The following is a 144,179-nucleotide window of genomic DNA, read 5'->3' on the forward strand; positions in this document are numbered from 1 at the left end:
AAATGGTTGACAAGCTGAGTAGATAAACCCGTCCCAGTATAGAATGTCTGCAGTAATAGATTAAAAGTGAAAATCTTTTCAAAAGTCATGGTAAAGATGATAAATTCAGAAAAACCATCAGAGGGCAGAACTGACAAGAAAACACAAATCCAAAATAGATGAGGTTGAAGTCAGTGTGTGCTGTTTACCTGGACGGCATCTGCCAGTAGTTGGTAACCTTGACTCTGAATTTTAAGGTTGCTTGCATCCATGGAGGCTGGAAAGAAAGCACCAATAGTATGAACCTGAGCTTCATAGAAGGCTGGATCAGAGACAACCTCAATAATCTGAGACTGCTCTTCCCAGACAGCAACACCCTCAGTGACTGAACTTGAGGGAAAACCCCCTTGCAGAGGAAATGTTAGTACTTGTCTGTCTTCTTGCAATATTAATTATGCATTTATATATTTTATCATGCTTTGACATCTTGGGGTCTTGCTGATCTTAGAGAGACTGTCTCTTCCAAGGATAGCTAATTGCTAGAGATAGCAAACAACTTGCCTATGAGCATACCTTTCATATGCAAGCCAAACAATCCCGTCTCTACCTTCAGCCACCTCCTTTATTAACTCTGACACACCATATTGATATTCTCCCTGCTCTAAATCACCAACCAGGTACTAGGTAACTAGAGACCACCACCACCTGCTCATTTCTGCTGTGGAAGGGGCATTCTATTACTTCGTGTTGAGAATTTTCTCTTCTAGTAGCTCTCTTGAGGTGAATTAATGTATCTTACTGATAAATTAATTTTTTTCTTTTCTTTTCTTTCTTTTTTTTTTTTTTTTTTTTTAAGACAGAGTCTTGTTCTGTCACCCAGGCTGGAGTGCAGTGCAGTGACATGATCTCGGCTCACTGCAACCTCCGCCTCCCAGGTTCAAGCAATTCTCTGCCTCAGCCTCCTGAGTAGCTGGGATTACAGGCGCCTGCCACCATGCCCGGCTAAATTTTTTTTGTATCTTTAGTAGAGATGAGGGTTCACCATCTTGGCCAGGCTGGTCTTGAACTCCTGACCTTGTGATCCAGCTGCCTCAGTCCCCCACAAAAATGCTGGAATTACATGCGTGAGCCACTGTGCCCGGCCTGATAAATTAATTTCTAACCAACACCTAAGGTGATTGTCAGAAATATCTGTATCCTTGCCATACAACAGAGCAGGCATACAGGTTACCTCCCCACCTTCTCCTTGCTGATTTCTCTCCTCATCATCTTTCTTGACTTTCTTTTCTCTCATCAGCAGCTGTAAGTCTAGGACACCAGATATCCTGCCGGCTCAGTAGTTAGGACATTTCACACAAGGGATGATCAGCAGTCACAACTTAGTGAAAGGGGTAGTGTTTTTGGCATCCTCCATCTTGTAGGATGAGGGAGAATATATTGGATGCTTCTCACCAATGGGAGGAGTAAGAGAAGCTGCTCCACAAATTCTCATTCCCATCAATAATGACTTCTAGTCTGCCTTCATTTTATGTAGTCCAGAGGAAGTCAGCAAGTAAAGGGTTGGAACGATGAAGAGCTCCAACTGTGCTGAAATAGTGCCCCGTAGCAAGCCTCTCTTGAATGTGATTGAGCCCACAGGTGGTAGTTTTTTGACTTTAGAATTTGACATTACTTGACTTTAGACTGTGGATTCTTTCATCAATTCTGGGAAAATAAGAAAATGCATTTGCATTATTTGACTTTAGACTGTAGATTCTAGGCTTTAATTCTGGGACAATAAGTTTTTCTGCCGGTATTCTACAACAGTGCAATAGTGACATAACTTATCATCAAAGAACAAAAATTTTCATTTGCATAAATATTAGCATATAACTAACATCATTGAATTCTCTGTATCATATTAAAACTAACGTTTGTAATGAAACAATTTAAGTTTTAAAAAATGGAAAACTGGTTGTTGGAGATAGTATAAAAATATAAATAATATTAGAAATAAACCATAAAGGTAAGGCTTGTGCAGTTAAATATAGGTGTATTAGTCTGTTCTCATTCTGCTAATAAAGACATACCCAAGACTGGATAATTTATGAAGGAAAGAGGTTTAATTGGCTCACAGTTTCCACATGGCTGAGGAAGCCTTACAATCATGGCAAAAGGAAAACAAGATACATCTTACATGGCAGCAGGCAAGGGAGCTTGTGCAGGGAAACTCTCCATTAAAAAACCATCAAATCTCATGAGACTTATTCACTACCACGAGAACAGAATGGAGGATACTGCCCTCATGATTCAATTATATCCACCTGGCCCTGCCCTTAACACATGAAAATTATTACAATTCAAGGTGAGATTTGGGTGGGGACACAGCCAAATCATATCAATGGGCAAGATCATTATTCTAGTTGCACAATTGTTCTGAATGAGTTGTGAAGAGAGCCATTCAAACTGAGAGATTCTGGGTTGTTAATTTCCTTTATAAATTCAATTTTGTGTTTCTGAGATGTATCCTATTCTACACTACATTGAATTTAGAGGGAAAATTCTTTTTACATTTTCATTTCTAGTCTCTCTATTTCTTAACCAGATTAGTATAATGATAATATAAATTTTGGGTAGCTATGCAAAGTATTGTAATCCAGTCTTTCTATATGTTAGTATAAGAAAATGGCAAGTTACTTCCCCATAGAATATTGATCCAAAAGTATAATTAAGTAAAAAATCAATTTAAGTTCTTGTTTTCTCATCTGATGGCCAAAGTTTAATAAGATTTGTTTTTACTTAATGTTTATTTATTTATGAGTTCTTACTGATTTCATACTAATAGTTAATTTCAGACTTTTGTCTTTTAAGATTGATGTATAGATGAACTACTAACATTAATGTCAAGTCCAGTATCTTTCAAAATCATTGTATTTCTTTAGAAAAGAGAAAGAAATTGAGAAATTCCAATTTAAAATTATGACAACAGCCTTATCCATTGACAAAATTCTCAATTATTGGAAAGCAAAGAGTAGTTAGAACAAAGTGAAGATTGACTTTGATGTAATGCTCAGTATATATCAATGGGTGAATTTATTAAGCCTGTAGTTGCTGTAATTGGGAGAAACAGTAGCTCTTGAAAACACAGCTAAAGTTTAAGAATGACTCTTGCCTGGTGCAACAACTTAATGAGCTCTCTGGGGAGGGTTTATCACAAATATCTATATCATATAAATTGCTTCCAGCTGGATTAGCAATAGTTGGTCTGTTCCTGAAGTTTCCAGATGAAGTTAAAACAAAAGGCAACACTTTTCACAATTCCGCAAAACCACACCCTGAAAGAGAGAAATCATTTTTAAAAGTTTTATTTTATGGAAGAAATGTGTCTTCAAGATACATTCCCAGAGCTTCGTTTTGAAATTACCTGTTACCTTGTGTATTATTCAGAAGCAAACATTTGTGAAACTCTTTTCAAATTACTTCGACTTTTTACTTTTCCACTGGCTATTTGGCCAGATAACTGATGTGACAGAGGCTTAGATTTTCACCATTGTGTGGTGATAAAAACACAAGGGTTGATTTATCTTTGTGGTAGGGTATTACTTATGACCACAGAATTTTAGATTGTCACCTGAGATTTTGGTTCCCTCAATTATTAATTTTGCATTTTTTTCTAAAGTAATTAATGATTAAAATGCATAGGACCTCTTTCCCAACCCACCTATTTAAAAACCCTATCATTCATGGAAAGAAACAAATCTTAATTTAAGTTCCTCAAGTTGCATTCTTCGGGTTTTAATATATATAAAGGAAGAATGAAGAATTCTTTTTTGGCAAGCACTATTGTTAACTGATTTCCTATTCTTCTTTTCCAGAAAACTCTAGTGGATGTATATAATTGATTTCAATAGGCTAAAAAACATTACTGTCATAAAAGTTTACTTTTGTTCATTTTTTATGGTTTTGGAAAAGCTAAAATATTGTACATCATTATGTTATTTGTGAAAATACTTTCCTATTCCAATGTTCAACATGCTTTAATGATTCAAGCAGACACTCCTTGGGTCATCTGGTGTCCCTCTTCCTGCCACCTATAGTCTTGGAAGAGTTTAAAGTATGAGCTAATGTCAATATCATGGTTTCTCATACTCTTTATTCCTAAACACCAGGGCTTTTTGAAGCATAGCTGACTCAATGTTTTAAGATCAGATAAATAAGAATAGGCTTGAAATATCTTGATGTTATCAAAATCAAGAATACTTTCAGCAATATCAGAGGTGATATGGAAAAGGGCAAGGCTGGGGATGAGGCCCTGGTCTGTGAGAAGGCTTCTCAGGGCCCAGTGTATAAGGTTAACATCAGAAAAGAAAATAAAAATGATCAAATTAAATTCAAAGAAGTTGTCTGTTAAAGCAGACATGATTCCATTGTAAAACTATATCAGGCGGGGCACCAGGGCTCACACCTGTAATCCCAGCACTTTGGGAGGCTGAGGTGGGTGGATCACCTGAGGTCAGGAGTTTGAGACCAGCCTGGTCAACATGGTGAAACCCTGTCTCTACCAAAAATATAAAAATTAGCTGGGCATGGTGGTGGGTGCCTGCAATTCCAGCTACTTGGGAGGCTGAGTCAGGAGAATCACTTAAACCTGGGAGGCAGAGGTTGCAGTGGCTGAGATTGTATCATTGCACTCTAGCCTGGGCAACAAAAGTGACACTCTGTAAAAAAAAAAAAAAGAAAAGAAAAAAAAAGAAAAACAACCCAAAAAACAGAAACTGTATTAGTTCATTCTTACACTTCTATGAAGAAATACCCTAAACTGGACAATTTATAAAGGATAGAGGTTTAATTGAGTCACAGTTCTGCAGGGCTAGGGAAGCCTCAGGAAACTTACAATCATGGCAGAAGGGGAAGCAAACATGTCCTTCTCTACATGGCAGCAGCAAGGAGAAGTACAGAGCAAAGTTGGGGGGAAAGACTTTTATAAAGCCATCAGATCTCATGAGAATTCACTCACTATCAGGAGAACAGCATGATGGTAACTGCTCCCATGATTCAATTACCTCCCATCTGATCCCTTCCATGACACATGGGGATTATGGGAACTACAATTCAAGTTGAGATTTGGGTGGAGACACAGCCAAACCACATAAAAAACTGAAAAAGCTCAAATTAAAAAGTGGTTGGGATTTCCAATATGGTCAAATAGGAACAGCTCCAGTCTGCAGCTCTCAGCGAGATCCATGTACAAGATGGGTGATTTATGCATTTTCAACTGAGGTACCAGGTTGATCTCACTGGGACTGGTTGGACAGTGGGGGCAGCCCAGGGAGGGTGAGCTGAAGCATGGCGGGGCATCGCGTCACCTGGGAAATGCAAGAGGTCAGGTGATTTCCCTTTCATAGCCAAGGGAAGAAATGAGTGACTGTACCTGGAACAACGGTACACTCCCACACTCCCACTGTACTTTTCCCAAGGTCTTAGCAACCAGCAGATCAGGAGTTTCCCTCCTGTACCTGGCTCAAAGGGTCCCATGCCCATGGAGCCTTGCTCACTGCTAGTGCAGCAGTCTGAGATCGACCTGCGAGGCTGCAGCCTGGTGGGCAGAGGGGCGTCCACCATTGCTGAGGCTTGAGTAGGTAAACAAAGGGGCCCAGAAGTTCAAACTCGGCAGAGCCCACCTCTCCGCATGGCCTACTGCCTCTACAGACTCCATCTCTGCGGGCAGGGCATAGCTGAACAAAAGGCAGCAGACAACTTCTGCAGACTTAAATGTCCTTGTCTGACAGCTCTAAAGAGAGCAGTGGTTCTCTCGGCACAACGTTCAAGCTCTGAGAATGGACAGACTGCCTCCTCAAGTGGGTCCCTGACCCCCGTGTAGCCTGACTGGGAGATACCTCCCAGTAGCAGCCGATAGGCACTTCATACATGTGGGTGCCCCTCTGGGACGAAGCTTCCAGAGGAAGGATCAGGCAGCAATATTTGCTGTTCTGCAATATTTGCTGTTCTGCGGCCTCTGCTGGTAATACCCAGGCAAACAGGGTCTGGAGTGGAACTCCAGCAAACTCCAACAGATCTGCAGTTGAGGGTCCTGACTGTTAGAAGGAAAACTAACAAACAGAAAGGAATAGCATCAACATCAACAAAAAAGACATCCACACCAAAATCCCATCTGTAGGTCACCAACATCAAAGACTAAAGGTAGATAAAACCATAAATACAGGGAGAAACAAGAGCAGAAAAGCTGAAAATTCCAAAATTCAGAGCACCTCTTTTCCAAAGGATAGCAGCTCCTCACTAGCAACCAAACAAAACTGGATGGAGAATGACTTTGACAAGTTGACAGAAGTAGACTTCAGAAGGTTGGTAATAATAAACTTCTTCAAGCTAAAAGAACATGTTCTAACCCATTGCAAAGAAGCTAAAAACCTTGAAAAAAGGTTAGATGAATGACTAACTGGAATCAACAGCATAGAGAAGACCTTAAATGACCTGACGGAGCCAAAAACCACAGCATAAGAACTTTGTGACACATGCACAAACTTCAATAGCTTATTTGATCAAAAGGAAGAAAAGATATCAGTGATTGAAGATCAAATTAATGAAATAAAGGGAGAAGACAAGATTAGAGAAAAAAGACTAAAAAGAAATGAACAAAGCCCCAAGAAATATGGGACTATGTGAAAAGATGAAATCTACGTTTGATTGGTGAATCTGAAAGTGACAGGGAGAATAGAACCAAGTTAAAAGACACTCTTCAGGATATTATCCAGGAGAACTTGCCCAACCTAACAAGGCAGGCCGACATTCATATTCAGGAAATACAGAGAACACCACAAAGATACTCCTCGAGAAGAGCAACCCCAAACACATAATTGTCAGATTCACCAAAGTTGAAATGAAGGAAAAAATGTTAAAGGCAGTCAGAGAGAAATGTCAGGTTTCCCACAAAGGGAAGCCCATGAGACTAACAGCGGATCTCTTGGCAGACACCCTACAAACCAGAAGAGAGTGGGGGACTAATATTCAACATTCTTAAAGAAAAGAATTTTCAACCCAGAATTTCATATCAAGCCAAACCAAGCTTCATAAGTGAAGGAGAAATAAAATCCTTCACAGACAAGCAAATGCTGAGAGATTTTGTCACCACCAGGCCTGCCTTACAAGAGGTCCTGAAGGAAGCACTAAATATGGAAAGGAAAAACCAGTACTAGCCACTGCAAAACATGCCAAATTGTAAAGATCGTTGATGATAGGAAGAAACTGCATCAACTAACAGGCAAAATAACCAGTTAACATCATAATGATAGGATCAAATTCACATATAACAATATTCACCTTAAATATAAATAGGCTAAACACCAGAATTAAAAGACACAGACTGGCAAATTGGATAAAGAGTCAAGACCCAACAGTGTGCTATATTCAGGAGACCCAACTCACATGCAGAGACACAGATATGCTCAAAATAAAGGGATGGGGGACGATCTACCAAGCAAATTGAAAGCATAAAAAAGCAGGGGTTGCAATCCTAGTCTCTGATGAAACAGACTTTAAACCAACAAAGATCAAAAGAGACAAAGAAAGCCATTACATAATGATAAAGGGATCAATTCAACAAGAAGAGCTAACTATCCTAAATATATATGCATTCAATACAGGAGCCCAGATATTAATAAAACAAGTCCTTAGAGACTTACAAAGAGACTTAGACTCCCACATAATAATCATGGGAGACTTTAACAACCCACTGTCAATATCAGACAGATCAACAAGACAGAAAGTTAGCAAGGATATCTAGGACTTGAACTTAGCTCTGGCCCAAGCCGACCTAATAGACATCTACAGAACTCTCCATCCCAAGTTAACAGAATATACACTCTTCTCAGCATCACATCACACTTACTCTAAAATTGACCATGTAATTGGAAGTAAAGCACTCCTCAGCAAAGGTAAAAGAACAGATATCACAACAAACTGTCTCTCAGACCACAGTGCAATCAAATTAGAACTCAGGATTAAGAAATTCACTCAAAACCACACACCTACATGGAAATTAGCAACCTGCTCCTGAACAACTATTGGGTAAATAACAAAATGAAGGCAGAAATAAAGATGTTCTTTGAAACCAATGAAAACAAAGACACAATGTACCAGAATCTCTGGGACACATTTAAAGCAGTGTGTAGAGGGAAATTTATAGCACTAAATGACTACAAGAGAAAGCTGAAAAGATGTAAAATCAACACCCTAACATCACAATTAAAAGAACTAGAGAAGCAAGAGCACACAAATTCAAAAGCTAGCAGAAGGCAAGAAATAAGTAAGATCAGAGCAGAACTGAAGGAGATAGAGACACACAAAAAAAATTCCAAAAAATCAGTGAATCCAGCAGCTGGTTCTTTCAAAAGATCAACAAAATAGATAGACTGCTAGCATGACTAATAAAGAAGAAAAGAGAGAAGAGTCAAATAGATGCAATAAAAAATTATGAAGGGGATATCACCACCGATCCCACAGAAATAAAAACTACCATCAGAGAATACTATAAACACCTCTATGCAAATAAACTAGAAAATCTAGAAGAAATGGATAAATTCCTGGACTCATACACTCTCCCAAGACTAAACCAGCAAGAAGTTGAATCTCTGAATAGACTAATAACAGGTTCTGAAATTGAGGCAATAATTAATAGCCTACTAACCAAAAAAAGTCCAGGACCAGATGGATTCACAGCCAAATTCTACGACAGGTAGAAAGAGGAGCTGGTACCATTTTTTTCTGAAACAATTCCAATCAATAGAAAAAGAGGGAATCCTCCCTAACTCATTTTATAAGGTCAGCAACATCCTGATACCAAAGCCTGGCAGAGACACATACAAAAAAGAGGATTTTAGACCAATATCCCTGATGAACATCAATGCTAAAATCCTCAATAAAATACTGGTAAAATGAATCCAGCAGCACATTAAAAAGCTTATCCACCACGATCAAGTCTGTTTCATCCCTGGGATGCAAGGCTGGTTCAACATACACAAATCAAATCAATAAATATAATCCATCACATAAACAGAATCAATGACAAAAACCACATGATTATCTCAATAGATGCAGAAAAGGCCTTCGACAAAATCCAACAGCCCTACATGCTAAAAAGTCTCAAAAAACTAGTTATTGATGGAATGTATCTCAAAATAATAAGAGCTATTTATGACAAACCCACAGCCAATATCATACTGAATGGGCAAAAACTGGAAGCATCCCTTTGAAAACTGAAACAAGACAAGAACAGATGCAGAAGATGGGTGATTTCTGCATTTCCAACTGAGGTACCTGGTTCATCTAGTTGGGATTGGTTGGACAGTGGGTGCAGCCCATGGAAGGTGAGCCAAAACAGGCTGGGGTATCACCTCACCCAGGAAGCGCAAGGGGTCAGGGGATTTCCCTTTCAAGACAAGACAAGGATGCCCTCTATCAACACACCTATTCAACATAGAGTTGGAAGTTTTGGCCTGGGCAATCAGGCAAGATAAAGAAATAAAGAGTATTCAATTAGGAAAAGAGGACGTCAAATTGTCCCTGTTTGAAGATGACATGATTGTATATTTAGAAAACCCCATAGTCTCAGCCCCAAATCTCCTTAAGCTGGTAAGCAACTTCAGCAAAGTCTCAGGGTACAAAATCAATGTGCAGAAATCACAAGCATTCCTATACATCAATAACAGACAAACGGCCAAATCATGAGTGAACACCCATTCACAATTGCTACAAAGAGAATAAAATACCTAGGAATCCAACTTACAAGGGATTTGAAGGACCTCTTCAGGGAGAACTACAAACCACTGCTCAACGAAATAAAAGAGGACACAAACAAATGGAAGAATATTCCATGCTCATGGATAGGAAGAATCAATATCGTGAAAATGGCCATAATGCCTAAGGTAATTTCTAGATTCAATGCCATCCCCATCAAGCTACCAATGACGTTCTTCACAGAATTGGAAAAAAACTACTTTAAAGTTCATACAGAACCAAAAGAGAGCCCACATAGATAAGACAATCCTAAGCAAAAAGAACAAAGCTGGAGGCATCACACTACCTGACTTCAAACTATAGTACAAGCCTACAGTAACCAAAACAGCATGGTACTGGTACCAAAACAGAGATATAGACCAATGGAACAGAACAGAGCCCTCAGAAATAATACCACACATCTACAACTATCTGATCTTTGACAAACCTGACAAAAACAAGAAATGGGGAAAGGATTCCCTATTTAATAAATGGTGCTGGGAAAACTGGCCAGTTATATGTAGAAAGCTGAAAGTATACTTCCTTATACTTTATACAAAAATTAACAGATGGATTAAAGACTTAAATGTAAGACCTAAAACCATAAAAATCTAGAAGAAAACCTAGGCAATACCATTCAGGACATAGGCGTGGGCAAAGAAAGACTTCATGACTAAAACACCAAAAGCAATGGCAATAAAAGCCAAATTAGACAAATGGGATCTAATTAAACTAAAGAGCTTCTGCACAGCAAAAGAAACTACCATCAGAGTGAAGGGCAACCTACAGAATGGGAGAAAATTTTTTGCAATCTACCCACCTGACTAAGGGCTAATATTCAGAATCTACAAAGAACTTAAATAAATTTACAAGAAAAAAAAAAAAACCCATCAAAAACTGGCGAAAGATATGAATAGACACTTCTCAAAAGAAGACATCTGGCTGGGCGTGGTGGCTCATACCTGTAATCCCAGCACTTTGGGAGGCTGAGGCAGGTGGATCACGAGGTCAGGAGATCGAGACCATCCTGATTAATACTGTGAAACCCCATCTCTACCAAAAATACAAAAAGTTAGCCAGGCATGGTGGTGGGCGCCTATAGTCCCTGCTACTAGGGAGGCTGAGGCAGGAGAATGGTGTGAACTTGGGAGGCGGAGCTTGCAGTGAGCTGCGATCACGCCACTGCACTCCAGCCTGGGCGACAGAGCAAGACTCCATCTCAAAAAAAAAAAAAACAAAAAACAGAAGACATCTATGCAGCCAACAGACACATGAAAAAATGCTCACCATCACTGGTCATCAGAGAAATGCAAATCAAAACCTCAATGAGATACCATCTCATGCCAGTTAGAATGGCAATCATTAAAAAGTCAGGAAACAACAGATGCCGGAGAGGATGTGGAGAAATAGGAACACTTTTACACTGTTGGTGGGAGTGTAAATTGGTTCAACCATTGTGGAAGACAGTGTGGCAATTCCTCAAGGATCTAGACCTAGAATTACCATTTGACCCAGCAATCCTATTACCGGGCATATACCCAAAGGATTATAAATCATGCTGCCATAAAGACACATGCACACTTATGTTTCTTGTGGCATTATTCACAATAGCAAAGACTTGGAACCAACCGAAATGTCCATCAATGATAGATTGGGTTAAGAAAATGTGGCACATATACACCATGGAATACTATGCAGCTATAAAAAATGATGAGTTCATGTCCTTTGCAGGGACATGGATGAAGCTGGAAACCATCATTCTCAGCAAACTATTACAAAGACAGAAAACCAAACACCATATGTTGTCACTCATAGGTGAGAATTGAATAATGAGAACACGTGGACACAGGGCGGGGAACATCACACACTGGGTCCTGTCATGGAGTTGGGGTCTGGAGGAGGGATAGCATTAGGAGAAATACCTAATGTAAATGACGAGTTGATGGGTACAGCAAACCAACATGGCACATGTGTACATAGGTAACAAACCTGCACATGGTGCACATGTATCCTAGAACGTAAAGTATAATTAAAAAAAAAAAAAAAAAAGAAATTCCAAGCAAAAAAAAAAAAAAAGAAAAAATTCACACACACACACACATACACACACACACATGTATGCTCATGTATGTTTCCAGTGTTTATATAAATATGCAATATATTGAACAATCTAAATTATTTGAGACATACACTAAAGTTTTGATCAATTATAGATACTTTATAGAAGTCAATTTCTCTTTTTTAATGGAGATGATAATTTTGACACAGACATATGTAAACGATGAGAAAAATATCTGACTTTCAAGGTGAGAGTTATATTTGAATTAGTTAAGAAAAATAAAATGTCAGCAAACTAAGGAAAAGAGGATAGATTTACAACACTTTGTAAAAAATAGGCAAAATAAGATGATGGAAGCTTCAGAATGCTTACATTTTATAAGCACAAAATCTCACAAAAGTGAGATTATCTGAGAATATAGAGTTAATTTGACCAGGTAGAGTTAGGTTTTGAGGAAGTGAATTGTACATTTAGGTTGCCCTGGCAACAGGGATATCTTCTTATGCTGACATTATAATTGGAAAAACCATTTGAAAATTAAGTAAACTGTAATTAGAGTGGCCCGATCTCCCTTGGAGGTACAATTGGAAAAGGGTTTGGGGCAGGTTTATGCCATCCACAAAAATGAAGTCATGAGAGAGAACAGTTGAGTTGTGCTTAGAAGAGAGAAATTGGGCCTTATACTCAAGAGTATCTGAGTATGGCACAAATCTTTTGCTTTTTTCCCACTGATTTCAGTTGAAGTTGGGGAAAATAAATAGATTGCATAGATGTATGTTTATATTGTCTCAACTGCTGTATATTAGTTAGAATCACTGCTGGAATGGAACCTTGGACTTGGAAACAGTGGGAACTCATTGTTTTCTGGATGCGTGTGAAAGGCGGCTTTTGACTCAAGGTCTCACAGCAGTCTGTGCTCTGGATGCTTCTCTAGCTCTTATTAGCACGTGGAGACTGGATATATTCCAGGCTTACAATGATTCTACTTCTATTACATTTCTTTCAGTATGAGGAAACACATTGTCTTCAGAGGCCACAACATTCCACTAAAAGCTGCACTTTTGCTAGAAAGTTCTTTCTTATTCTGAGCTGAAATTTACCTCCCAGTAACTTTAATTGATTAGAATCACCTATAGCAGTTTTAAAAACATTTTAATCTACTCTTGAGCTTTAATGACTTTAAGCGAATGCCTCTTATACAGTAATGTGTTTAACATGATATGTTTAAATATGTCTGTTAGCAATTGTGCTTTTATTAACTATTATAAATAAGAATAATATAGTCCTATTATTAGCAATAATAGTCTATCATTACTTGCACTTACGTACTTACCACTTTATATTTTTATAAACACATAGGTACAGCAATTTCCCTGCCTACGAGTCTCTCCAGGCTGGAGAATAAGTGTGAGGTACTGAGAGGAGAGGAGAAGTAAGGTTGAACTCATCATTTGATTGATTTCAGGCTTTTTCTTCTTTGTTGCTCTGTTAACCACCTACAGCCAAAGGATGAGGTTAGTCTCAGGTGGTACTCAGATGGGATGCATCAAGCTTGAGGGGATCAGTGACATCTATTTTTAAACATTATGATTTGTGAAAAATCAATTTTGCCTTTTGCTCCCTTGTTTTGATTTAGTCCAATTCTCTCTTTTTGTAGAAAACTAAGCCTCTGTACAAATGGCTGGTCTAAGAGCATCACAGCTTTCCTACCAAGTTGTCGTTTTTCTCATCTTAAAAAAACCCCGAAAAATCTGGTCTAATAAAACATTGGTGTTTTGTTGTTGTTGTTTTTCTCTGTAGAGGATATACACCAGCAACGTGAAGCCTCTAGCTACCTATTTTGGTTTCTCTTATATATCAAGATTGCCTGTTTGATCCAGAGAAAGGGAGCAAAATAAATGAAATGAAGTCATTGATGTTTTTATGTAATTGGCATTTTCTCTCTTTTCACACACAATTAGATGGAGTTCATTCTGTAATACTGGCTTAATCCCTGCTACTAGAGAATTTCAAAGACAACTCATGCTGTGAATGTGAGGTGAGAGCTAGGTGAATGATTAAAATAGGGCAAATTTGACCCTATTGCTATTATTTCTAAGAGCTATGGTAGAATCGTATCTTGAAGGATACTTCAAAGTTCTCTAAAGAAAAAATAAATAATAATAGGAACACTACTAACAGTACATTTTCTAGGATAAAGGCACGTTAGATCATTTGAGAATAGTTAATTGAAATGACAGACTTTAGAAGTCAGGTTTCAGAAATGTATATTTTGCATGCAAATAGTATAGACAATAGTTTTTAGCGTAAGAGAAAAGACAGCAACTACCGGGTAAATTTTCAAGGATTTATTTGGCAGTATTTCTTCATGAGCATGTACAGCATCCAAATAAGCTAATAAAATGCTTCAACTCAGTAAACAGCTGCTTACAAAAGGATTTTAAAGATAAATATCAAAAGAGAAAGATGCTTTAAAGGTTAAATAAATTATGGAGTAAATTAGCATTAATAACAAGTTATAAGGAAATTAGAATATTTTTCATAATGTTCACTGTTTCATAATGAATTGTTCACAACAAATAAATCTTGATGAAAAGCAAGATTTGTTTATGAATTGTAAAGAAAATGAAATAATTTATAGTAGAAATAATGGTCAAAAGGTGGTTAGAGGGAAAAGGAGAAATACAGTATATTAATAACCTGAAGTTTATTAAAATTTTTACTTTGTTTTTAGTAAGAATGAGTAGGTGAAATTTACAAGTGAAGTTAGATAACAAAATAGCTATTGTTTCTTCAAATTCAGTTATCTTAAGACAATTGAAAGTAATTCAAAATATATGCTACAAAAATTCTCCCATAACAGTGTTAATTAGGTAATATGACAAACGCATCAACACCTTAAAATTAATGGAATATGATTTAATAAACTACTTTTTGCTGGAGAGGATTAGTGTAGTTTAATAGAAAACAGTGCTACATCTCTTTATTCACAAGTATTCAAATTAAATTTTATATTAATTTTACTTACAAAAATAATCATGTATATAAAATAGGAAAAATGCAGGCAATCAGAAAATGATATTCACTAATGTAACTCACAATTCACAAAGCACAGCCTTGTATATTATTTTATTGTGCAGGGTAGTAACACGAATTCACTTAAACTGACATCCTGTCAGTATTTGCCTTTTTCCACTAGGAAACATAACAAGACAAATGTTTGAGCTGCAAACACATTTTCTCATTTAATAGCCACTAACAGCCATAATTAATTCTTGGAAACTGTAATTCAATCAAGTGTGATTATAATTAAACATATACACACAAAGATGATTATGAGTCTTTCTGGCAATAGTAGATAAAGTTATCTATTGTTGAAATATGATCACTATTTTTGACTATCGGTAAAAGTATTAATTTCTGGTCAATAGTCATTTTCACTCTTAGATTAGGCTGGAATATAAGTGGCTATGTGGAAATATGCATCCTAGTATAAAAGTTTGCCCAAAGATTTTTTTTAAAGATAGGTACACAGACTCTAATTTATTAAATTTCAACATATGAGTTTGGTTAGTTTTTAAAAATATTAAAGAGATTATAATTACAAAGAGGGAGAAGGGAAAATAAAGATGACAAAGAGAAAAGAGCTAGAGAAGGAGGGAGAGATGAATAAGCAGAGGAAATAGTGGTGGGGTGGAGTGGAGCAATGCAGAGAAATACAAGGATAGTCACTACAAAGATAAGAACAATAGAGAAGAATTCAAGGGGAATCATGTTACCTCAGTAGAAGACTCTATAATCAGAAAGCCATAAATATGGGACCCACTATTTTTTAACTTAAATTATTTGATAGGAATTGAGGTTAGACTGTAATATTGGACACGACTCAATTGTGAATTCAACGCATATGTAGATTTTATTGCACTTACCATTCAATATGATTATTCACATCACCTTTGTTTCATAATTTAATTTTAAAAAACTGGATTTAAACTATTAAAAATTATAAAATTAATTACATTCAGCCTCAACCTGTTGAAACAAACCTGCTAGCATGACCCCTGGTGGTAGTCATCTATAATTTGTATTAGGGCTGGATATTTAGGTCCCAGAAATTTCTGCATGCTGGTTAATATGATTAAAAAAAAAATAGGGTGGGTAAATTAGGCCTTTCTGTTCTGTGTTTCATGTTAATTGAATATTACAGTGTGCAAGACACTCTGCTAGGCATGTATTAGTTTTATTCCTGGGTTTGGGCAAATATCTGGGAGTGGAATTGCTATGATATATACATATATATCTCATATAAATATATATATATCGTAGACTCCGGTAGTGGTGAGAAGTATAACAAACACAGAGAAGTACATAAACTCTAGTTATATAGATAATGAATTTTAGAAAACTGAACATATAACCACAAGCAGCACAGAGATAAAAATATTAGCAGAACCCCAGAAGTCCCTCTTGTGCCCCTTCTAGTAACCCCTCAACATGTCCCCCTCAATAGAATAACATTCCATTATATGAGAATATCACAATTTGTTTACTCATTCTCTTGCTGATGAATAATTAAGTGTGCTTTTCAGTGTTAGGATACTATAAATAGTGCTTCTATGAATTATATCTTTACATGATTTTTGGTGAATATCTATACACGCATTTCTCCAGGGTATATTCCTAGGAATAAAATTGCTGAGTTATAGGGATATAAATGTTAAACTTTCATTGATACAGCCAAAACGTTTTCTGATGTGGTTATATTAGTTTACACTCTCACCAACACTTCCACTCAGTTGTTCCACATACTTACCAACACCTGGTACTATCTTTTTCATTTTAGCCTTTCTGATACAAATGTACTGGCATAGCATTATGATTTTAATTTACACTTCTCTAATGCCTAATGATTTTTAGCACATTTTCATATATTAACTGTGCATTTGTGTGTCATCTTTTGTGAGGACTCTTTCCATTATTTTCTCTTATTGATTTGTAGGAGTTCATTATATATTCTGGAGACTTTCTGTTGTTATATTTATTGTGAATAATTATTCTGCTACTGGCTTGCATTTAGCAGCTTTTTTGAGGAATAATTTACATGTCATACAGTTGCCCATTGTAACTATACAGTTCAGTGATTTTTTTTAGTACATCATGCAGATGTACAATCATCCCTACGATTCAGTTTTAAGGTACCTCCTTCACCCTGAAGTTTCCCTCATACCTGTTTTCTGTCAGTCCCTGCTTCAACTTCCATCTGCAACCACTGATCTATGTCAGAAAGTGAATATTCTCATGTTTCTGCATAGTTAGGACTTTCTGACAAATGTTACTGGCACCTGGGTCAAAGGACAAGCTCGGACGTTGAAGTGTCTTACACGGGGAATTATCTGCTCTTAAAGAGTAATAAAACTTATTTCTGTCAGAGCCAACTGTTTGCATTTTGGGGTACTTTCCCCTCTCTTTTCTTCAGAACATTTATTTACAGTCCAAAGGACTCTAAAAGACCAGGGAGCAAATGTTTCTCTCTCAGGAAGGGAGGAGAGGGGGGGCATTTTATTTATATTTTTACATGTATATACACACACACACACACACATATATGTGTGTGTGTATATATATATATTTCCAGATTCATAATTTTAGGCTTCCTCTCCTATGATGCGACCCCTGTACATGTAGTGCTAAACATGTGGCTTTCCTTGCATCACCTATGTGACACTGCTGCCGTTGCTCTAATGAACAATGATGACTCTGAGTTCCAGAAACTTCATGGTTGCATTCAGGATAACAAGGAATAAATACAGATCATAAAAACTTACCAAGTTTACTGACAAGAATGGGATCCTGTTTGAAACGTGGTTTTCTGAAAGAGATAGAGGATGGCCCCCAGGCTAACTAACAGGATTTGAAAGAAGACAGCAAGAGCCAATAGCAGACAGATTGAAAGGATTGGAAGACAACTGTTGGTCGAAGGCTGGGGGTAGGTTGGAACAAGCAGCCCAAATGGTTTTAGGTTTTAGAGAAGGCTTTTAGTTTTTGCCTTCTCCTAGCAAGAGAAGAAAGTTTCCAGGAATTCCCAACGTTGGGCTTTTGGTGGGTGGGTAGAGAATGTTAGAAATCTATGTTGTTCGCTCCTCTACGTAAGAAGAGAAGAAATACCCAAGGTAGGCTTTGGATAGGTTCCAAATAGAAGTTAGAAGTTACCTTATTCACTGCTCTCTCTTCTGGGCAGAAAGAGAAAGCATTAATTAGTTTCCAAAGCTGAAGCGGCTTTGGACATTGCAGCTGCTAAACTGCTTGGACCTGAAGGGAGAGGTCGCTCACTTACTCAGGTGGGAACAATTTGTTGGCTTCCTGATTGCTCACTCCCACTCTGATCTCAGCTCCTTGAAGATTTAGGGGTGGGGCTCAGGTCTTCTCGTCACCAGAAGGCTGAGATAGCTCTACACATTCATCCCTTTATGCTGGGAGAACTTTGGAAGGGAGGAATTCACTTGTTGATACCTCTGTTGTGTTGGACATAGCTATAATGTGCCTAGTTCTGTGGCAGAAACGGATGTGGGACTTGGGTATGGAGAAGGGTGCCAAGAAAGGAAAATGCGGAGTTATGGTTGCATGTGAGTTCAGAAAGAAATAGCCCTAGCACAGCCGGGATGCTGAGAAGTGCAGAGGCAAGGGGCCAAATAAAAAGGTAAGGGGAAAAACCTCTCCACCCACCTCACCTAGTCTCCACTGCCACTGCAGCCGCCATGGCTCCCAGCTGGGAGAGAGCAGGATTCCTCAGAAGCTGTTACCTTAATCTCTGAAACACTATGTTAACTGTTAGGATCTTGAGCAAAACTTGAAGAAAAGAAAAAAAAAGTTTAATAAAACACTGTATTGTTTTGTTGCTATTATGTCTGACTGTATAGTAGAAATAATTGCAGGACTTTTTATGCTTGTAATTCCCCACCTCATAGGTGCTAGAGGGGATTATTTAATCAGGAATAACTAAAAATAGAGAAGTTTTAGTGGGATCTGCCTTAGAGACAGAATAACTCGCTGACTGAGGACTTAACGCTGTTTGCCCAAAGGAAGCCTCTGGAAATTCTGGTGATGATGACATAAAAAATATGATTTCAGATACTAAATTAAATCAAGACTTTTTAAAAACCTTGGTTATAAAAAGTTTTTTTTCTCACAGTTTAGGATTTAGAAGGTCAGCTGAAGGTATTCCCTCTTCATCCTCCATGTTCAACCCTGGAGTTGAAGGACTTTAATTCTTAAAGCATTGTTTCTAGAAAGATTAATATGATGGAAGTGATATTAAAAATTATTTTTGGATTTTTATAGTGAAAGACAAATTTTACTTTTGTTTGATTGTGCAATAAGATGCTCTCTATTTACAATTATCAGCTGAATAATTTCTACAAAGAGTGGATGGGTAGACATTTCTAATATGCCTTTGCTATTCTGTTGTTTGTTTTTCAATTATTGGGATTGATTTTACCTGAAATTGCATAAACCAACTGGCAAAAAATGTTACAGGATTGCAGTAAATTTGAATATAAGGAAATTTCAAATCATAGATATGAAATTGAAAGTTAGGTAAATACGTTCAAATCTACCTAATCCCCAAAGGCAACATTCAGGTTCTGTGCTTTAAATAATACCATGTTTAACCAATGAATCAACCAAATTTATAGAGATGCTATGACTAGTAAAATATTTAAGAAAAATATATCTTTAAAAAAGCAGAATTTCTGCTTTGCCATATTGGAGAGGTTTGTAATAGAATACCCAAGGATGTGAGGTATATTCCATTTGGCTTTATAATTCTATGAAGACATAGAGGTTTATTTGCTAATTATATTTTTTTCCTTTCATGATTTGGTACAAAAAGTTATTGACAATTTAAGCCCTCATCTCTTCTTTCTGGGAACTCATTTAAGCTAATGTATTCTGTAATATTCCAAGTAGCGTTAGAATAATCATGTTCTATCCTGTTATGTAATAAAGATGATAGATAAAATTTGCTCTCAATTTTGTATAATTTTTGCTTTGCTTTTGCTGTAACAGCATGTTCCTATAATTATACAATATTAGAGTTAGTTTTTTATAGTGTTAGAAATTTCTGCATTTCATATCATTGCTGCTAAAGGTATTAAGGATGATTAGTTCTATTTTTCAACAATGAAATCCCTGTACCAGAAATAGAAAGTGGAAACTTAGGCAAATGTGGCCGAACATATGGATAAATGTGATTATCTTATTTATTCACTCAAAAACATTGAGTGCTAAGTATGAGTAGGACACCATTTTATATACTGGCCATGCACATGTAAACAGAACTTATAGAAATCACTTTTCTTAAGAAGCTTATATTCTAGGGGAATGAAACAGACAATAAGGAAAACTTGTGAGTAAAATCTGAAGCATATTAAATGCTAACGAGGAAGATCAAGCTGGAAAGTGGGATAGCCATGGTGGCAGGATGGCAGGGATGAGGTGTTTGGTTATTGGGTTCATGGCTGCATCTTCTAGGAGAATGTACACTAAAAAGGCAGGGGCACACCCGAAGGCAAGGACTCTGCCTGATGTCACTTGCCATCACATCCCATGCACACCATTACACGGGGCACTTGACAAATGCTGAATGAATGGATGGATAAACTTGGTGTAGAGTGAATCCTCCCGTTATCCTGATCTACTCTTTTTTCACACTACTTTATATAGTATATAATGTTATAATTAGTTGTGTTTATTATTTATTGTCTGCTTCACTCAGCTGGAAGATAACCTGCCCAAGGGTAAGAATTTTTATTCATTTCATACACTTATATATCCCAAGATCCTAGAACATTGCCTGAGAGAGTAACATTCAGCATGCATTTGTTGAATGAGTGAATGGATTCTATGAAGTCATTGCATGAGGAAATAAAGTAGCTATTAGTTTACCATAGAGGAATTGTGCTGCTTTTGGCAAGGAAACTTTTTCCTGCCAACATCACACATTCTGCTACTGACAAATTCACAATTTGTATGTTCAAAAATGGTATGAATAAAATGCTTAGGAAGCTAATCCTGATGCGAAATTCATGTGCCTTAGAAAGTCAAGAAACACCTGCACATGAAAATACATAGCATTTTTAGTTATATTAGCCTTAAGCTGGAAACAACCCAAGTGTCCATTAACATGTGAAAGGATAAATAATGGCATATCTATATAATAAAATACTGTTCAGTAATATAAAGAAATAATGTGGAGACATGCACACTAATATGGTATATTCTCACAAAGGAATGTTGAAAGTACAAAAAAGTATAATTATTCAACTATCAATGACAGTGATCCTCTGTGCTTAAAAATTTTAAAAGGGGCCTGGTCAAGAAAACAAAAATATCCATTCAATTTTTAGAAAAATGAAGAAAGAGTATGTAAAAACAGATGAAACAAGTTCTTTAGTTAGACCTGACAGTTGACAGGCCTGGGGTAGATGTTTTCCCTGGCTGAAAGGTACTACAAATATTTTCGTTGTTGATGTTCTCATTGGAAGAAAATGTTTTTATATCCGTTCTCAACCCAGAAACACAGCCATATTCAAAAATTATTTTCTGACAAAGCTAATGAAGTTTCTTTTGAAGCCCTAAGAAAGATCAGAGGTTTGAAAGAGGTGCAGTTTACACTTGAAAGAACCACAGGCAGCCTAGAAACGCATCTTGAAGATCACAGTTTAGGAAACTAACACCTGAGAATGAATTCCCCGTATTAACATGGCATCAGTGATTAGGGCACAAAACTCAAGGACACAGTGTTTTCCTTCCTGTCCATCTTGAAATTCCTAGTGATTTGCCAACAGCATTTTTAGAAACATTTTTGTTCATGACTTATATATGACTATTAGAAAGGATTTTAATTTCTTGAGGGCAAGACACTGAGACTTCTCGTAAACCACATCCTGCCTAGAGCCCTGGGCAGGTGGCAGGTACTCTTTAAAACAGCAATCAACATCCATGAAGCCATTTCCAGTAGAACACTGTGGGCTAAATTATTTTCACTGAGAAGATTATAATCATTTATAGAGAACTTAGAATTACACCACAATAGGTGATACCTACCGGTATTTCATAATCCTAATTTGCCTCTTTGCTTCTTTTTTTGTCTTTCTAGGAACTTCTAGAAGATTCTATTTTTACACTGTGTTTCCAATAACAGTATAGTTCCTCAGAATGCTAGTCCTGTGCATTGTGCCACAGAGAACAGTTTTGTGGTGAAATTATGAAATACTGTATAACATTTTCCTTCTGTCAGGGTTACAATGCAAGCTAAGATTTTAAAAATTCTAACAAACATCTGCATTAAAGTGACTCCTTTGACTTTCTTTAACCCAACATCTCCCAAACTTACTTTCCTCAGAATTCTTTTTTAGTGTAAAGATGTCTATTTTTTAAAAGTGTATAAGATACCATCTATTTTAAGACATGTTATTTATGTGCCACTGGGAAAGGAAAACATGAACAATATGCCTTTATTTTTAAGACTCATTTAAAGGATACTGTCGACAAAACACAAACTTTAGGAAATACAACTTTATACTATAAAATAAACTGGAGCCATATATTCTAGAAATAAAACATTAAAATTAAAATTCTTTAAATCATCTTATCCAATTTAGTAATTTCAGTACTAGATTACAGATTCTTTAATACATTTTCAGAAATTGTGAGTTGTGATATAAATGTATTATATCAGTCCTTTGAGCTGTGATATAAATGTGTTTAATGGTATGCTGTCATACCACCACACACATTTTCTTATCACAGTTTTAACTTCAAAGATCACAATTCTAGCTATCTGTGACTTTTCAAGTGTATACCGCGAGGCTTCGAGGCCTCTGTATTAGGAGAGGGCACTTCAAAGAACACACCAGGGTCTACAGGAACCACACCAATCTATGCTCATTGGTGACCCATGATAAACTTTATTACTGATAATACTCCTTTAATTATCCTCATGACGTTTGCATGTGTGGTTTCCAAACAAGATAACTTACTCCAGGCAGGATCCATATATTCCATTTCTCTGTATCTCCCCACAGTGTCCACTTTGTATAAGAGTAAGGTTATTACTCTTAATGGCAAAAACTGCAACTACTTTTGCACCAACCTAATATAAATGTTAGGTTTTTATATTTTATAATAATAATATTATTAATATGGGAACATCTTTCTCCATGTCATAGCCAAGTGGAAGCATCTATCTGTAAAATCATATTACTGTGGTTGGTAGCAAACCATTCCTTCAACTGCCTATTAGTAAAGATCTTTATTTTTTAGGATGAGTGATACAATTTTATCTAGAAGTTAGATCAGAAAAGCCACAGTAAATTTTCTAGTGCCATAAAATAAATCATTTTAATAATTAAGATACATAAATAGTTTATGATAGAAACAATAAAGTTGTCTCAATTCTGCACAAACATTGAATTTCCAAGTAATTTGTAAGGAATATATTCATCTTATTACATTCAAAATCATGGTTGAACAATGATGATTATAATGTTTTCTGAATGATGTTTTTATAGTCTATGAATTCGCACAGTATTACAGTAATTCATAGTATTACAGTGCTTGGTAATTTGAAGAAATGAAATAAAACTCTTCTAATGGTATGCAGGAAATAAAAATAAAATAATTAAAGTCATTTGCATAACTTTTTATGACAACAAAATAGTATTTTTCTGTAAAAATAAATTAGGTTTTTTTATACTGAAATGTTCTTCTATTAAAGTGTTTAGAAAATAGTTACATTCATTGTGGGCAGTGTGCTCAAACATTCTTATTTGCCATTCCCTCATGCATGATAAAATGAGGTGCAAGCTGTTCACATGTGAGAAAAACAGCTTTTCACAGGAAAAGAAACATATATATATATATATGAAATAGAATTAATTTAGAAACCCAAGTGTCATACGACAGAGATACAAAAATTCACAAAGAAAATATATTCTTCAAGGCCTTTGAGGTGACACATCTTTGACTATAATTTATCAAAGGTAGTTTTAATCATGCTACCCTGTAACTTCCATCAAATTAGCATGCTTGCGGATGGTAGGTTATTGTACTCCTATAATTTAAAGCAGTGTTTGGTCAGTTGACTGAAGCACAGCAGTCGAACTCAGGACTCACCACGTTTTCTAAAGGAGCAAGAGAAACAAACATCTCCACTCTAAGCGTGGTTTGCAAGAGTAGCACCTTTGGCACTGAGCAGAACAGTTTTCGGTGTGGCAGCCAGGTGACAGAAGTCTCTGGAGTGGCACAGCATGAAAACAAGCCTGACGCTTAGGGCAGCGATATTATCGAGCCAAATTTGCTGGTTTACCTAGGAAACAGATGAAAGATAAGAACTGATTAAAGTTTAACCAAACAGGAAATATTGCGCTTATCCACAAGTAACACCTGAATGGCAAGTTGAACCTGAGACTGTTTTCTGTTGTTTCCTCTTCTTCTTTATTTTGCTTTTCTTTTGCTTTTTCTCAGCCCGATTTTTGTTTGACTTCTTTTTCTTGGTTTCCTCTTTATACCATGGCCCCCAGACCCCTCCATTGAGCCGAGGGTTACTTCTGGGGTCTTTGGGGGGATACCTGACCGGCACTGCAGTTTTGTTGAACTGTGAGAGCCTCCGTAGGAGCTTCTTCACGATTCCTGGATACCTGTTAGATAGGTCCACCCTCTCATATGGGTCGGCTGTGATGTTGAAAAGCCATACACTTTTGCCAGTTGACAAGGTAATCCGTTCATTGTGCCACCGGTTCGGTCCCAGGTTGCTGAAAGACTGAGGGGGCACCCAGTCACTGTAGCCAGGATTTCCTGTGAGCAATTTCCAGTGCTGCACTCTGATGGCTGACTGGATTGCAGTGTTCCAGATCCCATAGCCTGCTGCCCAGGAGCCATTTTTTGCCTTGGTGTATATGGGGTCAATGTTATGCAAAATATCTACTCGGGGTGAGCGAAGACCCTCACTTATGGTCTCCCAGATATCATAGCCATCTAGTTGAATATCCTCATCAATCTGTCCTTCAGCCAGTGAAATCAGAGTAGGGTACCAGTCAGTGATGTGCACAAGTTCCTTACACACTGTTCCCTTGTTTTTCAGAAGTGGGCTATGCACAAAGCCTACAGCCCGGATCCCTCCTTCCCAATATGTTCCTTTGCTACCTCTGAGAGGCCAGTTACTCCCTCCTGCTGTAGGCTGGCCACCATTATCTGAAGAGTAAATGATGATGCTGTTGTTATAGAAACCATAAGTCTTTAGAGCCAATGTCACGTTGTTGATTGCTTCATCTAAGCAGGAAAGCATGGCAGCATATCTCCTCCTGTTTATGTTGATAATGGATCGGTAGTGTTCAAAATACCTGCCAGGAGCTTGCAGTGGCGAATGAACAGCTTGATAGGCGATATATAAAAATATAGGCTTTGTGGGGTTATGGGAAGCTAAGATTTGCTGTACTCTCTGAGTGTACATCTGTGTGGAGTATATGCCATTGTCATAGTCCCAGGCAGCATTGTCGTTTTCATACAAGTCATAGCCACACATCCCAGGACTGTCACATTTGTAGTGTGTATAGTAATCCCCACTTCCCAAAAGGGAACCAAAAAAGGTATCAAATCCTCTTTTGGTGGGCATGCATTCTTTTCTGTAAAAACCCAAGTGCCATTTGCCGACCATATGCGTTGAATATCCAACCTCCTTCAGTTTCTGAGGTAGGGTGGCATTGTCCAGAGGTAAACAGTTGGGTTGAGTAGGTCTTATGATAGAATGTTGAAGTCCGGTGTGTATCTGATACCTTAAGAAAAGAGAAAAATTTTATCAGGGCAGGATAAAAGAGATATTGTACATAAAACAGTGATCCCTAAATTAAATAATGTTTCTATGGGGATCATTGTGAAATTATAATTGACCCCAATGATAAATGACCAGTTCAGTGTTTCTACTCTTTACTCACAACTCTTACTCTAATTAACTTCCTATTTAACATTTGAAATACATTTCAATCTAAACCAGCACTTTTGAAACTAAGTTTTTGCCACTTATCTCAAAGTCTTTTTGAGACGGAATCTTGGTTTTCACCTAGGGTGGAGTGCAGTGGCGTGATCTCGGCTCACTGCAACCTTCACCTCCCAGGTTCAAGCAATTCTACTGCCTCAGTCTCCCCAGTAGCTGGGATTACAGGCATGCACCGCCACACCCAGGTAACTTTTTTGTGTGTTTAGTAGAGACGGGGTTTTACCATGTTGGCCAGTCTGGTCTCAAACTCCTGACCTCAGGTGATCTACCTGCCTTGGCCTCCCAAAGTGCTGGGATTATAGGCGCAAAGCCATGGTGCCCAGCCTCAAAGTCTTTTAAAGTTCTTATAATGGAATTAATTTGAATAAACTTTAATCTCTTAATTATATGACTGAAAACTGACAAGATAGGAGAAAAGATATATAGAATCAGAGTATTATTTTATTATTGCTTTTAACCTAGGAGCCTTCTAAATCATTAGCTCCTAAATAGTTTCCTGAAATCATTTATTTCAAGCTAACTATGAATTACTAAAAATACATGGAAAAATTGTAGAAAAATCTCCTGTTTGATTGTCAAACAATAGTTCATTCTTAATAGCTAATTTGTTAGATCTGTGAAATGAGAAAGAGGTTTTTGACTACACAATACATTATTGTTTAAAAATCATTTTAGAATAAATGTTTTAGCTAGTGCTACAAATTATATTTTTCAAAAAATAACAGGTAATAAGTCCTTATGTATGTTTCCCACAGTGTCTCTTTTTAAAAAATTATGATCACTTATAGTCTAAGAAAGCATAACACTTTCTGATATGTTAAAAATTAAGTGAATGTTAATTTCTTGCATTTTTCTCTTTCCAGTGGTATTTTGCAAAGGGGGTTTTCCAAGAAGGGGTTATTATTACACAAGTGTATGAATTTTCACTTGGGCCAAGACATACCAGTTCGTTTCTGACATTTTGAAACTGATTGATTCTATAGTTATAAGTACAAGAACACTTTTAAAATAGAATATATAAAAATGAAAATAAAATTAAGGTTGTAGAAAATTGTCAGGGTAAATATGTAGATATTCTTGGAATCAAATTAAAAAAAAAATTGAGGTCAAAAGCGACCTTTTTCACAGGTATTTCACCTGAAAGGCCAACATGTTATACATGCCTTGGATGAATAGTTCTATTTATTTTTAATGTTTTAATAATAGCATGATGAAACTATGAGCTTTTTGAAGTGTTAATTGCAACACACACTGATGTTTCTGTGGGTGCTGGAGTGATATCTGATCACTATTGCAAAGCAGCATTCACATGGACCCTATTTACTCTGCTGATCATTTAGCTGTCAGTTTTGCAATAGTCATGGTCATGGTAATTTAAAATGTAAGAAACTCCCAAAGAAATAGTCATTTCATAAACATCATAAGTACCAAGTTTAGAAGGCATTGTTACTGTTCTTGATCTTTTTTTTTTTTTTTTTTTTCAGACAGAGTCTCGCTCTATCGCCCAGGCTGGAGTGCAGTGGCATGGTCTTGGCTCACTGCAACCTCCGCTTCCTGGGTTCAAATAATTCTCCTGCCTCAGCTACTCGAGTAGCTGGGATTACAGGTGTACACCACCACACCTGGCTAATTTTTGTAGTTTTAGTAGAGATACTGTTTCACTATGTTGGCCAGGCTGGTTTCGAACTTCTGACCTCAGGTGATCCACCTGCCCCGGCCTCCCAAAGTACTGCCACTGCACCTGGCCTGTTCTTGAAAATTTTTAGTCCAGTCCAGGATCCAAAACATTCACTTGTGAAAAAACTAATTTTAGACACAAGTGGATGTTTTCTAAAATTAGAAAAGACTAATTTTTCACACAAGTACATGATAAATTAGTAAATACCCATTAATGGAAACTCGGAGGAAATTAAAAAGGAAGACATCTATATGGGTAAAATTTTTGGGAATCATTTATGGGGATGAGTTATTAACAAAATAATTATGTTATGCAGAAAATGGATTTGACTGGGATGGCTATTCAATTCATCAAATGGTAAACCAATTAAGCATTTCTAATTAAATTGGTCATTGTCTCACCTATTGACAAAGGCAACAGGAAAAGAGGCTTATGAAAAACATAAAATACAGGAAACGTTTGCAGAAAATAAAAGAGAAGGCAAGAAGAGGTTTGCTGCTTTCAGAAAATGGTGAAGCCTTCGCAGATAAATAGGAGTTCAGAGCTATTAATCAACTATGAGTTTTCTGTCTTCTGTAGAAAGTAGAATGGTTTTTAAATTGGAAAATGTGGAACCAGCAACATAAAAGTTTGACAGCAGCTTGTAACAGGGAAGAGGTTTTCAGGGCAGCTCCTGTTTCAATGAGTTCCAGCCTCTATAGTGGAATAGGAGGAAGTTTCACGTTATTTGGGGTGTGAGTTAAGGGTGTAGGTTTTGGAATCAAACAGACCTGGGTTTGAATTTGCTCCATTGCTTATTATCTTTGTGGTTTTGGGAAGTACTTAATCCCTCTGATCCTCAGTTTCCTCATCTGTAAAATAGGGATAATAATACATATTGGGTTGCTGCAAGCATTGGAAGGGAGCAGAGTCTAGTAAGGAGGGTACATTTCATCAGTGATAGCTTTAACAATTATCCCAGAGTGCTGAATTGGGTGTCACTAACATTTGCATAATGCTTTTTAAATTTATAGATGTTTATTCATATGCATTATTGCATTTAAGTTTCATTACAACAGTGAGAAGTCAGATTACTTAAGTTCATTTTATAGATGGGAAAATAGAGATGTAGAGAAGTTGTGGTTTTCTCCCCAACACCCTCAACCTGCCCCACCCAGTTGTGAAACTGATTCTTGATCAGCAGTGGCAAAGTCCGATGTTCTCTCTGTTCTTGTTAAGAGTTAATATCAGTACTTTTTGAAAAATCAAGGAGCAGAGGAAAGATGCCAGAAGTCTTGAGAAGCAAATCTGTTCTAACTTTCCAATTAAAGAAAGGAAGGATTTATAAACTGGATAGTGAGACTTATGTTGATCCCAGAAAAATTTGAGAATGATTTTTTTTTTAAAGTACATGATTTGTGAGTACTTCAAAAATAACAAATGAGACAAAGTCAAAAAAGAATAGTCCTGCCAAGTTAGCTTCATTGTCTTTTTAAAAAAAGATCAGCATTAGGTAAATAGCTTAGGAATGATTTAGCGTTTGAAAGGGCTGCCCATTATTCTTTTTTTAAATAAAATAATGAAAAATCAACTGTATGTTAGCACTTTAGTTGGAGATAAGAATGATAATCTTACACTTTAATGAAAGTCAATGTAATATGAATTTTTTTTTACTGATACTCTTCTCTGGCCTCCACAACTCTGTGGAGCAGGTAGGAGTGTTTCATTTAACAGAAAAAAAGAAAAGAAAGAAAAACAACTCAGAAAATAAGCCCTCACAGCACTACTCAAAATAGCAAGACTTGAAATCAACCTAAATCCCCATAAATAGGAGATTGGATAAAGAAAATATGGTACTTATAACCAACAGAATACTATGCAGCCATAACAAAGAACAAAATCATGTCCTTTGCAGTAACATGGATGTAGCTGGAGGCCATTATCCTAAGTGAATTAACACAGGAACATAAAGCTAAATACCACATGTTCTCACTTGTAAGTGAGTGCTAAACTTTGATTGCACATGAACACAAAAAAGGGAACAAAAGACACCAGGACTCACTTGACGATGGAGGGTAGGAGACAGGTGAGGATTGGAAAACTACCCATTGGGTACTATGCTCACTACCTGGGTGATGAAATAATCCGTACACCAAACCTCCGTGACATGCAATTTACCCATGTAACAAAACTGCACATGAACCCCTAGAACCTAAAATAAAAACTGTAAGGAATTAAAAGAACGAGACTAAAGAGACATGACAATTAAATGCAATATGTGGTTTTGAATTGGAATAGTTTCAATAAAGAACATATTTAGAGAACTGGCAAAACTTAAATGGGGTCTTGGGATTAAAATGGAATAACAATGTTTTCTGATTTTGATGGTTTTGTGGCTAACATAGGAGAATACTCTTGTTTGTAGGAAATACTAAAGTATTGAAGGTGATAGGACATCATGTTGGCTCTTAACTCTCAATTCAGGAAAAATGCTATTTGTGCTGTACTTGCAATTTTTCTATAAGATTGTCTCAAAATTTAAAACAAGTTGTAAGAAAATCTAACAGGGATAAATAAAAGATATTTTATTTAAAAATCAATTTTTTACATGTTAGCTGTATAAGACTATATCAATGGATCTGAGAAGTTAAATATATCAGACTACAAATTTAATAAAAAGCAAAAGAGAAAAATGAGAGCTATAATTGTAATTAATCTTTACATTATATAAAGGCAGTGTGTAAATTCTGATGAGTAATAATCCCATTATGTTAATTAGAACACATCTGAAAAATAGTATTCAATATTTAAGCATGTACCCCAATATATGTACATTTACTTATTTATAAATTACACTCAAGCATATTGTATTAATTTAGGAACATTATAAAACTTACACAGAATAGAAATTAAAAGGGATGAGATAAAAATAAATAAGTAGAATTTCTTATATTTCTTTTTGCATCCTTATAAATCATCTTGCATTACCCTTTGGTGTATGTACTCCAATTTGGAGACCACTGGTATAGAAAGTAGATTTTAGAAAGATGAGAGTTGAAACACAGATGGTTTAGAGAAGAATTTTTCTAAACAATTCTTCTAATTGTTTAGAAGAGATTGTTTAGAGATTGTTTAGATTTGTCTAGATCAAAGATTATGGTGGCTTGGACTACCATCTAGTGGCAGTAAAAATGGAAAGAGGTGGATGGATGAAATGTATATTTGGATTTAGAACTGATAGGACTAAATCAGTGAGAGAAGGATAGAAGGAGTGGAAAATAAAAGAATTAGGAATGATTTCTAGATTTGTTTTTATAACCTGGAGAGTGGTAGATAGTTCAACTCCTCTCTGTTTTATTTCAAAGTATAGAATTAGGACTAATGGTCAATATTATAAAGAGGCTGATTTCAACTCAATGTGAAAAATAACATTCTAAAAAAGAAAATAAACAAAAAAATTGTAAACAGGCTAGATAAGCATTTGCCAAGGATTCTGTAAAAGAGATTCCTGAATTAGAAATGAAGTCCTAGATGACCTCTGATATGGTTTGGCTGTGCCCCCACCCAAATCTCATTTGAATTGTAGTTCCCATAATCCCCACATGTCGTGAGAGGGACGTGGTGAGAGGTAATTGAATCATGGGGACAGTTTTCCTCATGCTATTCTCGTGATAGTGCGTAACTTCTCAGGAGATCCTATGGTTTCATAAGGAGCTTCCCCCTTCGCTTGGCTCTCATTTCTGTCTCCTACCGCCATGTGAAGAAGGGTGTGTTTGCTTTCCCTTCTGCCATGTTTGTAAGTTTCCTCAGGCCTCCTCAGTGTTGTGAAACTGTGAGTCAATTAAACATCTTTTCTTTATAAATTACCCAGCCTCAGGTATATCCTTATAGCAGCATGAGAACAGAGTACTACACCTCTAAGTTTCTTTCTAACTATAAGAATCCATGAGTCAAAGACTATTGCTCAATGTGTCAATAAAAGGTCTCCATTTAACATCAGAACAGCTTCACAATACCAAGTTTATAATATAATTTACAGATATTTCATAGGGAAGATTCCACAAATATCAATGATATATTTAACATTTATTTGTATAAGATGAAATTAGTTTAACAATAGAATTTTTATATAATACATTTCAAATGCTTGCATTACCTTTGCTAAAAAATAAAATAATTTTGAAATTTAGTAGATTTTTTTACAGTCTGTCTACCTTGTGAAGAAAATTCCGTATGAATAATAGTAAACCTAGAGTTGTTGCCAAATCTGTTAAAAGCAATCGCCATCATTTTAACTTTACTGCCAACTTAAAAGAAAAATGCTAAGTAGACATTTCAGCTTGGCATTAGAATATGTGAAGGTTTATAATTTTTTATATTAATTTGTATTACTGGGTGCTGGATACTATAGTCTATGAATTCTCCTTTGACTGAAAATATTGTCTAAGGTAATGCTATTGTTTTAACCTAATTACATATTTAATGTACTCTTGTAAGTGGGATAAAATATGAATACTAATAGTTTTATGCAGACTTTAAAGTCCAGAATGGTTAGCAAGTAAAAAATAGGCCAATAGTGGAGTAAAAATTCGTATTTTGAAGGGAAGAAAATAAGTGCAAGAGACTGTACTTTACAAATCAAATATCACTCAGATATTTATGTAGGAAGAATATAACTAATTTTCCGTATTCTGAAAGGTGTTTGCTTATGACTGCCTTCCAAAAGACTCTCTTGTCTATAAATACATTCTATTTATGGGCCTTAATTTTATCTTTCAGTTAATTATATCATCTGGAAAGGGGTGAAAGAGGGGCAGGCTGTGGCAACAAATCTATGCCTAGTTGTTTAATCTCATGAATGAGTGAGTTAATTGCTTGTTTAACACTCCTTCTATACTGTGCTAGCTTTGGGGATTATAACAGGTGAATAGGATGGTCTCTGCTCTCAAGGAACTCAGTGTAATTGGAACAGACAAACCATTAGGGCATTATTATGATAGGACTAAGTGTTACAGTAGAGAACCACAGCATTTTATGGGTGCTCATAGTAGAGTCAGGAAACCTCTCAGAAGAGGCCATGTTTCATTTGAGTTTTAGTGCATTCAGGAGTATTTGGGTGAGTGTGGAATGAAAGCAGGTAGTGCGAGCAGCTGAAACAACTTAGACAAAAGAGCATTCACAAGGGAAGGTAAATCTGATATGATATTTGCAGGAGGAGCCATCCAGGTGAAGAGTTGAAGGGAAGACAAAGAAAGTGTTTCAGTAAGTGTAGAATGTTTGAATGCAAAAAGTGAGAGAGAATTTGGGTCTCTGTAGATCAACAATTTATAATATTAGAATATAAGGGTAGAGATTCAGACATCTTGATGGGAGACTAGTCTATAGAGGTAAGTAGGTGTTCAATGATGGGTGCTGTATTAGAGGATAGAGCTGTACTAAGGTTTTCTTACTTAATGTGAAGGTCACAGGAAGTCACAGAATACTTTTGAAATGAGAATGATATAATTGAAGCTTTGCTTTGGAAAAATCAACTCTGGTTGTAGTGTGAAGAATGGATTGGAGTGCAACAAGACCTAGGCAGGAAGATGTGCCCTGATCTAAGAGATAAAGGGTGACATCTAAGACTGAGATTCGTTACAGTGAGGATGCAGTAAAGGGAAGATTAGATATTATAAAGAGAGACATTTGATAGGGTTACAGACTATATGTGGGAAGTGTGGGAGAAAGAAATGTTAAAGATGAGTCCAAACTGTCTGGTCTGGGTGGCCGGGTGAAAGGAAATCTTTGCATTGAGTTAAGAAATCCAGAAAAAAGGGATAGGAATAAATAGGAAGACAATGATTCCTGCCCTGCATTTAGCAAGAGGCACCTGTCAGATATCCACTTGGAGATGTATAGGATAAAGTAAAATAAATAATTGATGAATACATTTTAGCTGCTCCTGCCACACACATGCACAAAAGGGTAACTATGTGAGATGATGAATGTGTTAATTTGCTTCACCATAGTAACTAATTTAGTAGTTATGGATAGCCTATTATCATACTTTATACATTAAATATACACAATAAAATTTATTTAAAAGAAAATAGTGGTATGCTACCCAAATTAGGTACCATAATGTTTTTCACCTGCATTAAAGTTAAGATGATATGTATTTCTTAATGAAAAATAGTGGAAAGCAATGTTACAATAAAAATGCAGTTAATTTAATTATGAAATAGAGATCTGAGACTCATTAACTTTTAGGTGGTAGGTGAATTCATGGGAATTCATGTCATCATCTAAAGACAAAATGCAGAAGGCCATACATGGAGCCCAGGTAATACCATCATTTAGAAGAAAAGCAAGGAGCAGCATTAAAAGAGTCTGAGGTAAATCATCTACCCTGTGAGCTAGAGCAGTGGAAAAGAGTTTTAGAGTCAACTGCATCACTTACTATAGAGAAGCCAGGGAAAGTGAGAATTGCACAGCATCAACTGGATTTGGCAATAAGCATGCAGACCTTATAAGCTATTCTCTAGTAGAATGGTGTGGGAAGAAACTGGATTATAGTGGATTGAGACATGAGTGGAAAGTGAAAACGCATAGATGGTAAGCATACACTATTTCAAGATACGTAGATGAAAAAATAAAAGAATATGGTGGGATGATAAGTGCTGATGTAGAAAAGTGTTTATGATGTATTATTAAGTAAAAGACCATCTGGCTATGGCAGAATATCTATTGTATTATTACATTTTTACAATAAAAAAATGTATAGGTTCCATGAGGGCAGGAAGTTTGTTCACTGGTATATCCATATCACCTGAAACAATACATGGCTCATAACAACACATCAATTGTTGAATGAATAAATGAGAATGTGTATGTGTGTGTTCATAAAGAGATAAAGATGAAGAAAAATGTAAACATATATAGCAAACTGTTGAACATGATTATTTCTGGGAACATAATAATTGTGGGAGGAGAGAAGCTTTCAACTTGTTATGTAAATTTATAAATAAATAAAATTTAGATGATTAGGTTTCAAAAACAATAGCTTATTATACTCAGACTAATTGTATCAAGGCAACTAATTAATTTGAAATAAAAAAGATTAAATCTAAATGCCAAATGAATGGATACACTCACTCATCTCCTGTTCTGCCTAGCAGGGACATCTGCTCAGGAGATTACCTTCGGTCTAGACAAAAGGGGATGGAATGAGCTAAATAAATTCTGTAATTACCCCTGAAATCCAGAAAAAATGTATCTTTTCACTACACAAGCAGATGAGGAAACTTGTCAAGTAACTTTTAAAATTTCTGCCTTTGGATAATCTTTCCTAGTCTCTGCTATTTGTCCTTTCAATTGCCTTACTCATCCATTGTCGGTGAACCTTCAGGACACCAAAGCTTTTTCTACATTGATTACAATTTTCCTGGTCTCTTTGGAAACATAGCTACAAATAACACGCTATGTGATTGTTTTCTGGAAATAGTTTTCATCCAAAAATAAGTTTCTTTCCTACTAGATGGTCTTTTCTTTGACTCTTATTATCTCATGTTCTTTTCTCTTTTTTGGAATTATTTATTTGAAGGCCCATACTTCAAAAATTAAGATTTAATATATAAGTTACAGACTACCAAATACCTATTGACATGAATATTCACTTATATAATTAATGAATCTCTCATTTATAAAATTACTTACAGAATAAAATTTAAGAGTGAACTCCAGGGGTACATTTTAAAATTATCTAATTTACAGAGACTGTTTCAAGGATACATACACTCCATAAAGCAAATGGACCCACACTGTCAAAATAATATTTATATTTTTCTTGCTATTTTCAATATGTTCACAGAATAATATAAAATTAATTTTTAAAGAAATGTACTAGTTTTTATCTCCTGTATTGTAAGCAGAAATTGCACTTAGATGAACAGACTGGGGAGTAACTTAAATACGAAACTATTCCTGATACTACTAACTTTGCCCTATAGACAGAATGTGTTAAGGAAGATATCCTTAAGAAATATCATAGTAATATTAGTTAGAATCCTCAATGTAAGGTATAGATTGCTTAAAGAGAATTTAAAATCCTTTCATTTTTAGATTTTTATTTATTTAGTTTTTGAGATGGAGTCTTGCTCTCTTGCCTAGGCTAGAGTGCAGTGGCGTGGTCTCAGCTCACTGCAACCTCCACCTGCCAGGTTCAAGCGATTCTCCTGCCTCAGCCTCCCGAGTAGCTAGGACTACAGATGCCCGCCACCATGCCTGGCTAATTTTTGTATTTTTAGTAGAGATGGGGTTTCACCATGTTGGCCAGGCTGGTTTCGAACTCCTGACCTCGTAATCCACCAGCCTTAGCCTCCTAAAGTGCTGGGACTACAGGCGTGAGCCACCGCACCCGGCCTAAAACCTTTTAAATATTTTGAAAATATGATCTCTCACTCTGCTTTATATGAATTGGTCCATTAATATTTAGTTATTCTCATACGGGCAGGACTGCCATATTTAAGAAGTTTAACATTTTCTTTGTGCCTTTAACTTTGAAGAAAGAAACATTATCAAAATTTTCATATTTATGTTCACCAGGTGGCTTTTCCAGAAAACAGCCCAGCAAAAAAATGATAATGTTCTTCCATTCTTGAGGAGAATTACTTTCTTTTAGCCATGGTTAGGAAATATCTGGCAAATAACTGAGTGTCTTTGCACCTGCAGTTAGCCACACATAGATGAAAGTATTTAATGTCAAACTCATATGGACATATCAGTGTCTTAGTTGCAAGCCATGTGACAACAAACTGAAATTCAGCATAACTTAGTAGAGAAAATGGGGTAGTCTCCAGAAAAAAAAATCACAAATTTATTAAGTACCCACACTATTCCAGGCACTGTATTGTGGAGAAACATAAAGAATAGTGAGAGTTTATGAGAAATAACTCTGTAAGAAACATTGTGACATACTATATATCCAAAGTACACAATAAATTTTATGATTTAGAGAAAGTTGAGAAGATAATATATTTGCTTATTCTTCAAAACAGTTGAGTTTGTTGTACTGTCCGTTGATTATTTATAAAGGACATTTATAATTCTGTGTTATAAAGCAGTTTCAGCTGAAAATAAAGAGAATTATTGAGTAAACACTGCATTAATTTGGTATGACCAGACTCTCAAGGCTAGAGGCATCTGGGTATCATTGTAGGCTACAGTGATACCTGATTAATACTATCAATGTAGGCTACAGGTATCATTAAAAATAGTATATATGCTTAATTAACAGATATTAGATATTTTCCCTAAAATATAAATCTCTGAACTTGTAATCTATCTGTGACTTTGCCCTTTTATTAGCATCTTTTCTAAATTCAATAGTAATGGCTATTGGCTCTGTCTCTAATACAGATATTGAGCTATTTTGAATAGTTGAGGATTTATTATTATGGCAGTATTATTAAGCAATTAGTCCTGGCAGATCAAGATGTGGAATTAACATTTTATATTCTGAAGTGAACTTTATAAGTAGCTTTAAATGAGAGTAAGAAAATTAGCAAATTAAAATGGACTCCTTGCCCTGATATTTATTATAGATCATCTTTCCTCCTCTATTACATGTACAGTAGCATGGTTATAGCTGACTTAATTTTATATAATTCTTTTCATTTAATTTTCTCCTTTATGTAGAAAACTATGCAGAGTTTTTGTTTGAAATATATTGTAGGGATAATAATTTTTAAAACCAGAAATAAAAAGAAAAAATAAATACACCCTGAAGATCTCTAATAAATAAAACTTGTTGCCTCCAGGATGAAATTCTCCCCACTCTACCTCTGGATCAGAACATCTTTCTCATAGTTATCCTTCATCTGCTGCAGGTAAAATACTTGCCTCATTCCTTTCATCACTGAATATGAAAAGCAGATGGTCTGCACTCTTTCTACAACAATAGAGATCATATTTTTGTTCCCAGAAAAGACATCCCAAAGTTACAAGTGAGAAGTGATCACTGCCTAGGCAGACCGTTTTCCTCCAGTGAGGGTTCACTGCTTATAGACTGGAAAGGACACTAACTGGAAAACTCGCAGTTTTAATCTCACATGCCCTCTGGCAACTCTTTTATTTTCTGCCAAAAGTGTGCCCCTCATGGTCAGGGTTGAATCCATAGCCCAATGTCTCCCAGGGTATTTTCTGGGTGGTATGTGAGAAAATGAATATTCTATGTTTATTATAAATCTGGTGGGTGGAGAGATTGTTAGAGGGCTCACTTTATCTCTGGACATCTGCTTAATGACTTGACATCATAGGGATTTCTCCAGCATGTATTGTGGAAACAATCCGGCCTACCTTTTCTATTGAGAGAACCCACAATATTAGAAATCAGAATGCCTGGATTTGAATTCTGCCCTACAGGCTGTGTAACCTTGAGCATGTCGTTCAACCTGAACCTCAGTTTTCTCATCTATAAGGGAGATATTAATGACAGCAGCACACCAATGCCACAGGATTTTCTTTTTCTTTTTTTTTTTTTTGGTTGGTGAGGTATATAATAAAATGAAATAAAATATATTAAACATATTGCAAATTGCAAAATTTTATAAAAATGCTAGTTATAACTAATTGTTACTATATGTTCTCTCTTTTTTTTTTTTTTTTTTTGGCCTCTGGTCCATCATCTCTTCAACTCCATGTCTTCCTCCCCCTTCTGCTCTATTGTGTGCAAGTGGTGAAACCAAAACTAAACCAAAGCAAAACATGATACCATTGCTTGGGTCTCATGAAATACTATCTTGCCCACTCTCTGTCTTTCTCCTGGTAGTCAGATTGGAATTTCCAATTGTCAAACTGAAGTTCAACCCATGAAGTTGCTTTCTGTTTTTCCTTTTATTTGACTAATGTGTCAGTTATTTCAATATCTATGGAGGAATGCAAATAAATAATTCACAGTGCTCTAGAGGGAGACACAAGTTAACTTGCCAATTAACTTTATTTTTACAAAATAATAAGTATGTGGAACAGAAACATTTTGTAATAAGGAGGATAGGTGCTGAACCTAAAGGAATATTCATGGTAGGCTGAGTTGTAATTACTTATACTCAAAAACCAACTGATGGATACATCTCAGCTGGAATACTCCATCCAATTTTGTTCTTATTCTTTACTCATATCATAACAGATACGTTTCCAAAACATTATCCAAATACTGCATCTATTACCCTGGGAAAGCCTCCCCATTTTTGACCACAGGTTTCTCAGCTGATTGTATTCTGGGAAGCACCCAGAAAGTACCATTAAAATTCACTGCAGTCAAAGCAGTTTTTTACAGTGTTGCTTCTCTTAGTGCCCATTGCCCCCTTTCCTGTACCAGTGAGAGGAATCATGTGTCCTCATGCTATGCCTTGCCTGCCACCTCCTTTCAAAATTTGTGTTATAACATCCAAAACTATCACCTTCATATTATTGAGCTTTTGCAATCCTGGAAAGCAAAATGTTGTCTTAGCTGTCTTTTTACCAAGATACGAGACACAGATTCTCAAAGTTAATTAAAGGGTATTTTATAATAATATAAGTGAAAATGCATGTAAAAGTGCAATGATTAGCTAAAAATTATGTTCAGAAGCCATATTAATGAAGTTCTTATATGTCACATTCAGAAAAAATTGTATTAGAACACAAGCTAAAAATAAATTATTCATCACAATATAGTTAGAGGAATATTAAGAGAATAATAAGTGATTTGACCTACTAAAAGAGAATTACATTATTTCCCTTTGAAATTTACCAGCATATTATTAGAATCTTCAATATGATTCTTATGAATCTTCAGTATGATTCTTCAATATGAATACTTACCAATAACTCTGAAGTTCTATTATTCATCCTTTATATTAGGTTTATTTTACTTTGAATTATTATCCTGTAAAACAATATAACTGAAAATCAAAATGGCAAAACCATTTCAAAGAATTTCTATGTCTCAGTTTCCTAATTTGCATGAAATGGGATTAATAATAACACTTTTCTCACTGAGTTACCATGAGGATTAAATGAGCTAATAAATGTGAGGTATGCAGAATAATGCCTAACACATAGAAACACAATATTTAAAAAATTACAGAGTTCCATATGGTTGTTAGAATTTTATCAACTTTACATTTCCCAACCTATTGGTTATTATCTGCTCTTACCTAACCAATGAGTTATAAGAATCTCTAATAAACCACCACTTGTCAACTTTTGGTGCAGTAACAAAGAAGAATATCACAATTATCAGAAAACATGACTCAGGCACACCTTCCTTTTCCAACTACATATCTCCACGAGGCTGCATTGTCCTCACATATTTCAACAGAAACAACAAATAGCAATGAGAAATCCAGCTATCTTCTATTAGAGCAGACATTAAAGAGATTTGAAAAAATGACAAGTAATGCTACTTTTCAGTACTCATCTTTTATTTTATAGAATATCTTTATATTATAAAATATTTATATTATATGTAAGACTTGTTATTACTTTTGAATGAATAAATAATTTTCAAAATTTTTCAGTTTTAGTTTATATTATGGTAAAAATCAATAGATGTAACTCAGATAAACGAAAGTTGTTTGGGGTCTTTAGAGATTTGTAAGAATACAAATGGGTCCTAATGCCAAAAAGTTTGAGAACTGCTAACGTCTAAAATTTCTTTAAATTATTTTATGGTTAAAATTTTCTGAATAGATATATTAATGCCAATTTATGTCAAACATTCTTTCTTTAGATTTTAAAAATCTCACATTATAAAACCTAAATAACATGATTTTATGATACAGTGTTTTGCAGTAAAAAGAATATGAGATTTGGATTTTCAATTCTAATACTGAATCCATTACTAATGCTGTAGTAAGATAAAAAATATTATTATTTTGAGACAGGGTCTCATTCTGTCACCCAGGCTGGAGTGCAGTGGCATGATCACAGTTCAGTGCAACCTCAACCTCCCAGGTTTAAGTGATCCTCCCACCTCTGCCTCCTGAGTAGCTGGTACTACAGGCACATGTCACCATGCCTAGAACATTTTTTCTTTAAATTATCTTTAATGCCAAAATATTAGGCTGATCCTGGCATCATTCATGTCAGTGGTGAAATTTTTCCATATTGCTTTCTTCAACTTTTAGAGTATTTGGCTCTGGTTTTTACAAAAAGTTAAAAATAAATAACTATATTAATACCATTTTTTTCCTATCTAGGTTGCCCTGAAGCTGAGATATGTGTAGTCCTAGACTAGAAGATGAGATTCAGCTGAGACCAAGGGCTGAGTTGCAGAAATAAGTGATCATGAGGCTGTGAAATCCTAATAACAAACTGAAATCCTTGACTACTGGACTACTAGAAATAGAAACCAGTCTTACATAGTGAAATCTCAAAGAAAAGGCCAAACCAAGGTGACAGCAAAGTTACACCATAGACTTGGGTAAGTCAATTCTCTATGTATTCACATCTGATTCTGTAAAGTGGATCAATACTATTTATCTCACAGGTTTGTTTTAAAAGATTACATGTGTTAATGTAAATGAAATATCTACATAAATTACAACGTGCTCAACAAACTGTTATTGTTGATATTGTGAAAGTAACCAAAGGAGCCCTGAATGTAGTCAGACCACATGACTTTCAGGTCATGTTCCATCATTTGGCTCTTTCGCTTATCCTTTCTAAACCTAGATTTCTCTATCCATATGAAGTAGAAGGGACATGTGTGATGGTGTGGGCTTTGGGAAGGGGCAGTGTGTGAGGTGGGGAGCCAAAGAGATGGCAGAAGCTTGTTGCTATGCAACACAACCCCATGTTTTTAGAAAAATTAGTAATGCCTTAGAAAAGCACTGCGAATCTTGTGGAGAAAGAAGGAGCTCATGACTCAGCATGACAAGGAGAGGAACCTGAAAGATAGGTAAATGCAGGAGGGCAGCCTGAAAAAGGGTAAGAAGTGTTGGGTGTTGAAGTAGTTTTGTACCTAGCAGGAACCCTGCTTGTAAAGTGAGTATGGTCAAGTTTTATTAAAGATTTTTTTTTTTTTTTTTTTTGGCAGGAGCTAGAAACAAGCTGCTTCTATAGAAATAAAGCACTTCCTTCTTGTGTATTGTATACCATGCTGTCTACCCCTTCACATTTTAATGAAAGAGAGGATCAATTAATATTCTTTCATATATTTGTTGGAGTAGGAACTTAGAGCTGACAGTTACAGTTTCTGAGAGTTAAAAAAATTAACACTGTTTTGCCAAAGATCATAATTGTTTTCTAACTCTTATACAAGATGATTTTGGTGAGGATAAAAAGGTTTCCACAGAGTATTCATGTTTGCATGAGTGTTCAAATGTAAAATATCCTATAGAAAAGCATCAATAGGTAATAGATGCAGATGAGCAGACTCAAAACACACATTCATAAAACACAACAAAAATCATCCAGATCACTTTGCAACATCCCTGTACATTGTGGACAATAATATGTTTTCAGAAACAAGTCCAAATAACTATTGGTGATACCCTAAAGAAGCATCCTAGTCAACATTAAGAAAACCCTTCAAAACACTAACAAAATTTCTTCTATCAAATAAGGAGTCTGAAATTAGGGAGCCTCAAGGGGGTTTCAGTTCTAACATTCTGTAAGTCAATGACTTTTACTAGCCACTAAAAGCTGAAATATAGACTAAATTCTCCTAAAATTAAACATTTGTTTAAAAAGACAAATCATAAAGAATTCAGAAGGCTGTAAGTCTCTTTGGAGGCTGACAGAAGTGTGGCATGTAGTTATTATCGAAGTCCATGAGGGGACAAGAGTTCTGAGCATTGTCTATTTTGAGTGTCAACTATGAGAAAGTCAATCTGGCAAGCATTTTATATACATCATCCTATTTTAGAGTAAAAATGAAGTTTTAGAAGTTTTAAGTATTAATGAGGCTCAGGAAACCACAAATGTCACATTCATATTCTCGAACAATTTAATCTGAAGCACTGACAAGCATTAGAAGACATTAAATAAAGAGAAGTGGCATTAATAATAACAGCCTGGAATATTAAAGCTGAGCTTGCTACGTGACCTGAGATAGCTGGACTGTATAGGTGCTGCATGGAGTTGATTTAGATTCATCCAACAAAGAGAGAGTGAAGTATATTGTTTGTAATTCCCTGAAACACACACACACACACACATAGACACACTTCAAATAATTGTAATTGTGAAACCAAAATAAAGAACTAAAAATCATAAGCTTCAAACTTAAATAAAACCATGGGCCATAAAAAATTGATTACAAGCCTTGAGAGAAAAGAATCTTGCTGACATATGTGCTTTGTAACTTCCATAAACTGTGCTGAGTATTACTCATTACAGTAACAGAAGGAAGTGTACAAAGAACATGTCTGTTAGGACTTTGGGGTGGGATGTGTGTTAGTAAAAGACTTAGTTAAGATTCCTTAGTTAAGATTCTTTTTGCTTATATAAGCTCTTTTTCTTATTATCTTGGATGATAGCTTTTCCGTTTTAACGTTGACTGAGAAGGGGCAAAGGCTCTCAAAGTTATTCACCTGAAACTACAAAATGTATTTAAAAGCATAAGGAATGTAACTTTTAACCAAGGCTCTGGGCTCTAGATATCACAAAGCCAGTTAGATTCAATGGCTTGTTATGGTGAATTTTATCTACCCAGGCTGTAAACAAAGCCACCAGGTTAGTGAATATTAATCCATTACTTTAGGAATAATCTCGCTAGCCTTGTGTTAATTCAACTTGTCACATAGCCTAGTTTCTCTTCTTAGTCAGATTGCTACTGCATTTTGAGGTCACCTTTTTTTTATTTTTATTTTTTATTTTTATTTTTTGCAAACTACTGAAATAAAGACTACATCTAGCAGTTTCTCAGCCAAATATGACATACAATTTCATCTTTCACAATAGCCACATGCAGGCAACCTGGGTACAACAACCAAGAATGGAATACCTTGGTGAAAACTTCAGGTGGCCAGTGAGTCTAAATAAATGGGCAAATAGTTTAGACTATATGTAAGGAATTCTCAAATAGTTCTAAGAAGAAATCAAATAATAGCCATCATGCTTGAATGACATGGACAGGGCAGTTGTTTCTGTCTCTTGTGATCCAGCTTCCCCATACGAATGTGAAAGAAAGCAGTATCAACATCATAGTTTGTGAGGAAGGTGAAGTAATGTCTACTACAAGAAAGAACATTTTAAAAATCAAGGAAGTATCTCTGTCTCTAATTCTCTTCCCAAGGAACATTTTCTGATTAAGTAAAATCTCATGCCTTAGTCAAAGATAATATGTTAGAAAAGTACTGTGCTGAAATTCATGGTGTGAAATTACAGACCAGCCCAAATCAAATATTGTTATTCAATTTTAAATAGCTTCAATTACTAAGAGTTTGTAATCAACAAAGAAATATAACACTTAATTTTCATATTTGATATGTGAATAGGAGGATTACTAACAAATATTCTAATTATTCTTTATGATTTACTATTGGTCCATGTTTAGTTATGAAATGTGTAACAAGATATCATCCCATCAGCTCTATTGCTATGCACTATATTTCCTGCAAATATATTAGACATGTTCTATAGTTGATGGACATAATGGTAGATTCAACTCTGATCAATCACTGTTATATTTTCACTACCTGGAAAATGACAATATTTACAGCTGTCTTCATGCTTTTACTTATACATTGGAGAAAACAAGAAAGTGCTATTTGATAATAATTAGATAGCATCAAACAGATTTTAGAGTAATATGAAACAGTGTAACAATTTAGAATGCTCTATCTGGTGATTTGTTAAACATGCCAATTTTGCTTGGTTATATGAAAGCAATTTTCTTTAGTATGAGTCAGATTCTTTCCAGGGTACTCCATGGAACAGTGCAATTTGTTGTACTACATACAGAAATGTTAAATGACCTATGTAAAGTTTAATTTTGTATGTCAACTTGGCTAGGATATGGTAACCAGATAGTGTTCTAGATGTTTCTGTAAAAGTATATTTAAAGATGAGATTATAATTTAAGTCAGTTGACTTTGAGTAAAACAGATTACCCTTATAATGTGGATGGGCCTCTCTGAATTAGTGGAAAGCCTTAATAAAAAAAGACTGATATCTCCTGAAGAAGATGAAATTCTGCCGGCAGGTTGCCTTAGGACTTGAACTGCTGCATTGGGTCTTCCTCCCCCGGGTCTCCAGCCTGCTGGCCTATCCTGTAGATTTTGGGCTTGCTAGTCTCCATGGCTGCATGAGCCAATTCCTTAAAATAAATTTATTTCTGTCTGTTTATATACATCCTACTGTTCTCTTTCTCTATAGAAGGCTAATGCAAACTATTTCTTGGAATAATAAAAGATACCTTTAAAGTGTCTTAGAAATACATTATTCTTGAATGCCTTTGATATTTCTTGAACTTTCAGGGAATAAAAAATAATATAGAAGCAAAATTTTGAGGAAAATAGCTCTTAGATTTCAGCCTATGTAGATCAGAGTAAACTGAATTCTACTTGTTCTTCAGAAGAAAATATGAGACAAAAATTAAGAAAGAGGAAAAAAGTTTTATTTCACACTGAAAATTGTAAACAAGTTTCTCTAAATTAGCATTAGATTTTCTCTATTGCTCAATAAAATGGTAAACAGGAAAGTTTTTGTTCTTTAGTTTCTTTTAAAATTTTCTTAGTAAACAAATATTGTCAATGGTGTATACATTTCCAGCATCCTTTCCAGCATCCTATTTGCACTGCCATTGTCCATGTTTAAAATTAAGGGAGGTGGTAGAATGCAGTGATTTAGAATTAGGCTGCAGATCTGCACTGTTGAACATGGGAGGCACTACCTACAAGCAGCTATTTATATTAAAAGTAATTTAACTAAATAAAATGAAAATTCAGTTTCTTAGTTATATTAGCCATATTTCAGATGTTCAATAGCCATTTGTGGCTAGTGGGTACTGTATTGAAGAGTGAAAATGTAGAACATTCCTACAAAAATAAAATGATCCTTTAAAATAAAATTTCCATAAAAATAAAATTGCTATAAAATAAAAGTTCTATTGGATCACATTTCTCTAGTGTAAGACTGCATAGGTTCAAGTTTAGTTCTGGAGCTAATTATCAAAGTGAATTTGTCTTCTCTGTGCTTTGTTTTCTCATAGATAATATACTAATAATAGAACCTATTACCTTGGATTATCTTGAGAATTAAATATTATAATGTTTGTAATGCACTTGACATTTTATAAGTGTATTAGAGTTTTCTAGTGGGACAGAGCTAATAGAAGATATATATATATATATCTACATATATATATATATATGTGTATACATATATATATCTACATATATATATATATGTGTATACATATATATATCTACATATATATATATATATATGTGTATACATATATATATGTTAAGTATTAACTTACACAATCACAAGGTTCCACAATAGGCTGTCTGCGATCTGAGGAGCAGGGAGAGCCAGTCAGAGTCCCAAAACTGAAGAACTTGGAGTCCAATGTTCAAGGGCAGGAAGCATCCAGCATGGAAGAAAGATTTAGGCTGGGAGGCTAGGCCAGTCTCTCCTTTTCACGTTTTTCTGCCTGCTTTGTATTCACCGGCAAGTGATTAGATGGTGCCCACCAGATTAAGGGTGGGTCCATCTTTCCCAGCCCACTGACTGAAATGTTAATCTCTTTAGGCAACACCCTCACAGACACACCCAAGATCAATACTTTGTATCCTTCAATCCAATCAAGTTGACACTCAGTATTAACCATCACAAGTCCACCCCTTGTCAACTTGAACCCATACACATCTCCTGATAATCTTCAAATAAGACAATAATGTCATAATTACACCTAACATAATACAACTATCCTTCATACAACCAGAAGTGCACCAATCCCCACTCAAACACTATTACATAAAGTTTTAACAATACTTAAACTACATAAAGTTGCAATGTAATTATACTTTATACAATTACACTATTACATAAAGTTTTAACAATACTTAAAAGCTTAAAAAACAATACTTAAAAGTCAATAAATCTTATGACACATGATAAAGGAAAAGAAAAGAAAATGAAGATATTTTCTTAGCATAAGTGTTATACATGCACAAACATGTTCTTAACAAAAGAGGGAGGAAGTACTCATGACAGTTACAGTCCTTGTTTCTGCAGCTGGTCACGTGGTCCTAGCTGATATTGACTACCTTCTTCTACTACACATTCTGTATTACCTTTGCCCTCTGCAAGCACTTCAGCAGGTGGTGTTTTTTTTTTTTTTTTTTTCTGGTGGACTGACCCAAACCTTCATTCCTGAGGGGTCTGGAACATTTGTAGTTCTGCCTGGATTGGGCTGTTGTAGTTTCCCATTGACCTTAATCACAGGGCGTGGTAATACTAAGAGACAACCTAATGGACCTCCTGTATCCATGCATACTCTTCCTTACCTCCATTATGGAGTAGTAGACTAATTTCATCTTGATAGTCCGGGTCAATCACCCCAGCCAACACTAACTCCTTTCTTAGCCTGTTGACTTAAAGGTAGGAGGAACCCAAAGTGTCCAGGTGACACTCTTAACTTCCAGTTTAATAGAATCTTTAAGTCTCCTGGTAGCAGTGTTCCTCCCTCTAGAAGTAAGATCTCTAGGCTAGCAGAAGGTAATGTCGCAGGAACAGGGAGCAAAAATTTTGCTAGTGGATCACTAGGGGTGATGGCGAATGGTACCTATTCCACTCCCACCCCTTGATTCCTGGACCTGTGAATCCTGGCTATGGGAGACACAGTACCATATATTGGACACTGATTCAGAGCATACATGGCCTTCTGGAGAACTCTGCCCCAGCCCTGCAAAGTATTGTCACCTAGTTAGCGTTGTAATTGTGATTTCAAAAGGCCATTCCACCATTCTATCAATCTAGCTGCTTCAGGATGATAGGGAACAGGGTAAGACCAATGAATTCCATGAGCGTGAGTCCACTGCCACACTGCTTTAGCTGTAAAGTGTGTGCCTTTGTCAGAGGCAATACTGTATGGAATACCATGATGGTGGATGAGGCATCCCACCAACCCACAGATGGTAGTCTTGGCAGAAGCATTGTGTGCAGGATAGGCAAAGCCATATCTGGAATAAATGTCTATTCCAGTGAGGACAAACCTCTGCCCTTTACATGATGCAAGAGGTCCAATATAATCAACCTGCCACTATGGAGCTGGCTGATCAGCATATCAAGGGCTCAGTGTTGGTCTCTGCTGCTGGCAAATTGGGCACTCAACAGTGGCTGTAGCCAGGTCAGCCTTGGTGCATGGAAGTCCATGTTGCTGAACCCATGCATAACCTCCATCCCTGCCACCATGGCCACTTTGTTCATGGGCCCATTCGGCAATGACAGGGATGGCTGGGGAAAGAGGCCGAGTGGTGTCTACAGAATGGGTTACCCTATCCACTTGATTATTAAAATCCTCCTCTGCTGAGGTCACCTGTTGGTGAGCACTCACATGGGATACAAATATCTTCACAGTTTTTGACCACTCAGAGAGGTCCATCCACAAACCTATTCCCCAAATTTCTGTGTCACCAATTTTCCAGTCATGCTTCTTCCAAGTCCCTGACCATCCATCCAAACCATTGGCGACAACCCATGAAACAGTATATAATTACACGTCCAGCCATTTCTCCTTCCATGCAAAGTGCACAACCAGGTGCACTCCTCAAATTTCTGCCCACTAGAAGATTTCCCTTCACCTCTGTCCTTTTGGGATGTCCTAGAAAGGAGCTAGAGTGCTGCAGCTGTCCACTTTTGGGTGGTTTCTGCATATTGTGCAGAACTACTATGAACCAGACCCTAGTCTTCTCTTCCTTTATCAACTGATCATAGGGAACTGCCCATAAGGCCATTGGTGCATGCTGGGGAGAGAAGGCAGTGTGGCAGGAGTGGAGACCATTGGTATTTGAGCCACTTCCTCATGTAACTTACTTGTGTCTTCAGGACCTACTAGAGCTAGATCATGTACATACCACTTCCATTCGATGATGGAATGCTGCTGTGCACAACCCACTTTATGGGTAGATGGGTCAGAAAGCACCCAGTTCATGATAGGCACTTCAGGTCACATGGTGACTTGATGACCCATAGTCAAATGTTCAGTTTCCACCAAAGCCAAGTAACAGGTCAAGAGCTGTCTCTCAAAACGAGAGTAGTTATCTGCAGAAGATGGCAGGGTCCTGCTCCAAAATCTTAGAGGCTTCTGCTGTGATTCACTTACGGGAGCCTGACAAAGGCTCCAAACAGCATCCCTATCTGCCACTGCCACCTCAAACTCCATTGAATCTGCTGGGTCATATGGTCCAAGTGGCAGAGCAGCTTGCATAGCAGCCTGGACCTGTTGCAGAGCGTTCTCTTGTTCTGGACCCCACTCAAAACTCGTAGCCTTTTGGGTCATTCAATAAAAGGGTCAGAGTAACACACCTAAATGAGGAATGTGTTGCCTCAAAAATCCATTAGCCGTGGTTGTAGGAGGGGCCAAATGCGGCAACTTATCCTTCACCTTAGAAGGAATATCATGACAGACCTCACTCCACTGGAGCCCACACCACTGGACTCATAGAAATTTTACTGAGGTAGAAGGTGCCTGAATTTTAGTTGGATTTATTTCCCATCATCTGACACACAACTGTCTCACCAATAAGTTTAGTGTGTTTGCTACTTCTTGTTCACTGGATCCAATCAGAATAATGTCATCAATGTAATGGACCAGGGTGATATCTTGCAGAAACAAGAAGTGATCAAGTTCTCTCTGAATAAGATTATCACACAAAGCTGGAGAGTTGATATACCCCTGACATAGGACAGTAAAGGTATATTGTTGGCCTTACAAGCTGAAGGAAAATTGCTTCTGGGGGACCTTATCGACAGGAATGGAGAAAAGGGCATTTGGCAAGTCAGTGGTTGCATACCAGGTACCAGGAGATGTATTAATTTTGTCAAGCAATGAAACCACATCTGGTACAGCAGCTACAGTTGGAATCAGCTACCTGCTTATGCTTAGGAGAATCCATTGTCATTCTCCAAGATCCATCTGTCTTCTACACAGGCCAAATGGAAGAGTTCAATGGGGATGTGGTGGGAATCACCACCCCTGCATCTTTCAAGTCCTTGATGGTGACACTAATCTCTGCAATCCATCCAGGGACACAGTATTATTTTTGACTCACTATTTTTCTAGGTAGAGGCAGCTTTAATGGATCCCATTTGGCCTTTCCCACCATAATAGCCCTTACCCTACCAGTCAGGAAGCCAATGTGTGGGTTCTGCCAGCTGCTAAGTATGTCTATGCCAGTTACGCATTCTGGTACTGGGGAAATGACCACAGAATGAGTCTGGGGACACATTGTACCTGCTGTGAGTCAGACCTGAGCTAAAATCCCATTAATTATCTGACCTTCATAAGCCCCTACTTTAACTGGAGGACCACAGGATGTTTTGGGTTCCCCGGAATTAATGTCAGCTCAGAGCCAGTGTCCAGTAGTCCCAGAAATGTCTGATTATTTCCCTTTCCTCAATGCTCAGTTACCCTTGTAAAAGGCCGGAAGTCTCCTTAGGGAAGGATGGGAGAAAGATTCATTGCATAAAATGTCTGTAATGTAGTGGGGTCCTTGCTCAAGAGGAACCAGCCTCCCCTTCATTCAAGGGGTTTGGGGTGTGTAAACTGGATAAAGTCTGGAAATTGATTGAGGAGCTATGATTCTCTGTTTTTAGAATTCAAAATAGTCTTTTGTCCATTCGACCCAGAAGTTTTCTCATTATATAAATTAAGTAGGAATGCAGTAGGCTTCCTATCAATTTCACTTCTAGGAACACTGTGCTAAGAACAATTAGCCAGTGCTAGAGGTCTACACGAGTCAGGCCATTCTGATTGCAGCTTAGTCTCTGCTGTCCATTATGGTGGCTACACCCACCTTGCCTTGGATGGTTGAGTGCTGCCACTTGGCCTCTGCCACCTCAGGATCCAATTATTCCCATTGTGTTTACATTTTGTAGTTGAGTGACTGTGGTTCCCACTGTTAGATCTGACATACAGAGAAGAGCAATTACAGGGCTCTTCAAAGATGCAGGTACTGCCCTCACAAATCTGTTTTGCAAGGCATTGATCAAGGGTATGTCTTCTAGACCCTCCCAGCTGGGATGAATAGGTTTAAAGTGACAAATCCACTCCACCATCCCAATCTCCCTAAGCCTTGGATCCCTTCCTCTACATTAAACCAGGGGAGATCAGGGATTTCCACTTCGCTCACAGTGGACCATCTTTAAATTCATATTTAGCTAACCAAACAAATAAACAATTAAAACCTTTTTTGACTCCTCGAGCTGTAATATTCAAAGCAGAGTCCCTACTTAGTGGGCCCAAATCAAGAAATTTAGCCTGATCCAACTCTATGTTTCTTCTACCATTATCCAGTACCCTTAATATCCATTCCCATGCCTCTTCTCCAGATTGCTGTTTATATAAATTAGAGAATTCAAAACATACTTTTCGAGTGTAGCACATCTCCTCATGGGTTACTCTCTGAAACTCACCTCTAGGGGCCCACTGGGACTTCAGTCTAGTTATAGGTCTAGAAAGAAACAGGGGTGTTGGGGTGGCTCTTGAGGAGAATCATTATCTTGCCTGGCAACTGCCTCAGAGGAGGCCATCACTGTTGCCTCAGGCAGCACAGGGTTTATCTCCTCAGACAAAGGTGGAAAGGCTGATGGCAGCATGGGTTGGGGCGGGGGGGATGTTGCCACTACTGGGGATGGGGAAGTTGTCCCTTTCGGCAAAAAAGGTTCATCAGAGTTTACAAACTCAGTGTCCCCAGCTTTATCAGGGTCCACACACACGTCCCCATTCCAAGTTGTAGGGTCCCATTCTTTTCCAATCAATGCCCTCACTTTAACAGTAGACACCTGGTGAGGCTCTGCATGCACCTTTTTTGGCATGTCAGCCACTCTCATGATAAGACTTTGTGTCTGTTTTTCCACAATTTCAGCTCTTTCTCTACAGGAGATAAGACTCTCACTCAGGGCAATCTTAGCAGAGTTGAGGCTCAGTATCTACTTCTGAAGCCATGGGACAGAATCTCTTAGTTCATCATTTTCTTTCATCAGTTTGTCAACTGAACTTAGGAACAACCAACCAGCTTAATTATGTTCCTTGGTTCTCCACATATGGTCAAAGGTATTATGTATAAAGTCACTAAACTCCTTGCCTCTCACAAGTAGTGAGTGAATCAGGAGTGTCAAATGCATTGATTTTGCACAACTGTCTAAACAGTTCATGTCAAGGGCTATCAGTGTTCTCTATGCTATTAGAAGTAGAGTCCTTAGCATTTTGGGGTCTAATCAAATTAAGGAGCCAACTCCAGAAACCCCAAAACCAATGAAAGAACTCTATCCTTAATATTCTATTCCTCTAGAGCCATCCCTGGTACCCAAATCTGTATTAGTCAGGGTTCTCTAGAGGGACAGAACTAATAGAAATGGGAGTTTAGTAAGTATTAACTTACCCAATCACAAGGTCCCACAATAGGCTGTCTGCAAGCTAAGGAGCAAGGAGAGTCAGTCAGAGTCCCAAAACTGAAGGACTTGGAGTCTGATATTTGAGCACAGGAAGTATGCAGCATGGGAGAATGATGTAGGCTTGGAGGCTAGGCCAGTCTCACCTTTCCATGTTTTTCTGCCTGCTTTATATTTGCTGCCAGCTGATTAGATTGTGCCCACCAGATTAAGGGTGGGTTGCCAGACTCAAATGTTAATCTCCTTTAGCAACGCCCTCACAGACATACTCAGGATTAATATTTTGTATCCTTCAATCCAATCAAATTGACATCCCATATTAACCATCACAATAAGCATTCAATAATTGGTAGTTTTTATTATTAGTAAATTATTACAGCCCCCAGTTTGAAAGTGAACTTTTTTTTTATAATTTAATTCTAAAATTTTGAAGTATAAATAAATGTACATAAAAGGCTACCCTTTTACTTTGGTTGACATTCTACATTTTAAGCAAGAAGAAAAACAAGAATAGAATATTCCTCTTCATTAACAACTTTACTCTCCTCTTGGACCTACTGTTATCCAAGATTAAGTGAAAAGAAGAAGGAAAAGGAATTAATGAGATAACCACAACATAAAGGGTACAAAAGAAGGAGGCTATTTGAGTTATGAAAGGAGCAGCCATTGTTTCCATCTGCTTACAGTAGAGTAACGCCACCCTTAACAAAGAAGATGTAATCTCCCATACTCCATGCCTCATTTTATGTTACTAGTATTTCTATAAAAGTGAATGTCTTCAGTAAACTAATTTTACCAGTTATGATTAAAAATACATTTTAAATTATTTTGGAATCTGGAGAGGTTAAATATGTTTCTCCTCTGAGCAAGCAAGCCTTACATGCAGGCAGGACCTCATGTCAAGGGGCTCAGGGTATTTGCAAGAAAAAGGTAATAATCGCAAGACCAAATAAATAATAGATATAAAAAATAATAACAACAATTAGAATCGAATGGAAACACAAGAAATAGCTTGATCCAGGAGACACTAAAATGTAATTTTAATACCTGAATCAAAATAAACCAAAATGTAAACACAGGTGTAATGAAATAATTAATCCCAATCAGTAGAGAATGATGAGATTTCATAACAAATAAACAAACTACGGCTGGAACTGTATACTTCCATGCTGCTTGCAAGAAACCAAGACTTCAACTATAATGACCCACATAAACTGAAAGCAAAGGAATGGAAAAAGATAGTCCATGCAACGAGAAACTTAAAAAGACCAGGAGTAGCTATACTTTCTACACTTATATCAGATAAAAATAGACTACAAATCAAAGACAGTAAAAACTGACAAAAAAGGTCACCATGTAATGATAAAGTGGCCAATTTAGCAAGAGACTACAACTGTAAATATCTATGCACTGAACACCAGAGCTCCCATGTATATAAAGCAAATATTAGTAGATCTAAAGGTAGTGATGAACTGTAATGTAATCACAGTAGGGAACTTCAACACCCCGCTCTCAGTAATAGACAAATTATCCAGATAGAAAATCAACAACAACAAAAAAGTTAAACTAGACATTAGACTAAGAGCCCTAATTGACATATACAAAATGTTTAACCCAGAATACATATTATTTTCATTAGCAAATGGAACATTTTCCGGAATAGGCCATATCTTAGGCAACAAAACAAGTCTCGAAAAATCCAATACAGTAGAAATCATATCAAATATCTTTTTTGACCAATATGGAATAAAACCAGAAATCAACTGCAAGGGGAACCTTGGAAACTGCACAAACACATGCTCCTGAATGACCAGTGGGTCAAAGAATAAATTAAGAAGAAAAATTTAAATTTTCTCCAAACAAATTAAAATTTATACATAACATACCCAAATCTATGGAACACAGCAAAAACAGTATGAAGAGGAAAGTTTATAGCAATAAATGCCTACGTAAAAAAGGTAGAAAAACTTCAGATAAACAATCTAATGATGCACCTTAAGAAATAGAAAAGCAAGAGCAAATTAAACTCAACCTTAGTAGAAGAAAAGAAATACTAAAGGTCAGATTGTAAATAAGTAAAATTGAGCTAACAAAACAATACAGAAGATCACTTAAGTGAAAAGTTGGTATTTTGAAGAGATAAACAGAATTGACAAACTTTTAAGCTAGACTAAAAAGAAAACAGAGAAGACCTAAATAAATAAAATCAGAAACAAAAAAGGAGACATAACAAATGAGACCACAGTAATATAAAGAATCTTTAGAGACTATTACAAACAACTTTATGCCAACAAGTTAGAAAACCTAGAATACATGGATAAATTGGTAGATGCATACAGCCTGCCAAAATAGAACCATGAAGAAACAGAAAATCTCAGCAAACCTATAGGTAATGAGATCGAAACTGTAATAAAATGTCTCTCATCTAAGAAAAACCCTCATGGCTTCACTGGTGAATTTTATCAAACATTTAAAGAGAAACCATTACTAATTCTACTAAAAACCTTCAAAAAAAAAAAAAATAAAATAGAAGAAAAGAGAATGCATTAAAGCTCATGCTACCAGAATGCATTAAAGCCAGTGTTGCTCTGATACCAAAACCAGACAGACATACAACAAAAAAGGAAAACTACAGGCCAATATCAGTGATGAACAGGGATGCAAAAATTATCAACAAATCCTGGCAAACTCAATTCAACTCCTCATTAAAAAGGTTTCACAATGATCAAGTGGGATTTCATCCTAGGGATGCAAGGATGGCTCAAAATAAGTAAATGAATGAATTACTTATTATATTAACAGAACAATTATCACAATAAATTATATCACATTAACAGAAGCAAGGAAAAAACCCATATTATGATTTTAATAGATGCTGGAAAAAATTCAACATATGACAAACCTTCACCAAACTGGGTATGAAGGAACATACTTTAAAATAATAAAAGCCATATATATGATAAACCCATAGTCAACATCATACTGAACAAGGAAAAATTAAAAGCTTTTCCTCTAAGATCTGAAACAGCACAAGGATTCCTGTTTTTAGCATTTTTGCAGAATTATGTTTATTAAACATAATAGTGGAAGTCCTGGCCAGAGCAATTAGGCAAGAGAAAGAAAGAAAACGCATCCAAATTGGCAAAAAAGAAGTCAAATTTACCTTGCATGCAGACAACATGGTCTTGTATTTAGAAATGCCTGAAGACTACCAAAAAACTGTTGGAACTGATAAAGGAATTCAGTAAAGTTGCAGGACACAAAATTAAGATACACCTCAATTAAAATGACTTATATCAAAAAGACAGTAAATAACGGATGCTGGCAAGGATGTGGAGAAAGGGAACTTTGTACACTGCTGGTGGAAATATACACTAGTACACCCACTATGGAAAACAGTATGGAGGTTTCCCAAACAACTAAAACTAGAGCTACCATGTAATCCAGCAAATTCCACGGCTGGGTGTATACTCAATATATTGAAGATACATCTGCACTCCCATGTTTATTGCAGCAATATTTGTAATAATCAAAATATGAAATCAACCTAAATGTTCATTAATAGATTAAAAAATGTGGTATATAGGTATACACAAGAGAATTATTCATCAATAAAAAAGAATTAACTCCTGTCATTTCCAGCAACATGGATGGAATTGTAGGTCTTTATATTAAGTAAAAGAGGTCAGGCACAGAAAGATAAATTTTGCATGTTTCCACTCATATACGGGAGCTAAAAAATATCATGTCTTTGAGATTGAAGTAGATTGAGAGTAGATTGGTGATCACCAGTAAAGTCAGTAAGGTGACTATAGTCAATATTAATTAATTGTACATTTCCAAATAGCTAGAAGAGAATAATTTGAATGTTCCTATTATGAAGATGAATATTTAAGATGAATATCCCATTTACCTTGACTGGATTATATGAGTGTATTTTATTGATACCTATTAGATGTGCATATTTTCAGGCTACATGAGATAATTTAATATAAATATAATATAAACATAAATGTGATACTTTAATATAATTTCACATGCACCCTGAAAATATATGTGTCTACTAGGTATCAACAAAAAATTTCTTAATTAATAATTTTAAATTGTGTATTCTAAACCTTGGGATTTATCTTTTACTACACTGGAATATGAATTGACCCAAGAAATAAGAGCTAACTAAGCCACTTTTCCAGTGCAAATCTGAATTAGAAATTAATCTATTTTCTTAATTTGATGGATTGGTCAATTATTTCTCTACTTTCCCATTTAGCCTAAGTATATACTATGATTCTCAAACTTTCCCTAAAATGGGAATTAACAATGTCTGGATTTCAAATTACTTTCCTTCTGAAAGTCTGTATAAAACTTTAAAATGTATTTTAAACATTCTTTCAACACTGAGGTAATTAACTAAGGATAGCTAGTCAGGAAATTAAATGTCAAAACCAAATAATTGGAGAAGGTACTGTCTGTTATATCCTCGTGATAATTTGCAATGTAAATAAATGCAAAATATGATGTTTTCACCTACAAAAAGCACTGTGATCATTTGGGCAACAGCTCTGACTTAGTTTGATCTTTTCCTCATTCATATAGTAAATATTTATTGAGCAGCTTCGGTGAGTAAGGCACAGTTTTTGCTGCCGTGAGGAATGTCAAGCAAGATATATAAAAAGGAGCTAAATAAGGACAAGACATAGAAATGTACAGGAGACAGAAAACCCTTTGGGTGTTCTAAAGAGGAGGAAGCTAGTTCTGGCTGACTAGACAGAAAAATAAGGAAAGGGTTCACGTCATGTGGCTTATAAGCTAGTAAAGAGTAGTATCTGAGTCTTACCATTGTGGCTGTCCCCTTTGTACATACATTCTGAAATAAAATTATCACTTAAAAGGTCATTGAATGAATGAGTAAATAAGTAGATGAATGCATTTTCTGTGTATGTATGTCCATGGAACAGGCTGCCATTCAAAAGAAAAAGGATGTATCTGCTATCCCCCCAAAAAAGACATTTGCACGTTGTGGTAACCAGAAGTGGGTCAGATGTATTCCAAGGGAGAATCTGATTTAGCAGTAAAATATGAAATGAAGACTACTTGAAAAACACATGTATGACTTCCATTAGGTAGGTGCTTCCCACACTTCATATATAAACACTTGAATTTGTAATTTCTGGTGTACATAATAGCTATTCAACAAATAAATGTATAAATACATGAAGAAGTGAATGTTGAATGTTAAATAGTATTTGCTATCAAATCAGCTTGTTCATTTCCATTTTAGCATATTCTAAAATGATCATACTGTTGTTACTTGCCCCTCATTCACTGCCCACTAGGATGTCAGGCTCCATGCAGCCAGGGCCTTTTCTGGCATCTTTATCACTGTGTTGATGTACTGTACAGTGCCTGATGCACAGTGTAACCCAAATGGTGCAACATTAGTAAAAGCATTAATGTAGAAGCATGGCAGAGTGGATAAGACAGTAAAATTAACTATTATAAACAAGTAAATTTGCCTTGAAAAATAGACTCATCACTGATAAGTGATATTTGTTGAATTTTTATGTTTTATGTGTCATTGGGCAGGATACTATATGGGATTTAAGTACTAAAAACCAGAAAAATAATACAAAAAATTACAGATTTTGTTTATAATTCATGTTCATAAAATGAAGACAACATAATCTTCTCCACTATAACCCATCAAGACAGAAAAATATTTTTTCATTAAACATTTTGATTTGACTAGAGAATGTTGCTATGTAAAGAAGACAAACTTTTAACAGCTAGAATGAAAATGAACTAAGTTAAAAAAAAATTCAGTTCTACTTTTTTACTACACTAAAATAATCTAACCACAAAATTAGTTATTAAAAATATTTTAAAAGGCAGCATGCCTCCCTGTCAAATCAGAATCAGATTCATTGTAGGCTTTCCTTAATCTAAAAATAATTAGAAGGGCACTGTCATTAATCATAAAGGTGATGCTACTTTATTATAGCTCAAATACCAAAGTATTTTTATTTTGGAACTCATAAAAGCAGAATAATAATGAAGCAAAATGTTAAAAAAAATCACCTTTGAGAATACAATAAACATTTGGTTATTTCAGATAAAATATTAATGTGTCTTTAACATCTGTTCATATGTTCACGTCCTTGCTTTTCGTTATACTGTACTGAGTCTGAGAACACAAGAACATTACTGCAGCTAAGAGCACGCAATCTTGTAAAATTCAACACATACACAAAACTATTTTCAAAGAAAATTAACCAATATAGAAAAGCATATACTATCATTTATTAATAAATATGTTCACTCAATAAGTAATATTCACTGATTATGAACATATTCTGGTTATAATTTCAGTGGTACTGGGAAGATTCATTTCCTTCAATATCTGCTCTATGCAAGGGCCAGAGATTCTCAATGTTCACACATTATTTATGTTATACTTTTTCCACCACTTTTGACCACGAATAATTGTTCAAATCATGCTAATGATCCTGTAGTGACACACAAGAACACGAACCCTTAGGAAGAATTAGATCCTGCTGAATCAAAGCCACAGAAAAGCTCCAGATGCCTAGAAAATATGGATAATAAAGTAGGTATTGATGGAGCATACCTCAAAATAATGAGAGCCATTTATGACAAACCCACAGTCAATATCATACTGAATTAGCAAAAGCTGGAAGCATTCTCCTTAAAATGGCCACAAGAAAAGGATGCCCTTTCTCACCACTCCTATTCAACATAGTATTGGAAGTTCTGACCAGGGCAATCAGGCAACAGAAAGAAATAAAGTGTATTCATATAGAAACAGAGGAGGTCAAATTGTCTGTGTTTGCAAATGACATGATCCTATATCTAGAAAATCCCATCATCTCAGCCTAAAAGTTACTTAAGCTGATAAGTAACTTAAGCAAAGTCTGAGGATACAAAATCAATGTGCGAAAATCACAGGCATTCCTATACACCAACAGCAGAGAAGCAGAGAACCAAATCATGAATGAACTCCCATTCACAATTGCTACGAAGAGAATAAAATATCTAAGGATACAGCTAATAAGGGAAGGGAAAGACCTCTTCAAGGAGAAATACAAACCACTGCTCAAGGAAATCAGAGAGGACAAAAACAAATTGAAAAACATTCCATGCTCATGGATAGGAAGAATCAATATGAAAATGGACATATTGACTAAAGTAATTTGCAGATTCAATGGTATTCCCATTAAATTACCATTGACATTCTTCAGAGAATTAGAAAAACTACTTTAAAATTCATATTGAACCAAAGAAGAGCTGGTATACCCAGAATAATCTTAAGTAAAAAGAACAAACCTGGAAGTATCATGCTATGATTTCAAACTATACTGTGAGGATACAGTAACCAAAACAGCATGGTACTAGTACAAAAACAGACACAGACCGATGGAACAGAATAGATAACTCAGAAATAAGATCACACATCTACAACCATCTGATCTTCAAAAAACCTGACAAAAACAAGCAATGGGGAAAGGATTCCCTATGTAATAAATGGTGCTGGGAGAACTGGCTAGCCACATGCAGAAAATTGAAACTGGACCCCTTCCTTAGGACATTTTATACAAAAATTAACTCAAGACCAATTAAAGACTTAAGTGTAAAACCCCAAACCATAAAAACCCTAGAAGAAAATCTAGGCAATACCATTTAGGACATAGGCATGGGCAAAGATTTCATGATGAAAACATCAAAAACAATTGCAGCAAAAGCAAAAATTGACAAATGGAATCTAATTAAACTAAAGAGCTTCTCTACAGCAAAAGAAACTATCATCAGAGTGTACAGGCAACCTACAGAATGTGAGAAAATTTTTGCAATCTGTCCATCTGTAATGATGTAATATCCAGAATCTACAAAGGTAGATTACAGAGGTATCCAGAATCTACAAAGAATTTAAACAAATTTACAAGAAAAAAAAAAAAAAAACTACCCCATTAAAAATGGGGTAAAGTAGATGAACAAACATTCCTCAAAAGAAGATGTTTATGTGGCCAACAAACATATGAAAAGAGCTCAACATCACTGATCATTAGAGAAATGCAAATCAAAACCACAATGAGATACCATCTCATGCCAGTCAGAATGGCAATTATTAAAGAAACAAGAGATGCTGGCGAGGCTGTGGAGAAATAAGAACACTTTTACACTGCTGGTGGAAATGTAAATTAGTTCAACCATTGTGGAAGACAGGGTGGTGATTCCTCAAAGACCTCGAACCAAAAATACTACTTGCCCCAGCAATCTCATTGCTGGGCTTATACTCAAAAGAATATAAATCATTCTGTTATAAAGATACATATGTTCATTGAAGCACTATTCACAATAGCAAACACATGGAATCAACCCAAATGACCATCACTGATAGACTGGATAAAGAAAATGTGGTACATATACACCATGGAATACTATGCAGCCTTAAAAAGGAATGAGATCATGTCCTTTGCAGGGACATGGTTGGAGCTGGAAACCATTATCCTCAGCAAACTAATGCAGGAACAGAAAACCAAACAGTGCATGTTCTTACTTACAAGTAGAAGTTGAACAATAGGAACACATGAACATAAGGAGGGGAACAACACACACTGGGGCCTGTAGGAGGTAGGGGTTGTGGGGAGGGAGAGCAACAGGAAAAAATAGCTAATGCATGCTGTGCTCAATATTTAGGTGATGTTTTGACAGGTGCAGCAAACCACCATGGCACACATTTAACTATGTAAGAAATCTGCACATCCTGCACATGTACCCCGGAACTTACAAAAAAAAAATGTGGATAAAGACAGAGTATCCAAAGAAGGAGGTGGAACTACCAAAGTCGGATTTCACCCACTCTAAAACTATGTGTAGAACTGGCTCTAAGAAGAGTTACATTAAAGAGTAAATTCAAAATGGGTTAAAATTTTAAAATAAGATAATTTTTTTTCATCTTGAATTTAAATTTTTTTTACAGGCAACATGCATACTTGTGGAGTCTGGGCATATGTGTTAAGGCAAATTACTCTTAGAGTAAGGTCTTAGAGGTCCTTTACACAACTGATTTCTTTATTCTCTTCCATTTTCTTCAATGTCCTCTCTGAAGTAAACCTCCAGGTTACAGAGAAAAAGAAGGTGGTCTGGTAGCTGAGTAGCCTTCAAAGAGTTATGACAGAGAGCAAATAGATCTTTTGATTTGGTTCTATATCTAAACTTCTGCACTCCTCACAGACCTGGGAACATTGTAGAAGCTACAAATATATTTCTACAGAAGGTGAATGAATTCTTTCTAGATATAAATGTGATATATGCAGCAACATGAGAATACACTCCATATTCTGAAAATACAATGCACTTTTCAGTTTCTAAAGACATTGCAAAGTTGCAAAACAAAACAAACACTTTGCAGTTACATACTTGAACAATCCAAAGTGTAGTTTTTTTGTACCTCCAGTAATTTTAAAGAGTCACTTCTTTGTGTCCATGTTTTGATTCAGAAAATGTTTATTTGGTTTCTACCACATGGAAGAAAATTTACTAGGAATTTAATAGGATAATGCAAAGACGAGAAGGCATGGCTGTATGCCCTCAAACAACTTGTGTCTAGTATCAGTGTATTGCCAAGAAGCCCCCAAAAATCATAATTTAATAACATTGTAGAACATTTAAGAACATTATCAAAATAATAATTTAAGATAGATGTGCTGTTACCAATTACAAAATGTCATTAAATTCAAAATCAAAACAGGAATTAAATATATAATGTATAAGGCACCAAACCAAACTCTGCAGTAGAAACGAAATAAACACATAATTTCCAATGTTAATTAAATTATGATCTAGATAAATCACTAATTTATATATGCAAATTACTGTCAGCAAGGCAAAATGTTAAATTAATATTGCCAAGTTAAGATGCAACAATTCAAAACAAGAATGCTTAAAAATCTTTTCATTCATTATCTACTTTAGCAGAATTCTGAGGAAGATAACATTAATTATTACAGATTAGAAATTGGAGATTTAGAAAGTGAAAACATGTAAGAAGGACATGTTTCCAGAAAGCAGAGGTTCAGGGGTAGAGGGTGGAGGAGGTAACAGAAGTATCAACAACTTGAAATCCTTGAAGTATGACTAGACTGTTTAGAATGTTAAGATACCTAGGAAGGCAGACTGGATTCCAGTTACAAGGAATCTTCTTAAGTAAATGAGGTGAATTTGAAGAGTGCAAGAACAGCTAAGTTTAACTGGAATGTAAAGAATGAGTAGTGAGTGATAAAGGTTGGAAAAGCAACGAAAGATCAGATCGTGGCAGAACTTAATAGTCTCTAAATTTATGTTTCCATTCCTACTTCTCATTTCCCATGTACTTCTGCTCAAATTAATTTAACAAACAGCTTCCAGATCAATATTGTATAAGTAAAGCTCAATGATGTAATCCTACTGCTAAATAAAACCAGTTAACCTACAAAGTACTCAAAATATAGATATCTCAGAATACTAGACTCTTGAAATTATGGCTGCAACCTTTTGCAAACCCAAGTCACAAATGCCCATTTCCTCTCTGTTCCAAATAAACCCCAAACAATATCACTCCTAGGACTTTAGTTGGACTAAATCTTTGATCTGGAACCATTTTCACATTTACAGGCCACTTCGAATGCCATCTCTGTTATGGACTTTCCTCTCCCCTTTAAGCACAAGGTAGAATACAATCAACAAGAACTTGGAATGTTCTTCAATTTCAGCATGCAGTGGTTCTGAGTGATCTTTCCAGATTTCCTCTTTAACTTGGCGTATGTACAACAAACAGTGCTGCTAGAATTTCAGAGGTTTTTCTTAAAATGGAAAAGTGATTTTAAAAAATATGAAGAAAATTTACCACGTTTCTTTTAAAATTACTAAATAGGATGCATGATGTATGTTCTATCATAACTAAGATAATTGTTATCCCTTTGGTGCAGCTAATAGATATATGTGAAGAAAATATCTTGCCTTATGAGACAGAAATTTACCTAGCTATTAAAAAAAAGTAACAACGTGCAGTGCAAAACATCTTTCTACTAACAATTCCAAAATATTAATTCATAAAGGTAGATTTTGAATCTCTTTGGTGGATTCCAATACAGCTCAAACCCAATCAGTGTCAGGGTTTATATGGAAGCCACTAACCTCCTTTTGGCCAAAGTGCATCACTGTGGGCTGAAACTTGCTTAGACAACTTTAAAAGTTAAGAGTAGCCAGCATGTACCATAGCCTCCAATTTCAACCCTCTTTGCTCTTGTTTTTTCTCTTGGGAATCATATGCTCTTGAATCAGTGCTTCATATCTTAGCTCATATCTTAAGATCTGACTTGTGTCTCCTACTCCTACATTATCTGCCCCAGCCCTGTGCAGGAATCCTTGCCACACTTCTTGCTCTCCTGTGACACAGGGCCCTAGGATCATGACTGCCCTGAGTACCATTCTGTGATGTTCCGTCACATGACAGGAAGCAGTTTGGATTCCCCAACTGAGCAGAATTCCTCTGTAAATATCTCAAATACATTTTCCTGGGATTGACTTCTCCTTTCTTTTAAAAACTATTAAGTGAACACTACTTTGTGCCAGGTACTAGTATAGATGAGACAGGGCTTCTCACTTCCCACAGGGGGAGCCAGATGATAAAAAAAAATTAAACCACTTTGCAACCAAGAAAATTCAGCTAGTGATAACTGCTATGGGAAAAAACAAAATAAGCTAATGGCAGAGAGTGACGGAAGGCAGTTATATTAAAAAAGGTGGGAAGGGAGACTTCTTTGAGGGTGTAGCTTTTGAGCTGACACCTGAATAATGAGATGGAGTCAGTCAAGGGCAGATATGGGAAAAGTCATTCAAGCAGAAGGAATGGTAGACATAAGGATCCTGAGCTGGGAATCAGATCAGTATGTTCATGAACAGAGAGAAAGACAGGCTGGAGAACAGAATTAGGGAAGATGGCAGGCAACAAGGCCAGGGAGGTAGGCAGGGATTAGAGTATGTCATGCCTTGTAGGCCAAGTCATGCAATTTGTATTTTATTCTCATTGAAATGGCAAAGACATTAAAAATTTGGGGAGAAATGTGATCTAATTTAAGTTTTACAAATCTCTCTGGTTGACTTAGAGAGAATGGAATTTTGGTAGCAAAGAGGAAACAATATGAATGCTGCTGCAAAAGCAAGTGATGTTTGTGGTTTGGGCTGTGGCTTCGAACCAGGAGACTCTGAGAAGTGATCATTAGGAAATAATTTGCAGGTAGATGTGACAGGGCCAAATAAGGGATGCATGTGTATATGTGTGTGTTTATTTATGAATCTGTATGGATCTATGTGTTTGGGATGCGGAAGATGAATATACAAGAGGCAGGATGACATGTGGGATTCCAGTTTGAACAACTCAGCCAATGATGAAAAAAAAAAAAGAGAGAAACGAATAGCTCTCTTAAAAGTTTGAGAATACTACATTAATCTCATAGTTCCTTGTCAGGTAGGCAGGTATCTTAGTTTTCCTCAAGAAAAATGATGTCATAATTTTAGACTCATCTAGTTACCAAAAGAGATCCATTAACTAAAATAAGATTAGTTAAAACAACATGTCCAATAAAATTACATGCAGTGTCGAGAACATATCATCCAAGATCTAGAAACAGGCCAAAGAGATACCTGGGTTTCCTTTCAGGAAAATGCCAAGAGGTAGAGTGTTCTAACAGCTCTCAGGGGATCATCAACTCTATAAGGGTGTGAGTCTTATGATTGACTGAATTGTTTTACAGCTTAATAGGTGTAGAAGTTAAGTGGTAGAAGATTGAGAGTAATACCAATGATTTTTGCCATAGCAATGGAAATGAATTTTGTTCAGGAGAGGTACAACTGATTTCTACCCTCTAGAAAAGATGAATCCTAACATTATAGTTTGTTGCTTATGATTATTAACATTTTATAATTATTAACAAATTCATTTTAACATTCCTGATTGCATATATATATATGTGTGTGTGTGTGTATATATATATCTGTATATCTATATCTGTATGTCTATCTACCTGTCTTCAAATTCTCATTTGAATTTGTACTGGCATCTTAATTGTTCTGTCCTTAATTAATGACTTAAATAAATAAAATATTTGACATGTTTATATATGAATAAGAATAATTTATTTACCTTTTGAAGTTACATTTTAACAAGAGTAAAAATAGTGCAGGTATTTTTGAAGTCCAAGTAGAAACTCGTATGCTCTTTGTTGGTGTCTCTTTTTAAAAATATGTAGACATATTTTAAGAGACAGGGTCTCTGTCACCCAGGGTGGAGTGCAATGGTGAAATCATAGCTCACTGACCTTCTGGGTTCAAGCAATCCTCCCACCTCAGCCTTCCTAGAAGCTGGGACTATAGGTGTGTGCCACCACACCCAGCTAATTGTATTTTTTGCAACAAGGGGGTCTCACTATGTTGCCTAGACTAGTATCAAACTCCTGGGCTCAAGTGATACACCCACATCAGCCTCCTAAAGTGCTGGAATTACAAGTAAGAGCCACCATTCCTGGCCCTTTTGTGGTGTCTCTTCAAATGCTAATTCCTGACAATGACACAAGAGATGACAGAAGTAAGTAAACTTTTAATAGTTAGGATCAACATTGATTGGTAGAGTTATGGATAATATTAGAGTACAAATAGAATTGATCCTAAGACACTCATGCTATAGGGGAATTTTTTTTGAGGGAGCTCATTATTTCAAAAAAGGCATTATAAACAACTCTGAGAAAACCAGCTTAACTGCTATCATAAATTCCATTGCTACATTTACATGTTAAAATTCTCAATGCAGTTTACTTTTATGTATCTGACATTTATATAAATAGATATAACAACCATTGTTTAGAAATACGCTGTATACTTGTATTTTGTCTGTCCTTTGATTTCTTCTCACTTGCTTCCTGATGAAAAGAAAAATAATTCTCCCAAGTAATTCCACACAACTTATTTTCTGATTTGAACCAACAATCTTGGTGGTTGACAGGATTCTTGGGGGCTTACAAATGTCAGTTTGTTCATAGTTTCAGGCAGAGTGATCTAGGAAAGCAATTTCTCATAAAATACTTTCCTTCTCTTTAAACATTTTTTTTTTCCCTCTTAAGAATTGCTTTTTCTTCTTGGTATAAAAATAATTTGCTTTGTGGTTATTTGGATGTGAGTCACTTCTGTAAGTCACTTTTAGCTATGTTCCCCTGGCTGGGTGAAACAAAGTAAAAAGAAAGCCAGAGTTTATCCCTCCACCGTTTTCTAGCTGTCTTTTGCATCACTTTTTCATCTGCCTGCTTTATGCTTTTCTTTAACTGTTGACAATAGGGGCTGTGCTTTCTCTCCAAAATTAAAATGAAAAGAAATCCTAAATGTAGCCACCATTTTTTAATGACTTGCAAATCACCATGCATGAAAACAATGATGCAGGCACACATTGAAATTTCACACCAAGAAGACTCCTTTGCACATCAAATGGCATTTTTAGGTGCATAAAAAAATGTGCCTAAAAGAAAAGAATGTTAAGATCTTAAAGATAATTTTAAAACATCATGTTTTACAGTGGACTAGGAGCCCTAATTTTGCACATTATCTCCAATGAGCATTTCAAAGTAAAAAAAAAAAATCAATAAAAGTGGTTTTACATACACACCATACACATACACATACACATCAGTAAATATGATTTATATATTTGATATGCCAAACTCTCCAAGTTCTATTTTAATTTACATAAATCTACATTTCTCCTTGACCTCAATAATAGTAATAACGCATCCATAACATTTTGCATAAATTGTACAATTTATTTTCACACATGTTATTATAACTGAGCTCAGTAGCTGTTCCATGAGGAAACAAAGGCAATATTAAAATTATTTTGGTGACTTGAATTACAGCTGTTTTGTTTTTCTCTATAGTGATTTCTAATTACTTATTTTCTCTTCTAAGATTTGTTTACTTTATCAATTATAAAAATGTTAAGGATATTGTAATAGTTCAGTTTATGTATATAATTTGGAAGTTATGATGTTTAAACCTTCATACATTGGAGAAGAGGCATCAGCAAAATGAAGTGGTATCCAATATATCCAACCTTTGATGATTCACTAAAAAATAATTGTAAGTATTACCTCTCATCAATTCCATAAACTAGGTAAAAACCATTATTTTAAGTTTTTGTCAATAAGATATTTTGTAATATAGACATATATATTCAGATATTTTAAATTGTGATATTTAGGTCCTCCAATAGGGATTTAAAATTGAAAAATAGGCCAGATGTGGCGGCTGAGACTTGTAATCCCAGCAGTTTGGGAAGCCAAGGGAGGAGGATAACTTCAACCCAGGAGCTGGAGATCAGTCTGGGCAACATGGCAAACCCCGTTTCTACTAAAAATACAGAAATTAGCTGGGTGTCTTGGCATGCATCTGTGATCCCAGCTGCTTGGGAGGTTGAAGCATGAGAATCATTTGAATTTGGCAGTTGGAGGTTGCAGCGAGCTGAGATTGTGCAGCTGGACTCCAGCCTGGGCAACAGAATGAGATTCTGTTTCAAAAGACAGAAAGAGGGAGGAAGGGAAGGGAAAAGGGAAGGGAAAAGGGAAGGGAAGGGAAGGGAAGGGAAGGGAAGGAAAGGAAAGGAAAGAGGGGTGGAGGGGAGGGGAGGAAAGAAGCCTGAAGGAAGGAAAGAAGGAAGGAAAGAAGGAAGGAAGGAAGGAAGGAAGGAAGGAAGGAAAAAATTGAAAAATTGAAAACATTGAAAAATAACTTTTATCTTTATTGGGTAGAGAATAATCTACCTGAGCAATTAAATTTTAAAAAGTATATGGACTATGTTTTATAAGTTATTTCATAAATTTTACCCTTTTTTGTTCATTAAGCTTACTAAGTGTAGTATGGTAAAACATATTATCCAATTTGTCTGAATATGGATATTTTATTTAATTATGGCATTTTCAAAGGTAAGTCTTTAAACGTTTAATCAAAATACATTGGCTGGGCATGGTGGCTCATGCCTATAATCTCAGCACTTTGGGAGGCCAAGGCGGGTGGATCACTTGAGGCCAGGAGTTCAAGACCAGCCTGGGCAACATGGTGAAACCCCATCTCTAACAAAAATACAAAAATTGGCAGAGTGTGGTGGTGCACACATGTAGTCCCAGCTACTTGGGAGGCTGAGGCACAAGAACCGCTTGAATCCAGGAGGTGGAGGTTGCAGTGAGGCAAGATTGTGCCACTGCACTCCAGCCTGGGTGACAGAGCAAGATTCTGCCTTAAAAAAAATTAACATAGTATTTTCTTTATTATATTAGGAAGTAATGGGCTTATGAGTTATTTATAGCTTCAACCCACTGTCTTATTTATATTAGCCTGAGTAGGAAATTACCTGTTGAAATTTATATTGACTCATAACTATGGATCAGTAAATCCAAATGGTTTACTGACATCAACAGGAAATTTGAATCAGGAAAAACTTTAAAATTGTTATTCTTTTCTTCAGAAATTTCCTTAGAGTTAACAAAGATTTGAGTATTCTCTGGATCCCTAAAGGTATATTAAGTGCCATATTTTATATGGCACTTAATATATATATATATCTAGGCAACTTAATATATATATATATATGGCACTTAATATATATATATATCTAGGCAACTTTATTTTAAAACTAAATCACTTATCCTTTATTATGCTATAATAATAGTTGCAAGCATGCTATATTCTAGAATTGTTTCCAGACATATTGTTAACGTTATCATTAGTCTCAAGTTATTTATTATTTATTATGCTTCACTGATTTTAGCTATATGTATATGTCTAAGTGATCATACTTTAGAACCAAGTTTCATAGCACATGTTGGAAAACCTAACAATTATATTAGTGCAGGAGCTTAAAGGAAACAATCCAGCACCGTGACATGGAGGAGTTGGCTGTAGCCATTCCACATCCTCTTCTAGGCCTCTTGGTATTTGGCTTTGTTTTCAGAATTTTCTGTATCTCTTCATTGCAACAGATGCTCAAAGAGTTTCTTAAAGTTCACCTCTAAGAAATGTACTACATCCTTTTCACAATAGCAAAGACTGGGAACCAACCCAAATGCACATCAATGATAGACTGGATAAAGAAAATATGTCACATATACACCACGGAATACTATGCAGCTATAAAAAAGAATGAGTTCATGTCCTTTGCAGGGATAGGGATGAAGCTGGAGACTATCATTCTCAGCAAACTAACGCAGGAACAGAAAATCAAACACCACATGTTCTCACCCGTAAGTGGGAGTTGAACAATGAGAACATATGGGCACAGGGAGGGGAACATCATTGAGGCCTGCGGGGGCTGGGGGTGAGGGGCTAGGGGAGGGATAGCATTAGGAGAAATACCTAATGTAGATGACGGTTTGATGGGTGCAGCAAACCACCATGGCACATGTATACCTAATGTAACAAACCTGAACATTCTGCACATGTATCCCAGAACTTAAAGTATAGTAATAATAATAAAACAGCAATAACAAAATGAAATATGCTACATCTTCCCTAGCACTTTTTTCTGGCTAGAATTGAAGATCTGGTGAGTACCAGAGACCATCTCTTTCCTCTATGCTTGACTTTCATCAAAGGAGGTAAAAAAGCTTCATGGACACAACTTGAGATGGTGGACACTGAACCTTGCCATTTCCGAAAGAAGTTAAAGAAACTGCACCCAGTAAACAAGAACTAGCCTTTCATCATTCCGTAGGTATTTACTGATGGCTCCCTTAAGGCCCAACTGAAACGTAGATGGAGATGATGTTACTAGCCGAGCGTTATTGAAGATTTAGTCCATGCCAGTCTCTGTACTAAGGACTTAACCTCCCTTTCCTTATTTGCTCCTCATTGCCCTATGGAATAGATATATTAGTGTTGTTTAGATATGAAGAAACAAAGGCAGAAAGAGTGAAAACTGATGATCTCTTCACTGTTAACGCATTTTTGCGATCTGTACTCCACTCCAAGTATATTTTATTAGATCCTTACATCTTCCAACACCCTCGGGAAGTAGAAGACCATGGCTATGGCACACAGTTTGTCTTCTCCTTACTTTTAAAAGCTCTTTGGTGGACATAAAAGAGGTGTGGGAGATGTTATTTCCTCTAGTTTCACCCCACTTTTAATCTGGAAATGGAGGCAGACACTGGAGAAGCCCAGGCTCTGTGGGTTCATAGAAATGGATGCTATTCAGATGTAAGCTATATGGTTTCTCAGGAAGTAAAATGAAGTTCTAATAAAATGTACTGAAAAGTGATTATATGGCACTAATAATGTGGGACTGTCTGAAAGGAGAAACCTGCTTCTGAAAGAACGGCTTCTCCCTTTCCCTCCCTTTGAAGTGATTTCAGCTGTCCAGAGCTGCCTGAAAGAAATCCATCATAGAAAAGAAAGAATAGTCCTATAGTCCTATTCTAACCCTCCCCCTTCGTTTTATGTTCCCCTAATACTTGCCCCTCCTGCAACCTCATCATTGCTTTATGGCTGACTGGTGAAGGGAAAAGCTATTCCTAGCACAGCAGATGTAGGAAGCCCCAGCCAGATGAGCCCTGGAACTGGCAGTAAGTTTGGTTTGGTAATAAGGAAACAGCTCAAGAGAAGCATGGGAAAGGGGCATTGAATTGTTCACTGAGAAACATTATCCAACAGTTGTGAGATAAATCTTGAAAGAGAGAAAGAGGGAAAAAGGGTCAATATGAGATGAAGGAAAGGGAAGAAAGAGAGGGAGAGGAAGAGGGGAGACAAAGTAATTTTGCTTCAAAAGGCCTGCAAATTCTGGAGGTATATAAATCCTATTTGGTTCTGTAATATGAATATGAAAATGTTACACATCAGCCCCTTAAATTTATGCTAAAGTGACTGTATTCTTTTTATTTTTATAGCTATTAAGTCTTGCACATTAAGAGGGTATGCTTTCCTGGTTATACCGTGACTAGGCATAAGAATGGGAATTATTTTCTCTGGAGTTTGTTATGAGACAGCACCCTATTCTTAAAGAAATTTGCATACATTTGAAGCACTGGTATACTGGTGTGGTGTCCTGTCTTTCTGTTTATGGCACCAAACACTGCCAACTCTGTCCAAGACTAAGAATGGGAGAAAGGATTGGAAATAAAAGGAAATAAATGGAAGTTTTAAAAATGCTTGAAGAAACAAATATAAAAGAGAAAAAGAAACCAGAATCATAAAAGATAAAGATTTACGAGAAGGCATTAGAAACCCAGAGTAGTACAGCTATAAAGGCCCATGCTTGTTACTTAGTACTATAGCTGTCAAAAATGCTTCCAGTAGGGGGAAGTTCAGTATATCACCAGACAGCTCATTTTATTTCTGAAGCGTTTACTAATAGAAGGTTCTCATTTGTATTAATTCAGGTTCTTCTTGTCTGGAATCTTAATAAATCTGGAATCTCTTCTATGTTAATGTTCTTCAAATATGTGAAGACAGTTACCACGTTTCCGAGTCGTCTCAGTTATTTCAGCCAATCCTCATGCTCTCTGGTTGCCAGATCTCCTTGGCACACACTTCAGTGTGTCAGTGTCCCTCTTACAATCTGGCACTTTGAATTGAACATAATCCTTCAGATGTGGTCTGGACAGTGTAAAGTTCAATGGGACTACTCCCTTTCTTGATTTGAAGTCAACACTTTATTAAGACTCACACGAGCTTATTTGGCAGCACGTCATACTGTTGGCACACGGTGAACTTGTAGGCAGCTAAAACCCCAAGTTATTTTTTTTTCCACATTCACTATTCTTAAGCCAGTTGTCCTCTGTCTTGTAGAAGAGGAGTTTACTTTATGAATCTACAGAGAGAATGTTTTGTTTCTTGATGCTTTCTCTCATTGTTCCTGCTCTTTAAAGATCTAGAAGATATTTAATTTTGTCCTTCAATATGTTAGCTATCCCTCCTGTTAATTTTGGTGAATAATGTGTCGTCATCTGAATCATGTGTTCAAGAGTTTGAGGAGACAGAAATAACTTAGAACAAAGCCTTATCAATTGTTATTGAATAACTGACCTTAGGTTAACTTTGATTTGTTACTCAATTCACTTTGAATGGCACGTTCAACATTTTACTTACCATTCAGTTTATTTTTTTCTGATTAAAAGGATTGTCTTTTCTACAAGCCTTGTTGAAACTGAGATATAGTATATGTATAACCTCCCCAGATTTTGCATGCTGGAAGAAAATCACTTTTCTTTTTCATTTTTTAAGAGATAGGGTCTCACTATATTGCCCAAGCTGGAGTGCAGTGACCATTCACAGGTGCATTCAGAGTGTATGGCAGCTTTAACTCCTGGCCTCAAGCAATCCTCTCGTCTCAGCCTCTCGAGTAGCTGGGACATAGGCATGCACCACTGCAAGAAATTTAAGTGATATATTTTGGGCATGAATTATTTTCAAACAATTTAAGGCCACTTCTAATAATCACCAATTCCTGTAGTAACTTACTGAATAAAATCAACTTCCCAGCCAACTTGATTTTTTAAAATCAGGGAACCATAATCAACCTATTAATTAGTTTTATTTCTAAAATCCAGACTTCTCTCTTTTTTGACATTGAGATACTACATGTTTTCAGTATTCTGGTGTCTTCAATGCATGCTTTAAAATATTTCCATACACATATCAATATTTAAAATATGGCATATAATGTAATGCACTCTGGGTTCTCAATTTAGCTAACTGTTCTTACAGTCTGTTAACCCATGAAACCATTACCTCCCTGGGTGAGGTAATGCTGAAAGCAGTCACTAGAGGGAAATAGAGGGCTGAAAACTAGGTACAGGAATGGTCGACCCCTGGTTAGGAGGACCAAGAGAAGGATAGGCTGGAGAAGGCTAGACCTCTGTAGAAGAGGTTACTCTCAGGTTTACCCCGAAATTCCGCTTTAGATATGGTTCACCTAAGGACAGAGATAGAACTGGAATGCAATCAAGACAGATCAGCCAGTCAGCACTCAGTTGGAAGACACATCAATGACAACGTTTTTTGGAAGTTTGATATCAATGCCAGAAAATGACCTTGAAGCAGGAGTCTTGGTGTCATGGTTGAAATCTGTAGTCAAAGCTAAGATCAAAATTGCATCAGTTCAGCAACAATCGTTACAATTTATTGACTGTCTACTGTATGTCTAGCAATGAACCAATATTATGTCCCATTCTTGGAATAAGCTTTGGAAAGTAATATTTTCCCCATTTCACAAAAAGAAAACTGAAGAACAGGATTTAAGAAATTTAAGTGGCAGAACTGGGATCTCAACAGAGATTAGTTGAGCTGCAAGGCATGTACTCACTATGCTGAAAGGCTGGACAATACCGTATTCTGATTCAATAATTAGAACTCTGGGAAGAGAGCTCTATAAAAGCTTGAAACAATTTTCTCCTCAACTCTAAGGCTTTCTCTCTTAGAATTTGTGGAGAGCGGACACATCTTCTCACTTATCATAGGCTTCTATTTTCTGTAATTAAATTTCATCAGTCCTTCACAGATTTGAAGTTCATTCTGCTTTTTTAGGATCATGCAAACAAAATATATCCTATTAATACATTTTATTTTCTTTCAAGTCAAGGCAAATGAAAACTTCATAAACATAATGTATGGCTTTTTAGAAGTTACATGTAATGAATACAAACTTAGTACAGTGAAAATTCTCAGTGACAATTTGAATTTCCAATAGGATCTGCACCTCTTGGCCCAAATATTGGCCACATAAACATGGCACCAGGTCTATCTGGTAAAAATGCATATTGAGTAGTTAAGGGAGCAAATGTTTACAGGGGGTAAAATAATTTTCAGTTTTAGTATCTGTAAAGCCAAATATTAGGTGAACAGGTAAATGAATTCAGGGATAAAATGATCAGTAGCAGCATAATAAAAGGATTTTAAAAGCACTGAACCTTAAATAACTTAATGGAAGTAAAGAGAAAGTTCAAAAAATGATTCACAAGATAGCTCAGGCAATAAGGTCCCTGATTTCAAAGATGTATACAGATGTTTGAAAAAAATTGTCTCAAGAAATCTGAGTTTCAAAAGGCAATATTTCTAAACATACTGGAAGCATTCTAAAACAAGCCAGAGTACTATACTAATAAGCATGGTTCTTTATAGTTTTCCTGTTCTGGGTTTCTAATGCTTTTCACAAGACAGAGGTAATTAAAATAATATATTACCATCAAAATCCATGTTAGGTCTTCCGATGGGACTTCCTGTGGTTTCCTCAAGTCACCAACATCTCACCACATGTTTGAATATAGCCATTACATATTTCAGTGTGTTTAAACCTATTAACAATGATCTCCCTCCTGTTTGTCTTCTTCCTCCAGAACATATACAAATAAAATTTGTGTAAAATTTCTTCCTTGAACTTAATAGATATGTTTTCTTAGCAGATTTCTCTGGTCGAAAAAACGTAATTTGCGAGGAATATGAAATAGAAAACAACTTCAGGTTTATAGACTAGAGATCCATAATTCATATTATTTGTTTGAGTTTTCACCTTTTCTGAAAATACAGATTTTAAATACTTGAAAAAATAAATGGGATGTTTGTTTTAAATTCTGCCTCAATCCAAATACTTGGAAAGCCCTGTATTTTAAAAACTTGAAATTTCATTCTAATTTTATTTAAGGTTAAACATAGAAGTGTCCTTTGAAAGTTCACATCTATCTCCCTTAACTTGGGCTGCACAAATTGTCCCAAAGATGTACATAGTTATTATGGCATGTTTTGATGCACAAGTAACCAATTGGTGATAATTTATCTCATAGCAGCAGGATAGATGAGCCCAGCTCACACTGGGCACTAATTGAACAATGTCCTACTTGCTGAAAATGGAAACTTATAGAAGTTAGGCTGTTTCTAAAATGTCTATGGGCATTCTAAACCTATAGTCTGAGCCAGATGTCTGGAAGCTCTTAGAGATGATATTTATTTTTTCTAATATAGTCATATCTTTCCCTTTGCTGTTTTCTTTGCACTTATCTGTCTTGTCTTATTTTGGTTCCTTCTGTCCCTGCCGTAAACAGAAGTATGTTCTTTGTTCTCCCTCTCAATTTCTTGACTTTTCTTTTCTTTTCTTTTCTTTTTTTTTTTTTTTTGAGCATATGTGAGCATACAGCATCTGTTTCCAAGCCTATGCCAGATGGATGAAAATAATTATTGGAGAAATCTGAGAAAAGGAAGATCAAGGCACTTTTAACATCAGCAGAAGATAATGAAAGGGTAGAACAAAAACTGAAAACCAGAGACACTGTCAGGAGTAAAGTAAAGTCACTTCTCAGAGTTTCCATAGATCCAATGGCACTGCCATAAATCTAGATTGAGGAAGTCCATTAGCAGTTATTGCAGATACACTTACCTTCTCCTCACCCCAAATTCTAAATAAAATATATCAAAATGAATGGACAGATTGGTTATTATTTAAATATTAACCCTGTTTGCCAGCTTCTTTTAGGTCGTAAATTTACATGGACTCATGGTAATCCAAATGACTGTATAATCAGGATATTTAGGAAAAAAAAAAGAATCAGTGGCAATACTCAAGCCCAGGTTCCATGCCATCTGCAGGGGCTGTGCCATAGTTTTTATTATAAAAGCAACTACTATTAGGATGCTGTCGGACTGGTTTTTCCAAGCACCAAATCCATATGGGTAGAACTCAATAAATACCATGCAAATAATAATTACTAACATCTGTAGAGTGCTTTCCGGTCTACAGGTTGCTTTGTTTAACCTTCATAACTGTTATAATCCTCATTTATGGCTCAGGAAACCGAGGCTTAGGGAGGTAAAGTGATCTAGTTAACAGCATACAGCATAAAACAGTGTTTTAAACCATAAATTTCAACTCTAAAATGAAGTTTTTTGATTCCAAATCCAGAGCTTCTGCTACCTCGTGGTGCCTCTCTGAAAATGTTTTAACAACCATAATGTTATGATTATACCTTTTAATGTAATTTTTAGAAAATGTTGCCCTTCAATATCTTCCAGCCACAGTAGCTAATATTTTATGAGATCATAGTTCTGAGTTATTTGTAATATGGAAACTGAACATTGGAAAACATTATTGAAATCTATTTAAAAACTGTTATTTGGTTCATTTGTGAACCTCAACCTCCTTGGCTCAAGTGATCCTTCCATCTCAGCCTCCTGAGTAGCTGGGACTAAAGACATGCACCACCATGCCTGGCTAGTTTTTGTAGAGACAGGGTTTTGTCATGTTGCCCAGGCTGGTTTCAGAGAGTTTGTAGTGATTTGGAAAGCAAGCTAGATAAAGCCTACTTTATGAAACATGTGCTTAGAATAAAATAGATTAGGATTTAAATCCATAAGGATAAAGAGCCACTTCTCCTTATAGGGAATATTTAATATATTCCCCTAGAACATAAAGAGTAAATTGTTAATCACTTAACAGGAAGAATAGAAGAAGGGGTTCTAAGACATTAAAAACAAAAATAGGAAGAAATGTTTTAAATAAACTAGAAATCAGTGGGACCACACAGTCACTTAATAAATATTTACTGGCCATTTACTATATATCATATAATGCCAAATACTTGGGGAAATTTAAATTTTATAAGACAAAGCCTATCCTTTTGAAGAGCTCACAGTGCAATGGAGAAGAAAGCAATGAATAAAATGTTTGAATTAAGGAGAAACTTGTCTGCAGGAATAAGCAAGGGAAGTAAAATTAGATTTGAGTTCTGAAGGATAAATTGTATCTTCACAGGATGAGAAATGGGCAAAATGCATTTGGAAAGGAGCAGCTCATGCAATGGCATGAAAGTATGAGAAAGAGATGAAGTTCATGAAATGGTGACATGATCAGTGCAAGTAGATCACCGGGTACTTGAAGGAGTGGTGAGAAAGGAGTCTGAAAGACTGCAGGGGCCTGTTTGTGAGGGGTCTTTGATGACACAACGAAGTGTAGTGACTTTACAGGCTCCAGGGTGCCAATAGCCTTATGCTTTTCAGGCAGGCAGTAGCACCATGGAATGTGCAATTTAGAAAGACAATTCCAGCGGCTTAATGTGGGAAGAGACTGGTGACAATGCAGCATTTTACAGGCAGTTGCAATTGTAGCAGCAAGCTGGGCCTATAGAATTATAGGTCCTAAATTAGAGGGTGTATTTTACTTTAGAATAATCAATGCCATTAATAATTGCAGGCAGTTCATAATATAAAATGTTTTCAAGCAAGGATAGGTTTGGGGAGGAAGGCCTTGAGGCAGATTCATCATATAGTAAGCTAATAGGAAGGAAGGCTTCAATGTGATGTCCGACGTCTTAGGATGGGGACAGTTTTTTAGTTTTAGCTCTCCAAAAAGTATTTCCACCATTTTATTTAAATATCTCTATTAGCATCCTTAAATATTAGAGATTTCTTCTTCTTTTAAGAAAGTTAATTTCAGAGACCTCTCCTGAGAAAAAATAGAAAGATAAACTATGCTTGCAAAACTAATAAGCAATACATTGTATTGGGAAAAAATATAAAAATAAGTAGAGAATTGTTTACTTAAAAATGGAAGTGAGTCTTTAAAGTCATTTTTCTGCAACAAATATGGTCTTTTGTTACATTGAGTGGGAAAATCTTAAATCAAACTATCCAGGATAGAACATTAAAAAACAAAACCCATCAACTCTGAGCTCTCTCTCTACTGTTGAGCACAAAAACCAAAATTACAAATGTACAACATTTATTTTCAAAGTTCACGGTGACTGATTTGTGTATTCAACACAACGATTTGCTTCCTTTGTGCTTCTTTAAAAAAAAGTAACATTAACTTGCAAAAAAGACTCCAAATTGCTTATGTGGGAACAAACTTAAAAGTGAGACAGAGTTTCATCTACAAGACTTAAAAACGTCTCTTAATTGTTATGATGTAATGGCAGTCTAAAAATTTTCATCAACAAACAAAAAATCGGTCAAGCACACAGACCGTCTGAGACCATCTTGTCTGGATAACATCTTCAAAGTTAGGACTCAGTGATTACTAGTCTGAGTTCTATGCTAAGGTGCTCAAGAAAAACAACTTCATATTGAGTGACATATACAAGTGCAGCAAATCTTTTTAAATTTGCATGTTGTTTTGGGAGGCTTTTTAAAAGAAACTGTAAGCCAGCATATGGAAAGTTATAAATGCAGCCCAAGTTTGCTTGGAATCTAATTAGAGAAGCCTTCCAGCTGTTGCCACTGCCTGGAGCCTCTATTTCCTCTTACTCTCTCCTTCCAAACAAACCATGGAAAAGCAAGCTGAACACCAGTTCTCCTGCCTGATGCAACATGAACAGAATTAGGCAGTCTGGGAAAAAGGAGATGAAAAAATCAGCCTCCTTATTAAATGTTGCTGTACATAAAGTGTACAATGAAAATTCAGCTGAATTAAGGACAGAGGTATAGAAACAAAATTAATGTTAAAAAATTTAAGTGCATTACCAACAGCACAAAAGACATTATCAATATTATGACTAAGGACAGAATGATGTCTAGTGTTCACCTATTTGTAGAAAAATGGAAGAATCTGTTAATTATTTTTCTATTTGCACTATGTTCTCCAAACTAGACAACTATGATAACCAAAGGCCTTTGAACCCCTAACTTTGATAAAGATCAGGTTCCTACATCATAGATTCGTTATTTTTCCTACATCATAGATTGGTTATTTCTCTGAAATTATTCTCTATGGATATTAACCTGCATATTTTGACTTTAGCTGATACATATATACAAATAGATACATAACAGAGCTTAAGGCATGGAAGGTTGGGAGAAGGATGTATCGTTGATGTACCTCTTTGAAGAGAAATAAAATTTCAATATTTCAATATAAAATTTCAAATAGGCTGAGAAGAGAGTGATTGTGGTATAAATTTACCTCTCCTATTTCTTTAATCTTCTACTTTCCACTAATTTCCCTACATTTTATCCTCAGCCTTTACCTTCAAGCATATGTCTCTCTCTATCTTGAAAATATCCTCTCTTTGAACCTGCCAGTTTTTAAATTGCCACAACATTTCTCTCTCCTTTGTTGCAAGGTTAAAACCTGCACACAGGCTACACCCACTCTTGCCATTTCTACTCTACCAATCCTTCTAATAAGCTCTCCAGAATCAAACCATTTGTGTTTTGGGAGCGAGATGGGGGTGGTAAGATAGAAATGATGACTTTCTTCTTAAAATAGCAATTTAAAAGCATGATAAAATTTAAATAATAACTAGAGCTGTCTGAAGAGAACATTTCTTTTCAGGCAAATGTGAAATTAAGTAATCTGTTTCATGTTGCGGTAGATATTTTTCTGAATGGCTCACACAGAACATAAACCTCAAAAGCCAACAGCATACTGTGGGGGGGATAATTTCTGTTTGCCCTCAGTTCAGTGTTCTGTCCCGTTAACAGCTCTGCCTCTAAATATGCATGACATTTCCTTTCAAAAATTTTCTGTTTAATGTTTCAAATGCACACACTAGAGCTGACTTAGTAAACCAATTCCCTAATAATGAGTCATCTGGCCAAACATGAGTCAGAGTAATAAAGCTCTGGAGACACTTCACTGTTTGAACTTTAGGGACATATATAAACCTGTGAACAATTTCACAGCCTCAAGAAAGAATTTTTAACTGTTATGAGAGACTGGGTAAGAGAGAACCAGCACTTCCCTGTTTTCATGTCTTATCTTTTCTGAATTTGTAACATTGATTAGGATAACCTCTGTTCTATCATTTTTTATTTACAGAGATTGCAATGATCATGTGTAGCACTAAAATACAAATTTCATAGACAGTCAGTATGTTTTACTTTATGTATATTAAACATGTTTTTTTCTTGAACATTTGGCAACTATAATCAACATGAGATTAACTGTTTCATCAGAATGTGTTTACATAGTTGCATATTATCAAATGGAATTTGGTTTCTGAAAAATGGAATGAAAGTATGGAACCAAATGGCACAGCTAGAAGTTAGAATATTACCCACCTCGTATTTTAGTTAATTTTACTGTGATCTATCGGCCACCCAAATAGATTTTTTTTTTTTTTTTTTTCTGAAAGTCTTCTAGTTTCTCTTGTCTTCAAGCCTATGTTCATTGGGGCATTAAGTAATGTACCTTCTATCATTGCTTCTCTCTTGAATTATTGTTCTCTTTCCATTCTTAGTGTTATCATTATGTTTTTTTTAAGTATTTTGTTTCTCATCCAGACAGCTTCCTACTGGTTTCCCTGTTTTAGAGTTAGAGAAATAATAATGAGACATTGATAAAATAACAATTAGGCAATGATAAAATGATAAGAAAATGAAGCATTGACAATGAGTTGTAGTGGGTGTTTTACAAAATACACATTGATGGAGAATAAATTCTATGTGTGGTTCCCTACACCTGTTCTGGTATGCCTAACTACAACTTAGTTATTGAACAATAGTTTCCTTATATGCTTTTCTCACTACGGGTCTATTGAATTTGATGACAAGTGAAAATTTTGAGAGTTCAAGATCATCTGGAAAAGCTTCTCTACTTTACAAACATTGCTGTTTTATAATTATTTTCTGTGTACCTCCAGTATCCTGGTTTGGATGTTAAAGTATTTCATGCTCACCTCCATGGTAGTGTTATAACGCCGCAGGATTATTAGTGAACTGCCTCAACTTTAGTAGCTATAATTGATTCTGGTGTATTCATCAGAATGACAGCCACAGTTTGTAGAAAAGAAAGAATCAAATAATTTTCTTATAAAAGATGTGTTTAATAGATCTGTAGCTTTTTATTGTTGCTGCTGCTGAGTCATTATTTTTATATTTTATAACTTGATGCTGGTACTTCTTGAGAATGATTGCCTTATTAACATATTACTTATTTGTAACATTACGTCAGTAACTTATTTTCTTGATATGTTAAGAAAATTCCCTCAGAGTAGATTGAATAGACCAGTGTATTTCAAACAATGACCCAGGAGCCCTGGAGATTGGCAGAAGTGTCCCGAGCCTGCCTTAGAACGAAGGGGTTGAGGCTGGAACCTGCACTAGCAGCTCTACTTTCTTTTGTTTTATATGCTGGGCTTCTTTTCCATCAAGAAATTCATTTGACTGAATAGTGCCACAGTGAAAAATGTCTGAAAAATTATAGAATAAGTTGCAAGTCCAACAAGGAAATGCACCAATTTACCTATGGCAAACACAGGTAATGTGAAATGGGCAGCTCCTCTAGGTGAAAAATAAGGAAAGGGAGAGACAGACTACAGTGCAGATCCTGAGCAGACACCATGGAGATGTGACATGCACACTCTGATCACACCTGGAGGAGACATCCAGCAGGTGGGAAGTGAAATAGCACTTACCCGATAACACAACCTGGCTTGCCTAAAGTTTTACACTTTAAGATTTAAAATAAAGGGACTTAGAGGAGGGATTTGAACTTGTAAAAGATTACTAGACTCTGCATTCTTTAAAAAATAAACAAGCACAAATGTTCTTTTGCAGGATATGTTCTGTAGTGCTTGTTCTTAAAATCTAAGAAAGGGAATGTTTGGGCTAACATGTTACATCAGATGGAGGTTGGACGTTTTGATTTCAATACTATGTGTGGTAACTAAGGTGCATGCATTAAAACAAACATTCCTCTCAATGAAATCTTTCTCAGTGTCTGCACAGCTGTTAACTCTTTGGCCCAGAAAACTGCAGCAAAAGCCAGCAGTAATACAACTTATTCAGGCTGGCCCATAAACTGTTTAGTGAGTACTTTGCTTTTGGAGAACAAAAAGAAGAGATCACCAATGTGGAAAAGTTGTAATAAATGACTATATTCTATAAATTAAAGTAAATGACCTATTTTTAGCCATTTTAAAATAAGAAGCAAAATAGGTGAACTTTAAGTTTTAACAAAAATCTTGCCAGATGTAAATCCTTAAAAATTATAATTCTAAAAATGTAAGTGCAGGACCACCAACTGCTGCTCAGACTCTTTTGTCTTGACATTAATCCAAGAGAAAGGGAAAAAACATGCATGTGTGGCTGTGTTTCTCTCTCTCTCTCTCTCTCTTTCTCTGTGTGTGTGTGTGTGTAAACACTTGATATTTGATGCAATCAATAGTCTGGAGTAGGAACATTTTCATTTTGATGAAAATAGAGAGGGAAGTGGAGTTCATACATTGGCTCTTTGTGTTGATTTCTTTTTATCACCAACCATCTGACCATATGGATGCACTAATAATGTGCAGAGTTTTGGCTACAAGTCCAAAGTAATGAAGTAAGGGAGAATGGTGAATTCACCCAGTTCATTCTACTCTGGGACAGAGGTAAGGCCAGACAAGCATGCTTGCCCTAATGCAGCACCCTTCCCCCACTTTCACCTGTGCTGCTTTTTCTTTCTTTTGAAATGTTAGTAAGTGGCTGAACCAGAACTCAGATGCAGACCGTCTGATACCACTTACTATGATAAATGAAAAAAAAAATCTATAACTGCAATCCTTCAAAATATAAAACCTAAGGGAGTCAGAAAGAGAAGGGAGAAACAAAGACTATTACTTATTGTTAGGCTTTGAAATGTGAAATGTAATTCTCAAAGAGATTCCTGTAACTTGTGATACATGCCTGCTTGAGCAAACACCTTTTTTTTTTCTTTTGCTAATAGTTGAATGAATAAACTTGAATTTGTCCTTGACTCCTCCTTTTCTTCCTGTTGCGTTTGTAGTTCATCAAAAAATCTTGTCTGCTCTATCTGCAGAATATACTCAGGATCCATCACTTTCTATCACCCCTCCCTCCATCCCACTATCTGTCACACAGGTTTATGCTATGGTCTCTTTAACAGATCCACCTGCTCTCCATCCCACCTGCATGATCTATCCTCAACACAGCCACTAAAGCAGTTCTGTTGAAAACGAAGTTAGATCAGGTTCCCCTTCTGCTCCAAGCCTCCCAATGGCTCCCATTTTAGTCGAGTGAAAGTCAGTGCCCCTGCCTGGGCCTACATTACACTATAGGATCAGGGTTCTTTAACTGCTTTGAACTCATTTCCCCTTACTCTCTCCTGGTCTGTCTCTGAACTAGCTTAGTGGGGCTGTCCTGTAATGGTAGTTGAACATACCAAGGGGGTTCCTGTTGTAACACTTATGCATTCACTCTACTTTCTGCCTGGAAAAGCTACATACAATGACCCCTTCCTTGCCTCCCTTCTTATCAAGGCCTTCTGTGACCTTTGTAATATTCTCCTCTCAATTTCTGTGACTCCCAATCCTCTTTCCTGCCTTATCTTCTTTCTTAGAGCCTGTCACCCTCTAGCATACTATAGTTTTCTTATTTGTGTCTTCTTGCACTAGAACATGAACAACATGAAAACAGGGATTTTTATAGGTTTATCAACTTATATGGTTCCCAGTGTATTAGTCCATCCTCATGTTGCTATAAAGGACTGTCTAAGACTGGGTAATTTGTAAAGGAAAGAGGTTTAATTGACTCACAGTTCCACCTGGCTGGGGAGGCCTCAGGAAACTTACAATCATGGGGAAAGGGGAAGCAAACATGTCCTTCTTCACATGATGGCAGGAAGGAGAAGTGCCAAGCAAAAGGGGGAAAAGTCCTTTATAAAACCGTCAGATCTTGTGAGAACTCACTCACTATCATGAGAACAGCAGCATGGGGTTAACACCACCGTGATTCAATTACCTCCTGCGGGGTCCCTCCCAGGACATTTAGGGATTATGAGAACTACAATTCAAGATGAGATTTGGGTAGGAACAAAGCCAAACCATAATCACTGAGTGTCTAGAACAGCACCTGGCAAAGAGTAGGTTCTCAGTGTTGAATGAATGGATGAATGAATGATGGATGAATTTCAGGGAAATAAAAACGACACCACTTAAATCAAAGGCCATTACTTAATGAACCATTAGCTGGTAATGGAGTGTCACAAGGGTTACAAATTAGTCGATGAGTAGTTTTCTTCCTTTCAGAATTTCTAAAGGTATACATTTAACCTTGGGAGTTTCCTTTATGTAATTAAGAAATAATCACGCTCAGCTACATCATAGGTTTGAGGTGAGGATTAAACGACATAATCCAGTGTATTAACATAGATCTTGAAACACTATTTTAAATTACTTATGTTTTTTGTTTTATTATTTTGACATCTGGAATCATTCAGAGACACAGTGGAAAAGAAAACGGATCTAAAAAGGTCTATTCTTGGAAACGAACCACTGAATTATTTTAATTGTAGCAAATCTCAGACTATTGATCCAATTGACCCAATTTTCTTTTAGAGATAATGACAGTGAATTCCCTAGCTAAGATAGCTATAATGCTTTAGAAAATTATGATATACGGTATATGCACATACTCTGAAACTGATGAAAACCAGATAAAATTCATAGCTTCCTGATTTAAACAACACACTGAAATAAGCATTTGTTTTCTTCAAGTTCACACTGTGGTAGGAAAGGAGCACATAAAAAAGAACTATACTCCAAAAGGTTTACATCTCCTAGTACCTTTACTTCCATGATTCAGTTCTCAGAAACTCATTATCCAGTTATCAGTTGCTTTTTGATCTTGAACCAATTACTAAGCCTAAAATAAGAATATATCACTTATTTTATGGGAGAACAGACACACATTAATAGGGATGTTTCTTCCAAGAGTCAACTCTATGAGACTTTAAACAAGCTTTCAATTGCAGACTTTAGGAGGAAAAACACAAGTTAATTGACTTGATTCTAAGACAATACTTAAATTAAGTAGTCATATGCATATAGCAAGTGTTAAATAAATGGTGGGGAGAAAAAAAAAAGAGACAAAGGTGGCAATAAATCACCATGGAGCATTAAAAATCAAAACTCTACCACAGTGTTATTCAGTACGGTTCCCAGACCAGCAACTTCACCTTCACCAGGGAGCTTATTGGAAATGCAGAACCAATACCCCCACCCTAGCCCTTCTGAAATATTAGGGTAGGACCAGAGGCATACGCATACAGTTTTAACAAGTTCTTGGAGTAATTCTTATACATTGCTCTATTATATACATCTTACAGTCCTAAATATCTAATTGTTAATATTTGAGAGGTTGTTAGGATCAACAATATATGTGGAAAATATTATAAAAACTTTTCACAGTCAAATTTAAACAAAATATTGTATAGGAACTAGACATTACTTCAAAACATAGTAACAAAAATAGAACTGGAATTATATTATGTCTTGTGGCATCTACAGTTATCGAATATTTAAGTTCTTCATTTCATCTCTCAATAAGAGAAAGCATAGTTTGATTAATAGGTTAAGTATTCTTACAAATTCTGAAAGGTAATATTGACATCATTAATTTATACATGAAACAAATAAAAAACAAGAACTTCTTGCAACTTCCCAAAACAGTATGGGAAATAATTTTGAATAAGAGTTTCTGGTTTTTAGAATAACTGTATCTACTTAGCCTGCTGTTGCTTTACTTTAATAATGAAAGATATTTATTGTTTTCTGCTCTAAAGAAAGCTGTGCAGGGATAACAAACCCATCCTGTCAGCCATCTGAATAATGTCATGGAAAAATCATAGTGTTGGAGTTGGAATCCTAGCTTCATTACTTACATGGGACCTTGGTCAAGATACCTTACTTCTCTGAGCTTGATTTCTTCAAGTGTGAAATGTGGATAATAATAATTACTCTAGAGTTATGAGACTTGGAGAATATATAAAAGAGATACAGATATAGATATACACATAGATAGAGAGATAAATATATTTTTTAGAGATAGATGTACTAAGAATATATATTAGAGGGTAATGTACATAAGGTATATTTCTTAGCACATACATGCCAAATAAATGTTAAATTGCTATTAACAAGATTTTATGCTCAACTAAATCTTTTAGTTAGGAAAAATGTACGACTAAACTACAGAGTTACAAAGATAGCCAAACTAGGAACAAAGTAAAAAATTGATTTCAAATGTTTGAGTTTATTTGATTATTATTGGAGATTATTTTCAAAATAATCTTCAAAATAATTTTCAAAATTATTTAAAAAATATCTAAACCAAATTAAATTTTAATTTGAGTCCAAATCACTCCGTTCACATACATTCATTATGACCTTATCCTGTGCAAGAACCTGGTGTGTTCAAAGGATATAACAGTCTTTAACCTCATAATGTTCAACCCCAAAGGTAATTTTTAAAAATCTGATAAAACAATGTAAAAATTCTTTGGTTTCAGATTGAAGATTAGGGATAATGTTTTAAATAAATTTCTAATACATTATAAATTTGTTTTAAAATTTTCAATTATAGTATAGATTATAGTAGAGATGAATTAATATTATAATACAGGTATGCTATCAAATTTACAGTATGTATTAATATATTATAGGTTAATAATTGAAATGGAGTTATATATATAATTCATGAATTTTTGCTAGGTACAAGTGCAGAAAAATTGAATCAAGTAAATTGTGCACTTTGTTTTAGTTTATTTTTAGATAGAAGGAACTTAAACTCATTTATGTGATGGTAGAAGTGCTTTACTAGAGATAGAAAATGACAAAGAAAGAATGTAAAATTGTAAAAACTAAGTCCTTCAGGAGGAAAAAAGTGGCTTGGGGAGGCATGGGTCTTTGACTGATGCATGTACCTTAATGCCTACTTGAAAAGGAAGGCTGCACATATGCTGTCAATGCTAGTAAGTTGGTAAACTTGGTGTTGGTAATGAAAGGGCTAATTTATTATTGCTTCTAATTCTCAATGGAATTTTGAAGTAAGGCAATGAGCTGATGAAAGGATATTAGCAGTTTGAGGAGATGAGAAATTTGGAAATAGTAGTTCTGAAGAATGGGACACATAAAATAAGAAGGTAAAAAAACTGCTGGCATATTTTAGTGCCTATTTTAGATTTGTGGTTATGAATTTAATTTAATCAAGGGTTGGTTGCCACCCAAATTTTTGCTGCTGTGTCCAACTGCTGGCTGGACCTTCTTGGGCACTGAATGTTGCCAAACCATGCCTATCAAGCCCATCTGGGCTTTGTGCATGGAACAATTCAGCACTCTGACAGGGTCCAGTCAGTTGCCACATCCTCTTTCTCATCTATGGCTGGTCCTTACCCTCTCTACTAAGCTTGAGAATAACCAAGTTTTAAGAAAAGCATATCATGGTATCTCCTCAGGAAGAGGACAATGACCTAGTGATTATTTTCTGGCATGTCTCCCTAAGAGGCCCAGTTGGTTGGTAGATTTGGTGTTGGTGATAGGATAGAGAAATTTTATTATTGATTAAATTCAGTCAGTGGAGAGAGAATTCATTGTTATAAAATGAAGGTTTTGGGAAAAATAATATTCAACATCTTTTTGAACTCTAAAAATTCTATCACTCTTTGTTGGCTGCCACATCTTATTACACCCAAGAAAAAGTGTGTAAAGCTTACATAAGGTAAAACTAAAAGGTTTGTAAGTATGCTGTCATTTCTGATATGGATTCTACATATGCCCATTTGGAAAAAAATTTATTAGAGTAGTTGAGACTTCGGAAATACTTTTCCCTTTCTATTCAAAATAAGTTCCCTGAAAGTTCAGTTAAATCTAAAACTTAGAATGTATCGAGCATTTATTATATGCCAGGTAATGCTCTATGTATTTTCTCCCTTATGGTCTTATTTAATAAGATAAATATACCAGAATGAATGGTCTGTTAAGTTCCTACTACTCTCATTTGATGAGGAGATCTACAGGCTTTAAGTAACCTAAGGTTTCACTCGAAGTGTGGAGCTGGGGTTAGACATAGGTATCCAATCCTATGCCTCCTGCTTCTCAGATAACTTCCACTTAAAATAACTGCTCTCTCTGAATATGATATAACTTAAAATTATGCTTGAACAATTACTAAAGTTTGCTACCAATCTGAATATCTATGTTCATCCAACTCTATCAAATATGGCATCATATCTCAGTTGATGAGCAATGGTAATATGATGTTAACAATTTTTAAATGAAAACATTCCCTTAGATTTTAAGCTATTGTACTAACAGATGAAAAATATGAAAGCTCCTAAAATTCAGAATGAATATAAAATGTCATTCTGACATATTCAATGTCAGTCATAAAACACTTAATGTAGTTTTTGAATATTTTCTCATTCAGAGCTTTTCACTTGGTTTAATTATTGCATAAATGTTTATTGAGAGTCTGCTTATCAGCAAACATTCATTAACTATTTATGGGTTAACTTAAAGTTTCCCAGCCTGGAGGTAACCAAGATTATCAAGTTATATGGGTTTCTATGTGGCAGGCTCTGTTCTAAATGCTTTAGGTACACAATTCTACTTAATCCTCATAATAAACCCCATGAGGTACTATAATGATCATCCCCATTTTCCCGTGAAAAAACTGAAGAATAGCTAGTTGAAGTTATATGGCTGACGTCACATAAGTTCTTTGCTTTTAATCACTGTGATATATGTATATATACACACACACACGTATACATATACATATATGTATATATACACACATATACATACATATATGTGAGAGAGATTTGTATATACGTATAATATTTATATGTTTTTTTAATTAGACTATGTGAAGTTTATAATTTAGTGTATTCTTGTACACTTAGGGATTAAGAGGAAAGAGGTAACTAAGTATAAAAACTGAAACAGAGGAATGCAGAAAAGACTATAGGAACAGAGCAGAATGCACTTGACTCTGCCTGAGGTGGGGTGAGAAAATGATCAGAAAAGCATTGGTGAGGAGATGAGGGTGGTAGAGGGTCTAGAAAGATGCAATGATGTTTTCCCAGAGGTGAATGAAGAACGTTCTACCAAAGGAAGCCCTGCTTAGAAGGAAACAGGGTGGTATGAGGATGCAGCCCTCGTGGGAAAGTACAAGTACTCTGGCACTGATAATCCAAAGAAGGTATAAATGGAAAATTGTTGGGAGATTGCAGCAGAACCTTAGCAGAGGCCAGATTTTGAAGGCCCTTATATGGAATGCTTAGAAATTATGCTTTAGTCTCCAAGTAGTGGAAACTTCTAAAAATTTTAAGCGGGGAAGTGTCATTATTTCGACTATTGTAGGAATTTTACTTAGGTCTTATTGTAGAGGTGGATTCAGATGCTGTAAGCAATATAATAATTTAGGAGGTTATTGAAACAGTGATCATAGAGCACAGATGTTTCAATCCCTATGAAAACTAGAACAATATATTAATTCAAAACCATTGTGTACCTTCTGACTAGTAGTCCCAGGGTGAGCTGGAATTCAAAGCTGGACAAGATATATTAATAATATTCAATAACATGTTTTGACATTTTTCATTGAAGGAATTCGAAGTAATTAATTACTGGCCTTTCCATTACCCTATTTTCAATGCCTCATTTAGTGTTATACTTTTGACATCACTGTTTAAATATACATTTGCTCTCACTTGTCACAGGCTTAGCAGGGTTCCAGTAGATTCTGCCAAGCATGACAACCAACAACTAAAACAGTTTGCAAGTGCAGAGACCTTAAAAAATACACCCCAGTCACCTTTTTTGGACATCTCAGAACCAACAATATCATGCAGAATACCATGCCAGATAAAACATATTAAAATTAAAACATATGGGGTTTAATTTTAACCCTTTTTTAAATCAACAGATTAAAGTTGGATGAGAGCTATGACTATACTTACAGAAAGCTTTAAAAAAGAATAAAAGCCACTTCTTGTAAGGTTTGTATATGATTACAATTATGGAGACATAACTCTAAATTTAAAAGAATGCTTACTTTAAAATTATATAATATGTAAAATTCTCTAAGTACTTTCACATATGTTATGTCAGTTGATGAGTGGAATAACTTTTAAGATTGGTAACTAAATAATATCATTACTATGATTCTATAGATGAAAACAATGCATCTCAGAAATATCAAAAAATGTATTCAAGGTCAAAGTCAGTAATTTGTTGAATCAGCACTGTACTGTAACTCAGATTTCCTTAATATAAATTATATGCTACTTCTTCTTGATCATATTGACTGCCAGGGGTAAATAAATAATCATTTATTCATTCATTCATTCATTCATTCTTCACACATTTACTTAGTGCCTATTAGTACAAAACACTGTATTGGGTGCTGTGAGATTTATGGAGATTATAAATCAGCTTTGTTGCTTAGGGGACCAGCAAGGGAAATAAGAGGTTCAGTAATAGCTGTGAAGGAGTGGAAAATCATGCCTAATGAGACAGTTACAGAAAGGAATACGAAAGCTCATCATTGAAATAAATGATTTCCGGCTAAGGAATCATGGAAAGCTGTATAAGCAAAGTGGTATTTTAGGTGAGTCCTAATGAGTGGTTGGGATTTGGGCAAAGAGAGATAGGGTGTAAATTCCAAGGAGTGAAAACAGAATGAGCCAAAGAAGAGAGGAAATCGAGATGTTCTTGAGAAACTGTGAATCATCCATTTCTCTGGTGTAGAGTTTGAAGGTAGAAGGAGAAAGATAAGGCTAAAAATATTGTTTAATAACTGGACTGAGGTGTTCATAATTTTCATAGGAGGCAGAATGGGGTGATGAAAAATAATAAAGTCACACAAGTTAAGGTTCAAATAGCTCTGCTGCTTAAGAAACTGTGTGACCATGATCAATTTATGTAATTTCTCTAAAATGTTCATATGCCATCCATAAAATGTGGACATTTGTAAAATATTTGAGAAATATTTTTCAAATAAAAAATTTTTACCTTCAGTGTGAATGTGAAGATCAAATAACAGGATGTCTGAAAAACAAATGGCACAAGAAGGCCTTCAGTATAAAATTATTTATTTTCCTATTCTTTGGAGTCAGTGGGGGAACAGGGAGCATGTTTGCTGAGAATGGTGATGTCATGAGAGTCAGTTTTAGTAAATCAAATGTGTTGGGTAAATTAGAGGAGACAGGGGCTGGGCAAGGTGGCTCATTCCTGTAGTTCCAGCACTTTGGGAGGGCAAGGTGGGTGGATCACTTAAGCCCAGGAGTTAGAGACCAGCTCGGGCAACATGGTGAAACCCTGTCTCTACAAAAAATGCAAAAATTAACCAGGCATGATGGTGCACACCTGTAGTCCTCCAGGTAGTTGGGAGGCTGAAGCAGGAGGATGACTTGAGCCTGGGAGGTTGAGGCTGCAGTGAGCCATGATTATGACACTGCACTCCAGCCTAGGTGACACAGCAGGACCCTATCTCAAAAAACACTAAAAATAAATAAATAAATAAATAAATAAATAAATAAATAAATAAGATAGAAGAGAGATTAAAAGATGAGAAGCAGAAAGTCTTTCATTATTATTATTATTATTTTTACAGTAAGGCATGGAAAAATTGCCTCAATGAGGTAACACTACTGGGAATATATCTAGAATTATAAAAGAACACTGAAACAAACTCTAATTACATCAAGGTAAAGTACTTACAGGAAAAGAAGAAATCAAAATTAATTTTAGAATATTGCCATAGGAAAAAACTGAATGAAACCAAACTTTGAAATAAAAAGACTTTTATACTGAGCTCATATTCAAAACAGGGGCTCTAGGTCTTTTGGTCCTCTTATCTTTGATTTCTAAGACAGGTCATTTGGATGACACAAGATATTGTCAGCCTTCTGCAACTGGATAATCTCCACCTTTAAGTACAGCTATTTAGGAAACTCAACAGAATTACCGAATAGGGATTCACTTCAATGGCTTTTTAAAAAGACTCTTGAAAATTATGGACTTTGAGCTTAAGAGTGTGCCAATAGTTTATTTGACCACAATTCTAGTATCCGAAAACCCATATGGTCAAATAGGAATTGGCAGCTCTTTGTCAAATGGTTTGACTATTGAGCCATTCTTTTTAAAATGGATGTGTGAGGTGTCAAAGCCACCCTCTCCATTTGTTATATTCATTTTACAGAGTCAAAGTAAGGCTTGAAGGAAACTCTTGTTTTTCCTGAACTTCTAACAGTAAACATGTAAATTTTTCTAAATGTTTAAGTATCAACTAAATATTTATGAAAGTAATGACTGAACTCATATAACTAATATAATTGATATTTATTGAGTATTGTCTGGGTGTAACATGCTGCTTAAAACTAGGCCTTGAATAAAAGAAGTGGATGGAAGAGGAAGCATGCGTGACTGTGATGTTTACAATAAGCTGATGGGAAATGAGTGTGTGTGTACACACATGCCTATGAAATGAAATAATCAAACTCTATTCCCCTAAGCTTACTTGACTCTTTCTCCTATCAGAGTGGCTGAAAGAATTCAGTTACTTTTTCAGGGTTTCCTACACTAGGACAATTCTAACTTGAAAATTTAATATCTAAAAGCAATATTTTGTAAACTGGAAGACACGTTCCCCCGCCTTGACAGGCCACTGCCATCCACAGAGGAGGCCTATCTGGACCCTATCTTCCTAGACCAAACTAGGCCACCAGAGCTCCCAACTGAGTGGCTGACTATACAGTGTGGCTATAGCTGGCAAGGCCCAGCTGAGTCAATCTCCAGAAAGAGGCTATAATTAAAACCAGAAACTTACCACTTTCTAAGAGATTATCTGGAAAAAAAAAATCCCACCATGCTTTTCATCCCTGTTTATTTAAGTCTTTACCAAAACTCCAAACTTTCCAATATATTTGCTTTCATTCAGATTCTAATATCTATATGTATATGTCCCTCCTGTACTCTCACTCAATCCTTTCCCCATCCCAACTCCCTAACACTTTCCAATATCCCCACTGTTACTTAGCAAAATCCTCCTTAAAACTTCTGTTTTCTAAGAGATGGGGTCTTGCTCTGTTACCCAGGCTAGAGTGCAGTGGCCCAATCATAGCTCTTTGCAGCCTCAAATTCCTGTGCCCAAGGGATCCTCCCACCTCAGCCTCCCTAGTAGCTGGGACTACAGGTGCATGCCACCACACATAGCTAATTACTTTTAATTTTTAGAGACACGGTCTCACTATGTTGTGCAGTCTGGTCTCAAAGCAAAATCCTCTTTAACTTCATCTCTTCCCTGGACAGCCCCAGTACCTTTTTGCTGTAATTAATTGCTGGCTGTCCCTGCCATATTTTCAAGTTGGGGCTGGGTTTTTACTCACATCCCAATATTCACAGAACCTGGAGCAGGTATGCGTGCCATCTTAGTTTCTCACTGGCACTCATTCATAGATGATCCCAGCACTGGCTCGCTGTCCTCTTTGCTACTATTTCTCTTTTTGTTCTCAGTGATTTCTCAATGGATATCCATGGGAGTGATTATTCAACACTCTGTACTTCAAATACTTTGCCTTCCTTACTTCCAAAGATGTTTTCCCCCATCCAACCTTAGCACTCATTACCCTGTAATTTTCAAAACCTGTACTACATAACTAAATTTTGATCCCATGCATATACTTTCTCAATCACTATTATCTATGTTTTCAACTTTGTAAGTTTACTGTAGTGTTCTCATTTCAACGACATACAGACAGTTAATGTATTGACCCCAGCACTTTTTAAGAGAACATAAGCCCCTATAGTATTCCCCCTTTCTTTGCAAAGAGTCCACGATCCACCATGCTATTTATTTGGCAAATCTCAAAAACTAGTTAATTCCACCTCTTCAACTGTACTTCTGCACACAAGCACCAAGAAGGGTGGGAGAAAAACAAACAAAAAATGCCTGATGTCTGTTAAAATTTATGACCACAAATCTCAAGTGGGCTCTCATTACAGCCCAGTATTTTTACTGCATTTCTTTACCCAATTCACTTTCTCACTCTCCTAGCAGATATTTTGTATCTCTCTCCGTCACTCGTTAAACCTTCAGATCTTCATTCTCAGCTAATTACCTCATTTATTATTTTACTTAGAAAGTAGGATAATTCAGAAGAGAACTACTTCAGAGTCCCAAAACCAAATCTTCCATGCTATTTGCATCTGTACATCTATACTGTCTCTTCTTTCCTAGGAAAATTAATGAACTGGTAAAAAATAGCCAAGGCAATTTTGAAGAACAGGCAGGAGGATTTACATTCAAGATATTAAAATTTATTAGAAAGCTATAGTAGTTAAGAGAACATACCATTGACACAACAAATAGCTAAACAGTGAAAACAATGAGAATTGGAATGGAAAAGTGCAGAAACAGACCAAACATGTGCATTCATCTGACTTATGAAAAAGTGATGCTGCAGTGTAATGGAGACGGTATGGTCTTTTTAATAAACAGTGTAGGTCAGATGGGTATAAACATGGAAAAACTAATCTTGAACTCTCATTTACACCATACTAAAAACTAATTTCAGATGAATCGTAATCTAAATATAAAAACAAAACAATAAACTCTTAGGGATAAAAGACCATGGTCATGATCTTGGGGTAGAGAGAATATCTTCAATAGGACATAAAAAGAAAAAGATTATAACATGGATTACAAGAAAATTTAAACCTCCTGTTAATTAAAAAAAAGAAAAAGAAAAACAACTAAAGAAACCAAACACACCACAACCACTAAAAAAATACACTAAAAAGCCAAAACACTGTTGAGGAGAATGAAGAAGCAAGCCACAGCATGGGCAAAGAGACTTGCAATACAAATCTCTAACAAAGGAATAGAATATATAAATAACTACCACAAATTAATAAGGCAGAAACAATCATCTAAAGAGAAAATAGGCAAAATATTTGAATAAATACTTCTTTAAAGGGGATATAAAATTGATTCATAAAAATGTGAAAAGATGCTCAACTTTATTAATTGTCAGGAAAATGCAAATTTAAACCATAATGATGTAGCAGTGAATAATGACCAGAGTGGCTAAAATGAAAAAAGATAATAATAAATGTTGACAAAAATATGAAGCAAGTAGAACTTTCTATACAATTACTGGTGAGAGTATAAACTGGTAGAATCACTTTGGGAAACTTGAGCAGTATCTACCAAAACTGAATATACACATCCCTTTAACCCAGGATTTCCACTTCTTGATAGATAGCTAAAAGAAATGCATACCTATGTTCACAAAGAAACATACACAAGTATTTTTATGGTAGCACTGTTTATAATAACCCAACTATGGAAACAACCCAAATGTCTATTAACAGTAGAATGGGTAAATAAATTGTAATATGCTTATGCAAAGGAATACTATTCAATGATAGTGAATAAATTATATATACAGGAAACAACATTGAAAAATTTTACAAACATAATGCTAAAAGAAACCAGACATAGAAGAGTATCCTCTCTGTAACTCAATTTGTATAAAGTTCAAAACCAGGCAAAATTAATTTAAGGTGTGAGAAATTGGGAAAGTGATTATCCATGGTGAGGGGTACCAGTTGGGTAGGGTGTTGTTTTAAGCACAGCGAATTTATCTAATATCCTATTAGAAATAAACATTATTTGAGTCACCTTTGCATTTGTTAACAGTGATCATCATGGTATTTCAAGTGGGATAAATGAGTAACAAAATAGTAAAAACACAAAATTACTGTCAAAGATATGAATTCAATTCAGATTGTCAACCTTTCCTTCTCTAAAGTCTGCATAAAACAAGTCTAGGTTTTGCAAAACTTATAATTCTCTTTATGAAGCCTTCACTATATTCTCTTTTAAGAAAAGAAAGATATTTTTAATCCATATCTTTATTTGCAAAACTGTAAAAACAAAAGTGAGTAAATTACTTTGAAATAAATCAAACACAGGCAGTCATTTTCCCAATCAACCTTTTATCTCATCAGGACAACTGTGAACACCTAGAATGCTGTTTCTCAAAGCCCAGTGCATAGAATCCCTACATTACTACCCCTCTTGGAATCTGTTGCCACATCAATATAAAATGGGCATAACAATAGCAACTATCTAAAGTTGTTAGAAGGATTAAATGAGACAATGCACATAAAATTCATTAACACAGTGACTGCTCAGCAGATGGTAACATTTAATACTAACAGTCTTAATTTATTTTTGATAATGTCATCATCATAATAACCTGACATGCTCACTAAATCACTATTGATTTCTAGACTCAACCCTGGACCTAACCAAAGCTGAAGGGCCCAGAAATCTGCATTTTAACTAGCATTTGGACTGATTCTTTTTGCACACTACAGCTTGAGAACTACTATCCAGAGATTAGGGCTTACTTCTTGTTTCTTCTTCATAGCTCCAATGCAGGGGTCTGTACACATGAATGCTTATTGACAGGCTGGCTGATATTCAATATTGCCAGACTAGTATGATGTAAATTATTAAGGGAATCTGCAATTTGTTATAGATTTGTGTAGTATAATAAAATAGATTTTTAATTTTTGACTCCAGAAAAATATAAAGAGAGGGCTGTTTTGTTAACAGTATCAAAAGTAACTTCAGCTTCAATTATGTAAACTCTTTGTCATGTGAAGATATTTGAATCATGTCACACTTCTCATAACCCATTTTATTTCCCTTAAAATAGTTTAGTTCGTTTCAGTTTTTTTATTGCTTCCTTTTTTTTTAGAAGATCCACAAGGCATAGGCATGTGTTCACAGAGAGAACAAATGACCATATTTTCTGGGACCTGCATTATTAACTCATTTATGCCTAGTGTTCCATTATTGGAATTCTAAGCATGTGGGAGTTATTTATATACTACTGCTCAAGATCATTACCAGAGTCTGATTGCAAAAATTCAAAAAATTGCAACCTCAGGCATAAATGGGTTAATGAGTCCAGAACTGGGCTTCCATAACCGCTTTATTTCTTACATCTGTGTTCATTTAAAGGAAGGTTCCAGTAATTTGTCTAAAAGGAGAAATTGCAAGTGAAAAGGTATACAAATGTTTAATTCAAATAGAAATTTAAATCAAATCACAGTAGCTATTTGTACTTTTTGCCTATAAAAGTTATACAACCTGTTGCACTGAATGAAAATTTTTAATGAGAAAAGAAATCTCATCAGATGTTTGATTGCATTGAAATTACAGAGAAGTTAATCTTTCACCAAAGAGAAAAAATTAGGAAATATTTTCAGCTTAGTTCCTGTTTCATTTTATTAAGTAAACATAATGGTTAAAAGAAAAAACCTACATATTGTTTCAATGCAAGATAATGTTTAAGAACAAATTTTCTTGTTTGGTGAAAAGTCTTGAACATACGCTTTATTGTGAAAAATAAATTCATATAGTTCAGTTACATATTTTCAACCACTGTTGGCTATCTGTGTAAATCTAAATTCTATAAGTTACTTGAACAGGTCCAGTGAAGCTTTGTGAGACATTTATTTCATGAGCCAAATATAAGCATGTTTGGGGTTAAACATGAAGAACTTGACCTCTAGGCCACCAGATGGACTTATTATTTTCCAGCCAATAATCTATTCCTTTATAAATATCAAATACCCTTGATTTTCTGATGCCACAATTAACCTTTAAAATGACTCTGAAGTACAGTGAGACTTTTCTCATTCTCAGGAGACGGAAGGATAATAATTTTTTTCTTTTCTGGCAATGATGCTAAGTTCTGACAGTTTGCTAAGCAGTGGAAATCATGCTGTAAGCAAAAGTCTCTGCAAGACAGAGATTCTTACAAAATAGTCTTTATTTTTCCAATGGATACTGGCTACTTTTATAGGATCCAATTCCAAGAACAACTTCACAGAAGCAAGGGTTCCCTGTCCTGCAACTGAAATCACAAGACATAGATTGAAATGGCTAAGGCTTTTCTTCTACCTCTGTCCAGCTTAACCCCTGCCCTTCCTAGTTTATCTTTGTTCCACAGGCTGAATTTGTACATCCAAATCAATTACAGTAGCCTATGCTCTGATAGGATACAGTAAAAATATGAAAATGCGTGAACATTTTAAGTAGAAGATTTAGCTATTTAGCAAAACAGCAACAATATGAAAAGCACTTTACTTAAACATACAAATAGTCTGATTTCTGTTGGTTACTCAGAAAATTCCAGACCTGTGAAGAGCAGCAGAAAACTGCAGATGAAGTTTGACTCCTCTTGAGCACTTACCATTGTATTTCCTTGCCTTTTGAGAACTGCTTTGGTAATTAAATATGGCCTTCATTAGAGGGTCTCATAAGAGAAAATGGCCCATCAAAGACCAAAGCAGAGTCGTACATAAACTGGTCATATTTTACATTATATCTGTTTCGTTGGCTCATTTTCTCTGATAATTCAATTCTAGATTTAAAAATGCACCAAGAGTAAAATAAAATTTTGATTTTTCTTATCAGTGATGGTGAGTGTGAATTCTAGTATGACATCTGAAACAAAATCTGAGCATGCTCAAAAGTAGAATAGATTTGGAATAGGAGACCATTTCTGGAAATCTCTGGTTGGTGGGTATTTATACATTCTCATCTCATTTAAAAACTTACAATTGACTCTGTAAAAAGGAAAACTAGACTACACTCGTGACTAGAAAATTAAGATCATTAACATTGTATCCATTTTAACACGGTACCCCAATAACATATATCATTCATGCATTCTTCATTCATTCAGTTGTTCCCCATATTTTCTGTTACTCCCTTAAGTTTGGAGCTGGATCTTAATTAAATGCTTAAGATTTCTCCAAAGAATAAATATAAGAAGTAGGAACACTTACTTTCCAGTAATAAACTGACTCCTGGATGGTGTGCAAATAGGCTGGACATAGTAGTTCTCCAGTTTAACTCCTTCGGCAGCGAGCTTGTCAAGAGTGGGCGTTTTAATCTCAGATCCGTGGTAACCCACATCTCTAAATCCCTGATCATCCGCTAGGATGAAAATGAGATGGGGCTGGGAGGTGGAAGTTGTGCTGGGCTCTAGTCTGTCTCCAGCTTGAGCTAGTAAGGCCCCTTCTTCCTCCTCTTCTAAACCCTGGCCCCAGGACAGGTAACCATAAGTGAGGAGGCAGAGGATCCAGAATCCTGCCAGCGCCCCCATTGCTAGCATCTTTCCAGGACAGACCCAGGCCTGTGGAGAAGGCGGAGGCGGATGCCCCGCACAGCCCCTGGGAGCCATTCACTCGGGTCCCAGGTGAGACTCCACGCGGAGAACCACGCGCCCCGCGCCGCTGCGGGCGCACACATGCACCCAACAGACGGTGGAGACTCTCCACCTGGCAAGAAATCCTCCTCTCCTCTCAGCTGTCACCATGTCCGACAACTCTAATCTTCCATAAGTGATGGCTTAATGGATGGGACTCCGGAAGAACAAGGAGGGCTCGCTCTTCTCCAGCATATTTCACTTTCTCCTCCTCCTCCCCACTGCCTAGAGCAGCTTCCACATAAGAAAAAAAAAAAAAAAAAGTTAATATCTCCCCCTAAAAGTTCTCTGGAGAAAAAAAACAAGCAAGGAATTGAGAATCACACTGGACAGGAACTTTTCGTGGCCAGAGCGCCCTCGACGTTGGGGAGCAAAGCTGACTGTCCTGGCAGTGCTGGTACGGAGGGCAGTGGGAACGGCTGTGTGTCCTGCGGTCCCCACACCTGGAAAGAACTGCGAAGTGGACGCGTCGCGTCGGGCTCTCATCGGACAGATAAACTGCCGTAGTGGACGGCCTCCTGATCACCTTCTCCACTTTCCCAGGGCTCTCTGTTTTCCCCAGTCCTTTCCTAGGCGTTTGCCAATCTCCCCAACACTCACCAGGCGGCGAAGTGAGGAAAAAGCCGTTTCCTGATCTCCCTCCACCTCTGCAGAAACTCCCGGCAGCAATTCCTTTTCCCGGCTGCTGGGGAGCCTGAAGGCCAAACCCGGGTCCCTAGCGCCGTGGCCGGCCAGCGCGGAGCCCGTTTGGCCTTTGCGGAGCTGGCGCACCCGGCGCAGGCGCTACAAGCTGCGTGCGTTTTCTCAGCTAACTTATTTAGCTTTGGCACTCCGAGTTCTTTTGCCTCCTCCCTCTTTTCTCTCCAGTGAATCACAGAACGGTACTTTCTTCCTTAGCTCCCCCGGGAAGAGGGGGAGGGGGAAAGGACGGTTTAGAGGCTCGATCTTTCCTTTTTCTTTTCCGGGAGATGGATGGCCAAGGCAGAGGAGGCTTTGCCAGAAGGAGAGCTGCGTGCTGCTCGAGCCTGACGGGATTCCGGGGTATCCGGCTGAGCTACCGCGTCCCAAGAGTGTTGCCTCCTGCCCATCACCCCGCGGGAGGGAAAGGACGGCGGCGGCGCGAATGGGGAATGGTGAAGGCGCTTCTTTTCGTGGGTCTGTTGGTGAAGAGCCCTGTCTCCCATCCCTAAAGTTGCGCTTGCAAACTTTTTCTGGTTTCTGGAGGGAGTCAGAGAGAAGGAGCAGGAGTAAAAACAAAATGCGTAGGACACTCTTTCCTCTCTCCAACTTCCTTTTCAGGTTTTCCTTTATTAGTTTCCCCACCCCCATCATTTTCTTACTCCTTTTGTCCCTACCTCCTTTTTTTTTTTTTTTTTTTTCCACTAATGATGACAAATTTTAAGTTTTATTTCGTCTCCCAATAGTTGGCTTTTACAGCCTGATTCTTCGTTACCTTTTCCCTATGTGAAGATACTGGAATTGCCCGCTCCCTCTTACCTCTACCCTAACTTACCCACAGGGTGTCTCCAGCCAAGAGCATGGAGAGGAAGAGTTATGCGTTTCTCCTTCAAGAACCGCGAAGCCAGTCTGCTTTCCTGCATTAAAGAAGCCAGTGTTTCCCATCCAGTAATTCAGGGAGCTTCATCATTTCTTTCTTTCTTTTTTACTGTGTGGAGTAAAACCATTGTAAAAACTTGTCGTGGTTGTGAAAATACTCTTGATTTTACTAGAGTCATAGTTTTAAAGCCCTGCTCAAAGGCAGAGGGATGTATAGTACAGTCTCTCTTTATAGAAGAGGCAATGGATGCCAAGAGCCACTGAGACATTTTTTCTAGCACCAAATTTATTCAAGTTACTTACTGAACACCTACTGTGGGCTGGCACATTACCATGTCAGATTCTCTCAATTGACTGAAACATAAATCTAGGTTTCATTTAGTCATTTATTTTTAATTCTCTCCTGTTCCTGCTGAGTTCCCAGGCAAAACTTTGTGAAATAGGAACTTTGAAAGGCGCGATGGTGCTCCCTGAAGTTAACTTTGCTAGCTGCTGTAGGCCTTCTAGTCTCTGCTCTTCCCTGTAGCCTTTCTGGCTAATCTGGGGAGAGACAGTGAGTCTTAGAAGACATGTTCAGAAAGGTGAGTTTAGCAGTTCTGTAAATTAAGTCACTAAATATGTAATGAGAGTACTGAGTGTCAGGGGATTGAAAGGCACTGAGAGGTAGGGCTCTAGGCCTAATGGGGCTAGCCAGGTGCTTGAATGGGAAAGATGCAAACACTCTGATCAATCTAGCCTTTTATTTGGGGAGATAGTGACTTCTTGTGACATAGCACAAGAAGTATCCATGTTCTGTGTGAGAAGGAGGCACATTTTCAGTTGAGGTTCCAAGCCATAATAATAATAATAAATCAAAATGTTTAGAATACTTACCATGTACTAACCATAGTACTCTATATACTGATACATACACACATAAACAGTTGTATCTATTAGGGATTAGTTTCAGAACCCTGAGGGATACCAAAATTCATGGATGTTCAAGTCGCTTATGTAAAATGGTACAGTATGTGTATATAACCTACATACTAATATATCTTCTATGCTTTAAAACATCTCTAGATTACTTATGATACCTAATACAATGTAAATGCTATGCAAATAGTTGTTAGAGTGTATTATTTTTATTGTTGTATTGTTATTTTTTATTGTTTTCTTCTTTTCTCAAATGTTTCCAGTCTATAGTTGGTTGAGTCCCATAATGTAGAACCTGGGAATACGGAGGGCTGACTGGGTATGTTTGTTTATATAGTGCTGTATACAGTTTATTTCTTTTCCTTCTATATCAACCTTATGAGGCATTCTTCCATTCAACAAGTATTTGGGGAGCTGGGCCAATGCTAGAGGATGGGAAGGTAATGATGAAATAAATCAGTCTCTGCTCTGTTGAAATATACACCAGAGTGGAGAAGAAATACATTCATCAATGAATCACTCTACAACTCCAATAGTTAGTTACTATATTACTTACTATACAAATGTTCTGAAAAAAAGGAACATTTTCAAAGAAATTTTAAAACACAAAAAACAATATAGACTGGGTACAACTACTGGGTGGGGTGGTTCAGGGGAGTCATCTTTAAACTGAGGACGTGTTATTTTGTTTGTCATTGTCTTTCTACAGAAAACTTAGACTTAGAAATCTGACTTCAAAGCCGATGGTTTACAAAAGATATTCTTCCTACAAATGGGCTTTAAAGTATTTGCTAGCCACATAGCACAGAGATAAAACAGCTGCCAGAGTTAGAATTCTAATCCCCACATGAGGCATGCAGACACTCTATGCTCAGGATAGAAGGACAGAATTCAGGTCCTAAAAGGCCATTTCTGGATTAAATAGCACTAACACTAGGAAAGACTAAGAACTACTTACAATTACTAATAACAGCGAAGAAACAAGAATGGCCATGCCACAGTAGGCCAAATGAGACGTGACTCAAAGAGGAAAATCAAAGGCAGCTGAGTGCCCTCCCCACAGTAGGTAAGACTTATTTCACATCCCTAAGGAAGACATGGAGAATGGCATCAGAGGCTATTGAATGCCCTAAGCTTTATAGTGCACATACTGGTATTATAAGTACATATGCTTTGCATTTCTCATTATAGTATTGGGTTTCATGTGCTCTAAGCAACAGTTTTAGCATTCTCATGAAGTCTCCAGTTAAAGACCCTCTGTAACTTACTAGTTCTTTCCTGATTTTAGAATCAGCATTTTAGTATTCAGGCATCAGCTGCCCTTATAGACGTCCATCTTAGGTTTATTTCAGCTTGAATATGCCTATATTACACACAAACTCTGGTTGTGGAGTGGTTATATAAAAATTTAAGCTGTTATTTGAGTCACAAAAAAAAAAAGAAAAGAAAAGAAAAATAGAACTGCCTAGAAACGAAATCTATATGGACTGAGTCTTCAAGTGAGGGTTAATCAGGAGGTGAGATGAAGCTATGCCTTAAAGTATGATAAAAATTTGGAAGTAGGAGAGAAAGTTAAAGGAAGGACATTTCAAGTTAAAGAAAAGAGAAAGTCAGTTTTGCTGAACACGTTTGGATTGGAAGATTATGGGAAAAAAATGTTAGGAAGTTCAGGTGACACCAGATTTGAGAGACTTTGGAAAAGTATGAAGAGCTGGAACTTGATTCTGAGGGCATTAGGAGGAATGAAATCCTTTGAGTAGAACATAACATGATAAACTATTTTAGTGAGGTGATTTCTGGGATAGATTTATAGGGATAGAAGTTACAAATGAGCTGCTTCAGTTCATCAAAGTTTGAAGAGTTGTAACTTTACTCTGAGGGTACTGAACCTATTGACTTCTTAGTGGGTTTTTGTTTTGTTTTGTTTTGTTTTTATCTTGATTAGAGTAAGACATGATGAAAAATATAGGAAAAGAATTCCCAGGGCATTTTCAGGGAGAGACTTGAGGGAGTAAAGACTAGAATCACACAACTGCCACTGTGTGTAAAAATTGTGCAGCAAAATATTCCTTAGGTTAAAAAACTATGCTTTGGTTTTGTTACCTGATGGGAGAAGAGCATTTATTAAATCAACTAAGAGGGGGGCAAAATGGACAAAAGAATAAGGGACCCAAGATAGGACCTTGTTTGACTGGATAATAGAAAAGAATGAGTAGGTTAAATTGGGAGAATGGCCGCCAACAAAAAGGGATGGTATGATTAAGGTACCACAGGGTGCCTGGGGTTCCTCAAGGGGCAGACGAAGGGTACTGGATGCCCAGAGGTTGGAGAGTGGAGTGAAGGATTGGGTATAGGGAGCCTGTCAGTCAACATAAAAGCTAAGAAAATCACAAGCAAGCAGTAAAATAGGTAGCTAAACACTATTTCTTTGAAACATCCATGTTAAATATCACCATTAAAATGACATTTCCCACAGGCTCCCAGTATGCATGGACTGAATAGCTAATGAATTTCATACACCTAAAAAAATATTTGAAGGGATGCCTAGTAGGACAGCACGCCTGCCACACCATTTCTGTTTCTTCTGTAGGTACTTATTTTCAACTAAACATATACTCAAATTTCAAAAAGAATCAGCTAAGTGTAGGTTTAAAAATAGTGCAAACCGCCAATCCAGAGATTTACGGACTATTAAAAAGATTTAAAACCCAATTGCTGCTTGGTTGCATTTATAAGTACATTAACTACTCAAGATGAAGGAATGTCACTGTGTTTAAATTAATACACAAATAGTCTAAAACAGATGTTTACCCTAATATGATTGTTTTGACATGGATGACATATAATAAACTCCTTATTAAGTATTATTAACTCTTTACTAGGCTATGGAACTTAGGCTGCTTTGAGCCATTAAGTTATCACAAGCAACATTCACTTTCTGACCAAGACCAAGTAGGATGGTTAACTTTCTGGTTTAGTAAATGTTAAGTTGAGTTTGCTTCTGATATGGTTAGACAGTGTGCCCACCCAAATCTCATCTTGAATTGTAGCTCCCATAATTCCCATGTGTCATGGGAGGGACCTGGTGGGAGATAATTGAATCATGGAAGAGGGTCTTTCCCGTGCTGTTCTCATGACAGTGAATAAGTCTCACAAGATCTAATGGTTTTATAAAGGGGAGTTCCCCTGCACATTCTCTCTCTCTTGCAGTCATGTAAGACATGACTTTACTCCTCCTTGGTCTTCCACCATGACTGTGAGGCCTCCCGAGCCATGTGGAACTTTGAATCAATTAAACCTCTTTCATTTATAAATTACCCAGTCTCAGGTAAGTCTTTATTAGCAACATGAGACCAGACTAATATAGTAAATTGACACCAGAAAAGTTGGATGTTGCTGTAAAGATACCTGAAAATGTGGAAGCAACTATGGAACTAGGTAACAGGAAGAGGTTGGAACAGTTTGGAGGACTCAGAAGAAGACATGAAAATGTGGAAAAGTTTGGAACTTCCTAGAGACTTGTTGTATGGTTTTGACCAAAATGCTGATAGTGATATAGACAATGAAGTCCAGATTGAGGTGGTCTCAGATGGAGATGAGGAACTTGTTGGGAACAGAGTAAAGGTCACTCTTGCTATGCAAAGAGACTGGCGGCATTTGGCCCCTACCCTAGAGATCTGCAGATCTTTGAACTTGAGAAAAGTGATTTAGGGTATCTGGGGGAAGAAATTTCTAAGCCACAAAGCATTCAAGAGGAAGCAGAGCATTAAAGTTTGGAAAATCTGCAGTCTATGCAATAGAAAAGTAAAACCCATTTTCTGGGGAGAAATTCAAGCCTGCTGCAGAAATTTGCACAAGTAACAAGGAGTAGAATGTTAATCACCAAGACAATGGGGGAAATGTCTCCAGGGCATGTCAGAGACCTCTGCGGCAGCCCCTCCCATCACAGGCCTGGAGGCCTAGGAGTAAAATATGGTTTCCTGGGCTGGGCCCAAGGACCCCGTTTCTGTATGCAGCCTCAGGACGTGGTGCCCTGCGTCCTAGCTGCATCAGCTCCAGCTGTGGCTAAAAGGGGCCAACATACAGCTCAGGCTGTTGCTACAGACAGTGCAAGCCCCAAGCCTTGATGGCTTACACATGGTGTTGGGCCTGTGGGCGCACAGAAGTCAAGAATTGAGCTTTAGGAACCTCCATCTAGATTTCAGAGGATGTATGGAAACGCCTCAATGTCCAGGCAGAAGTTTGCTGCAGGCATAGAGCCCTCATGGAGAACCTTTGCTAGGGCAGTGTGGAAGGGAAATGTAGGGTTTGAGCCCCCACACAGAGTCCCCACTGGGGCACTGCCTACAGCAGCTGTAAGAAGAGGACCACCGTCCTCCAGACCCCAGAATGGTAAATCCACCAAGAGCTTGCACCATGTGCCTGGAAAAGCTGCAGACACTTGATACCAACCTGTGAAAGCAGCCAGGAGTGGGGCTGTACCCTGCAAAGCCACAGGGGTGGAGTCACCCAAGGGCATGGGAGCCCATCTCTTACATAAATGTGCTCTGGATGTGAGACATGGAGTCAAATGAGATCATTTTGGAACTTTAAGATGGAATAACTGCCCTGTTGGAATTTGGACTTGCATGGGGCCTAGAGCCTCTTTGTTTTGGCCAATTTCTTCCATTTGGAACTGTTATATTTACCCAATGCCTGTACCCCCATTGAATGTTGGAAGTAACTAACTTGCTTTCGATTTTACAGGCTCATAGGCAGACGGGACTTGCCTTGTCTCAGTTGAGAGTTTGAACTGTGAACTTTTGAGTTAATGCTGAAATGAGTTAAGACTTTTGGGGGCTGTTGGGAGGAATGATTGGTTTTAAAATGTGAGGACATGAGATTTGGGAGGGGCCAGGGTTGGAATGATATGATTTGGCTGTGTCCACACCCAAATCTTATGTTAAATTGTAGGCCCCATAATTCCCATGTTTCACGGGAGGGTCCTGGTGGGAGGTAATTGAATCATGGGGGCAAGTCTTTCCTGTGCCACTATCTCATGACAGTAAATAATTAGTCTCCTGATCTCTGATGGTTTTACAAAGGGCAGTTCCTCTGGATACACTCTCTTGCCTGCTGTCATGTAAGACATAACTTTGCTCCTCATTCACCTTCTGCCATGATTGTGAGGCCTCCCCAGCCATGTGAAACTGAGTCCATTAAACCCATTTCCTTTATGAATTACCCAGCCTAAGGTATGTCTTTATTAGCAGCATGAGAACAGACTAATACAGCTTCCTTCTTTTGGAAAGTCTCTGTTGAATAGTAACAGGAATAATTTGTCAAGAAAAGATGAATGCTGTGGGAGAATTAAAGTTCCAACCATGTATAAATGTAGTTACTCAAAAATAGCAAGGTATTTGACATCAGAAACTCAGAAAATTTAAACTGTCAAAAAGATCTTTCTTTCATTCAACAAATGTCTTTACCCAAAAGCAGACTTTTAAACAAAATTTTTATGATAAGAAAATCCTAAAATTTCTACATTTTAAAAATCCACTCCTATTACTTAAATTGTAAATAAAATTCTATATTCTTTACATAGAAATTTTCTGTTTAGACTATCAATTCTGGAAGTTACCTGGCCATTAGAATCCATTAAGGATTTTTTTTTTTTTTTTTTTGAGACAGAGTTATGCTCTTGTTGCCCAGACTGGAGTGCAATGGTGCGATCTCAGCTCACTGAAACCTCCAACTCCTGGGTTCATGTGATTCTCCTGCCTCAGGCTCCCCAGCAGCTGGGATTACAGGTGCCCACCACCATGCTCAGCTAACTTTTTATTTTTAGTAGAGACAGGGTTTCACCATGTTGGCCAGGCTGGTCTCAAACTCCTGACCTCAGGTGATCTGCCCACCTCAGCTTCCCAAAGTGTTAGGATTACAGGAGTGAGCCACCATGCCTGGCCTAAGGATCTTTTTTTAAAAAAGAAAATTCCCAGACCTAAGACCGAAATCAAAATATCCACAGTCTGCAACTATTTATGTTGCAGATAGTGCTGCAGATGATCCTGTGTGTGTTGAGTTTTGAAAACCACTGATTTACAATCTAAATCATGAAAAAGTTTTAATGGGACTGCTTACTCGGTAAAGTTGGAGTCATTTACCAAATGCAATATGGGAAACAGCTGAAAAACAAATGGGAAAGTCTAGAGTTGGAACATCTGAGGGCTGAGCACCTAATTTCTGTCAGATGGCAGGAAGAAGCAAGGTTGAGATATGGCCAAGTCACCAGGATCAAGAAAAGAAGGGAGAGGCATTAAAGCCTAAGTGGGTGGATGCCAGAGGCAACAGTCCGTGCAGGCATTGCTGGATTCAGAGTACATTCAAACAAAAGACCAGGTAACAAGCTAAATTATAAATCCAGCTCCTCCAAAGTGAAGTCTTTAGGCAAGATTCCTGGCATTCTCCTTGTGGCATGGGCCAGAGATGGGAGATACTGACCTCTTGAGATCGAAGTGGGCTGCTGTCTAGTTTCAGTGGGTCTAGACAGATGTGAAATCCAGGGTCAGGCTAATCAACAAGAGTAAGTGCCTGATGTGGCATCCAGGAAGCAGTAAAAAATAATGTGAATTAATAAGATACCCAGTGATAAAATCAATAGAATTTGGTGATTGGAGAATAAAAATGAGGGAGGAATAGATGACTATACTTAGTTTCTGGTTTGAGTAACTATAAATAGTGGTGCCATTTATAATGGTAGAAATCCTGAAGGAATTTAGCAGATTTGGTGAATAGGTGGAAAAAAATTACTTTGATTTTGAGGTCTATGAAGCATCCCAATAGAGGGGTGCAGTAGGGAAGTGCATATATGGGCCTTCACCTCAGGAAAGAGGGCAGGATGAGAAATTCCACTGGCCTCTAGATAGTTTAGACAAAATTTCCAGGGAAAGGTGGAGAATAAGTAGTGAGAACGGGGTCTGGGAGATAACTCTTTAAGGATAGGGAAGATGACATGTTGTCCATAAGGAGACAAGAAGTCATGAGAGAAACGTAACTGTAAAGATAGCAGCATTTATTGAGCTTTACTTAGTAATGGTATGGTTTCAAACTATGCTAAGTGGTTTTATGCGAACTATCCCCACACTCTTTGTAACCACCCTATGAAGGTAGGGACATATGAGGAAACCAAGGTTGAGTTACACCAGGTGACTGTACAAAAAGTAGGAGGCAGAATAGGAACGTCATAAGAGAGCAGGATATCATATAGCCAAGGGCCAGTAAGCCGGCACACCAGGGAGTGGGAGAGGTTGACAGAGTCAAGAGTAATCAAGAAGACCAGTGTCATAAGGCACATATTCTAGCAAGTTTTACTTTACAAAGATATGGTCTCTGTGAATAGCTAACTAATGCCTTTTTCTTGTGTGGGAGTTCACTGGTATTGACAAAGATAGAGTTCTAAAGTGTTAAAGTATTGATAAATGAAATTAGCTTGAAAAGAAGACAAGGTTTTACCCTGAAATCTGTATAAAAGAACTGATAACCACAAAAAAATATAAACATTAAAATAAACAAGATGAGACATGTGGTTGCATGGCGTGGCTCTTCCTTTTATGTCTTTGAGATATATGGCAATTCACTTAACTTTTCTGAGCTTCAGTGACCTCAAATTTAATATGTACTTCATAAGAGTATATGTTTATACGGGGAGATGAGAGAATTTGAATAAACTTGTTTGAATAAACTTTTTTCAAAACTAAGAACTAAATATTATAAAGATAGTTAAGAGCATAGACTCTAAAGCCATCCTCTGCACTTGCTAGCTAAATGATTTAGCCTCTCTTTGCCTCATTTGTCTCATCTCTAAAATAGGGATAATAATAGTATCTACTTCATAGTGTGTCACACTCATTAGCTATTGCCAAATAATGCTGCTTAGCAAATCATCCCAAAACTCAAAGCAACAATAATTTATTCTTACAAATCTAAGCATTGGGCCAGCTTGGCCCCAAGTGTTTCCCATGTCCTCCTGAGATTAGTGATGTAGACACATGTTCTTTCATGGCAATGGCTGAAGTATAAGAGAGCAAGCCCCATCAAGGAAGCACATATCAGACTCAGAGTATCTGCTTATATCCCATTGGCCAATGCAAAACACATGACCAAGCCCAGTGTCAAGAGATGGGAAATACATACGTCCCAGAAGATGTTATAACTAAGCTATGGACATACAAAACAGGGAAGAATTGGGACTGATAATTACATCTACCATGGTTGTTTTGAGAATTATATGAGTTAATATGTGAAAAGCACATAAGAACAGTGCTAGGTCTATTGTAAGCACGATTAATGTTTGTTTTAATTTGCTATTCCTATTATAATTCTTCATAAATTAATTTATAGCTTAACGTCATGTACATCAAAACCTCAATCTGATGACAATAATTTGGAACCTAACACATGGTAATCTCAAAGCAGTAACAAGAAGGTCCCAACCTTATTATACAGTAGAACATAATATTATTCAAGAATAAAAAATACTGGTTAATGAAAGAAAGGAGAGACAAAAAAATAAATCTCATGCTGTAAGAAAATAATACGTGAACATAAACTTTTCAAAATGAAATAAAGGGTAAGCATTCTGAGGAATAAACACAACATTTGAATAAATGTGTTGATATGTGTTGCATAATTGTGTAGATTTCAGGGTAAAACCCTGTTTTCTTTTCAAGCTCATTTGTACTTATCAATACTTTGACACTTTGGATCTGTATCTTTGTTAATGCCAGTGAATTCATGGATAAGAAAAAACCATTAGTTAGCTAGTCCCAGACACCTTATCCTACAAATATTGATCCACATCTTATAGCACATGCCAAAAGAAAAACATATCTAGCTGAAATTGGAAATCTAAATGAAAAAATATTAAATTAAAGAAACCCAACAGAAAACTTAATTGAAAGATATGTGGGTAAACTGTTCTATTTTCAGTTTCTAAATGATACAGAAATTTCAATAGCACATGATTGATTATAAAATACATTAAACGGACTATTAAATCAGAAGTCTTAACTGAGGTGCCAAGATTCAGTGCTGTGATTTTCCAAAGAAGTGTGCCAGAACAAGGTGCCAATTTTCAAAGATTATTAAAAACCAGTTGGACAACTCTTAAAATTCCTACCCATATCAAGGTAATAAAAGGGTCATATCACAGAAGATTTATGAGACATTTTTTAAAAGTTGATGTGCCCTGAGTACACCTACACCTGCCTACATAGTCCAAGATGGAAGGTGCTGACCTGACCCATGAAATTCAAGTGGCATCTGGCTTCTGCCTAGGAAAGCCTCAGGACAGGAAGGGAGGAGGTTATAGAAGCTGGCTAGCTCTCCGCGAGTTTGTTGGGGTGAAGGATACTTGAGTATTTCCTGGAAACCTGGTATGGGCCACATATGAAAAAAGCTGGCCTGGGGTTGCCCTCGGTCCTGTGCAGGAGGGCTTCTTGTAGTCATGAACAACCCTCTATAAAGAGAATCAAGGGTAGTTCTCCACTCTAAGGGGTTGACTCCACAGAATATGCTTGGAGATACCTTGTCCCATTTCAAGGGAACTGTAGATAGGAGATGCTCAGAGGTTGGTGGGGAGCCTATATTCAAAAGATCACCTTTGTACACCTACCAGCCCCAGACTGCACCATATTGGTCACTTAAGAACTTTTGTCTCTGTCTGCACATTGATCCTGGAGGAGGAGAAGTTCAAGTTAACAAGCTAGGAAATACTAGGAAAGCCTCAGGACTGGCTGCTGATGAACCAGAGGAAGAGAGGCAGTTACAGAACCTGGCTGGCTCCTCATGAGGCTATCAAGCTAGGGAATAAGGAGGAGCAATACTAGGCAGAGAAAGGGAGACATACTCTAGTTGTCCACATTGAAGTAGTGCTGACCTAGGAAAAGAACAAAAGATTTACTTTAGCCAAACTCTACAGTTTTTACAAAATGTCTTTTTCGACATCCGAATTCTAAGTTGAGATCAGGTTTTGTGATGTTCAGCACTCATGAGATCATTTGTTGGGTAAGAGTGACTCCAGAAGTCTCAGAGGTCAGAGAAGTCAGGCCCACAGAATTTAGTGTGACATTGAGAAATAAAAGCACAGTTGCTTGAGTAACTGGTTGTGCTTGTTCAATGTAACAATTAGATATAAAATTTTTAGTTGTATGAAAATTAATTTAAAAACTAAACCTAAAAAAGAAAATAAACTAGAAAAATATTTCCAGGAAATTAACAGAGTTTAATATGTATTTCCTTAAAAATTCATTTAAATTTATAAGAAAAATAACCACCAATAATAAATATGTAAAGAGCTTGAGCAAACAATTAATGCAAATAGAAATGAATAAAAAAGTAAAAATATGTATCTTATTATAATTAAAGAAATATAAAATAAGCAAATTTATGGCATATACTTATATCTACTAAGTTAATAGAAATAATGGTGTGTGATATGTAATACTGGTAATATTGCAGTGAAACTGATAATTTACTGAGAACATTGGTTTGATACAGTCCTTTTAAAAATAACATAGCAATAATCACAAATAATACAAACATCTCTACACATTAGCTTAGTAATAACATCCTTTGACATTTACCTCAAGAAAGTGATTCAGCAGAATTCAAAGGTATATTCATGAATGTGGTCGTGATTGTACCATCTATGACAGAAACTACAGAAATAACCTTAATATTTGGTAAACATTAAGAGGGGGGAAAAAAGAAGTAACCTTAATATCAAATAATAGGAAATGAATGAATTTGATGTGATGGTATGACCATTAGAAGTGATCACTTTGAATAAATAAACCTAAAATATGCTTATAATGTAATACATGCGGAAACTGAAAAAGATATTTTGTATACCAGAACTATAACATATATTAAATATATGCTAACTATATAAGACATATGTATTTATTTCTACATAAGATATATATAGTTTCAAATTGGTAATTTTGGATAATTGACAGAGACAGTGTTCAACAGAATAGTGGATGGTATAAAAGTAAGGAAACGATAATAAAATTCACTGGGTGGGTAAAGTGTTTCACAGGACACAGAGAAAAGGGAAACCTGAGAATTCTAAATCTGATGTGGTTTCATGGCCCAGCTCTCTATTTTATGTCTTTGAGATACACGGCGATTCACTTTACTTTTCTGAACTTCAGTGACCTCAAGTAAATATAAAGAGTTACTGAATTCCAGCCCTAAAATTATATTCTTTGATTTGATTTCCTTTTATATTCCTTTCTCTCTCCTTAATAAAGCAAAGTGCAGGATTTCTAGGGCAGAAGCCAGTTGGACTCCAGTTACATGATGAAGTCAGAGAAATTTCAAACAGAAGCCAACTGAGAAATTGATCTTTTCAAAGACTGACACACCATAGTCTCATGGTAAAAGGACATATATGTATTCACTTACATTTACATACCTTGTTTTGTTAACAGAAACCTTCACATTTTGTAAAGCTATTACTTATTTCCTTAATTGAAAAATAAAAGGGTTGTTGAAGACCAGGTTCAAATTCTAGTTCGAATTAGATAGTATGTTTAGAAGAAAGGGAAGGTGTATTTCCTTCAGAATGATCTGGAGGCCTGGTTCAAGATTCAAATTCCTGGACTTGCTGGAGTTCCACATCATGAGTTGGTGGTACAGGTGGTTGGGTCAACAGCCCAAGCTCACTTCTTTCTCTTTCCGTCCCTGCTCTGCATCTCCTGAGGCCTTCGGATCCAAAGGAATACATAACCTAACCACATGTCCAAACTTTCCTACCACTCCACCATCCCTGCCCCAGACAGTCCTTTCTTGTTCTCTTCTTGATCCAGGGAGCAGACAATAGCTGTGTGGTCTCTCTCAGGGGGACAGACCTGGAAAAGGGAACTGTGTATAAAATATTGGAGTCTCAGATATTGAAAATGTGATCTAGAAGAGGGCATGTTTACTCTGTGCTCTTTGTTCTTTGTGGAGAAACAGGACTGGAGGAGGGACAGAAAGAAGCCCCTGTAAAGGGTGGGACATGGGGCGAGTGTCTCTCTTGCCCAAGTCTAAAGTCCTGTTCCTGGATCCTTAATTGATTAACCTCTTTAATTGCTTAACCTCCTACTTAGCTCTACTTTAACCACCCTTAGGCTCAGTTTCACTTTGGGCCTCCTAATCTCTCAAAATGAAAACTCTTTGCTCATGCCTTTCCTCTACTTTCATTCCTGTCAGAACAGTGGATGATCATTTCCTTTATTAACTTATGCAGGCAGGCCTTTCTGCTACGCGTTCACCCAATGCAGCCACACCCTCCCCAAACTCTCTCAATCAATTTCTGAAATTTCTGTCTTCACTTTGTTCTTTTCTTCCTCCTACCTTGCCCCTCATTCTACTGTTTCCATTTAAGGTCCACCATGAGTCAGTCATTGGAGATAAATACAGCAGGACAGAAGACAGACATGGCCCATGCCTTCATGGAGATTACAGTTTACTGGGGGTAAATTGTACACCAATACTGGATATTGGGTGATTAGATACAATTCTGATGAGTGCTGTGAAGGTGACGTATATAGTTCTATGAGAGTCTAAAACAGGATCCTAATGTAATGTGGGAGCAATTGCACCTCAAGTTTAGGTAAACAACTCTATTTCGTTTACTTTGGTTTCCATGCTGCTGCGTGTTCCTTGATTTAATGCTAGTTAATCACAGCTGGGTCTTCCCTGCTACTTAATGATTTTGAAGGTTCGCTCTCATAGCTTTTGAAAGAACTAAAGAAAGGCTAAGGCCAGGGGCAGGGGCTCACCCCTGTAATCGCAGCACTTTGGAAGGCCAAGGTGGGCGCATCACCTGAGGTCAGGGGTTCGAGACCAGCCTGACCAACATGGAGAAACCCTGCCTCTACTAAAAATACAAAATTAGCTGGGTGTGGTGGTGCATGCCTGTAATCCCAGCTACTCAGGAGGCTGAGCCAGGAGAATCGCTTGAACCCGGGAGACAGAGGTTGCAGTGAGCCGAGATCACACCATTGCACTCCAGCCTGAGCACCAAGAGCTAAACTTCATCTAAAAAAAAAAAAAAAAAAAAAAAAAGAAGAAAGGCTAAAATGTAATCAACGTAAGATAGGCTGTGATGTAATTCATGCTTATATGCATGTGCTAACCTCATACCAAAAGGATATAGCTAAATTTAATAAAGAAAACACATAGATTAGTTTTTCTCTTCATTTTGGAGCCTTGCTACTCTGAGCTTCTATGTATGCTTAGTGAAATATCTCCTAAGAATCATCACATCTACTCGTCTTGATTTATTTCATACAAATTGACCTTTTGTTAGTATTCATAGTACAAGGAAAATAAAAAGCGGTTACCTTCAATAGTGTATTAGTCTGTTCTCACGCTGCTATAAAGAAATACCCAAGACTGGGTAATTTATAAAGGAAAGAGGTTTAATTGACTCACAGTTCCACATGGATGGGGAGGCCTCAGGAAACTTACAATCATGGTGGAACACAAAGGAGAAGCAAGGACCTTCTTCACTTGGCGGCAAGAGAGAGAAGAGTGAAGAGTGAAGGGGAAAGAGCCCTTGATTAAACCATCAGATCTCATGAGAACTCACTCCCTATCACCAGAACAGCATGGGGAAACCGCTCCCATGATCCAGTCACCTCCCACCAGGCTCTCTCCCTAGACACATGGGGATTATGGGGATTACAATTCAAGATGAGATTTGTGTGGGGACACAGCCAAACCGTATCAAATAGAAAGTGCAATCTGTCTGGCTACTGAAAAGATATATCCATTACCAAATAATAAATTGGCATTCTGTTTTGCTTTTGTTTTTTAGAGACAGGGTCTCACTCTGTCACTTAGGCTGGAAAGCAATGGCACAATCATAGCTCACTGAAACCTGGAAATCCTGGGCTCAAGTGATCCTCCCACCTTGGCCTCCTGAAGAACTGAGATTATAGGCATGAGCCACCACACCTGGCCCCATTCTGATTTTTAAAATCACTTTCTTATAGTTTTAGTTAGTGTAAATTGCTTACACATACATTTTTTTACCCACTCGTGCTTATATGAAATAATACAATAGAGCTAGAGCTTCTGACCCTAAAATACTAAGAACGTATCATGAATCCATGTTAATATTACTGACCTGGAAAGTTAGCATGAGCTATTAAGTTTTAGGTTTACTCTGAAATTGCTTCTTCTAAAACTGTATCAACTATGGATACTAAGAAAGAAGAGAATAAGGAGTGGGGAGGAGGAAGAAGAGGGAAAAAAGGAAGAGGGAGGAGGAGGGAGAAGAGGAGGAGGATAACTAAAGAGAGTTTCTAAGTAATGAAAAGAAGTTGTGCCTAACTTTGCTTCACATATAATTTAAAACATCAAGATACTGTGCCATCATAAGTATAAGGAAATTCAACTAAGTGCAGATTTTTCCATTATAACCACTTTAATGCTTTTTTGAAATATCAAATATTTAATTTTCCCTTCAAGATTTGTAACATCTTGTCTTTTTTTTTTTTTGGCTTTGTCTCCCATGCAAACTGGTTATAAATTCTTCCCATCTCTGTGTGCAGCCCCTTTGCAAAACTCCTCCCGTCAGGAGATGGCATTTATTTTTCCATTTCTTGAATCTGAGCTTGACCATTTGACTCATTTTGGCTGATGGGACATGAGTAAACTTGCAAGTAGAGGCTTAAAACGTGCTTGTACTTTGAGATTTGGCTTCTCTGTTTTTGTGTTTCAGAATCTGGAGACAACTGTGGGTAGAAACCAGGACTAGCCTGTGGGAGGATGAGAGACAACATGAGGCATAGATGAGCTGTCCCTTGTCTCAGAGATGAGGCTCATTAGGCCTAGCCAGCCTGCTAATGGCTATGAATGAAGCCACCGCAGATCACCATCCCAGCTGAGTCACTAGGAGACCAGAGAGATTCAGCAAGTTGGCCCAGGGTAGAAGAATTGCCCTGCTTACTCACAGAATCACCATTTAAACTGGTAGTTGTTTTATGCTACCCAGCTGGGGTGCGGTTGTTACTCAGTACCCGTCCTCCTGCTGAGTGGGAAGTTTGGCTCTGGCTGTGCCCAGGTTACAACACCGACATCATACCTGACAGCAAAGGGTCAGCATCGGTGGAGGTTCGTCCTAAAGGAGGAGCCTCCTGAGGTGAGAATGGGAAGACCAGTGAGAACTGATTCCAGGGAACAGAGTGAGGAGAAAATAGAGTGGAATAGTTTCTTTGAAAGTAGATGCAAAACTCCTTTGAAAGAAGATGCAAAAAGAAGAACTTGTAAGACAAATGAAAAATCGCATCCAGAGAAAAGGCTTCTGGGAATGGAAGTAATAACATACTGAACTGGAAAGAAAGTTTTTTCTGATCTTTGTAAAATAATAAAATGGTCCTTTTAGAAAGAGATTCCTTTAATATGATATATACAGAGTTTCAGCCCACATCTGCCACATGGTGGCTATTTAGTAAATATTTGTGGAAAAGAAGTTAATTCAGTGGACATGTTTCTACTGGGATACTCCAAGATTAGTAATAGTATATTGTGCAATAGTCTCCATTTAAAAATATTGTATATCATATTTATTTGAGTTGGAAACACTATGCAGTCTTCGTAATATCTTGCTTTGAGAGAGTTCAAATTACCATATCACCTTTTTTTCCCCCAGAGAACACTAATTGGGCATAGGGAATGAGATGCAGTTGTAAAAGCATCATTCACAGTACCTGGCAAGATGTGATGTGCTCATTGTACCTCTAACAAGTATTGAATGGCTTGTTGGTGCCAGGGACTGTTTTCTTTGTGTTATGTATATATTAACACATTTAATCCTTGCATTAGCCCTAGGAGTAGGTAATATCTTTACCTCCAGTTTATAATGAAGGGATCTCAGCCAGAGGGAAGTTATTTACACAGCTAATGTATTGGAATAGGGATTTGAAACCAGTCAGTGTGGCTTCCAAGCCACTCCTCAAAAACCAACAATTTTTTAGTACTTCTTATTTCAGGAATTTGCTAGAGTTTTAATGAGAAAAGTCAAATCATTCAATTCTCGTAATTTCTCTCTAAGGTACTATTGCTATTTGCACGTTACAGCAGATGCTGAAAATGTGCTGGTTGTGTGCCTTGCCTTTTTCTTTTTGTCCCTTGCCCATATTTGCCCTCTCTGTTCATGATTCTGCGGTGACTGAAAGAGAGTCTGTCTCCCCGGATGCCCAGCCTCGATCTTTCTCTCACCTGAGCTGCCTGGCGCTATCCTGTGTGGTTTCCGGCTTGGGCCCAATGCTCTGTGGTGATCGAGCCTATCCCTTTTTGCTACATACAGGCCCGGCCAGGCCTAGCGGTAGGAGTGTATTTATGTAACATAGGAAGACTCCACCCAGACTCATTAAACCTGGAAACAGCTGGTAACTATTTCCATATATCTGCTTCAGGATAAGCAAAGGCAGGCTAGGAATTGTTATGTGACTTTCTCGAAGTACATAGCAAATCATTGCCTAAGTGATAATAAAAGTCTGGGCCTCTTGCCTTGGCTTTCATGCTTGCTTTTTCATTATGTCATAGTCTTGATTATTATTATTTTAATGTATGTGTCTTCCTCCTTGTTTTATAAATTAACCAGAAGAGTTTAATCTAGAAAAATTTTTAAAACACAACATTTTATAGGTAAATTATTAGGTCAGTTCTTACACTTAGTTCAGAAGGAATTTAATTTTCAAAAAGCAAGTTGAATTGTCAAGGAATATTCTTTCTATGATGATGAAAGTCTTGGGGGGTACCCCTCCTTCCCTTCTCTGTTCCTTCCCTCACCCCAGCCTCTTAGGAAGCATTTAATCTTAAATCACTGGGTCAACTGAACCAATAAGACTGTGGTTTGGCAATACTAAAACAAAAGCAGATGTTTTAGAACATTTCTTGTCCAAAATAGGGAATTCTTATTTCGTCGATAAGGTTTTAGAAATACTTTTTAAAACAGCATTTCATATTTTAAAATGTGGCTTGTCAAATTTTTATATTAAAATAATCTCATGAGAAATATGTTGATTACTTCATTGATTTAAACATTATTGCAATTGATATAATTTCCTTTTAATATCAAAGATCTGGCTCATAGAAATAAATTTATGGGAAATGTTTCCCCTTGTGATTATCTTGTGTTTTCTTGCCACAATAAATAAGAAAACAGATTTTCTGCAGATGTTTCTATCAGCATATTTAGTATTCTGAGCCATAAAGTTTGACTTAAGTTTAATTAAAAATATCCACCTTAAAAACCCTTGGGAATAAACTGAAAGTATTTCTTCTTTCTTTCAGTTTAATGCCACACAGAAACTAGTTTTGTAACTTTCATGAATTTCTTTTTGTTTGAAATCATTTAAGAAACCTGTACTTTCTGTACAATGGTATGTTAATAGTTTCAGCAAAAAAAAATTACATGTAAATATACATTTAAATATATAGTCTCTCCATGGGGAATCATCCAATTACGTGTATTTGAATTTAAAATAAAATAATCAATAATTATATGTGTATTGCTAGTGGGATGGGAGCTTTTCAATTTCATAAACTATTAAGTGGAAAATTTTGATTTTGGTGAATTATTCTTTTTTTTTGCACTGCTCTCAACTTTGATGATGTTTGAAATGAAAGAATTTTTTTGCTCAAACCTTGTGAAACAGTAAAAGACCAAAGTGCTAGGAAAATAAATACTTTGTGATGCTTGAAGCCTTCTTAATTCAAGACTGGATAGGGAATGGTAAGCAAAGGTTTTAAATAATTCTAGGTTATATAGGAAAAGATAAAATTGAAAGAATACTGTAGATGGAAAGATAAAAATGTGATAGCTGTCTTATTATACATTTTGAAACATGTTTTATTTAAATAACTTTCAATAAAAGCATAACATTTTCATATACTATTTTAGTTTTGACATTTCTACATCATGTCTATCAGTTGCATTTTGTAAACCAATGTTATTTTCAGGAAATAGCTAGAGGAATCTATTTTATAGAGGTATATATTGTATTGCAATTTCTTTTAAGGATTCATGTTGTTGACCTAATTCTTTGATTCAGAAGTAACAAACAACTAGTTGAATCTGGTCTCACTGGGAACTATATTTAGGAGCAAATAATTAGAACAAGTTTTAACAAAGGATATTTGCCTACCACCCACTCAGTCCCTATTCCAGTTAAGACATGCATGAAAAGATTATATAATAACACATCAAAAGCACTAAGAACATAGGAAAACTCTGCATCAACATTGCCCAATTTACTGCTTTCCCACATAGGATATAGTTTGTCTTACAAAGTTTCAGACAAGTGCACGAGTTTTCTTCTATGTATATTTTTATTAACCTAATATAAAAGTCAATCCTCTTGCAAAATGACATCAGGACATTTTACTACTTACTGAGGTCTGTAATTATTTGACTTTCCTCCAATCCATTTTCTACAATCAGCAATTAAGTTTTTAAAAAAATCATATATTTGACCATGCATCAGCTCTGCCCTTTATTTTCTCCATGTTTCTTTTCTTCACAATGTTTACTTCAGTTTATAAAGATAGTGTAGGTGTTTGATTAATTCCTGTCCTTACTCATCCCTGCCAGCACACACACTAGAGTAAGGACTAGGTCAGTTTTTGTTCACCATTCTAGTCCCAGGGCCTAACACCATGCTTGTTCAATAGCAAGTGCTTCATAAATATTAGCTGAATCAAAAGGGACCATGGAAATTGATGTTGTGTGAAACAGAGTCCTTCCTACATTGTCTAAGTATCTTCAGCAAATATGAAAGTTCTGGCATGTTTCTTATTGCTTCTTAGCTTCTAAAAATGCCTCATTGAATAACCCCACTCTCCCACTTTTGGAAATGAAAGCTTGGTTGGGAAAGTCTTGTTGCTATTTCTTGCTGCTAAATTCTACCAAATGTCTGGCTGAAAAATGATTGCTGTTGCCTTTCACAAGAACACAAAAATAACATAACTCTTATATTCATTATTTTTTTCTTCTATTTCTATTCGACAAACATTTAAGAAGTATGTCACACCAGCCACTAGAATAAAGGATAATAGAGTTTTGACCATTTAGCCAAGTCCGCTTTCACCAATGGCAATATTGTAGCAAAATGCAATTACGCTTTGGCCCACAGGCCACCTTCCCTGATCAGAGGTTGTCTTGCCTTGGAGGACTGTTTTTCCTTTCCAGAAAGGGTGGTTTTAAGAGTTAAAGTGCAATTTTCCTGGTACAGCAGATGTTCTTTTCTCTTTAGGAATGTGGGGCCCATGTGGAAAAATAAAACAAAACCTACCACACACATGGCGGAATTTCCATCTTCCTCTGGAAGCTTACAGTGAAGTTCTGTTCAAACCAGCTTCAGTGGAAGACAATGCATTTGCTTCCTATTGCACACCTCACCAAGCAAGGTGCTAAGGGTTAACCCCAAGAGACAAGGTTTTCGTTAGGAATGTCAACCCTAACAAAGAGGATGGAAGCTGGAAGCCTGCTTGGGTGACTGGCGGAAGAGTGCTCCTTCCTGCCAAAGGTGAATATCAGCATCATAAACAGACCTGAGAGAACGTTTGAGAAGGGGAAAGGGCTTAAGGAGCACTTCTCCACACATCGCACAGCTCTAGAGATTGGAGAGTTGTTGGAGTTAATGGAGGAAGTAAAACCGAAAAACAAACAAACAAACAAACAAAAACAGAATGTGAAAACTTCAATAACATGAAAGGAATGCAAATCTGGTAAGAGCAGATTTTAAAGAAGAGAGGTGTGAATGCCCATACAACCGCAGCAAACACCTTTGGCCTCATGTCAAAGTATGGTCAGATCCTGGGCATGAGTGGATTTCTCGCTCTTCTCGTATTTTTGCTTCATATCTGAGAAAAGTTTGGAGCATCGGTGGGTTTTGTTTCTGTCTCCCAGCAGCAGAACCTGAAGTTTGGATGGGCTTCTCTAGGTATTCCTGTTCTTCCCTCAGTCTTTGGCAGGTACTAAAACTTCGCTACCAAGGAGAGGATCTCTCAGGTCTCCTGCCCTGTCCCCAGTCTTCCTTCTGAGCACCTAAAGGAGGTTTGTGGAGCTAATGAATGGATAGGGACTCTCCTTGTGTTTGGGGCTCCCAGAGATTCTAAATGCTCATGCTAGCCAACCCTCAGTTTTTAATAATTTGTTACAATTTTTGCAGAGTTTTTCTTAACTGCTTTTGTGACTGTCACCTCTTCTTTCCGTACTCTGCCAAAGGTAAACAGTTCATGTGTCCTATTTCTCCTGAGTGGCTTGGCACGCTTTGGAATGGAGTTCACCTGATTGCCTTGAGATGTAAGCTCTCAATTAAAATGACTATTTTACATAATAGATTATCCAGGTTTTTCTCATTGTTATATTGACAGTGATGCTCTTTTTGCATATTTATACATCCTAAGTGGAAGTGTGGCCCTCTTCCTTCACTTCCATTTGATATTATCTTGCTCTCTGGGGAAACACACTAATTTGATTCTTCCTAAACTGTACTCAATCTCCAACTAAAAGTGATCATCCCATCAGAAGATACTGATCTCCACAGCCCAAGATTCTCCACTTTGCATTTATTTTAAAGAAAGCACAGATGATATAGATTAATGTGTTTGTTTTTTTGTTTATTTCTTGTGTTAAGTAAAGTTTATGGCCCACTGGTAGGCAGTCAGTGTCAGCCAAGAGATCAAGAACTGATTCAGAAATTCGCATCCCCTCTTCATTTCTTATGGAAAAAATGGCTTGGGAATTCTACAAACTCATGGTTTAATATAACTAAGGATGATTTAGTACAGCAAAATGAGTTACTAGGAATAATAAAATTTTGTTTTTCATGAGCCAAACTGGCATGGTTCCACTACAGTTAACTGAAGAATCTTATTTAGTGTTTTATAATGATGTCTGGTGAATATTTCCTGTAGCTGTAATAGCTATCTATTGCTGCATAACAAATTACTCTAACACTTAGTGTTTTAAAACACTTTCTGAGTACAAAACCCCAGCATGCCTTGGCTGGTTGCCTGTAGGTCAAAGTCTCTCAAGAAATTATGGTCTTTTGATTTTTTTATTTTGATTTTTTAATGTTGTTTCAAGACTTGCCTGAGGTGGAAGTTGGGAGAGATTGGAGCATGGGAACATTTTTTGCTGTTCCCTTGAGATTTTAAGACTGCATCCTGGAATGACATTCCATCACTTCTGACATGTTCTGTTTGTTAGAAGAGAGTCAATAAGTATAGCCCTCATTCAACGGTGTAAATGAGAAGAGGTAGGATCATTAGGGGCCATCTTAGGGGCTGCCTGCTACACTAGCTGAATTCCTACTTTCAGCATTCCCATGTAGGTGGCTGCAATTGCCACTATTTTCAGGACGAATCCTGTATTATCATTGCAAATGCAGTATTGTCTTGAGCTAATTATGGTTTAGATGTTCTGAGATATATGCACCATTAATGAATGCATTTGTAGACTTGACCTTAAAATTTACTTATTGATCTTTTATTTTTGTGTATTTACTACCTTTTAACTATTTTTTAAAGGCATTTTCTTTTAAAAAATTCTTTGGTATAACTGGGGTTCTCCCACTGATATGGTTTCACTGTGTCTCCAATCAAATCTCACCTTGAATTGTAATAATCCCCACATGTCAATGGTGGGGCCAGGTGGAGGTAGTTGAATCACTGGGGCAGTTTCCCCCATGCTTTTCTTGTGATAGTGAGTAAGTCTCACGAGGTCTGATGGTTTTATAAATGGAAGTTCCCTTGAACAAGTTCTCTTGCCTTCCACTATGTAAGACGTGTCTTTGCTCATTTGCCTCCTGCCATGATTGTGAGGCTTCCCCAGTCATGTGAAATAGTCAACTAAACCTTTTTCCTTTATAAACTACCCAGTCTCAGGTGTGTCTTTATTAGCAGTGTGAGAACAAACTAATATACCCACACTTCCTTTGAAAAAGAGACCTGTAATGATTAAGAACAGGTGGCAAATAAATCAGGGAATTTAATGCCGTATTCAGTTTAGAGACAAGAACAATAAACTATAGTTGACAGTTTGCACCCCAAACATCTTTTCCTCTAACTTAGCAAATATTCTTCGTCAATATTAGCATGAAGTTCCTTCTTTTTCAGTTCTAAAATTTTCTGGTTATAATCAGGCAATGTATCCCAGTTTCTTCTATGGATAAGAATTAAAGGAGACAGAATAAAGCCAAAGTAGATAGCAAAAAGAAGTATCTAAGAGCTGATTTATTCACTTTCTCATTTTATAGATACAGAAAGTGAATCCCTGAAAGTCTCAGTTTCAAAGATATTCAAAGATATTTAAAGTGTTAATAGTCTAAACCCAAATCCATGATATTCCCTTACAAAGATGTTCCTCATTTCAGTTAATGGCAAGATGCAGGTCTCAGCTGACACTCTCATTAACTACATATAATCCATCATGAAATCCTAAAGGACCACAGGCTAATTCTGAAATCCTGCAAAGTCTCTTTGCTGCTTCTGCTCTTGCACCTTTCTAATTTATTCTCCACAGAATGGGCACGAGAATTTTTCAAAATGAAAATCTAATCATATCAATTCAATTCCTCTGAAATACTGCTGGCTTTATGACCAAAATCACTAAGAAGTCCTATTAGGTCCTGCAAGCTCTGACTTCTCCTGTCCCTTCTGGAACCTCTATTCCACTTACCTACTTTAAACTACTCTCATCCTTTCTTTAAACCACTCCGCTGGCTCAGGGCCTTTCCTTAAACTCTTCCCTCTGCCTGGACCAGCCTTCCCTGCTCCCTACCCCACCTTATATCTCATATCTCTGGTTAGATAACACTTCCTCCAGGAAGCGTTCTTTAACCTCTCTCAAGTTCTTCTGCATTATAATGCCCTTATCAGATTTTTTAGTTACATTTTTATTTGTGATTATGTGATTACCTCTTGCCTTCCCCATCAGACTGTTAGTGTTATGAGGGCAGGGATCATGAAAGCATTGCGCACAATTATTGTTGCCAGTATCTGGCACAGAATTTGAGATATAGAAACACTTATGGAATATCTGAATGAATGAGTGTGCTTTAGACTCAGGTTCCTTACCCTCTTGTCCGCTACTACTTCTACCGCATTTTGCTGCCTCTTCCTCTCTTGTAAACACTTCTATCTTTTAATTAAAAATGAAAGAAACAAAATAATTTTAACTTCACATTTAAAAATTTGGGGGTGAATAATTGAATTGACAACAACTAAATTGTTCAAAATGAATTGTGTAAATAGAAAAACTAAGAACATGCATCTCAGTGCTAAAACATGCAGATGAACATAGAAGCACTGAGGGGAAAATTAAGGAATTTTCACCATTATCATGGTAAAATAAAAGTAGAGACTATATATTTACCTATGTTGTGAGTTGGTTCAGTGAAGAGAGCAAGTTACGGGAAGACAGGAGCTAGAAAAAGAGCCCTAAGTCACACTGCTGTTGGCAGCATACCTTGAAAGGGATGGGCAAATGGGGGCTTCCTTTTTCGCAGACTGTAACTCTTTCCTAGCTAATTATGAAAAATGAATCATGTTGACATTTGATTATGGCATTTCCCCCCACCCCGCACCACCAAAAAGATCAGCTTCAAGTGAAGGAAAAAACATATCAACGACCTACTAACCTAGTTAGATTGTTAGAGTCAGCCTTTGGCCACAAAATGACTTCCTGTGATTCACAGTCGGCTCTAAGTAAATGTTCTAAAACTCTTGGCAGTAGCTTTTTAAAAATCACTTTTTTTTTTTTTTTTGCAAATGGTAAGCAGACCTACCTTGAAAGTTATGAGTGAGATGCATGGAATTCTGCTGTTCCCTGTAGAAGAGGCAAATAGAAAAGACTGCCAGAAAACACTGAAGTACCGGCAAAGAATGATCTAAAGCCCTCTTTCAGGAAATCTCCACACCTGAGTGGAGATGTGTGCTTTCACTAACATCCTGAGTAGGACTCTGTTCTTTTAAGTCTGATGAGTGAAAAGCTTGCCTAAACCTTATCTGATTGTGTAATACTTATTAAGCATGATCACTCTAACAAGAAATTGCCTTATACAATTATTCACAGGTACTAGTTCAATATCTTTTGGATTTTTTTTTTTTTTACATGAACTGCCTTTATGTGAAATACTCTATTTGTAAGAAGTCCTTACAAAGTATAAACAACCATTTGTAGTTACAAAAATTATGTGCATGGACTTGAACAGTTCCCACCAGCATAAAACAGTAGGGACCAGATTTATCATTTTAAGCAACAATTAGAAAGACAAAGTATGTAAAACACTGGTTTTCGGATTTGGAACACCAGGCAGCACAGGACAGTGATTCCTGAGAGAAAAGAAAGGAATGTGGCAAATGAAAAGATGTCTTTCTATTTACATAGATGAAAAGAGTATCGCTGAGAGAGAATATAGCATCGGAGCAGGGGCCAGAGGGTGTGAAGGATGCAGCATGGTACAGGAGAAAGGGCAATCCTTAAACTTCAGCATCAGCAAGACTTGTCCTTCAAGCTCAGCTCTTCCATTTACTCAATACACACAGCAGGCATTCAAAAATAGAAGAGAATGTTTACCAGATAACACACTTGAGACAAAAATTGTCATTGAAGGATAGAATAATGAATTCAGAAATAAAGAGAAAAGGTTGTGGAATAGGCTATTTTTCCTTAAGTATTGCTTCGGCCCTATTCTCTCCTTTCCTTCCAGTACTCCAATTAAACAGATTTATGCATTTTGACCATGCTTTCTGTATCTCTTACTTTATGTTCTATTCTATTTTTGTTTCTCTCTTTTTTTAAAGTTATACTTTAAGTTCTGGGGTACATGTGCAGGACGTCTAGGTTTGTTACATAGGTATATGTGTGCCATGTTGGTTTGACCCATCAGCTCGTCATCTACATTAGGTATTTCTCCTAATGCTATCCCCTTGCCCCACACCCCCAGCGAGACACCAGTGTGTGATGTTCCCCTCCCTGTGTCCATATATTCTCGTTGTTCAATTCCCACTTATGAGTGAGAACATGCGGTGTTTGGTTTTCTGTTCCTGTGTTAGTTTGCTGAGAATGATGCTTTCCAGCTTCATCCATGTCCCTGCAAAGGACATGAACTCATTGTTTTTTTTTATGTCTGCATGGTATTCCATGGTGTGTATGTGCCACATTTTCTTTATGCAGTTTATCATTGATGGGCTCCAATTCTTTGCTATTTTAAATGGTGCTGTAATAAACATACAGGTGCATATGGTCTTTATAGTAGAATGATTTATAATCCTTTGGGTGTATACCCAGTAATGGAATTGCTGGGTCAAATGGTATTTCTAGTTCTAGATCCTTGAGAAATTGCCACACTGTCTTCCACAATGGTTGAACTAACTTACACTCCCACCAACAGTGTAAAAGCGTTCCTATTCCTCCACATCCTCTCCGGCATCTGTTGTTTCCTGACTTTTTAATGATTGCCATTCTAACTGGCGTGAGATGGTATCTCACAGTGGTTTTGATTTGCATTTCTCTAATGATCAGTGATGATGAGTTTTTTTTCATATGTTTCTTGGCCACATAAATGTCTTCTTTTGGGAAGTGTCTGTTCATGTACTTCGCCCACTTTTTAATGGGATTTTTTTTTTCTTAAAATTTCCTTAAGTTCCTTGTAGATTCTGAATATTAGCCCTTTGTCACATAGATAGATTGAAAAAATTTTCTCCCATTCTGTAGGGTGCCTGTTCACTCTGATGATAGTTTCTTTTGCTGTGCAGAAGCTTGATTTGATTAGATCCCATTTGTCCATTGTGGCTTCTGTTGCAATTGTTTTTGGTGTTTTAGTGATGAAGTCTTTGCCCAAGCCAATGTCTTGCATGGTATTGCCTAGGTTTTCTTCAGGGTTTTTATGGTTTTAGGTCTTACATTTAAGTCTTTAATTTATCTTCAGTTAATTTTTGTATAAGGTATAAGGAAGGGGTCCAGTTTCAGTTTTCTGCATATGGGTAGTCAGTTTTCCCAACACCATTTATTAAATAGGAAATCCTTTCCCCAATGCTTGTTTTTGTTAGATTTGTCAAAGATCAGATGGTTGTAGATGTGTGGCATTACTTCTGAGGCCTCTGTTCTGTTCTGTTGGGTTATATATCTGTTTTGGTACCAGTACCACGCTGTTTTGGTTACTGTGGCCTTGTAGTATAGTTTGAAGTCACGTAGCGTGATGCCTCCAGCCTTTTTTTTTTTTTGCTTAGGATTGTCTTAGCTATATGGGCTCTTTTTTGGTTCCATATGAAATTTAAAGCATTTTTTAATTCTGTGAAGAAAGCCAATGGTAGTTTGATGGTAATAGCATTGAATCTATAAATTACTTTGGGCTGTATGGCCATTTTCACACTCTTGATTCTTTCTATCCATGAGCATGTAACGTTTTTTCATTTTGTTGCGTCCTCTCTTATTTCCTTGAGCAGTGGTTTATAGTTCTCCTTGAAGAGGCCCTTCACATCCCTTGTAAGTTGTATTCTTAGGTATTTTATTCTCTTTGTAGCAATTGTGAATGGGAGTTCACTCATGATTTGGCTTTTTGTTTGTCTATTATTAGTGTATACGAATGCTTGTGATTTTTGTACATTGATTTTGTGTCCTGAGACTTTGCTTAAGTTGCTTATCAGCTTAAAGAATTTTTGGGCTGAGATGATGGAGTTTTCTAAATATACAATCATGTCATCTGCAAACAGAGACAATTTGGCTTCCTCTCTTCCTATGTGAATACCCTTTATTTCTTTCTCTTGCCTGCTTGCTCTGGCCAGAACTTCCAATACTACGTTGAATAGGAGTGGTGAGGGAAGGCATTCTTGTCTTGTGCCGGTTTTCAAAAGGAATGCTTCCAGCTTTTGTCCATTCAGTATGCTATTGGCTGTGGGTTTGTCATAAATAGCTCTTATCATTTTGAGATATGTTCCATCAATACGTAGTTTATTGAGTGCTTTTAGCATGAAGGTTTTTGAATTTTTTTGAAGACCTCTTCTGCATCTATTGAGATGATTATGTGATTTTTGTCATTGGTTCTGTTTATGTGATGGATTACGTTTATTGATTTGTGTATCAACCGGCCTTACATCTCAGGGATGAAGCTGACTTAATCCTGGTGGATAAGCTTTTTAATGTGCCAGTATTTAGTTTGCCAGTATTTTATTGAGGATTTTTGCATCTATGTTCATCAGGGATATTGGCCTGAAATTTTCTTTTTTTATTGTGTCTCTGCCATGTTTTGGTATCAGGATGATGCCGGCCTCATAAAACGAGTTAGAGAGGAGTCTCTCTTTTTCTACTGTTTGGAATAGTTTCAGAAGGAATGGTACTAGCTCCTCTTTGTACCTCTGGTAGAATTCAGCTGTGAATCTGTCTGGTCCTGGGCTTTTTTTGGCTGGTAGGCTATTAATTACTGCCTCAATTTCAGAACTTGTAACTGGCTTATTCAGGGATTCGACTTCTTTCTGGTTTAGTCTTAGGAGGGTTTATGTGTCCAGGAATTTATCCATTTCTTCTAGATTTTCCAGTTTATGTGTGTAGAGGTGTTGATAGTATTCTCTGATGGTAGTTTGTATTTCTGTGGTATCAGTGGTGATATCTCCTTTATCATTTTTTATTGTGTCTGTTTGATTCTTCTCTCTTTTCTTCTTTATTAGTCTGGCTAGTCATCTATTTTGTTAATCTTTTCAAAAAACTGGCTCCTGTATTCATTGATTTTTTTCAAGGGTTTTTCATGTGTCTCTCTCCTTCAGTTCTGCTCTGATCTTAGTTATTTCTTGTCCTCTGCTAGCTTTTGAATTTATTTGCCCTTGCTTTTCTATTTCTTTTAATTGTGATGTTAGCGTGTCGATTTTTGATCTTTTCAGCTTTCTCCCGTAGGCATTTAGTGCTATAAATTTCCCTGTAAACATTGCTTTAAATGTGTCCCAGAGATTCTGGTTAGTTGTGTCTTTGTTCTCATTGGTTTCAAAGGACTTATTTATTTCTCCTTAATTTCATTATTTACCCAGTAGTCATTCAGGAGCAGGTTGTTCAGTTTCCATGTAGTTGTGTGGTTTTGAGTGAATTTCTTCATCCTGAGTTCTAATTTGATTGCACTGTGGTATGAGAGACTGTTTGTTATGATTTCTGTTGTTTTGCATTTGCTGAGGAGTGTTTTACTTCCAATTATGCAGTCAATTTTGGAATAAGTGCTATGTGGTGCTGAGAAGAATGTATATTCTGTTGATTTAGGGTGGAGAGTTCTGTAGATGTCTATTAGGTCCATTTGGTTCAGAGCTGAGTTCAAGTCCTGAATAGCCTTGTAAATTTTCTGTCTCATTGATCTGCCTAATATTGACAGTGGTTTGTTAAAGTGTGTCACTATTATTGTGTGGGAGTCTAAGTCTCTTTGTAGGCCTCTAAGGACTTGCTTTATAAATCTGGGTGCTCCTGTATTGGTGCATATGTATTTAGGATAGTTATCTCTTCTTGCTGCATTGATCCCTTTACCACTATGTAATGCACTTCTTTGTCTTTTTTGATCTTTGTTGGTTTAAAGTCTGTTTTATCAGAGACTAGGATTGCAACCCTTGCTTTTTTATGCTTTCCATTTGCTTGGTGAATATTCCTCCATCCCTTTATTTTGAGCCTATGTGTGTCTTTGCACATGAGATTGGTCTTGTGAATACAGCACACTGATGGGTCTTGACTCTTTATCCAATTTGCCAGTCTGTGTCTTTTAATTGGGGCATTTTATTCCATTTACATTTAAGGTTAACATTGTTATGTGTGAATTTGATCCTGTCATTATAATGCTAGCTGGTTATTTTGGACATTAGCTGATACAGTTTCTTCATAATGTCGATGGTCTTTACATTTTTGTATGTTTTTGCAGTGACTGGTACTGGTTGTTCCTTTCCATATTTAGTGCTTCCTTCAGGAGCTCTTGTAAGGGAGGCCTAGTGTTGACAAAATCCCTCAGCATTTGCTTGACTGTAAAGGATTTTATGTCTCCTTCGCTTATGAAGCTTAGTTTGGCTGGATATGAAATTCTAGGTTGAAAATTCTCTTCTTTAAAAATGTTGAATATTGGCTCCCACTCTCTTCTGGCTTGTAGGGTTTCTGCAATGAGATCCGCTGTTAGTCTGATGGACTTCCCTTTATGGGTAACTCAACCTTTGTCTCTGGCTGCCCTTAATGTTTTTTCCTTCATTTCACCCTTGGTGAATCTGACGATGGTGTGTCTTGGGGTTGCTCTTCTCAAGTAGTATCTTTGTCGGGTTCTCTGTATTTCCTGAATTTGAATATCGTCCTGTCTTCCTAGGTTGGGGAAGTTCTCCTGCATAACATCCTTAAGTTTGTTTTCCAACTTGGTTCCATTCTCCCCATCACTTTCAGGTACACCAATCAAACATAGATTTGGTCTCTTCACATAGTCCCATATTTCTTGGAGGCTTTGTTCATTCCCTTTAATTATTTTTTCTCTAATCATGTCTTCACACTTTATTTCATTAAGTTGATCTTCTATCTCTGATATCCTTTCTTCCTCTGATATACTTGATCAATTCAGCTATTGATACTTGTGTATGCTTTGCAAAGTTCTTATGCTGTATTTTTCAGCTCCATCAGGTCATTTATATTCTTCTCTAAACTGGTTATTTGAGTTAGCAGTTCCTGTAACCTTCTATCAAGGTTCTTAGCTTCCGTGGAATTGGGTTAGAACATGCTCCTTTAGTTTGGAGGAGTTTGTTATTACCAACCTTTTGAAACCTAATTCTGTCTATTCGTCAAACGCATTCTCTGTCCAGTTTTGTTCCCTTGCTGGTGAGGACTGGTGATCCTTTAGAGAAGAAGCATTCTCGTTTTTGGAATTTTCAGCCTTTTTGCACTGGTTTTTCCTCATTTTCATGGATTAATTCACCTATGGTGTTTGGTGTTGGTGGCTTTCAGATGGGGTTTTTGCCTAGGTGTCCTTTTTGTTAATGTTGATGCTATTGCTTTCTGTTTGTTAGTTTTCCTTCTAACAGTCAGGCCCCTCTTTGGTAGGTCTGCTGGAGTTTGCTGGAGGTCCACTCCAGACCCTGTTTGCCTGAGTATCACCAGTGGAAGCTGCAGAACAGCAAAGATTGCTGCCTGCTCATTCCTCTGGAAGCTTCGTCCCAGAGGGGCACCTGCCAGATGCCAGCCAGAGCTCTCCTGTATGAGGCATCTGTGGAACCCTGCTGGGAGGTGTATCCCAGTCAGGAGACATGGGGTCAGGGACCCACTTGAGGAGACAGTCTGTCCCTTAGCAGAGCTCAAGCGCTGTGCTGGGAAATCCTCTGCTCTCTTCAGAGCCTGCAGGCAGGAACCTTTAAGCCTGCTGAAGGTGTGCCCGCAGCTGTTCCTTCCCCCCAGTGCTCTGTCCCAGGGTGATGGGAGTTTGATCTGTAAGCCCCTGACTGGGGCTTCTGCCTTTCTTTCAGAGATGCCCTGTCTGGAGAGGAATCTAGAGAGCCAGTCTGGCTACTGAGGCTTTGCCGAGCTGCAGTGGGTTCAGCACCCAGTTTGAACTTCCCTGCGGCTTTGTTTACACTGTTTGGGGAAAATCGCCTACTCTAGCTTCAGTAATGGCAGACGCCCCTCCCTCACCAAGCTCAAGCATCCCATCCCAGGTCGACTTCAGACTTCTGTGTTGGCAGTGAGAATTTCAAGCTAGTGGATCTTAGCTTGCTGGGCTCTGTGGGGGTGGGATCTGCTGAGCAAGATCACTCCGCTCCCTGGCTTCAGCCCCCTTTCCAAGGGAGTGAATAGTTCTGTCTCACTGGCATTCTAGATACCACCAGGGTACGAAGAAAAACTGCTGCAGCTAGCTTGGTGTCTGCCCAAACGGCTGCCCAGTTTTGTGCTTGAAACCCGGGGCCCTGGTGGTGTAGGCACCAGAGGGAATCTCCTGGTCTGTGGTTTGAAAAGACCATGGGAAAAGCACAGTATCTGGGCCGGAGTGCGCCGTCCCTCAAGACACAGTTGCTCAAGGCTTCCCCTGGCTGAGGGAGGGAGTTTCCTGACCCTGTGCACTTCCCAGGTGAGAGGATGCCCCAGCCCTTCCGCTCACCCTCTGTGGGCTGAACACACTGTCTAACTAGTTCCAGTGAGATGAACTGGGTACCTCAGTTGGAAATGCAGAAATCACCCGCCTTCTGCACTGGTGTCACTAGGAGCTGCAGACCTGCAGACCTGAGCTGTTTCTATTTGGATATCTTTCCACCATGCCCCTCCCCACGCTTTGGATTTGATACAGAAGTAAAATCAGTGATTATAAACAAATATAATTTTTAAAGATACTAATGTTTGGAAAAAAGAAAAATCAATATCTAGAGGGAAAGAAAAAGAAAGATAGTTAATGTATCTATTTGCTTCATTTAAAAATCTTTTCTATTTATAGCGGGGAAATTTTTTAAAATAATGACTTATATTTGTATATGTTAATTTCCATGAAAATGCCTAGCTTGAATTCAGTCCTAAACTCAAATACACATTGGCTGTCTAACTTCAAGAAAGACAAATAAATTAATTCAGGAATTACATTTTAACTTAAATGTATCTTAAAAATCAACAATTGAAAGGAGAATTTCCTTGCCTGTTATTTTTATATTACATGAAAATTCTTCAAGGAATAGTTTACTTGTGATACTTGAACAGCAAATTTCAGTAATATTGTTGAAATATAAAATGAGAATGTTCAGAACAAGTTATTTACATATTTTTGTGCTTCAGTTCCTCAATTCACTAAATAAGGATAATAATTTATTATCTCATAGGGTTGTCGTATTTAATGACATTTATATAATTTAAAAATATCTATATGTCTTTTCTAAGTACTTTATATAACTTAGTATTTTAATGAGCAGCAAAATTAAATTATAAAAGAAAACTAAATAAGCAGGAAATTAAATACACTCAAAACACGCACATAAACATATAAAGAAGCTAACTTTTCAAGTTCCCTCACCTTTTTGTTACAGAAAAAGTAAACACATGTTTAGTTTTCAAAGGTCCATTTTAGAGGTATTTCTTTATCAATGATTATACATTAAATAAGAAGAAGCAGTAATAAACCTCTCAATGCTAGGATTTAATTAGGCTTGAATTTTACAATTATCTCAATTGATTGTTCTTCCATCTGTAAGACCACCTTTTCTAATGCTTTAGGAAGCAGACATGGACATCTTCTGTCTCCTTTCCTTCAGGACCAAGAAAAGTGGTAAAAAGTCTGTAGTTTTTACTACAATCCACAGCTGTACCATATAACAGATAAAATAGTGCTTTTTATAACTGGAAAAATTTTATAGTGTTCAGAAATAGTATTATGAAGTACAGCAAGGATTTGATTCTAACTCCTGATTTGCAGAGAAAGCTTAAGCAAGTCACTAAACGTAATTTTACAGTCAATAAAATAATTGATAAGAATCCTAAAATGCCACTTAGAAATGCCTTGTCAAAACTTCAAATTATAAATGTGAGATTTATAAAACTATCTACTATGTTATTATGGTTATTTTGCAAAAGGACGGTCTTTTGATTGGAGTTTATTCAAGCAAAGCAAATTAGAAGCATTCTCATTTTGCTTAGTTCTCCAAGGCATAAATAGATTATCTAATTGGTCTTTCTTTTGTTTCTCAGATTTATATCTAATAGCTTGCTCTGAGCAATAATAATTTAACTGGAGAACTGGAGAACTTCTTGTTCCCCTTAAATTCACATTACTAAATCTTAAGGCCATGGCCATTTTGTAATATACTCAGTCTCTAGCTCCTAACACCATCCTGTCTTGAGTATAATAGAAAGTATGTTTGTTGAATACATGAATGAATATTTGTCAGGAATTTAACACTAGCTTCCATGTTAAATTTTCATCCTTGGAAAAAGATGCCACTTATTCTAAAGCTTAAGATCTTCCTCTTAGATTATTTTTGGAGTTCACGAAAGGTGCAATACCAAACAATAGGTCAGCATTTAGAAAACATGATTACTCCATTTAATGAACACAACAACCTAAAATGAATAGATCTGTCTTGCTTTATAGAAATTACACTGAACCATTGTGTCATACATAAAAAGAACAATGGAGTGAATGAATAAACCATCAGCTCTTCTGGCTGGAATCTCATTTGTAATGAGCATTTGCCAAAGCTGGCTGCATGTTTTGGTTTCTCATCTGCCTGGCCCTCCTGATTTAGTGATGTGTTTGACTTTCTCCATTCACAACCATCCTGATTCATTTCCTGGCTTTTAAAATCTTTCCTGGCATAATGCCTTCATAGGCTTCCATCTCAGAAGTAGAACCTTCTTCTCTCTTTGGACTTATCCCAAAATCAACTATATTCAACTGAAACTTTTAAAGTGAAGTCCTCACCAACCAAGGCCCTGATCTGTTTACTTTTAGCTCTACCACAGATGAGACAGCCAGGCAGAGGCAACATTCCTCCTTTGGCCTTCTTTATATTGGGCTGAAAAGATCAGTTTTTGGACCATTCATGGTGGCTCACGCCTTTAATCCCAGCACTGGGAGGCCGAGGCAGGCAGATTTCTTGAGACCAGCCTAGGCAATATGGCAAAACCCCATCTCTTAAAAAAAAATTTTTTTTAAATTATTGACTTACAGGATAAACACAATTGAGAGTGTTGACTAAGAGGATTCTGTATCCATGAGAAAGCATTGTAGAAACATTAATGACAGCATCATGAGGTACTACTGAATCCAAAAAACAGTCTTCAGTCATAAATCCTGTGTTTTCTCTGTGTATCTCTGGTGAATCCTTAATTGATTTAGAAGATTACTGGATATCTCTATACCTCATTTCCTTGCCTGTATAAATGTGGAAAAATTATGGTCACTACCATGATTGGTAGATAGCGGTCTAGATGCTTTGATCTTATTTTTTAAATCCATCAGTCTGAAGATTTCCTCACTGTTCTAAAGCTTTTGAGTGTTTTGACATACGTTTGATGTGGAAAGCACAGAAGCAAAAAAACAAAATAATCATATATATAAAAAACTATTCTATGTATCTCATTTTGCATTTTTAAAATGTGTGACTTTAGGTTGCAAACCTAGAAGGTCTAAGAGGAAAGAATAGAATTTTTTCTCATTTTTGTTGGAATATAGCAATAAAATAAAGTATATCCTCAAGTCAAGAAAAATATTCATGACTATATTCCAAGAGAAATATTTATTTAGAATACTTATGTTAAAATTTGATCTCCGTATATAAGCAATACAATTACATACACTTTTCAATGCCAATTATGATAGAAGACCAGGCTGGTACTTCATTCTTATTTCTTCCCAATACACAATGCAACTTAGAGATGGCTATATGATTATGACCTCATGGACAGGGTTTTGGTCCTTATATAGGTCTGCTAGGCCTACAGAGAAAAATTCTCATTCCAAGACTTAAACTGAAGTAATGGTGTTAACTGACTGTCACTCAAATGGGTCTGGGTAAGAAGACAGAGCAGGAGAAAGAACGGGTCTAGCAAATAATCTAGACCATATAATATATTCTTCATATGAGCAGACTAGTATGTGAAACACCTGTGAACAAAATATGTCTCATGAATTTGTAAGAACACACTGTGGTTTTAAAAATGATTCCGGTTTAATTTCAAAGGTGGATTGCATCATACTGGAGGTTACAGTAGGATAGTGGCAATATGTGCAGTACATCGGTTCCCAAAACTGCATCACTGTTGGAGTCATTTGGAGTGGCCCCTGCAACCTCTGGAATCAGAAGTTCCAAGATATGTCCTGAGAATCTTATTTTTAGAATCTCTCTAATATGGGAGCTACTATTGTAATGACCAGAAAGCAGACTTGAAGTCAGAGAGACCAAGATCTAAGTTTGCTGAGTCTAACTTTTTTTATAGTAATGAGGGAAAAATGATAACCTGCTTCGTAAAGTGCTGCCAGATTAAACAATATGGAAAAACCTATCAAAATATTGTTACTCAGGATAAACATTATTTTAAAAATCTATTAGCATGTTTCACAAGATATATAGTGTGTCGCAATGTATGCAATGACGACGATGTCTCACAATGTATACACTTATCAAAACATCAAGCTGTATACTGTAAATATATATAATTTTTATTTGTCAATTTTACCTTAATAAACCTGGGGAAAAATAAAATTGTTTTAAAAACAATAATAAATGTTACAATGTAGGATGTATAACTTCAACCAGGAGAGCAAGATTGGTTAAGTAAGATTAGAGAAGAATTCAGAAGCTAAGAGTTAAGAAATAATATAAGAAGAAAGGAAAATGGTGAATGAGGCCATGGATGAGCAATTCAGAGTGATGGAGAAGGCCTTAAAGTGGGAAAGCATAAAAAGTGAAGATGAGAACCATAAAGAGAGCAATAACCAAATTGTCAATAGTGTTGAAGCATAGGCCAGAGAGGGAACAGATCCAGAACTTAGTGAGAATGTCCCGGAACCCCTGATCAAGAACCAAGGCAGAACCTGGGCAAGAGAGATCAGAGCCCAGCGAAGGAGGATCATTCACCAGTGACAGTGTGTATAGTCCAACTCCAGGTTACTGTTGAGGCAGCCCTCTTGGATTCAGGGGATAGGAATAGGCAATGGGGAGCACACAATTATGGGTCTTGTGTGAGCACAGGCGGTTCTGGACCATCGTGTCTGAGGTGATATTGCGGTTCTCCCCGTTTAGCTCCCATTCTGTGGCTACAAAGAAACAGATAAAAAAGACTAAGGCAGTTAAAATTCTTCTCAAAATTGAAGAAAAAAATGTAAAGAAATAGATGTGTCTTTCGTGGCCAGTAACAGTAAGATATCACATCTTTGTTAATTCACATAAAATGTTTTTCTCTCAATGCAAAGTTTGAAAAGATAGGTAGATTTGGATCTGGGAAGAGAAAGGCAAAGAGTTTGCCCAAGAGGGAAACATGAACTGAGACTTGGAGGCAAGAACAATAATTTTTTTCAGAGAGATAATTCATCTGCCAACAAAGTTAGCAGTAGTGGGGGGAATGATTGAAAATGGAACAATTAGAATGTCACTGCTGTGATTTGGGTGTTACATTTACTAAAATTTTACTACATAGTTCAGATCAGAGGACGATTATACCTTTTATATTCTTTTTTTATTTTAGTAAAGACATTCTATTTCCTTTGAGTTTTGTGGAATTATTCATATGCTTTTAATTCTGCTATCTAATTATGTAAGTACTAGACCAAACTAAAGATTAATTTCTGGTTTGAGTGTTGTTTACTTGAAATGTTTAACAATATCATTTGATAGAACTAAAAATTGATTTCTTGTTTAAAAATGTTGTTTACTCAAATTACTTAACAGTGTCATGTGACTGCTTTGGTGGGAACATGACCATTCAAAAGCCTTCATAGACTCTAGACTCTCTTAGAGGTTGGACTGTGTTAGTCAAATATATTAAGATGGTCCCACATCTTACATTCAACATCATTTATATGTAATTAGATAAACTGTGTTTCAGTGTAATTGAATAGTTGGTATAACATACTATTTTGAAAACACTTGATTAATCAGTTAATAATTTTAATTTATAATTTTATTTTCATAGTTTTGAGCCAATAATTTTTTTAGAGTCTTGAAAATCTGGCAAGCTCAGGATGCCGTCCTTTTAAAGATTTATGAAAAAACAATTGGCCTTGTGGGTGAAGGTTATTTTACATATAGAAGATAACCTTTTAGAGAAAACATGTCTTAAGACTCATTAAGGACTGTGAGAGAATGTTTGTTCATCCACTGAATATCCTATTTCTCATAATCATAGGATATGATGAGCAGTTTCTTGAGTTGGTATATTTTGTGTTTATGTATTTTTTTAAAAGTATCTTGTAAACTTCTTAAAGGCACAGCCTTTCTTTTTAGGCCTTGTTTTATACTCAGGATCAGCCCAGTTACCTCTGCTTAGTCAGAATTTATATACTAATTGTTGCTTCAAATTCCGACCACTTCATTTAAGAAAACAATAAGTTTCTTAAACTTTTACTTTGTGAGTGAAGTTCCTATGCTTGTGCCAGCTGGCAGAAATCATGAGAACGTGTTACCAATAGGTTGATTGCACAATATTTAAGAATTTATTCCCAACTTCCTATGTTGTGACTAACATCAACTTTTTAAAAGGTCAGCATATAGGCTTTTGTATTGAAACTAACCTTCTCAAAGTTTGTATCTCTGCATGTTATTGAGTTTAATGCCAGCACTGAACTTAACACATAAATAGAAAAAGGACATCTGCCATTTCATAGACTTACCAATAAAATTATGTTACAAATTAACTGGTTCCTTTGTTAAGTATTTTCTAGTATAAACAAAACTTATCTTATACCTAACAAAACCCAACCCACGTATATCTCATGTACTTTTCCTTTCCAACTGGCAAAATAAACTATTAAAATCAATTGGTTTTGAAAGGCATTGTGACACTTCTTAGCCTGAGAACTGCCTTATCATAGCTACTAGGGTGGAGGCACAAAAACTCAACTGGTTCACAGGAAGTTGATTTTGAAAAGGCCATAGGGAGTACTCACATCAGTGATGCAGGGCAGATTCAGAAAGTCACTGAAGGCTAAAGTATTTCCCTCTTTTTTATAGTAGAATAAAACAGTATGATTATAAAAGGGTGGAATAATGGAATGAATAAAGAGGACATAAATATTCTAAGTTATTTTTATATTGCACAGAAAATTTCCTTTTGGAAATGGAATTTTTTTTTAAATCAGTAGTCATTGTTGTTATGTTGTTTAAAAGGAAATGCTGTCACGTGTTAAAATGTCATTTGGAAAAACATAGAAAAAATATATAATATATATTTATATATAATAAAAATATATATTATATATAAATATATATGTTATATATAATATTTATATATAATATTTATATATAATATATTATATATTTTATATATATTATAAATATATATTTATATTTTATATATTATGTATATTATATATAAATAATACATAATACACATATGTTTTTTCTGTTTTATACATAATATATAATCTGTATAAACTAGCAAGAATAATTAATTCAAAATATTACCTATTATGTGGCATTTAGGAGTAAGAGAACAATAAAATTATTTAACAGTTTCAAATTTGGAAAATATAATGTGACAAAACAAGCAAATATATCCTGCCAGCTTAAATCATTAGAGATTCTTATAGCATATATTTATTCCTAACTATGAACATAAACAAATGAAAATTATAGAGGATAAAATCTACCATTTTAGTCATAGCTTTGAATATTATTTCCCTAACAATTTATCTTTGTTACATCTAAATGCTTCTAAATCAGAATCAAATAATACATTAGATTTTTGCTGGAGCTTGTGTTGGAAAGTACCTTTTTTTCAGTTATTTTATTCCTTAGAGAAAAGAGAAAAGAATGAATAAGGAGTGAAAGAAAAACAAGAATAAAGACATCTGTGTGGTCTGATAGAATAACGTGGTGTGGAGGCCTGCAGAGTGATCTCTATGGACTGGAGAAAGTACCGAAACTTCTGAAAAGAGCTTAGTCTTAGTGAAATAAAGACCTTCCCAAACGTGGAGTCCACAGAGGAGGGTTCCAGAGTATGTCTGTTGAGCTCAGTTGAATAGCTTTTAGTATATAATATGTAGTCACTTAATGATGGGAGTACTTTCTGAGAAATGCATCGTTAGGTGATTTCGTCATTGTGTGAACATCATAGAGTGTCCTTACACAAACCTAGATGGTATAGCCTGCTACACACGTAGGTTATATGGCATAGCTTATTGCTCCCAGGGTACAATCCTGCACAGCATATTACTGTACTGAGCACTGTAGGCAATTTTAATACAATGGCAAGTATTTTTGTATCTAAACATATTTAAATATAGAAAAAGTACAGTAAAAATGTGATATAATCTTACGGGACCACCATTGTACATGTGGTCTATCATTGATGGAAATGTTGTTTTGTGGCACATGACTATTTGAATACCTGGTATATTATATGTATATAATATATAGACTAAAAGAATCTGTAGCTGCTGCTATCTGCTGTCTGTCACCAAAGCTGCTGCCATGGTAACCATACTATGCTCCAAAGCAAGTATGAGTGTTTCAGTCTCATGTTTTTAGATATTCTCTTTTGGCCATTTTCATGATGCTGGTTTTTCATTTCCAAACATTAAAGCTGGAACCCTGATGCAAGAAGACTTGTGATGAAGGATAAATGCTCATCAACTCTTTGGGACTGAAGCTTTGAATCCTGACCAGTGAGAAAGAATTTGCAACTAAGAATTGGGGAACTTTTGCTGGGCCAACAATTTGTAGTGTTAATTTGTGTGTGGCTGCAGTGCCTGTCTAAAGGGAGCATGTTTTTAAGCTACAAGTTGGACTTTCCTAGCAGCAGGTTGGAAAGAGTGATGATATGGAAAAATGTCCACATTGGAACTTTTCTTGGTTACACACTTTCCAGAAGAAACTTAATTTCACAGAAGGCATTCTTGTTTCATCACTTCTTGTTTAAGAAGCTTGATGGTGATACTTGAGGTCTTAGTATCTTTTGTTAAATGGAGATTTAAAAAAACATACCTTTTAGTGTAGCTATGAAGATTAAATAAGACAATATTTTTAAATGAATTAATGTAATAAACATGATGACACAAATAATAACTGTTATAGGCTAAATTGTATCCCCTCCAACTTCATATGTTGAAATCCTAACCCACAGTTCCTCAGAATGAAGCTGTTTTGGAGATAAGGCTTTTACAGAGGTGATTACATTAAAATGGGAATGGTGATGTGGGCCTTAATCCAAGTGACTCGGTTTTTGGTATTTTGTTATGGCTACCTTAGCAAACTAATGCAATAACTAACAGAGATGGAGAGCTTAATCTTGGCTTTGTAATTAGTACTATTTCATAGAAGAGTTGTTGAATTAATTTAGAAAGCATGGATGAAGATGCTGAAGGAAACATTCTTCCACCTTTGCCTTTAACTTCCCAATAGAACAGCTGTCACTTAGGCAATTTATTGTATCTGTATTATTGCAAGAACAAAGTAACTGAAAGGGTCCTTCACAATTTCTTTGTTATGTAACTTAGTTTTAAATGAACCTATTTAATTTTCAAATAAAATCTGGATTTTAAATTAAATTTGTATTCACTTTCTACCCATGAAAATGTTCCTTACAAATATTGTGATGTTTGAGTGAGTGGAAATGTAAACCCATTTCAAAGAAGGTATTTGTTTACTGTATTCTTGCAAAGCATACTTCATATTGGCCCAACCTGAAAGATCTACTAGCCTTTGTTTCCTCTTCAAACAAGTATAGTCAGTTTTACTTCCTCTCGTTTTAATATATTTCTCTTTTTTGGTGAATATGGATAAGTCTTTTCTTTCTTTTATCGTAAGTAGGAAGAAGGCTGAATCACAATTCAAAGTTGAATTTAGTCTAAGTCAAAAATAGAAGGGGCACTAAATAAATAGGCATTTTATGATGTTCCAAGAATGCCATCAAAATTTCTTTTTAAGATTTCTGTGTGTATATGTTATATATGTATATGCATGTGATTAAGAATATAACAGAAATAACCTATATTGTATGTTGTCCGTCTATCTGTCTATCTATCTATCTATCATCTATCATCTTTTTTAATCACATACATTTTAGCTTGGGACATAAATACAGGTTAGGTAATTAACTCTTAGCAAATTAATTAAAATGGGAATTCTTTTATTGAGGTCACATATATTTAAAGTTTTGAAAACCACCTACCTGTTACTATCAGTGTTGGTTTTCCTCCTTTAAAGATCAAGTGTAATTACTATTTGTAAATTAGTTCTTAGGTAATTATTTGAGTAGTAACTTGACTCTCTTACCTCGAAGAAAAAGGAGCAAAATTCAGAAGACTCATTGAATATTGACTACAAACTGTGGTAATGCTAGATTTCCCCACAGAAATCAACTATGTAAGATTTGGTTATATAGGTTAGTAATGCCTAGGGACAGATTAAATTTGTAGTATGTGTACATTAGTTTATCTGAACTTTAATTAAATAAGGCATACTTTGTATCTTGCTTGTTTTGGTTTCTGTTAGTTTATTCATGACCATTCTAGGTTTTTTTTATCCCCATGGTCTACTAGTTTTTTTAAAAAAAGCTTGTTGAAACACGTTTAATCTCAAAATTATATCATTTAAACCAAAGGACAACCATCTTTTATAGAATATTCCAGTATTATATAAATTATTATGATTTTGTCACCTTTGCTGTATATTTTATAAATAATTATGAGCACTTAATAAACTTATTTTTTCTACCGCTGCATATTTGCTATATTAAAGTCAAATACTTTTGCTTATACACCTGGGTGGAAGAAAAACTTTTCTGTGTTAAAAAACAGAAGAAACATTGAAATATTTGTTTTCAGATTATAAAAAATACTGCTTGGAAATATAAATCAGTATAAACAAATATTGTAAGATCTTCTAGGAGATTAATGCACAGTAAAAGTGTAATATTTTCTTTTGGGGACATAAATGAATGATAATCATTTTTCAATGTAACTATCATAAATTAGACAATGCCTAAATTTTTGGTTTACCATTTTTAAAGGATCACGTGTGGGGTCTGCCACTTATACACATGCCTTAGCTGGCAGATGCCTTTTTCAATTAATAGCTCATTTACAATATCATAAATGCAGTAGTTTATTGATAAAAAGTTTTAATAACCCCTTAATGGTAGTTGAGTCACACACTGGGACTTGCACTCCACAGGAAGACAGACTACCTTCACTGTTATTGAAAATATCTGACCTTAGAGTGTAAAAACATAAGATCTGTTCCTCTGATCTGTTTATTTTGAGGCGGGCTGTTAGATACTGACAGTGGTTGTGGTGGTCCTATGGAAGAGGTGGTTTTCCTTTCTTGACATCATCCTCAGAAGTTGAGGACTTGCATCAAATCCCCTTCTCCTTTCCTTTCTTTCTTATTCACTCCATCCTGTCTTTGTAAATAGTGTATACTGATGTCATTTTATAGATCCATCATAGCTATATATATATACACCATGTAGTTATGGGAAATAATTTATATTTATATTAATATGTTCCAAGTTTTCTGAGACAAGCAACTGTGTCCGATTAACTTTTGTCTCCTACCTGTGTCTCTTGTGTCTAATGTAAGCTTTGGTACCAATAGCAGATACTAAATATCTGTTGAGTGAATGACTGGCCTAAATATCCTTCTGACATAAAGTGTTCCATCATGAGCTGTATGAAGTAATGATTAATTTGTTTTAAATTTATTCTTTTGAGTTTTAAAGTATAGCTTTTAACCCAATATGCCAGCATAGATGAACATATCTTATAGATACCATTTATATGTTCTTGGGAAACCCATAAATGTAAGAATATGTTTGAAATCGATCTGATTAAGT

The 144,179-nt window shown here is 36.4% G+C and overlaps 2 protein-coding genes across 4 annotated transcripts; one reads left to right on the top strand and one right to left on the bottom strand.

The window, feature by feature from the left end:
- Positions 1-22,305: 22,305 nt before the first annotated feature.
- Positions 22,306-99,433, bottom strand: ARSJ (arylsulfatase family member J). 3 transcript variants are annotated; one of them, XM_025386680.1, is made up of 3 exons: positions 98,778-99,433; positions 24,272-25,641; positions 23,102-24,176 (listed from the first exon to the last, which is right to left on the bottom strand). In XM_025386680.1, exons 1-3 carry the CDS (start codon positions 99,173-99,175, stop codon positions 24,151-24,153), a joined length of 1,794 nt encoding a protein of 597 aa, XP_025242465.1. In that variant the 5' UTR covers positions 99,176-99,433; the 3' UTR covers positions 23,102-24,150. The 3 variants fall into 3 exon arrangements, with proteins under 3 accessions (XP_025242464.1, XP_025242465.1, XP_025242466.1); XM_025386681.1 differs by lacking the exon at positions 98,778-99,433 and adding an exon at positions 28,348-28,391 and having other exon boundaries at positions 24,272-25,647; XM_025386679.1 differs by having other exon boundaries at positions 22,306-25,641.
- On the top strand, positions 99,347-117,038 carry LOC112624359. Its single transcript, XM_025384840.1, has 5 exons — positions 99,347-99,702; positions 99,853-99,993; positions 100,077-100,354; positions 100,719-100,874; positions 116,725-117,038. Exons 1-5 carry the CDS (start codon positions 99,347-99,349, stop codon positions 117,036-117,038), a joined length of 1,245 nt encoding a protein of 414 aa, XP_025240625.1.
- The last annotated feature ends 27,141 nt before the right edge of the window (positions 117,039-144,179 follow it).

The sequence above is a fragment of the Theropithecus gelada genome, chromosome 5 (assembly GCF_003255815.1).
Source record: "Theropithecus gelada isolate Dixy chromosome 5, Tgel_1.0, whole genome shotgun sequence".
Taxonomy (NCBI): domain Eukaryota; kingdom Metazoa; phylum Chordata; class Mammalia; order Primates; family Cercopithecidae; genus Theropithecus; species Theropithecus gelada.

What these genes read in the sequence shown, in the direction of transcription:
- ARSJ (XM_025386679.1), bottom strand. Translation starts at nt 99,175, where the DNA reads ATGGCTCCCAGGGGCTGTGCGGGGCATCCGCCTCCGCCTTCTCCACAG. An exon ending in AGTCAGTTTATTACTGGAAA is followed by an intron (nt 25,642 to 98,777) that starts GTAAGTGTTCCT and finishes TCTTTTCTTAAG; the next exon opens with GTATCAGATACACACCGGAC.
- LOC112624359 (XM_025384840.1), top strand. Translation starts at nt 99,347, where the DNA reads ATGGATGGGACTCCGGAAGAACAAGGAGGGCTCGCTCTTCTCCAGCAT. An exon ending in CATCGGACAGATAAACTGCC is followed by an intron (nt 99,703 to 99,852) that starts GTAGTGGACGGC and finishes CCACCTCTGCAG; the next exon opens with AAACTCCCGGCAGCAATTCC. An exon ending in GCGCAGGCGCTACAAGCTGC is followed by an intron (nt 99,994 to 100,076) that starts GTGCGTTTTCTC and finishes AGTGAATCACAG; the next exon opens with AACGGTACTTTCTTCCTTAG.